The sequence below is a fragment of the Phalacrocorax carbo genome, chromosome 3 (genome assembly GCF_963921805.1).
Source record: "Phalacrocorax carbo chromosome 3, bPhaCar2.1, whole genome shotgun sequence".
In the NCBI taxonomy this organism is placed as follows: domain Eukaryota; kingdom Metazoa; phylum Chordata; class Aves; order Suliformes; family Phalacrocoracidae; genus Phalacrocorax; species Phalacrocorax carbo.
In genome coordinates, this window is record NC_087515.1 from 27,775,845 (window position 1) to 27,920,023 (window position 144,179).

Below are 144,179 nucleotides of genomic sequence, written 5' to 3' on the forward strand. Positions count from 1 at the left end.
CATTTAAAATTGTTTCTGAACACCCTTGCACCTTGTAATCCCCGTGATGGCTGATTGAAAGCACTGATGCCACAAAAATGGAGTAGAAAAATAGATGCATGCTGTGCCGATAATGTATCTTTTTTAACAGTTTGAATCTCTGGGGCTAAAAAGGGCTGGTGCATGACTATGTCTCTCTTCCTTTTTTTCCTCAGATGTAAGCATATTTATTATGCAGCAGGCTGAAACCTCTTTGTCACAAAAGTTAACTTTTTTCCACTGAGTTTTACTATTTACTGGAAAGGGGAATTATTTATACAGCTTTCATTACTGCAGTGCTAGAGTAGCTCACAGTCCTGGTGCATTCATCCTCACAGAACTATTTGAAGGAGGGATAACACTCTCATCTACATTTTGTATATGGCAGGACTTGTGCTCAGAAGCTGACACATTCAAACTCAGTGGCTTGCCCAACAGTACATGAACTTCTCTGCCACAACAAGGCCCTGAACTTGGGTCACCCAAATTTGTTTATATGCAGAAATCAGAAATTGAAAGAGCTTTCTTTTCAGACAAACATGCTTCTGAAAGCACATAATTCCCTTCTTAATTGGTTCTTAGGTCTACCAAATGTCTACAGCTGCTAGATGACACCCTGAATAATGCTCAGGATGATATGATCAGGCATAATAATAAGTCTATCGATGGCTTTAAGTTTTTTTCCTGTTCATCTATTATATTATTAATAGTTCCTAACTACAGTGTAATCAGTAAGTGAAACTGAAAAGGTTGGCATGCATCAGCTAGCCAGGAAAGGGCTAAGAGCCCTAGCATCCAGAATACCAACAGGAGTAATTTGTCTAGCCTGTTGAAAACACAGGAGTTTGGTTAAATTTTTTAAAAGCAGTGACATTTCCTAACCAGTCACAAGCTTCCCAGTATGTCTGATCTATTCTACGTTGAATCTAGAAGTATTTGTAAATTCAAGAAAAGCATCAAGGGTAGGGTTGTATCTTTAAGAATAATTTCTGCCGGCTGCCGGGGAAACAGGCAGGAATCTCACAGTATTTTTCCTGCCCATGAATATGTGGCCATTCACTGAAACCAGAACTACATTTGTAAGGAAAGGTTCTCTTTCAGAGACCAGAGTTCACAGGTTTCCTCCCTTTTCCCTTCCACTAAAACAACTTCTTCTTGGAACAAGTAGGATTCAAAGAACCAGTCTGGTCCTATAGCTAATGAAAAGCAGCTTTTTTTAATGTTCACTTCATGCATTGCCAAAAAGATATAAAAAAGAGGGAAGGTTAAAACACTGACTGCATGCTCATTTACTTCTGGATGACACAAGGCAACTTCAGAACATCCATGAACCTGAACCACTTTTCTTCCTTCATGAGACAGCATCTGGGAACATCCATGGAGTATGAACTATTCCTTGTCTTTCTTGTAAATCATGACTTTCTCAGGCACAAAAAATGATGCTGGGGAAGTGAGTGTGGCTGAATGACCACAAAGGCCTAATCTACCCAGGCTCTGTGAGTCCATCATAGCCATCCAGCAGTAAATTCACCAGTGAGTTAATTTTATACTCCTCTAGCACATCAACAGAATGATTAAATTCCTACCCAGTACTGCTATCCTTTCTCTACAGGTGAAGAAACTGGTCAGTGCAGAACTCGAAGTAGGACCCTGGAACACCAGCAAAATCAGAGATTTTGAGTGCTTCTTCCCCAACACCATGAACACAGACACAGCCTGGGCTTGGGGGCTAATGCTCAGCCGCTCCAGCACCCTCAGTGAAGTCCTCAGGGCACAAAGAGTGGAACTCAGCAGCCTCCCTCACTCCGTTCTGTAAGTGAAGGACAGCAGTGCCATCACATCTTCCTGACTGTTATTGTGTAATTCCAGAGCTGGATCTTGGGCTATTTTCTCTATGTTGAAACATCCATGCGTTATTGATTTACTATATGCCGGCATTGTCCTGATTCTTTTGTTCAGTGAAGAGTCACTGGCCTTTTTTATAGGGCTGTAACACAAGTACTTTACCAGTGGCAACGCCTTGGGTAGCGTTATACAAAATATCTGCAAAAATTACACTTCCCCAGTCTACAGGCAGTACAGGCAACTGTCAGAAATGGCACTGAGCTCCATCCTCTCTTTTGTTTGGCTCTAGTTCCCTGAACACAAGCCCCATTCCTATCTCTGTTGACCAAGGGTAACCTCTCGGGCAGAGGTGTTGAGCTGAGCTGGAGGTGCAGCACTTGCACGCAAGGCAGCTGCCCACCAGTGTGGCTCCTGCCTGCAGGTGTGGGCCTGATCACCTGCAGAGCCATGACCGTAGGTAACACCCATGTGAAGGCATCTCACAGTTAATGCAAGCACCTGAACAAAAGCAACCAGGTGCTTCCTTGGCATCCTCCTTGGGAAATGGCTCCGGTCCTAACTTGTCCTTCGAAACATGTCCTTATTCACATTTGTACAGCACTGAACACAAGGTGGACAAGAGGCACCATCCTAGAATAAATTGTGATTGTCCTAACACGTTCAGCACCTACCCCCAAAAATCTACATTGCTTGCAATCTATTGCCTTGACTTGCCCTGAGAAAACAGTTGGGTGGGCAGAGCAAGGATATCATGCTCCAGCTTTCAGCTCAGGGAGAAAAGCATACCCAAAGTTGCTATTACTCTGCTTCTCCAGCTCAGAGCACTGGCAATTCCAGGTCTGCTGCCCTTATCTGCTACAAGATCTGCCAGGCAAAAGATGACACATATGCCTTGTTATGACAAATTACTTAATTACAAGTTTGGCAATATGTAATACTTTGTATTTGCTATTATCATCAAAGCAGAGGAAACAAAAAAAAAAACCAACATCCATTACCCTGAGAAAAAAGTCTACTGTTACCATAAATTTCTGATAAAGAAATGAAGTAGGTTCAAGTTTAATCACACCAGCAGTAAATCAAATATCAAATTTAAAACAACGAATTACAAAGAGCCTCCTCACAGTCACTTAGCACTGATAAATTAGTAATGTAATATTAAATTATTCATATCTTTTTTTTCTCCTTAGGACTATAATGATATACTGTACACAGCACTGATAATTTACTTAGGCTGAGTCCATTCATTTAATTATGCTGCTAAACTTGGTAGGCCAATTGGTCATCATGAGAGTTTCCAGGCAAGCTAATCACAAATATATAGAACATGTCCCTTATTGTCCCCAGCGGCTAAGTGCTAAAATGCTATTTAGTGCTCAGAAGGTTAATGTCCTGCTTATGTAAATTGTCCAATTTAACATTCAGCAGCAGTATCATAAATTCTGGCTCCAGGATTTCATTAAACGTATGTTCAAACTAGTTGACCTTAAAGGTTAACAAGCACAAGTTAAACAGGACAATTATTTAACTCGCTTCTTATCAAGAGACTGAAACGCTCTAGCCATTTAATAGTTATGCATACTTCACAATTAGAATTCTTAAAAGGTCTCTGATAAAGCGGCAGGTCATGAATTTTCATAAGGATGTCAGATAATAACTATTTATCTGCACTTGTTTTTCTTTCTTATAAACTTAAACTTTGATCTTAACATTCAATTAGAAATTATTCCACAGAGAAAGACTAGGTGACTCAAGGAGCTTGTCTTCACATTAATTTGAATCTAAATTAAGCTTTAAAAACATTGCATCCATATTGTCTCCTACAGAAATTAATTCAGAATTTAGCAACCTATTCTTCATGCAAAAAACCACTTCAGCCTTTCAGCGTCAGGCAATCGAAAAACACTGAATACCAAATTATTACACCAGGCTAACCAATGCATTTTTATGTAAACCATAGGAAAAGTCTCCCTATACATCATGAAATAATTTGTATTATACACAATCAGCTTGCCTCTTAATATGTTAACCAAAGATGAAGACAGACTAGCTGAGACCATTTCTTTTTTACACTGCCCTGTTTCTCACACAGCCTCTTTTCCTGAGGCTTTTGTGACATATGGACAACAGCAGCTCCTGAAAGTGGCTGTCACAACCACCACTACCTATGGCAGCAGCGATGCATTGAGAGCAGCCCCTCTGCTGGCATTTCAAATCCCAAACTCAAAACTTCTAAATGCAACAGGATCAAATCGTAGCTTCAGGGATACAGTAAAACAGTAAACATAGATGGGAAATCTCAGGACCTGACAGTCACTATATGCCAAGGAAGTCACAAGAAACACCTTTTCAAGCTCAGCTGTATGAGGTGATTTTATTTTTAGGTAAAAGCAACTACAAACAGCTTTATATTTATAAAGCATGCAAATCCCACAGTATTTTACAGACAGGAAAAAATGGGACAGAAATCAAGTTGTTATTTGAAAGGAAAAAGGTCTTTTCCTTTTGAACATGATTATGCTTTCACCCAGCTTGTAATATGAGGATTTTTTTTTTAGTGCATTATTTTATCCCTGAGGATAGGACCAAAGGACACTTTGGAGCTAGGGCCTGCTTTTTTTTCAGTAATACCTAAAACAAATGCAGGTCAGTTAGAGTAAGTCTGTGAAGATGGGAAGTTGATGACACATGTTTCAGTATTTTATTTTAAAAGTTTTCTATCTGAGAAAGGGATCATAGGACTACACATTTTGGCAGTCAGAACAAATACTTAAGGATAAAGTTACACTGTGTAAGCCTTGAGAGGGAGGGACTAAGACTGTGTTAGAGCTGCTTCTTGCAGTACATTTAAACAGCCCATGGAAGTAAGATACATTCTAATTTTGTGAAAGTAGCAGATTACTTTGGTTTAGTTCACCAGAGTTTTTTTTTTCCTAAAAGCATTGTAATGTAATGATGGCAAAGCAGCAGATGATGAATACTCATTCCTCTTTCTAAAGGTTACTGAAAATCTTGAAGAAAGAAAAGAATTCTCTAGCATGCTGAATGTGACAGCATTTTATGACCTCATGCGTGGCTCTTATTCTAAACTTCATCTTTTGGATTCTGGCTTCAAATTCTTCCTGAAAGAGAACATAAATAAAGCTGAATGGCTAATGACTAAAAACACTTATGATCAGGTTTTCATAATGAACGTTATTAACAGCTTCCTTTGCTCATGCACTAACATATAGTGCGATACTCATTTCTAAAGTAAGATTTAGAGCCCTATTTGCAATAAAAAGCTAACAGATCCAATTAAAAAAATGATATTCCATTACACAGCTACACACAACGGATTTCTATTAAGGATAAACAGAAACATTTTCTTCTAAAGGCAGGAAGAGCTTCCAGAGAGCTTCATTAGAAACTCACACATGTATACAAGATCCACATTCATCTTCTCAGACAGACTTGGGTATGTCTCTTTTATTGCTATCAATGGTACTAAAAACCTTGGGTCTGCTTTTCAGTAGTAACGCGCACACACACACTACTTTGACTCCTCCTAGAATTGTGAATCTTCACACCTGAAGAATCAGATTCAGAGATTGAAAATTATCTAAAAATAACCCCAAACAAAACAAAAACAAAACCCCAAACCAACAACAAAAAAGCGACAACAAAAAATGAGCATATACCCCTCCACCAGCCTTCTAATCTTCCCCCATTTCCCCCCTATTTTCTTAAGGGGCACTAATGAGAGATTTAAACCTAGAAATGAAGACATGGCACCTGAAAAATTATTCTCTATGGAAAATGCATGAGCCTGCCTATTGATTGATATAGATTGTCATAAACCCTCTATGCAGGCTCTTCACAAATCCCAGGCTAGCTACATGGTTTTGTCCAAATATTGAGAGCCAAGTTGTTTTTTCTGCTGCCACCATAGTACACCCTGGCAGCTGCATTCCTGCAGAGCAAATGAAGATCCTGCCAGCATGGAGAGGGTCACTCAAGCTAGAGGCTAAACACCCTTGCAAGCCTGATTTACTTAAAAGGACTCACTCTCAAAACAAAAGCAAGAACAACTATGGAACTAACTGTTTTCAGAATTAATAGTAAAGTTTATTTCACTGACTTTGCATTCTTTCATTAATTTCTTTAGATCCCTTCCAAGCATCCAAATTCACTGCAACAAAAGAACAACCAACATTAAATCAAGCAGTTCAGCTCCCCTATAACTTCAGATGAAGGCCTATCATGTTATTTTGTTCTTAAATACTTACTAAATAGCGTAAGGATGAGGCTCAAATGAAGCCTTGGGCAAATGACCGAAAGACCACACAAGTCTGAAGCTTTTATAGGAGTCAAGTGTCCTCACCATATCAGTGTGCTTTTTTGTAGTGGCTGCTGCCCAGAGACACTTGCGTTGTTGGGTTGGTTGGCTGTCTCCAAAGAGGGCGACGATAGCAAAGCCTATCCTATAAAAGATGGACTTTAGAAAAAGTAAAGGAGTCCCATGCACAGCTTGCTCTGAAACATGGTGAATAGGTTCAGCCAAGCCCCTTGTTCCAGTCAGTAAGTTCATTTACAGGAAAATTGTTCAGCGAATTCAGGGAGATCATGTGCAATAATAATTTCTGTTGGGGCTAGAGAAGAATGAAAGTGATTCAAGTTTAGTTAACGCTAGTATTCAGATGAAAGCTGAAAGAGAAATTTACCATAACATGCTTGCCTATTGATGAAGGCATCATCAAGGTAAATGCATTACTAGAGGTTTATAGGCAAGAAAATTAACTTGACAATCACTAGTAGTTATGGTTTTACATAAGGAATAAAAATATGGTATGAGATTCTGCTTTCCCTGAACATAGTGAGAGATCTGCTACTGACTTCAGGGGAAGCAGGAATTTATCCACTCATTTTTTATTAAAGATGAAAGCGTCCTAAAACACCCTGAAAAATAACCCCAGTGTTACCAGGGAGGATGTCTGTTATAAGAACATAGAAGAAAACTTGATGAAGACAGATTGGATGATGAATCTCTCCAGCACCCATCCTAACAGCATATGCTTCTTCCTTGTTAGAACCACCTCTTCCTTCTCCTTTACTTCTCTATTTTTAAACATATGTAACACTTCTAGTGGAGAGTTTAGGTCCCTCTAAGTACGTTCCAGGCATGGTAAGACCCTTAATAGATCTCACCTTGTTTAAATGAGTCTTTCCTACAGCTGTTAGCCAAGTGCTCATTCAGCTGAAGGAGTATTAGCTGGATTCACTGATTTGTAGATGATCTTCACTGTGAGGAGGAGGGAATGGAGGAGGAGGAATTGATTTTTAGAAATAAATTACTTTGCAGCAATACATCTGAATGCAAAATTTAGTTCCCTATGTTTAAAATGTTCTTGTGACCTTACTACTAGCAAATTTCAGGTTCTTAAAAACATAACATTACTTGAAAATCTGAGAGCATGATAGCAGACCAGTTGTAAACCAAACCCCATTGTGCTTCAGTTGGCAGGAGAAAAAAATTAAAACTTAATCATTTCATAGAAGGTATGCTGATATGAGAACCATGGCTCTTCATCAGCACTCAGGTGCAAGTAGCACATCCCAGTTACAGCTCATGTGCCCACAACCTTGCAAATTCAGGCTTCATCAAGGTAATTACACACATGCTTAGTACGCACATGCTTCAAGCTTACAAGTACTCATGGACAGGTTTCACGTGCTGAGAGCTCACAGGTATGAGCCTTTCTGAATAGCGGGTTTGAAGCTTTTTGAACTTTTTAACTGATGGGAGTAGGATAACTTATGCAACCAGTTGCTATTGAAGGTAGGCGTATCAAAACATGGTATTAAATGAAGTGTAAAAATAGATGCAGTTGCTGATCTTGTGCAAACAAGTTTGAAAGTAAAGGTCAGGTCCAGCTAAAAAACAGAACTTCCCTGTCTTATAGTTAAACAAAACAGATTATGAAAATTTTAAGGTAGTTTAATGTGAAATCTTTCTTTAACTCTTACACCATTGTACAAAGGTATTATCTCATCCTCCTCAATTATGTCAATACAGTTTTTGCTTTGTAGCTACAATACCCTTTTTGGCTAACCCTTCTGCATCTCTTTTTTATAATGACTTTCATGGCTGATGTGAAATCACTGGAGCAAGGCTTCATAATCATTAACAAGGTAGATTCAGGAAGATTTTACAATTCAAGGTAATAATTAGGCATAATTTAAAAAGATTCAGTTAACAAATAGATAGACCTTTTAAATAAAAATGTATATAAAGTTCCCTGAGACTATTCTGTAGTAATAAATGACTCATCTTTCAATTAAACACCTTAGAGAACTGTCTTTTTCTGCAGTTTGTTGCTTTATAACTGGTGAGACATTCACACTGTCAGAATTTACAGGAACTGTCCCTGCACAACCCTCAGTGCACACAAGTTAAGCCTGGCACTTTTGTCAAAATTGGAGGCTTTTATTATGATTTGGGTATTAAACATTTGGATTATCTTCTACTACAGACAAGCTCAAGCCACAGTCTCTTCTGTGATTTCCAGAGAGCAGGAGCCAACTTTCTAAGCTTACCTAAGCTTTTCTGCTTTTTTATATTTGCAAGTTTGTTTTTATTCTCTTTTTAACCATTACTGGCAATTCTTTAAAATTACCAGATGTGATGAATATGGTTGAAAATAATTTAAGGGACAAAAAGAAAACTCCATATCCTTAAAGATTTGCATAATAGGTTCACTGACTTTTGTTCTACAACCTGCCCTCCTTGGCAAGTCCTTAAACATTCAAAATGTACTCAGGACATAAAAACACATTTCTTGGGACAAGCTCTTTTTCTCATTTACTCATTGTAACTCCAGCTAACTCCCGTGCTTCAGATATTGATAAAATGGAGAAAATCTGACATTAATTCCTAAAATTCCACTTACTTGTTCATGTTTTGAACTTGATTATGCCAGGTAATATACCACTACCATAATTCATTCCTATGAAATATAGGAATAAGAATGGTTATTGAGCCTGAATGAATGAATGGAATTAGTGAAGAAGAAACAAAGAAGAATGTATGATTTAGCTACCAGGTACATTAAGCCCTTTTATCTCTCTTTCATCTTCTCATATTGATGTATGAGAAAATAATAACTATTCTGTGCATATGACATATGCACTTACATATCTCTTACCCAGGGAGATGTCTTTGAAATAGCACTATGGTATTGGTTGAAAGCTAGTATATAACAATCAATAACTACATGCAGAATAAATTGTGTCAAATAATAGTGATAGTTGCAAACTCAAGCACTTAAAAGTTAGGAAAACACAAATTTAAGATTACACAGCACTACACTAGGCATACGCATTGTGATAACCTGCCACATTCAATGGGTAAAATTTCACAACTTCTTTTTAGCATTGTGTTTCAGTCTATGCCTCCAAGCCTCAAGACCAACCTCCTATTTCTTTTTGTAATGTACATGAGAGTTCTTCTTGGCTTTTCTATGGTTTTCATTGCTTAGGTAGCTAACAGATGCACAAGTATTCAGCTAAGTCTAAAAACATGCGTTTATGTTCACAAACACCAGCATAAAGGTTTGAAAATGTTGTATTTACCCCTCTGCCTAAAAACATTAAGATTTACTTCACTGGTGGTTGTGAGGCCCAGTAGCCAAATGAATACCTGCAGGAAGAAATAGGAAGTTTCTATCTGACCTTGCTGGTAGCTCGACCAGAACTTTCATGAGGCAAAACATTTGCAGAGAACCAGGTAGTATTTTATTATGATTTATTAAATGTCAGTTTATATGAGTTTTATTGAATACAAGATTAGAGCAGTAGTTATTATATGACAGCACAATATTCTGTGATTTACTCATGAACTGCTCTTCTTTCTGCAAAATACCCTACAGAGTTGGGGGAAAAACATGGCATCAGCTAATCCAAAGAAATGGAAATGAGAATAAACATGTTTAAATCTTGGGGCACTGGAGAGCTTTATCATGTTCATCTTCTATCTGGTGTTATTGATCTCTTTTTAGTGCGGGAATCAGGCTGTGAATATGACCTATGAAAGTGGCAAAGATTTTGAACTTTATTATACTGGCTTGGGATTCAGCCTTCATTGGAACCGAAAGGGCAATTGTTCAGGGGATTTGTGTGAGTCAAGTCAATTTCTTCACAGAGTAAAGAGGAAGAGAGCAGTAGCAGCCATAGGAGAAAGCCAGAAAAGAAAACACAGCCTGACAGATCAGAAACACCAAGCTGTTCAGTTGGGATATTATGGTCTCAGTACTTGGGAAGCTGAGGATAATGCCACAGAACCGTATGAGAGATGCTACAATGCTCAATTCTCATGGATGCCAATGACAATTTCTAGCACAGAACAAGGGGTTCTATTAGAAATTATCACAATTGCATTATTTTTTCATTGCTGCTCTACTGAAATATAAGCATAAAGATCTTCAACCAAAGGCCGCTGGAGGCAGCAGCTCTCTGCATTTACTTCCGCACTTATCCAACTAAGTCAAAACTGGACTCCCCTCTTTAAGGCTCTTGGTGGCCTGTGCCAAGGACATCTGAGAGGCTGTGCTCTGTGATGAAGATCACAGCTGATAACTACCGCATGACTGAACTTTTTAGAATAAGGGTAATTCTGTCTGCAAAGGTACATTTGCACAGAATGAGACAAGTCTGTGGAGTACTTCCCCACAAGAACTAAGGATAATACAAAACTTTACTACCTCGTTTAAGCACAAAGTATGTTTCTCTGACCTTGTTTTCTTTTACATCAACCCACTGCATATCTGTGTGTGTGCCTGTCCATTTGTGTTGTAATACATCATGCAAACTTCTTTCCTGGAGACAAACTGACAACAGGCATATGGCAGACGTTGGCCACTTTGCTTAGTGCTTTGCTGGGATCTACTCATTCATTTTAACTCTAGAACAGACCAGGACAAAAAGGAGCTCTACTGCTCCAAAGAAAAACCGAAGGGACATTTTGTCCTCATTTTGCTGCTGCTATTTTTGTAATAAGGAATATACAGTAACCACTTCAACTGGGTTGTATCCCAGTATTGTTGATATTTAAACTTTAAGCTAAAAAAATTTAACACATTTAAAAACTTAGAAAAAAAAATTAGGATTGCAAATCCCTGTGCCATCCTTTTTACAGCTTTTTTTCAGACATTGGCTCTGCTGCATCCACAAAGTAGTTTCATGTGCTGCTTCTTCAGTCATGGTTTTACTACAGACCTGTACGTGCAGAATGCCAGCTTGTGCCTCTGCTGCTCTTCAGACGCTGCTGACAATGATAAACTGGGAGGTAACTGCTGCTCTGTCTGGACTGGAAAGATTTTGTAGGCTGGTTATATCTCCACTGTTCCTCAGACCACAATTTCAATACAGAAAAACATTCAGGCCAGAGTGATGGGAGACAATGACAGACATGTGAAATGAGGTTTGGCAACAAATTTACTGACAAATGCTTCGGGATAATGCTTGTGGAGAGAAGTATGCCATCAGAGATGTGACTTGTTAATTTAGTCTGAGGGAAGAAGGTTCAGACCCGTCATTTATTGGAACCCATTACAGGATTTAATATGAAGATTTTGACATACTTCCAAGACAGATATGCTACCAAGAGTAAGACGTGTTTAATAAGGTGTGTGTACTAGGGAATGAGGACTGTAATTACCATACTGGAAGAGGTTTTTGCATATGCAGTTTAATAAACAGCTTCTAGCAGTGTTCCTTCTGATGCAACGTGATTCAGAGATGAATCATGCCAAGCAAATAGAAAGAGTCTTTATCATTGCATAGCAGACTTGACCAAATGGTTACTGCTTATTACTGGCAGACACCCTAGGATTTGAGCCCTACAGTGTAAAACATTAGGAATTATGTCTCCTGTAAACTTGGGCATCTTCATTAAACATCACAGGGATGTTTATAGTTTCCTCCTTCCTCTGCACAGGCCCAAAATTTTCAGCACAGGGTTTCTCTTTGCTTGTAACAATGAATCAGACTGAAATTCTTTCCACATAGCTCTGCTCTGCAGGATTGCTTATGATAGAAACAATAAGCCCAAAACTGTTTGTCCTTAGCTGGCATTCAACGAAGACATGCATATTTAGCCTCGATAATCCTTTCCTCATGAAACAGTTTCCCATGCCATGTAATAATTTCTGTCACTCTTTTCTGATCTCTCCCCAACTTCTAATTTTTCCACCTGATACTGAGGTAGCAAAAGGAGTCTGTTATCTTGGCTGCCACCCACATTATTAGGAAAAAACCATGGCATAACAGAAATACAATGACACGGGTCACTTACTGCGCAGGGTAGCGACAACAAATGAAATATTTAATTACAGAAATACAGGGTGTAGGAATTAAATAGTATAAGATTTTAGAACCTGAAAAATACTGAAGAGCACTCTACATGTAACATTTTTCTCCTGTAGTATTTTTTTTCTGAGGCACCATCATGTGATAATTGAGCATTAAAAAACAACAAAGTTATCTTAAACTCAGACCACCACTTTGAGATCATTAATATCTAGGTACAGCATTGCCTTGCATCTTGTTTACAATATGAGCCACCATTCCTTATTTTAATACATGTTTATGCATACAGACTCTCTAAGGTGTCAGTGAAGGTGCAGAAGAGTGCGGTATTTCATCCATATGATCACGTGTAATGATTATGACCTAAGACAGCAAGTGTTTTGGGCAAGTCTTCTCAAATACATTACTAGCTATAATCATACCTATAGACATACTTTTCAATGTCTGAGGTTATTTGTACTTTGTCTTTAGGGCTCCTGAAGCTTCTGCCTGCCATCATATTTCATTGTTACAATAACAGAAGTTCTTGATAATGAACTTTTGTTTGTTTAGCTTGGAGTGCTTTTAAGTAAGAAGTCACCTGAGAAGACTTGCTTCTTTTACAGTTTTGGTGTTCCAGCCGGTGCTTTTTTCAAGACTTACTTCTTACAGATGCATCAGAATCAGTAACTGGATGACTGGTAGTGTTACAGTCTGGTCTTAAAATCTGTGTGTCTATTTACTGGTTATGATGTGACAGGAACTTAGTGTTACTAAGACAAGAAATTCTGTAACCTAAGGTGAAAGCGATTTTTTTTTTCTACACACGGTGGATAGTCTGCTCTTCCGAACACTCAGTGCTAAAACCAGATAATACCATTAAGAGGAAGGGATTTCAGTATATCAACTGAGAAGAAGTTTGCAAAAATTCCTAGCATCCTAAAGCCTTAATGTGAAAAATGTGTAAAAGAATGGAAAGGATAGTCAGTGATCTAGGACTTTAACTGTTCATGCTAAGCATCAGATCAGTGTAGTTTGGGGGGAAACAGTAATTATCACACGGAGGTTAACAACCCAGTGCATCCCCGAGGAGACCTGTGGTGGAACACGTTGTTTTGGACATGCAGAAGAAAAGCAGAATTGTTTACAAAGGGTCCATGACCTACTCACGTATCTGGGGCCCATGTACCTTTTTGGTGTCTGAGGAGGTTTGAGCTCATCCCTTCTGCAGATATTAGCTAATCAGAGTAATCGTAAAGATTGAGAGTATCCTCCCATTAGTATCCTCAGAGGACGTCTCTAGTGTTGAAAAAACATATTCAAAGTAGTAAGTGGCATCAGTGTGAAAATGGTAAATGTTTAAGAGGATGCAATAACTGTTCACTTGCTTTTTTTTTTTTTTTTAATTTGACTGAGTGAAAAGCAAACAAAAGATAATTTCAGTTTTTCATTCCTCCCCATGTTAAAAACTATCGTCGTTTTGGGCCTTGAAGCAATATTTGAAAGTGCATCTCAGTTTTCTTAAGGATTTCAGAAATGTGAATATAAGACTTCAAATTCTTCTTGCCACCATGCAATCTACAGCAAATAAAAGGTCAAGATAGCCTTGCTCAATGCACGTAATCGTGAGGCAATGATCAGTGTCTGGGTGCTGGTGACCCCAAGATGGTGCCTCTGCAGGCTGTACCAGCCTGAGGAGGAGAGCCCTCAGGGTCTCCCTAGGCTTTCCCCATTGCTAGAAGGAGCAGCAGCCCAGGGCCTGAGACCACGGGCCTCCACAGGCCTGAGGGAGAGGAGAAGCCGAGGCAGACCTCTCTGCTTTATTTATTTTTTTATTTCTGTCGCCTGTACAGTGAAAAATGTCCGGTGACCTGGAGAAGCTGGAGAGGTGGCCTGTTGGAACCTCATAAGGCTCAGCAAGACCAAGTGCAAAGTACTACACCTGAGTCGGGGCAGCCCTTGGTGTCAGTACAGGCTGGGGATGAAGGGATTGAAATCAGCCCCATGAAGAAGGGCTTAGGGGTACTGGTGGACGAAAAGCTGGACATAAGCCAACAATGTGTGCTTACAGCCCAGAAGGCCAACCGTATCCTGGGCTGCATCAAAAGCAGCGTGGCCAGCAGGTCGAGGGGGGTGATTCTGCCCCTCTGCTTCGCTCTGGTGAGACCCCACCTACAGTGCTGCGTCCAGCTCTGGGGCCCTCGGCACAGGAAGGACACAGAGCTGTTGGAGCCGGTCCAGATGAGGCCACAGAAATGATCCGAGGGCTGGAGCACCTCTGCTGTGAGGACAGGCTGAGAGAGTTGGGGTGGTTCAGGCTGGAGAAGAGAAGGCTGCAGGGAGACCTTATTGTGGCCTTTCAGTACTTAAAGGGGGACTATGGGAAGGATGGGGGCAATCTCTTTAGCAGGGCCTGTTGTGACAGGACAAGGGGTAATGGTTTTAAACTGAAGAAGGGTAGGTTTAGAGTGAATATAAGGAATAAGTTTTTTACAACGAGGGTGGTGAAATACTGGAACAGGTTGCCCAGAGAGGTTGTGGAGGCCCCATCCCTAGAAACATGCAAGGTCATGTTGGACAGGGCTCTGAGCAACCTGATGTAGTTGAAGATGTCCCTGCTCACTGCAGGGGGGTTTCACTAGATGGGCTCTGAAGGTCCCTTCCAACCCAAACCGTTCCATGAAACACCCCCCGCAGGCCCTGCCGAGCGGGTAGAGGCGCCCCCCCGCCTCCCCAGCCCCGCGGTCCGACCCGGAAGCCGCTCCCGGCACTCGCCTGCCCGGAACCCTTAGAGCCGGAACGCGGATTCTCAGCGTGAGGGTCGGGCCGGAAGACGATACTGCGTGGACTCTGGGGAAGATGGCGGCCGCCGTGGCTGGTCCATGTGGACGCGGGGCTGCGGTGGGCGCGGAGGCGGACAGCGGTAACGGGCGCCTCGTCCCCAGCGCGAGCGGGAAGGAGCGGGGGCGGGAAGGGATCTGGGTTCCACTGTGCTCCGGCGGGCTTCTGAGGCCTCCCCGGCCCCCGCCGTGGGCTGCCCGCGGCCGCTCCGGTCTGCCCTGTCTGGGCCGGCCGGCGGGCCCCAGCCCCTCAGTCGTTCCCTCCGGCGTCTGGCCCGAGGGCTGGAACCCCTTCCCGGTGGGGTGGAGGCAGCGGGGCGGCCGGGGTTTCTGCTTGCAGGGCTCGGTGTCCGTGGCGGTGCCGCGGCGCCTGGTGGCGTGCCCGCTCCCTGCCCGCCGCCCTGGCCTCCCTCCCCTCTTCCTTTTGGGTTCTTCTTCTCTGCTAGCCCGCGGACTACTGATAGCAGCTCATTTGTTCCCTGGGCCCACCGAAATAGCTTTCGCTGCCGTCTGCCTATGGGTGCCCTGTTTTCGGCTGGGGTAGAGTATCTCTTTTTTTGTGGGAGGAGGTGATTGGGCAGAGCTGGACGAGCTCCGGCGTGCGATGGGCCGTCTGTCTGTACGAGTCGGGGATGTGCTTCCTGCTCCGAAGGAATCCCGTGAGATACACCAATTACAGTAATCCGCCAGGAGCACAGAGTATAAACACGCTCATACTCCATCCTTGACGCGTGGTTCTCTACTCATTTTTGTCTGTTTGTGTGTTGTAAGGGTATATCTAACTAGCTGTGATTGCTTATTAATTGCAGCATGTAATTTCCCCCCCCCCCCCCCGCTTTATTCTCGGAGGAATCAAGGTTGTGGCCATTTGGAGCCGTAGCTCACAGTGGTTCTGTTTGGTTTGAGGGTCAGAACTGAACCTAAGGTGAAGCTTTGTGTGGGAGCTTCTTTCAGAGCTTATTTCTGAATGGTTGCTGGTTTTAACTGTATGTGTCTACACATAGATCACTGAGCAAGTGTAGAAGAATAAAGTATGGAGATGTATATGTATATCCCTCCTCCTCCCCCCCCCCACTTCTGATAGAGTTAATCTAGTTTAAATGACTTTGAAGTACCTCTGCTTTATCTCAGGCTGTTGACAGATCCTTTAATGTATTAGCGAATAAGTTGCGGCTGATTGTTGAAGACTTGTTCATCCTTCTGTAATTGTTGGAAGCAAAATGTTGGTATTATCTGGCATTATCCTCCTATTTTATTGGCAGAAAATATTATGTAAAGGAGACTAGTACAGGCTTTTGCAATTTTCCTTTTTATAATTCTGATATGGTTTTTATGGTTGTCTGTGGAAGTTGGTCTGAAGCAGTGTGTGGAATTCAGATTTGGACTTCCGTTAGCTGTTAGCTTTCGCACGTATAAAAAGTTGCAAGTAGGGGTTAATTCCTTGTCTAAAAACTGGATAGCAGTAATCTAGCGTGGATAAGCCTTAGGGGTGAAAACCTGACAAATTGTTTTACATGTAGAAACCAGGATGTGGTGATGCACCTGCTTCTTTACATGCAGTGATTTAAATGTTTTTTAACAAATTTGGAAGTCAGGATATGCGGATATAGTGATACTGTAAAAAGCATGCCTTTAGTAGTTTCTGAATGTGTTGGACAAATTTGCCACTTGTAAGTGTCCAATTTATTGCAAGGACCATTGAAAAAAGCCCTGTAACTTATGCTGTGTGGAGTGTGATAGAACACTGTGTTCACCTTGGTAGTAGTAAAAATCCTACTGATATAGATCATGAGCAAGTATTCAGTAAGTATTTCTCTTCCACATTTATGATGTAAACATATAATCTTGCTTCTTTTCATGACTATAACTATATGCTCTCAGAGCCTCGAAATATGCCTGGGCATTAGAGGCTTTCTTCTAAATTGGTTAACACCACTGGTTTGCTGCTACATTGGTGGTTTTTTTGCTGATTCAGAAAGGCACATGGAGAAGGCAGAGTAAAGAGTTAGTTTGGCAACAGAGCGTATGTTTGTTTGTTAAGTAATTAGGTGATTGATTGATTAATAAGGAATATCATTAATAGCTGTCTGCATGGCGTTACAGAAAACAGATCTTGTGAAGCAGTCCTGACTTCATTCTCATAACGATTTGGTTGATAAAGGTAGTTCACAGGATATAGTAGTGCTTGCAAAGTAAAGCACTTGGCTCAGTAGTACTTAACATTGTGATTTTAAAGTACTTTGAGTGGTAGATGGGTGAAAGCCAGTCAGTTGGTATCTCAGGTTCGGTGGGGAGTTGTCCCCTTGGTGGTGAGACTGTGGAGGTGTCAGAAACCAGCCTCCTGTCCAGCACTTGATTTGTGGCCTTGAAAGTTCTATTCAAGTTAACTAATTTAAAACTTGTGAGTGGCACAAATATTAGTGGAATGGTAGTTAATAGTGGCAGGATACTTGTATGCTGTGCTCTTGATGACATGATAAAGTGGGTCCCCTGAAATAACCAAACATATATTAGCACACCCTAAACTTGCAGCCTGTTTCATTCTAGTTAATCATCCACACTGTTAAAGACTTTATTTTTGCCATTTGACCCAATGAACAGGCTAATGAGGGAAGTGATAGCTTCTTCATATGTTTTGATTTGCTGTATAGTTGGCTGTTCTCTCCTGTCTTGCCGTTGCTTGATTCCAAACTTCAGTATTTTAAATTTAATTTTTTCTTTCTTTTTGTTTTGGAGGGGGCATAGGGTAAGGAAACTTAAATTTGGGGTGTTTTATTTGTGTATGAAGAACTTGAACAGTTACTTATACCAGAAAAGCTCAGTGCCTCTGGTTTCTTTTAAGCTACCTGACAACTGTCTTGATTCTATATTTCACAAAGCAGTCTCCCTTCTGTCTTCATTATGCTTAGGTAATCATATTTTTGCTGGCATTATTTTCCTTGAGCAGATTTTGCTCTCATGTAAAAAATGACCCTCAACGTTCAATTTAATCCACGTGGCTCTTTGCATTTAAACACTAGATGTCACTATTGCAGTTTGTATGTAAGTATGTACATGCATACATATATGCATACATATGTGCATGTATGTGCATTTATAACTTAAAATTTTTGAATTGGAAAACATATTTTTCCCCAAACTTACTACTCCTAAACAGCAAAATATTCATTAATAATAATCATCAAAATATTCACTAATAATAAATACACAAGGCTGCCTTCTCCCTTTTACCCAAGTGACTCTTAAGTCACTTTAAATCATCTCTGAGATGAGCGAGCACTTGTACTGGATACTTTCTAATAAATTCATTACGGTGGTATATGAGTGCTTCAGAAATTAATTGTAACAGCAAGCAGTGGACGGCCCTGACCTTGGGTAACACTTACATATGGAGGAAATTACGCTAGTGATGGAGCCTTGCTAGAAACAGAACTCCTGATGCTTTTTTCTTTTTCTTCCTTTTTTTTACACCTAGAGTCTGAGTTAAGCTCAGAACTTCCAGAAGACAGCTACTCCTCAGGAGGTGAAGCCCTGGACGGTGATGATGAAGATGAAACAGCAGCTTGTGGCAATGCAGTTGAAGAGGCAACAAGCTCCAAAGCCGGCCCAAGTGCAGGCTGGGCAGATGCCATGGCAAAAGTGCTCAACAAAAAGATTCCACAAAATAAGTCCACCATCTTGGCCAAGAATAAAAAACTGGAGAAGGAGAGAGAAAAGGAGAAGCAAGAAAGGCTGGAGAAGAGGATGAAGGTGAGAGAAAAAAATGCAGTAATTCATTGTGCAGTCACAGTCAGATGGGGATACATGCATGATTCCCTCAGCAGGGATTTGGGGGAGTGCTCTGAGACTGTCAGTTTTGGAATCTTTCCTCCACAGTAATCTCAAGTAGCTTCAGTTTTTTTGCTTCCCAGACAGTCATGCTGTAGGGCTTTTTCACTTACTGCTTTTTCTGAGCCATCAGACAGGCTGATCTTTGGCAGCAGGACTGTTCCAGTCTGTCAGCTTAAGGTGTTTTTGTTGTTGAGAGGTGAAAGCAGCTCCTTTAAGCTTAGTTTTCTAATTGCTCTTGCTAGTTTGGGGTATAATTCATTTTGTGCACGTTACAAGTTGAAATAGTTCTCTCTTATCAAAAGTGGGAGGGAGAAAGAGAAGAAAACTGTTTTCATTTAAATCCTGCGACTTGCAAAATCAAAGGCCTCTAGGCTGGGATTACAGTAATCATTGATGTGGTTATGAATCACTTTTTGCTCCCCTCGATGATTTTCCTGGTAGGAGTTTTCTATTACAGTGTCTGTGCCCTAAATTGCTTCTGTTTCTGAAACTGTTACGAAGAAAACAAAACTATGTTGGCAGTTAAGTCATTTGTTTGTGTGTCTTTAGTGGAACTTTTAATTTCAGGCTGTGATTGATGTACCTTCAGGCTAAAAATACATTAATAGTTCTAATGTCTCATCTTACCATCTGTTTCAATGGGCTAACCAGGTTATCCACCTGACAGTCTGGGACATGCTGTGGTTGGGCCACGGCCTGCCTTTTAAATGCAGAGAGCTTCAGTACAGCATCTGCTCAGTTATGGTTGTCCTAAATACCTGTTCTCATCCAGTAAGTATGTGGGTATGTGGGAGTACTGCAAGGCAGAGATGGGCTGCAGGTGCCCAAACTGACTTGTTTACCCTTAGAAAAAGTTGATAACAGTCTGCCTTCTATTAATTTCTTGCTGATGGAAGCTAGAATAGGGCAGCTCTTTCGATAAAAGGCAAAAATATAATCATAAACTCACAAATTTATAGTAGTCTGCCTGGAATTATAAAGATAAAGACTCTGAAATTGTGTGAAAGACTTCTTGTGTGAAACAGACTTAATGCAACATCACCAGGCCTAGAACACTTAAAATTGTTAAAAGGGATGGAGGGTCAGTTTCACTACCTTACTACTGAAGCAGAAGCTGAGGAAATAGTGTTCTCCTATTGTAGCAGAAATTAAGTTGATGGTCTTGTGGCCCCTGGTAATGGGAAAGCAGATCAGTTTGGTTTTGAAACAGAGAGCCTCAAAAAAAAAAAAAAAAAGACAAAAATCAGTGTTGCAGTATTGTAAACAGGAGTTGTTCTGCAGTGGGTACTTGGCACTCTTCCTCGTGTTTGAGTTCTGCCCCGTGTAGTCTTTGCTGTACATCACTCTCAGCCACAGAGCTGCACCGTGATTAATTCAGTGCAGAAGTCTAATTCCCAAGGCTCAAAATGCAACATGCCTGTCTTGATAGACCCAGGATTTTATTATGTGTAAATTTCTCTGCCATCAGATTGAGAAGTCCTGGAGCTGAAAACTGTCTTTGAATAATTTCCTTGTCGCAGTCAGTGTGAAAGCATTTTGAGTTTTTCTGGACTCTTTTTCCTTGTCTTGAGTCAGAGGCAATTCTGGTGCAACTCTTCTAGTTGTTGCTACAGAAGGCAAATGACTCTGAGATTTGACTGTGGCCCCTGGTGTGTCAATGCAAGAGACTTTCCTCAGACCTGTTGTCCAGCCCCGTAATGGAGCTCTCCTTACCCTCAGGCCAAACTAAGCTTTGTTAATTTGTCTTTTTCTTTCCTCCTGCTACATACTCTGTCAGAGTATGCTGCATTCTCAAATGCTCCATGTTGTTTCACGTAACAATATTTATAATGCAGCTTGATAAAAAGCGGGAGTGGGAAATGATGTGCCGAGTGAAGCCAGATGTTGTCAAAGACCGAGACAGAGAAAGAAATCTTCAGAGAATTGCCACGAGGTAAGAGTTTTTCTGAATGCTTTGCTTAAATATATGCATATCGAAAAGAGGAGGAACAGGGGAAAGAAAGGCCTGCACAGGTAATCTGTTTCCAATCAGATTGAAGTCTTAAGAAGTACCTAGCAGGAGCTGAGTGATTTATATACAGGTCTGCAATGTACAGTATCAAGTTCAGCAGAAGATTTCAGAAGCTTTATGAAAGAGTAAAAATTGAGATGAAGATGTAATGTTTGCTTAACAAAAGTGCTTTGTTGGATCCCCTCATTTTGTTAATTTAATGCTTTAAAATGCAGAACAGTTGTTTCTACTGCTGTTTTTTTCCTTCTCCACAGAGGATTCACCAGATGCACAGCTGTTAAGTTCAGTTGCCTGTTCTGCGTTGCAGTAGTTTGATGTTGCAGAATTAGCTGAACACCTTGTGCTGTCTGTGTCTGTCTCCTTACTTATTCCTCTGCCATGTCCCTCTACTTCAGCTGCTCGTAAGATCTCTCTCAAAGAATTTAACAGCAGATTGTAGGACAAGTAACATGTTTCTGGGGATGAAACATGCTCTTACACTGACCTCGGTGCCGTGTTACCATGCTTACTTCAGGGTCTGAATAAGTTTTTGTGGATTTGTTTGTTACTGGTTCCTAGCAATAATTGTGAAGGAAGAGTGAAAATTGCAAGTCTCTTACGCTGTAGTAAATGTTACTTCTTAAATGAATTGAGGTTCTAAGTAACAATTTTGGGGAGCTAGAAGCCATCCAACACCTGCAGTGATTAGTTGCTTTGGTAGAGGGTTCATTTCTGTAAAGGGAACTTGAATTAAAAACTTTTTTTGTTTTGTGTTTTTTTTTTTTTTTTCCCCATCCCAGAGGTGTTGTACAATTATTTAATGCTGTTAGGACACACCAAAAGAATGTTGATGAGAAGGTGAAGAAAGCTGGGAGCTCTGACAGGCAGCGTGCTAAACTGCTGTCATCTGTTTCAAAGAAAGATTTCATCAATGTTTTAAGAAACATGGAGGGTGCTAAAGGAAGCAAGAATCCTGCTGGAAAGGCCACAAAAAGTAAACAGGTAGGCTTCATCTGGGAGAAAAATACATACAAGATACCTTTGCGTTATAATTACTGTCCATTAATGAGCCTGCTCTTCAGAACAGCTGTGATCCAAGTTCCTCTGGTTTTTTGGGACTACTTAGGAAGGGAGCAAGTAGCTCTTAGCCTGTTTTCCCTGTCTTTTGAGTGTCAAGGTACAAAACACTGGAAGCTCTGCTGAGAAGACATCAAGCCTTGTGCACAAATAACTTGTTTTATCTGTGTTAAAAATCCAATTTTTCATATTCTATTTTTTAATCTTGGATTTTGTACTAACCATGGAACAAACTGTTAGATTTTAGTGGGTTGTGGCATTTGCAATTTGGCCAATAGTAGTTATCAGGCCTTTAAAATTGTTAAAGGCATGGGGGCTCTTCCTCTTACATGGTGTGTTAGACTGTACTACTTGTGTGTACCCACGGTTCTGGGCATTTCAAACTCACTTGCTCTGGATGATTATGGTATCTGGAACTGAAGGGCTTTGCCATACAAGTAAATACCAGAACAGAAAGAAACTTAGACATATTAAACATTATATGTAGGCTTTTCTTTCCATAATTCTGTGTGTGTGTTAGGCTGATGTGGCTTTATCATTGTTATGATGTTTTGGAAAGAAGTATTTTAACACAATCTACTTTTTCCAAACGTGCTCGAGAGAGACTCAGCGTAGTTGGACTTGTCCAACTCTTTAGCAGTTCTTTCAACTCACCAAGTAGCTCAGGGTTGAAAACAAGTTGCTCAGACATACTCTTTCTTGTATTTCAGAAGCTGCACGTTTTTGAAGCTTATTTGTGTTCAGGTTTGAACTTTGTGCTTCATAGTGGGTGGAATACTTCTGTTGGCCCAGACTCACAGCAGTTAACTAAGTGCTTTTCTGTGCCAGGAAGAAATACTTTAATCAGTTGGGAGACAACAGTTTGTCATATGTTTTTTGTTTGTGTGCACTTGGGGAGCATGCTGAAACACTGCCTGGCATGAAGAGCTCATACAATTTTCATGCAAGTGTAATATTAAAGTATTTTTAAAATTCTTTGGATAATGAGAACAATTTAGCTTGGTGCTGACACTTTATTTCTCCTTAAATAATTCCAGCTTGTTTGGGTGGGGGGCCGTGCGTGTGTGTGGTTGTTGTGGGTTTAGTTTTTTTATTCTTCCCCCCTTGGTGTTTTTTTTTTTCTCCCCTGAAATAGCAGAACATCGGAGTGATAGCAGTGCCAACTACTATTGTAGTAGGCATTGAATCCGTAGCTGAGTAAAAACTGACTTTTTTTCTTTGTCAAATTGTAACAAGGCAATTTTCTTAACTACTAGGTCAGAAAACATAGATTGCAAATGTTTCTATACCATAAAAACAAAGTCCCATTTTTGGCAGCGTAAGTTATAGCGTATTTCTGTTAAAGTGCTCTGGAGATGGTTTAGACACTGGCTGGTTAGTGTCTGTTTTGAGTATTGATATAGGTTCTGCTTTCACATTACTTGTCAACAAAAACTTTAGATTTTGGAGTTTTCCATTAATGTAAGGCTAAACTTGTAGTTTAAGCTTTTTTGTTTCAGGAGGGGTGTTGGGCTTTTTAGGTTTTTTGGAATAGCCATGTCTGCCTGGATAGACCACTCCTTCCCTCCTTCCCTTGTTGCATTTTCTTCAGTGATTCTCTATTCAATACTGAACCAAACTTTTTAGAAACAGCTTGAGAAGGAGCTATTACTCTGTCTTATTTTATCTTGAGAACATAAGATACCTGTAAGATACCCGTTCAGCAGGCTCCCATCCTTGTAGTTGATGCTTGAGGTTGAGGCCAAAACCTGATCTTCAGTCTCCTCCTCAGAATTACACAAACATGTAGCCACTGAACAGTACTGCTGACCTCCCCTGTCATATCTCTGCTTCTTGGTCTTTGAGGGTTTTTCAGAGGGTAGTAAGCAAGGACGAAACTTTGGGTGGTGAATTCCTTGCAGCAGGAGTTTGATATATTGTTTGTGCCATCTGAAAGCTGTTGGTTGGTTTGGGTTTTGTTTGGTTGGGTTTTTTTAGCAGCCTGCTTTGTAAGTAAGAGTATTGCATGTATTTAATTTTTTAAAAAGAGGGGGGAAATATATTTATTTATCTCAACAAAAACAATGGAGGAGGTGCCAATCCCAAACTCCAGGCACACTGCCATCAATTAAAATGCAGTCCAGAACAATAAAAACACTACCCCACCCACATAAAACAAGCAGTCAGCAAGAAAAATAGCAGAATAACATTTTCCCAGTGAAAGCAAACCTTTCTTGACTCAAGCCTTATGCTATGAAAGGAGACTTGACTATATTTGTGAGAATGGGCAAATGCTTTTTCTTACTCTACAGTGGTTTTTGAATGCAAGATTTACTGCCATATTTTTGAAACTTCGGTGGTTTCTTCCAAATGACAAGGGTTGTTGAAGAAACCCCTTATAAAGCTCTGTTGTGGTTGACTATTTAGTTAGGTATATGTATGCATGAGAAAAAGAAATTAAATGCTCTGTAAAGGCCCATCTGTAGCAGTGGGATTTCACAGTAGCACAACCACTTAAAAGTTCTCTTTTTGTATCAGCTTCATGAGTTGATGGGAAGGGCAGGTAACATGTACCCTGTGAGAATGTTGTTTACAGTCTTGCATGCTTTTAGCCATTGGCCTAAATATTGCTTGCTGTACACCCACCCAATGTAGCTCTGAAAGACAGACTGTGAGGCTGTGAAGATTTTCCTGTGCCATGTGAAACTGTAGCCCTTCTTGGGGTTTTGTGTGCCCAGATGGGAGTAATTACTTTTCTGAGCTGGAGCCAAAAGCTTTGCCTTTCATATCATTAGCTGTTTATCAAGGTATTTCTTAATCCTTGCTGAGCCAGCTGACTTGTGTAATATTTTTCTGCTTTTTTCCAAGGTACTGTACATAATGCTTGCCTCTGGGCAAGATCACCTTATTTCCCTCCCCTCACCACCTTATCTGAAAGCCTTGCAATGTGGGAGAAAAACATTATAATTTTCTTTAAAAAAAAAAAAAAATCCTGCTTGTTTGTTGTTCGGGTGGTGTTTTTAAGTTTTGGGGTGGGTTTTTTTGGGAAGCATTTATTGGGAGATAATGAGAGCTTTAAATCTTGTTCAACACAATCCTTACAGACCAGATTTTCATTTCAGTATGTGTTGGTTGTATCTTGCAGCTTCTCGCCTTTTGGTACTATAAGAAACATTATGAAACAATTTTAAATAATGTTAACCAGGTTTAAAGAAGGTACACATGCAAGATGCCGTCTCTCCAGCCCTAGAGGCCGAAGTCATCTTCATGTATGTAGAAGAAATACAGAAGTAGGTAGTGGCAGGTAGTGTTTTCTTTAGGTTCTTAAGAAATTTCTGGGTCCTCTTATGATTATGGGTTAGGGAATTGCCTTTTGCTTCCAGGGTTGAGTGAAGTTTCTGATCTCTAAGGGCTGCACAGACATGTTATTTGATGTAGTGAATTACATGAGGTCTTGAAGTCTTAATTGTTAGAAAACAAAGAAATTCAGTTAACATTCCTGGAGCAGCCTCAACTCTTCTCCCTTGCTATATTCAGTTACAACAGGGTCATTCAGTACCAGAAGCTCTTGTCTTGACTTTTTGCTTGTCATTTGTGCTATGCCCTGTAAAGCATTACTAGGTGGTAAAACATTATCTAGTGACATATAAATAACTGGCATGAAAGCTACAAGGATTCTTTGTGACAAGCACAACCTGTGCTCATCGACCTTTAATTTTTGAATTAGGCCTTTGCAGCATCATTTTCTGAATCACCTATGTTTGCTTCAACTTGTAAGTTTTATTACACCAGATCTGTTTGCAGAGCATTTCAATGGTGGAAGTGAGAGCAGGATTTCCTGGTCTACTTCAGTAACCATGAGCCAAATTCTGCAAGATAATTTTTCTACATGACTTGGAGGTACAACTTGCTTCCTGTGTTGTGATGGCATCTGGAAAAAATTGGTGTATTGGTCTCAAAATAGTACTATTCTAAAATAATTTATTGATGGGAAGGAAGATGAGTGGAGAATACAAGTGCTATTTCATATCAGCTATTGCTCATATGGGACTTGAAATAAAATGCTTTTCCAGAAGAATTCCTTCTGCCTGAAAGCATTTTATGAATGCTCCTAGTGTTTGGTAAGTAATTTGTAAACACAGTGATTAGAGTGGGGTTTGCAATAGATTTTCCTTTTGTTAGTAAGACTTCTAATACTCATAAATACTTTAATTTTAAGCAGTAGTTTGAAGATGGTTCAAGGGCAGCATTACCACACTACCGACTTTGACTTGCTGGGACACCAGAAGTGGCATGGGAGCTTTCACTTTTCAAGTTAGATTAGGTTATAAATGTGCTTTCCAGCTTAAAAGTTATATCTGTTTAAAACCTGTGAGAGCAACTGCCTTCTTGCAGCTGCATAAGTACTGGCCATTGGCATGTTGCTGTGCTTTTTTCCAGAGTTTCCACAGTGCAGAAGTGAGGAGAGGGAGGAAATAAAAGATTTTCGTTCATATACCTGTTTGGAGAGACAGTAGTCTGAAAAATTGATTCAGCCAGCTGTAGGAAATAGTTTATTTCTGAAGTATGGATGAAGGCATAGAGGACTTCTAGAAATCTTGGTAAGGTGTATCAACACCTCTTTTAAACTTAAAAGCAAACTGTTTTTCTTAGGTGATAATGGCATTGCAGAGTAGCAGAAGTTTATTACTACAGCTGTTGTGTGCTGGTTTTACAAAACTAATTGAAGGAGTAACCAGGCGTGCATGTATTCCAGCAGATTTGAGGGGGCAGCCAAGTATTAATTTAGTTCAGCTGCAGCCAAAGTAGATGTGTTCTCCCAGTGTTAATAAATGTCTTCCCATCACATGCACAGAAACTTTTAATTTGGATTCCTTTGTAAGTCGTGCATTTGTATCGCTTTTCCCAAATGTGCTTTCTCGAAGGTCACCTCGTATATGTTTGGAGCTGATACTTTTAATGTAGTGTTTTGGTTTCATAACAAAAGGTTGCTGACTACCTAATTGTATGCAGTATTCTAATTTTTTAATTCTAATTCTACTCCTTCAGGATAAATACAGTGCAGCCTGCCACCAGTTTGCTATATCCTAAATTCCTTATGTTCTTTCAGGTAAAGGGTGATTGTGCAATACTAAAGTTGTTTGATGACATTTTTACTTTAAATTTGCTTACAGGAAGATGTATTGACTTACCCAGTTTGGGTCATCAGCAAGGTTAAGTTTTTAAGATGTGCAAGTTCAGGTCCCGATCTGTTGCCATAGCCGGTAACACACATCTGTGTTAACATTGGAATGTAGGTTTTTGTCAATATTTAAATATCTATTTGATAGATATCAAGAACTTCACACTGTGAGTTCATGTCCAGCTAAGAGGATTAAGAGCTGTGTGATGGCTGTATTTCACTACATTCACCCCCTCTCTTTTTCTCTGTGTTTATCCTCAGATTTCCCTTTCTGCTCTCTCTTTCAGATACTTGATCAGAAGTCAGGAAGGGAAAAAGATTGTGACTTTTGCACTCTGTTTCCATCAACTTTTTTTTTAATCCCCTTTGTTTCTCACAGGTTCTTCCCCCCAGCACCCGAGGGCCAAGCACACAGGCCAGCGTTCTGGTGCCTAATGCAAGAGCAGCTCTGACAACTGCTCACAGAGAAAGACCAGTTCCCTGTTTGTCATTAAGTCACACATGGTCCAGTTTAATGCTGTCTTCTAAGATGCAGATAGTATGTGGTCAATGAGAACAAGATATTTTAAGAGAATTTGGACACTAAATGCCTATCATATCTACTTAGGTTATGACCTTGGGCTTGGGGAGGGCAGTCCTCCATATGTTTATAACTTGGCCAGATCCGGGAAGATGTTAATGGAGATGGCAAAAGACATGTTCCCAGCTCCAAAATATATCCTTAACTGATTTTTAAGTTTAAAAAGAATGAATAATGCCAGGTTTTAATGGATGCCTGTAGGAAATGTCTCTCTTTTCTCCTTAGATCTGTAGACAAAATATTTTAAGTTAGTCCTTTCTGTGAAGAGAGATGAAGTGATTTTAGTTGAAACATCGTGAAAGCCTTCAGCATGAAGCAGTTGAAGTTTGGCAAATTTTCTAAGTGAATATAAGCAGGGGCTTGTGATTGAAATGTCACGCAGTACCGAGACGGCTCCATCTGTCATATTTGAGACTAACTTCTCTTGCTATTTGATTATTGGTGCACAGGATACTATGGTGGTGTTCTGTTTTCCCAGAAGATGTTGCAAGGCTTTTTTTTTTTTTTTTCAGTAAAACTATGTCTAAAACAACCACATTTTAAAAACTTGTGGTATACATCTTCTTTTGATCTTCCTGTAAGTATACAAAGCACAAAAAGTCAAATCCTATTAGACTTTATCTGCGAAATTGAGTTGGAACCCTTATAAAAGCAGCTCTCCAATTTTGGCTTTGTTTGTAACTCTTACAGGCAGGGCAATGTACTTAGAGAAAAATATATCTAAACATTTCATAAAGTTTTATAAAAAAATGTTCTCTGGAAGTAAGAAAGATTGGGTGGAGCTTGTCCATCTGAACCAGTTTGTTTCCCCCCATCTAAGCATTTTCTTTTGGAAATTATATTGAAAAGTGATTCCCTTACTTTGAAGTTATAAAATGTTATGAAGGTATAAAAGCTTCTGATTTCCAGGGTGTTGAGCTAGCAGATGTGTATTATAAATGACGTCTGTGGGCATCCACTCATCTGTTTATCTTGGTAGATTTCAGGAGTGGTGGGTCAAACTGCTTCCAGCTTCTAATGGTTGGAAGGTTGCTGAATTCAGTCTGTTGGGGTTTTTTTCTATGGGAAAATCTGGCAGGTTCTTAGAGTGTTTCTGAAATTTACTGAAAGCTTAGAAAACATACTCTTTTTTTTTTAACCTACTATTATTACAAATGATACTAAAACTGTTGTCTTGGAAAGATCTGACCTCTTTTTGGCTTGTTGCTGAACCCTGGACAGTGTTCTGCATGTGGTCTGTGTCATTTCTTCTCTACCTGCAGGCACTGGGAAAACCCATACAGAAATGCTGAAGGAGATGGAAGGGTCAGAAATGCAGAGAAAGGGTAGCCAGATGGCTAAGATAAGGGATTGGGATCGCAGGCAGTTTACGTATTCCCTCTTCAGGTTTAAACTGCTTTTAGAAAGTAGCCTGGGAGTGTTAAGGGGTATGGTCTGTTCCTTAATGAGTTTGCCACTCACCCACGACTGCGTGAGTGAAATTACAGGAATACAAAATCAAAGAGACTTGGATTTGCAGACATTTAGGATATGTTGCAAAAGCCATTTAAGTAAAAGCAGGGGCAATGAGGGTAAGGAGAGTTAGCCAGACAAGCTGCTTAGTAGTAATAAAAACTTCAGTATTTCATATTTAGTAATAAAAATACACAAAAGCTGTTCGTCTTGGTGGTTTTTTTTTTGTTTTCCCCTCCCCCTCCTGTCTCATAGTTTTTTGGATCACTATACTTGTTTCAGGACTCAAATGCAAGTGGAAATCCTGAGTCAGGAAGAGGAGGCTTTTTATTAGCCCCACTTCTTCCTCATCAGCTACTCTGCGAGATGATTTCTTAAGTGCTAGAAGTGAAGGACTTGGTCGTTACTGTAGCCTTCGTTGTTTGAGACAACCTTTTGGGACTCACTCTGTTATGCCTCTTGCTGAATCATAATGAAAAACAGTGGATGATTTCAGCATCATTTGTAGGAAATAATCTGAGTCACATTCAGATTATTCAAAAATCTGCAAGCTGCTAGTTTAATCTAAAAAAGGATCAAAAAATACTCCAAGCAGCTGTGGGCCGGCATGATTCCTTACTGTGCCAAAAGGCAAGCTTGTATAAAAACCTGCAGAAAATTTTAGGTCCCCAGCTGTGATAGTGCATAAGTGTTTTGCATAAATGGGTGACATCTGAGAAAAATCTGTTGTGACTTGAAAGTGTTTGTCTAAAGTAGATTGTTGAAAGACATTAGTGCTTAACTTCTGAGGGATAGCACATTGAAGGCCTTAGTCTTGACCGAATGCTTTTTACTAGGCACTCTTGCTGTATCTGCTTATTTTCAAGGTACAACTTGATGGTTCGGGACCTGTGTAACGTGCAACAAGGATGTTGTGGATCTCTGTAATGTTTAGGCTGATCTTTATACTCAGTCTTCATTACTGCAGCAAATACATTAAGAAATGTAGGGCAAGCTGATGGAGAGAAGTCTTTTTTTATCACTTGTGAGAAGTTGTGTAGCATTTCTTTCAGGGTTGAAATGCAAAGGATCTAGAAAAGTTTGTTATGCCTTTATTTTGAATCCCATCCAAACAGAAAAGTTCTCAGTTCATTATTTTCCTTTTAGGAATAATGATGGAAGCTGGTAAGGACTCATCCGTGTAAGTTCGCTCTTGGTAATTAACCAATACATTTTTTGGTACAAAATGAACAATATTTTGCAGACTGGTTACCTGAGGTTCATGATTAAGTAGCGTGAAAAGCTATTCTTTCTGATGGACAGCATTATATTTTCCAAGTCAGAATTATGATTCAGTTATGATACCATAACTTGCTATACAAATTTTTGTCTGATAAGCAGTGAAAGTGCAACCTGTTGCTTTAAATATAAAAGTCTTGATCATATGTTGTTTTCAACCACAGTACTCATTGTATCTTTATGTCAAGACTTAATTGATCTTGGTGCTGTGCAGTCTTTGCTCTAAGGATCCTATTGTTCAAGTAGATGAAACATGAAAGCTGTATGGAGACTTAGAGATGAAGAAAGGGTAAGAGTAACAGGTGACCACTGAGAGAGCAATGACCAGTATGGTAGGCAGTAATTGCACTGTCAGTAGTATAACTGCTGATAAGCAGGCATTGCAGATACGAAGGTAGAAGCGTATAGATGAAGATGATGAAGCAGTTTTGTTTTTACAGGAGGAAAAAACCAAACATGACTGAAGATGAGCAGTGATGTCATACTGAAAAAGTATACTGTCTGGAAACTTTCTGTCCTGATGTGTTTCCTGATAACCTAATATAGGGAATGTGTTATTTCTCTCTTTCCAGGTATCTTCTCTAATAATTTGCAGTCTACTTTGAGCTAATTTTTGTTGGGTACCTACTTAAAAACGCTTACTTGTGGACCTTTTTTTCTTTTTTTATGTTGCTGGAGTCTTCTAGCCTGACAGTTGGAAAGACGGTGCTGTAATTACTTGATATTCATGACATTGTCATTTTGCCTTGTATTTTACAGAACATGAATTACAAATTACAGAATGTATTCTACAAGGGGAACTGTTAGTATGGGTAAAGGTAACAGTTCATAGCTGTGTTGTAACTTAACTCTAAGATTGTTTCATTAGGTGAGGCTTATTTTCAGGTGAGTTTTTGATGAGTTTGTTTTTTTGTGAGTAGCTCTTGAGTGTAGCAGACCCATGCTCTTCATCTTATTAAAACGTGTAAAGGGAATCTAGATGCCGCTATGGCCAGACATTGTCTTGCGGCAGTGTGTGGCAAAACTCCTTGTGCAGCGGAAGGATTTCTGAGACAGCTGCTATTGGAGCTGGAGCACAGCACGGGCTGAGCAGTTCCAGTGTGTCCTGTATGCCAAAGGGCCCTGTGTTAGCTTGAATTCTTAAAACATTTTTGCGTTTTCTGACAGAAATAGTGATTTATAAATAAGGCTGAGGAAATATCTTCTCTTGTAAGCTCATTCTGTGATTCTTCTTTGCAACTGAGTATTTAATAGCAATGCTAATGATTTTTCTTCTTTGCTTAAGTCCAGATGAATGCTTGTTTTTAGAAATTCTGTAATTCAGTTCTGACCCCTCTAAGTTTGGGTCATGTTTAAGCCTCTGTGTGCCAACCCAAAGCATTCCTTCTCATTCACACATCCCAAGTTCTAGTAAACCCTAGAGGAGGATATGAGGATGGGGAGATTCCTCATGCAGGTCATTAAGCTCTGGGTGGTCTTCTGGCTGGGCTCAAAAGGAAAATCAGTATTTGTTGTGCTTGTAGCAATAATTACAGTGCGTTACTTGGAGAGAAGTTTGAACAGGAACAGCAGGTTTCAAAACACACTGTAAAAAAAATTTCATTCTTAGATTTATTTACTAGAAATGCCAGTGCAGATTCTGGTGTGCACAAGAGACCTTATGGTCTGAGTAAATCTTCTGTGACGCTGTTGATATCCCCAGTATAGCGTCACTTCAAATATACCAAGGCAATTTAGTTCAGTTGCTCTAATGTCTCATTCAGAGAGAGAATGCAAATGGGTATTGAATGACCCTCACCCTAAGGATTAAATGATTGTGCAGAATTATGCTGCAGCAGAATAGATTTCTGTTGTGCGGCACACATGTTCTGCAAGCTCAAAAATGCTTCCCAGATCAACGTGAGTTTCTGTGGGACTTCAGCTCAGAAGTTCAAGATAGAAGCGATACAGGATATAGTACCAGTTTCCAGATCTGTGGGGTTTTTTGTCTGTTCGGGATCAGTAGTACATAGGAACCCCTCTGAGTTCTTGACTGTAATTGTAATTCACATTAGGTAAAGTTGGAAGCAGCACTAATGATTAAACCCAAGTATAATTTTTCTGTTAAAAATCATTACATTTTGTTTTCTGCTTATATTGCTGCTTTAGATACATCCGCTTCAGTTTTCTTTATTTTCTCCCAGCCTAGAGGAAACACATTTTCTTAGCTTGTGAGCTTAAATATTCCTGAAAATAAATTTAGGAGAAATGCTTATGCTGGTGTTCTTTGTTTTCCATTTCCTTCCCCCTTCTACCAATAGATTTCTTTTTTGTAATGGAGATTTAACATACTTCAGTGTATGTCTATGATGGGTTTTTTTGGGGCTAGATTTAAACTGACTTGCTTGGGGATGAGGAGCAGAAGATCAGCAGTCATTTGGAGCAAGATGCAGCCTGGCAGGGAAGGTAGTTGTCAGATGTATGCGAGAATGCATTTTGGCAGTTATGCTTTTTTAACTTCTTCATCATGACACAAGCCTCCCTGCGTTTCAAGGTCTTATATGTTTGTATTGAGCAAAACAAAGGAACCTGGGGAGGCAGTTCAAATTAATTAGACATGTTACAATTGTTTTCTCAGGGCTTAAAGTTGTTGCTTGAGAGGTATTTATGTTAGACATTCCTTCCCTGACAGGTACAAATAAACGTTTATTGTATGTGATGTTAGAGAGATGCCCTTGCAAGCTCTGGCATTTCATCTTGGAGCAAAGGCGTGGGAGCCCAGTATGCTGATTGTAATTCCTAGGTCTGAAAAATGTTCATTTTTAATACCCTGCATCTTCTGGATGAAGGCTGTAGGGGAACGTCCACAGTGATGTAGGTATGTTGGCTGTTTTGCAGATGCAGAAACTGGGGTATGTTCAAGTGACGTGAGCTGGTGGAAAGCAGAGTGAAATTCTGTCTTTAATCTGTGCACTCTGATTTCAAGACATATCCTTTAATGTTGTTGCTTACCAATAAGCATTATGGGACTTTGGTCTGCTTATGCATAGGGTTCTGAAAAGCTCTGGCAAACTTTCCTGCTCTGATTTTAGGATGGTGCTGTACCAGTAAAGCAACAGATGAAAATGACAGAGCCCTGTGACTTGACTGAACTTAATTCCCTTAAGCTTTCAAAGGAAGCAGGCTTTGAGCTAAGGCACTCATTTGCAGACTGCAGCAGCTATGTGCAGTTACAAATATCCTGCTGCTACTTCTGACAGCTTCGGAAGGGGTAGAGAGGATCGATCTCCCACCTGAGTTGGCAGTGCAGTCTGCCGCAACTCCAGTGTTGAGTGTGGCAGCTCTCAGATGAAGATACTAACTGTAATGTCATTTACCGAGAGTGAATTACATAGCTCCAATCTTTTTTTACTGGTAAAGAAATGAACCAAACCAGGTATATTTCTAACTTGATCATATAGCTGCTGATGATTCCATGGGGCTTTCATAGACCAATTCCTCCAAAAGCATCCAGAAGGCAATTCCAGCCCAGATCCTGTAAGGGATTGCAGGATCCCTTTTGTTTGTTCTAGGTGACAGACCTAAGCTTTGTTGTTTGGTGGGTGGGTGGTTTTATTAGGAGTTGTCTAAGAATTTCAGTTCATCTTGCTCTGGTGCAGATTTTAGAGGGTATGTCTTCAAACGAGAATTAGTATGGGAAGTGTGTCCCTACTTGTGTCAGACTTGAGCTAATGCTGTTCTAGTTTAGGTGGCACACAAGCAAGCAGGGTGGTATTTGTTTTATTTATATGATCTCTTTTCAACTGAACTATTGGTCTGTCCCAGCAAATAGTATCTGCACTAGAATAACCACACTGCTCATTTTGGTCTGTCTTATTTCAGTTCATCATAGCAAGTGCGTTGCCATGTGCCAGTGACTCCTGAGAGAGTTTACTAACTGCTGCCTCTAAGACCTTTTGAAATAGGTTGAAACACCTTCAGGCAAAGAACAAACCCATTCAAATATTTGTATAAAAAAAAAAAGAGAGGGGAAAAAAAGCAACACCAGAATTTTTCACTTCTTGCCTTACTGAAGGATCCACTTTATGTACCATTACACACTAATGTTTATATAGCCTTTGGTTTTGTTTGGGGATGTTCAAAGGGGACTTCAGTGTTGTTGTAGTGAAATGTGGGAGATGTCGATGAACAGCTGACTGGAAAGTCAAAAGTGCTTCTATAGAATGATAGCTGGTTTATTTTCCATGTGCCAAGAATCAGATTTGTTTTATTTAGATGAAACCAGATTATGGCATTGAAAACTTAAGTGTATTAACATTCTTATATAAAGCAAGTTGGGAAGCGATGTTACAATTGAACTAATTGTTAATTAGACAAATAATCTCGCTGCATATTTTCTTAAGATTCCAGGAATGTTTTGTGATTTCATAGATTTGATGAGTGTTTATTCTGAGGGGAAAAAGAGTAAGGAATGAAGATATTAAACATGGGGTTTTCTTCACTTGGGAGCATGCTTAAAATTGATTAAATGCTTGAAAGCAAATATTTAATCTTCATCTTTGAGGCATGGACATGCTACCTTTGTCTTTCTCCTTAGGACTTGTAAAACTATTCAAACCATTGTGGTGCCTTACATAGTGGGTAATGCTGTGGAGGATCAGCATCGCTCTTTTGTTGTGGTCCTGCTTTTGTCCTGTTGTTCACTTGACATAGCCAAAAAGAAGGGCTAATGGTTGCTGTATAGTAACTTGTGATGAATTTGAGCATTGGGCTTTTCAAACCCTGAGCCTTTCACTGTCATTCCTGACAATAATCAACACTTCTGTGCTGTTCAAAAAGCAAACCAAAAATCCCTGTTCTTTGCATCTGGGAAAATAAAATGGAATCTCTGTTGGTTTTATTGTTGTTGAAAAGAAAAAAAGAAAATTGGATTGTTTTATAAGGAAGATGGGATTTTTCCACTTAGGTATTTAAAATTTTACTCTGTTGCATGTTCAAACAGGAATTTAAAAAGGTCTGGAATTAGAAAAGAAAAAGCTTGGCAACTTCTGTAATCTTTTTGACCTTTCTCTACTCTGCAAAGGTAAATGTACAAAACAACTGAAATACAGGCAAAAAGGGCAGGAGGAAAAAGCTGCCCTCTCCTTGCATCCCAGAACAGGGGTACCTGTGTTTGCACTAATACAGATTATTCCAACGTGAACATTTTAAGGCCTGCCTCTGGGCCTACCTTATTCTCTAATTCCAGGTAATTGATTACCCGGTCTGAGATGATTTCAGGCTTTACTGGGTGTAGCATTTGAAGAGAATTGCTGCAAGAGTGGAAAGTGTTTAGGAGGCATTATCCTGGTGAAAAGGGGGATTGCTGGGATGGGAGAGTTACTCTTAGGAGTAGGCATTAATGACAGCAGCTGCAAAGACAAAACCAACCTCAAAACAAAACACAGTGCAAGCATCTTGAGGAATAGCTGTGGAGTTTCTCTTTTTTTGAAGTGGGGCCTGGAATATTTCTTTTGGGAAGGAAAGTGTTAAGACTTGTTATCCTATTTTTGTGAAGGTAATCTTTCAAAAAGAGCTATAGGAGAAGTCACATTTAGCATTTCCGCTTTGGTTACCTATTAAAAATGCATCTCTTATTTGAGTGCAAAAAGTCTGCCAAACAAGTTCTGTTGGTGTGATATGATGTGTTAGATTTACAGTGATGGACCTGCATTCTTTATTCCTCATTTCTCCTGCTATTAAATTCTTTATGCTGCTCTCTCCCAAAGACTGCATGGACATCAGTTTAAGGATGCTATGGTTCTATGTGTTGCATATTCCTAGATGCATGACAAAGAGGCCTGAACAAATTACTACAGTGATCATACGTTTACTATGGGTTTTACATCTAGTAGGCAAAGCTGCATCTGCAGAGGGTGCTGTAATAGATGACCCCCATCCACTGTACAGTATCAAGAGGTGGTAGCTACTTAAACTAGGATGAGTCAGTTGAGGTCTGCCGTTTTGAGCAGGGGAATGGGGAAAGCACACATGCGATGCCTTTATTAACTTGTTTCAAAGACCATGCAAAAGTAAATTGTTGTTTTCAGTGCTCCTGATTCCACTTTGGTAGGACATTTGTTTGCATGCCTGCTGGACACTGAGCTGTGTTGTTCCTCAGAAGTATTCTGCTACTAAGGCTTACACTGCTGAAATCCTCCTTCAGTGCATTGAACAGTTTTTAGTGTTTTCGTTCAAGAATGTAGGAATAGCTTCAAGCTGTTCTTTAAAACTGTTGCCACAGGATGGGGCTGTTGCACTGCCCAAATAGTACGAGTCGCTTAGAACTGCAACCAAGCACTGTTTTCAGTGCTGACCTAAAAGTACACTCCTGTCACTTTTCTTTATTATTCACCAGTCTGTGTAGTGTGGCCTCATTTTATCCACTTTCAAGAGGTAGGAAATTTGGAGTAAGGTGTTGTTGGCTTGCTGAGTGTAGATCAACTTTGTTTCTTTTAGAGGCAGCTTTGTACCATATGACAAGCCCAGGTAGTGAGGTAATAATCCACATAAAGGGGATTTGGTTCAAGTATTGCAGAATGTTAAATATTAAATTTGGGATTTTTAAGCCTTTATTAAATCCATATTTGTGTGTTAGATACGTGCCAAGAAGTGTTCTAATGAAGCAGCACCTGGGGGTTAATAAATGATATCATGAATCCATTCTGATTGCCAAGAAAGATTTTAATAAAGGAAGCCATGCCCAGGGTTGACTGTTTCATCCATGAGGAATAATTGTTTTGTTTCCATATTTCTTTTATTGGTTGGTTAAAACAAGTTTGCTTATTAGCATTGTCACGTATGATTGTCTTGCATATTTCTGTATACCATTTGCATAAAGATCTAGCCCTCAGTAGGTCTGCCAATGCAAACTGCAAGAGTGTGAGAGGTATGATTTTAATTGCATGACGAGCTTCCATCTTTTATTGCCTTTCACCTTCATCTCATCTCCCTCTGTTCCCTCTTCTCTTCCCCCTCAAACATTCAGGGTGAAGTGAAGTCTGAAGAGGGGCCAGAATGGAATATACTGCGTGATGACTTCATGATGGGAGCATCTATGAAAGACTGGGACAAGGAAAGTGATGGAGAGGGCAATACTGAACAAGGAGGTGGTCTGAAACAAGAAGATGACAGTGAATGAGACTGAAAGCCATTCAAGATAATGTTTTATGATCTTAACTTTGGATAAAAAAATCAGCATTCTGTGAATGTACAACACTTGGAGGATATCTCTTTTTTTAAAAAAAAAAGACTTGCACAACTTTGGAGTGTTTTCTCCTCCATGTCAAACTTTTATTTAATATAGCTTCATTTGCTATACTGAAATCCTGAAATATTTTCCAAAACATGTATAATTTTCAACATATTTCCAAAACATTTTGTACAGTCAAAATAGTGGCACCTGCCCAATAAAAGAAAGATTTTGCCAAGGTCATTAAAAGTTTATACATTAGTCATGGCAATTGATGTATTAGCGTGCCTGCATTTCCAAATCAATGTTGCACTTTGAAAAGTTGTTAGCAATTCGCAATAGAAATGGCTTACAATAAACACAGAAATGCCGTCACCTTGTAAAGTTATCGGACTCCTATGGAGTCTTTACTACTTTGGCCAGGAAAGGTTTTGCAGATAATAAAGAAAAGTAACCATTAATGTGATAGTTTTGGTCTTGGAGCATTAGTTTGATTGGAGACAATTCTGGAAACATAATTGTAAAAAGAGAGTCTTGACCCTAGTGATTGGCTTTTGTATTTTATATATATATATATGTGTATGTGTTTTCTCTTGCAAGTCTGAAGTTGTATAAGCTAAGAGGTGGGTAGGAGAGGGAAGGACAGACCTTGCTGCTGTTTTTGTTGGAGGAGAGAGGGCTTTTCTAGCAATACTGCATAAAATGGTATTCAGTGTTGCTTCATTTGCAGTTCTGGCTTTTTTCAGTAAGGAGCTGGACCGCCGAGATACATCCTGTGGGTTTTGTCAGCTATAATGCTAATTCCTCAGGTCTGTAAAGGGTCAAACAAAAGCACTTCCTCTTGGGTATGTACTGAAACAGTACCAAATTTTGGATGTATGTCAGTGTAACACTATTGGTTTTATTTAAGCTACAGAAATTTCTCCTAATTAGTTGTTCGGTTGTGAAGGTGCAGAAGCTATCATACATCGTCAGAATATATTCTATGTAAGTCTATCCTTACAGAAGGAAGTGCATTGTGATTAAGGTGTTTTAAATGAGAGGCTGGGCTTGAATTTTGCTGCCTTCACTGTTCCAGACTGGCTGGCTGATGCTGTGCCGTTTGTTTAACTTAGCAAATGGAGAAATGTGATAGCAATGTGAAGAAAATGCCTTGGGGGCCTATTAATTGATACTTAACATACATACTACTATTCTGTTTCTACGGATGTCTTGTGTACAAACCTTTCTTTGTACCTGCTTATATGCAAGATATGATTAGGAGCAACTTTCAAATTTTTACTCTTCAGGGTTGAAATGTGTGTAGGACAGTGGATATAGATTTTCCTAACGAAGGCACTGAGGAGAGGAGGGGGGGACTGAACTTTGTGTATACTGCAGGATAAAAAAAATATACATACAAAATGACAGAGAAACCCATCCTAACAACTGGCAATAGTTGTGTTATCCCTAGCCTATTCATCTGGTATATACTGTAGCATAATTCTTTGAGGAGAACTCAAAGCTAACAGCAGAGATGTTTAGATTTTCAAGCTGTTTTGAGTGTTAAACATATTAGATATCTGAGAAGACCTTAGTTTGTGGCTTGATATTTATTATCGCAAATGAAGGCATACACCCAAAATATCAAGTGGCAAAACCACAGAAGTTTGACATAAGGTTATCCCAGCTTCTGAAGGTTAGACATCTGTAGAGCTGTTCAGCAAGAGTTGGCATCTTAGTAGTGCAGTACAAAAATTATACTACGATGGATTTTCAGTCTATGAAGCAGCATAATAGTCTCGTCTGACATTGCTTGCTTTCTGCAGAGTTTAGTTACTTTGTTTGGAAAAAATTACATCAGCACCCTTAAATCTAGTCATTCTCTAGTTTGATATCACCAGACTCTGTCTGAGCTCAAACTTTTGGAAAACAATCTAGTTTTTTTAAGGATTCCGACATCCTGAGGTAAATATTAAAAATTTCAAAATACTTTCAGAATAATTCTATGATACTTGGGTGTTTTGAGTTTTATTTGTGCATTTTTGAAGTAATGTCTTGTTTAAAGCATTGGTGTCACTTGTGTATTTAATCAAAATGTGGAATATATCATTGCTAGAAATATCTTGAGCTTCCATTTCATTTAGAGCACATAGCAGTACTTTTTGACTATAGGTGGAGAGCATTTCTTGCCTTTTAAGAAGCATAATACTCAGATTTTTATGTATATTGGATAGGTTTCTGTTTTGGTTTTAACACTGTACCTTGCCTTGTCCTTTGGTTGTGCTATATGCAGAGAAACTCCTAGAATAATTTAAATTGGCAACTACCTCCAAAAGAGAAATAAGCTCAAGACTCTTACGGCAGGTGGGAGTGGTGTATTTTAATTTTTAGGCATTTGGTGTCTGATTTATTTCATAAGTTTTAATTGACTAACAATTTAAAAGAAGAGCTAAACCCTGTTTGGCCCAGACGCTTTCCAGTCTCCTCTCTCAGCTGTGAGATTGGTTGCCCTACCCACCTCCCTACCCGCTTTCTTTTCAATAGCTACCAAGAGCAACCTTCAGCGGCTTTTCCCAGCCGTCAGAGCGGTTGGTCTGTTTTGCCTGCTCCCAGGAATATCTCTGCTTGAGCAAAGCAGTGCTGCTGCCCTTCATTCCAGAGAGCATGAATCATCTCAACTTTGTATATTTCTGTACCTATCTATATAAAGCCAATAAGGATGGGGTGGTTCCAGTTTTGTTAGGCTTCAAGCCAACTCCAGAGTATATAGAGTTTTAATATTCTATGGATTGCATGCAACGCAACAAAGTTTTGTTTAATAAGAGAAGGCACAGGGTCAGCTCTTCCCAAGTCTCTCATCCTCTGGTCTAATTTCTCTTCCCATTAATTGTGCTAGCTTTTTTCAGTAAGGAAAGCATGAGTTGGCCTGCTGTTAGGGAAACACTTTGGGAGTGGTGGTGGAATATCCTTGTTGTGCCTGATGCTGCTGTACCACAGAGTCTTTCTTCCCTGCTAAAATACGGAGGGAAGAGCTCCCACTTCTGCAGCTGAGGCAGGTTCTCCTGGGCTGACAAGTAGAGCAGAGCAAAAGAGCTGGAAGCTGCTGCCTGGGGCGCCTGCCGCTTACTAGTGGAGATAGGGCGCTTTTTTTGTGTGTTTTGTTTTAAAGAGAGAAATGAATTGTTTGGAGGCCATAAAAGTGTTTTGACTATCTGGTGCTTCCAGAAGAAGGTGGTCTGTAAAGCTGCATCTGTTCAGAGCTGGCTCAGGAGCTGTCTCCAGGGAGGAAGGCAGAAGTCATCTGGCACACAACACTCTGCGCAACTTAAAATGACAAATTCCTCATTCTTATGAAATGAATCCTGGCATAGTTAATATCCACACAGAGCAGCCATCGATGTTGTTCACTTCCAGCCCCTGCAAATTGCTCAATGATTTTTCAAGACTTGCTGAGGTAAGAATTAAGAGGGCCAGGAGAAGGCTCATATTAGTGAAGACTCTTAGAATCTCGTTAAATAGTTAGGATCCGTGTACTAAATATGATGTTAAACTCAGACTCTAAGACCTCAGTGGCAGACACTGGAGACCAGGCAAGTTCTTGGTTAACAGATGGTAGAGGACTGTCGATTTAATTTACTGTTATTCTAAGGCAGTGGCTTTTAACCTCTTGTCAGTATGTAGACCTCAAAAATTTCACCTCTATAGGTGATCTAGCTCATAAGGGCTTTTCCTTAATCATTCTTTTTCAGACTTGTAGGGATGGCTGATATGTCTTAGCCAAAGCATTTTGTTTTCAAATGCATCTTTTTTTAAATTGCTTTTCTGTCTTAAGGGATGTGTTGAAATAAAACTCCAGTCAAACTGAATAGCTTCAACACCAAAGATGCTCGTGTTTGTGTAATGCTTCATCCTTTGAAATTATTTCCTTTTGTTTAAATTGATGTGTTTAATCTGTCAGATATCAAGTTGTAAAATGAATTAGGACACTTTCGTCAAGCCTTCAGATATGACCTCATGAGCACAGATGGCTTCCAAGCAGCACTTTGGAAGGTGATTGTAGGAATGCTCATAAAAAGCATGATTTCTTCACAGTGCCTCGCTCATTTCAATTTCTCTCATGCCAGTGCGTGAACTTTTTGAGCACTATTTTGCAACATCTTCATAGTGTTTCTTAATTCTGTTTTCAGTGTATGTGGTATTAATTGTGAACTGCTAACCAGGATCAGACTTGCACTAAGGTTTGATACCACTAGGATTTCTTAGACATTAGTGTTCTCAGAAGTAGCTAAATAATTATTAGAAATAGTTCACTTGAAAGATACACTGGTTACACTTCTTATCAGAAAGTTAATGCATACTTTAGAAATGGTTAAATACGCAACCTGCTAATGCTATGTACTAATCCAGTCTTTAAGTAATGTCTATTAGAGGCATGTATGATCACAAATAGAAGAGGGTTGTTTGCCGTGGTTTTAAAACCTTTTTGAATACTGAAGTACTTATAGGGTCATGACTGGCTAGTAGAATCTTTATAAACTGCATTATGAATGTAATCTTGGAGATAACGACTGAGGGCCCTTGGCTATTTAGTCACTTTCTTGCTTTTAGCTTTGTTTTTCAATCCCAGTTAAGAAGGACCTTCCCATTCTCGTTCAGAATGGAAATACGTAAGTGTTGCTTCATCCAAGCAAAATGGTAGTGAAAAGCTTTCTTGACTATGTGGTTGTTTGGTTTTGGTTATCAACTCGAGTGTTTACTGCACTTCCAGGTTGTGTATGGTTTCTCTAAAGAGTATTTTCTGTTTTTCAAGGGATCCATAAATCACAAAGTTTGTGGGCAGTGATGTACTGGAAGAGTAGGAAGTTGCAGGTAGAAATACAGGTATTTCTGTCCTGGGCTTCATTCCCAGCTCTGCCACTGGCAGAGATTTCTAAAAGTATGCTTTTGAAGCAACCTTATACTTAGGGTATCCATTGTCTAGGGACAAATACTGGTGAGGGTCCATTTCAGGAAGGGTGCCTGAAGTCAGGCAGCTGCATGAAAACTGTTTCTAGACTGCTGAGCACCTGAGCTTACTGCTCTTCTTAACTGAGGCTGCCATACCTGCCTATAACATCTACATAGTCACCACCTTACGGTGCTCCTTAGAGATGAAGGGTGATCAAAACCACGCTGTTAGCCTTTCTACCATTGTGTAGGTCTGCTTCCTCATTTATGATCCCAATGAGTTGCAAAAGAGCTTAAGGTTCATAAGTAAAAGATGTCACACAGCTACATGTTGGTAACAATAGTGTGGTTTTGTATACTGTTGTGCTTTTAGGTGAGTGAAATACTTGACACTACCTGCTAAAATCTTATGTGCTTATGAAAAGAATGGGTTTATGTTAAGAAAAGACTTCATAAAATTCTCAAGTAGGTGTCACTTCCTGATAACAGACTATGAAAATTTTTCAAAATCTTCAGGCAAGATCCTTAGTTTAAGGGCTCATTACTCTGCCACAATGATGTATTAGGCCTAAGTATAAATAAACTTCCAGTTAGAACATTGATCAAACAAATGCAGCTTGGGGGGATGATATAGTGACATTAATTCGTGTAGATTGTGTTAGCAAAGGGATGTTGAACACCTTTCTGATGTTGTACAAGCACAATCAGCAGGTCAGAGCAGGATTGCCAGTGCTGCTGTTCTCTCCATCTGCTATGTTAGTTACTTTTATCCCATCCCCAACCCCCACCCCCCCTTCCTTTTTTTCCAGTCTGCTGGAGCATTCTTTTAAGTTTTGGTGTCACTGCCTGGAATTAAAGTGGAAGTGAAATGTACTTTTTGTAAAGAAGATAGTTCAAGTAAGAAGGGAAATTAATTACTTGTCTCTTTCTGTAATGTCAATATTATGCTTACCAGAGACAAACTGGTGTCTTTGGTACTCATTCATTCCAGTTACTGTTGAAGCATATTGCTGGATCATCTGCCTTGTGACAAATGAATTTCTTTTAATTTCTTAAGAGACTGGAGTGATCAGTCTGTGGACTCGGGTCCTTTATGTGAGATCTGTAGGCTTTTATAAGCTCCGACTTACCTGTTAATGAGGTTGATGTTCAAATGACGCTTAAGTCTGTGAGAGTAGGCATTTCAGCCGATATCCATGATGGAGAAATTTAGAAGTTAATGTCCAAAGTACAGATTGGGCTTTGATATATTTAATGAAGATAGTTCTTCTGTTCTTGGTATCTGTTGTTCTTAGATTTTGTTTGCACAATATCTTCTGTTTTTCTAGACAATACAGGCCTCTTAAATTTGTGGAAAACCACAGCAACTCATTTGATCTTCCTTATGCTTTTTAAGATCTTTGTCCTTAAACCTCAGCTCCCCTTGGATGATAGGAGAAGAACTCTTAGGTTCTCCTTCTGCAGAAGACCTCACTGAGCACACTCCAATGCAAACCACCCAGCTGGGGGATCACCTGTGCTTTTAGAGGCTCTCTTTTAAAAAGGGGTGTTGCACAAACTCTTCCTTGTGAGGTGCGTGGCCGGACAGGGCAACACGCTCAGCGCTGGGCTGGGCCTGGGGGATGTGCAGGTGGGTCTGCTCCTCAGCTTCCCAGCTGCAGCCCAGACCCAAGCCAGTGGCCTGTTCTAGATCCGGCTCGAAAATAATCTAGATCTGGCTCAGAATTATCATTATCACAGAACTAAAAAAGCATTCAGTTATGACCAAGTGTAAAATTTCTCCTTAGGTTCCCAGTCATGCGCTGAGCAGTGTTTCAACTCTGCATGGACAAGCTAAGGATGCCAATTCTTCCAGCGTTCAGTGCCTTTGTATACAGCAGCCTTTGGGATAATATAAATATGTGGGCTTTACACAAGGTTCTGCTACAGGGAGATGAATCCCAGCTGAACTAAAATGGATCTTTCTGTTCTATTTCTAGATTGAGTCACCCAGCTCAAAGCATCTCGCTGGAAGGGCGTAGTTTGATCAGCCACTCAGGAATACTGCTTTCATTGATTGCAGTAGCTAGGCATAGAAAACAGGTTTAAAAATGTGTAAGGCTGGGAGAAGTGAGAGTGGCAATACAAAGACCTTCTCCAGAGCTAGTTTTGAGAGTGCAGCACAAAACCTTAATGTTGCACGAGTGGGTTGTTTTCCTGAGGTGATATAAAGCAATGCATGGCTTTCTCTAAACTCGCTAGGTTCATCTTGAACATGTGTTGCTTAAAAGCCTTCAGGAAAAACATTTCTGAAGCTGTGTTAGCTTATTAGAACTTTTCTTCTCCGAAGACTGTACCAGCAGCTTGTGAAGAAGGTGGGACTCTAGACCCAAGGCTGTTTGTAGTTGCAGGATATGATTTAAAATACTGCATTACTGGCTGGCCCATTCTTGAAGTTGCTGCCAGTTAATCTTACTCTGCATGAAGTCTTAAATCTTCTGCAGTACAATCTGGATGCGTGTTCTAACGTGTGTTACATAATTTTAATTTGTTGAATAAACTCCTGTAGATGCTCTGCTAGAAATACCACATTTATAGATATCATTTGTGTGTTACTTAATGAGGTATAACCCAAATCATCACAGAGCAGTTCAGAAATAGAAGGCAACAGCTGTAATATTGAGAAAGAGATGCAGGTCAGAAGTTCAAACATTGAGATTAAAAGGATGACTTTTATTCTACTGTCTTTACTTTGTCATGCTTGCTATAAATAGATGTCAAGACCCTCTGGTATATAAACCACCATGCTTATATTTCTCCTTTTTTAAAAAATTATTTTTATTTTTAGTTAGTGAATCTGATCATCTTCTGCTGATATTTAAGTCTTACTGACTTTAGTGGAAACAGGATTTCCTGTGATGATTAAAACCACAGGTGCTAGGATTAGGGAAGGCCTTTTCTTTTGGTAGTACATAGACTAAAACTGGAATGATGGAGAGAAGATTAGTGTGGCATCCTCAGGGCTGACAGGCAGATTTGGAAGAGCACATGACAGGATCAAACTCTAGATGTAATGTGGGGAAACTTCTGGCATTCACAGAATTTTTATCAAGACTTTGGTCTTAACTGATTTAAAGATGGGAATTGGCTGTTGGAAGCAGAAGCCTCTTTAGCTGCAGCACTCATGCGCACAGCCTTTATAGAAAATGTGTATATTTTTAGGATAGGTGGCTTAGACCATTGATCGTTGCGTTGCTTCCCTAGACCCCCTAACATCCAGCTATGCTTTCTGGGGAGAGAGAGGGCAACTTTTCTACAGGGAAGCTATTTTCTGGGTTGTCAAATCCAAGCTGTGTAAGATGTGGATAATAACCCTAGCACTGAAATACAGACTAATGGTCACGTTCCTTTGTGTTCCCTTTCTCCTCTTACCTTTTTTTGGGGGGTGGGGGGGTGGGAGACACGGGATGATGGCAGGGTGAGGAGTTAGTCCAAGGGACAGCTAGCTATAATATCTCAGTGCCTCCTGTCCTGAACATTCCCCTTTCCTTCAAATTTTAGTCATTCTGGCTTGAGATGTCTTGGGATAAGGATCATGTCTAAAGTTCCTTTTTTGTTGTTGTTGTTTTTTTTTAATTGTAATTGCATTCTGGATGTCTCTTATTAAGGTACAGTTTTAAACGCACAGACTATACATTGCTCTGAACACTACAGCTTGCTGTAATACTGTGTTCTCACTTGATGGTGGAGATCATGCCATTCTACAATATCGCAGAGGTGACTCCTGAATAGCTTTTTGGACCAGGTCCTGTTGACTACTGTCTTGTGATTGTTTCCACTGAAGTTACTGAATCTATTGTGGGAACGAGAACTTTTATTTTTTATATATATGTGTCTGTATATAAAAATATATATTTAGAAAATGTATAAAAATATGTGCGTGTATCTATAAATACATATAAAATATAAAAATGAAAGTTCTCATTCCTACAAATAGGTTCGTTCTATATATATATCAGAAACGTACCTTTTGATTTGCAAGTTGACAAGTAGTTACATATGTATATGTATATATGGATAGCAGTCTTGCGTGTCAAACAGCATGTTCTATAAAGTAGCCTTTATCTTCTGGAACATGAGCGTTGCAGGAGTGGGCTGTGGTTGTGTGAAATGCAATCCTAGGGGCAGCGGGGCTGCTTGTATTAGTAAGGTCAGCAGGATTTGCTCTCAAATTCATCCAGGCATTACTGCGCACACTAATGAAATGTGCAGCACAGAAGTATGGACTTCTGCTTCACTAAGGATAATAAACAGTAAAATCTAAGGTTTTATTATGGTATGTATTAAAATTTTCCATTATTTGTCATCTCCTCTTTGCCTCACCTTTATTAGGTGCCACCTCGGCTCCACGAGTTGAACCTTTGTACCTGTATTTTTATAAAAAGGAGAACTCAAAAGATTTTTCCCTAGCACCCTGCATCAGAATAACTGAGATTCTACACGACCACAGTTACGGCTGCAGATTTCTGTGCGTGCCACAAAGAATTAATTGTGCAATCATCCTGCACTCGTCATCAGTGTGAGAGTTTACAAAAGTCACCTCTTAACTTTTAAAAGTTATTCCACTTCCAACAATGTTCTTCAGTTTATGAAATGTGGCCAGCCACCTTACTTAATGACCTGGTCGTCAGCAGTTTTAGAAAGATTATTGCCTTTGTATTTCACACAGCACATTTGCGTATAACCAAAACAATCTAAAAAGAAACCACAAATTGTAAAATCCTGACCACGTAATTTTTAAGTTAATAGGAAACATGAAACCTTTGCGTTTAGTGAAGTAACTTTCCAGGTGTCCCTGTTTTTCTAATAAACAGTTACTGTTTATTAAAAAAAAATCAATATATAAAAAGACAGTATTGTATTGAATTAAAAGCTCCAAAGCAGATAAGTTCTGTTCTTTCCGTGCATGCACGCTAAGGGCCCATTCCTGCTTTTTGAGTTACAAAGCTTCCACTAATGGCAGCCCCGCAGGGTAAGTCCATTTGATAAAGGCACAGGGAACAGATAAGTGTAGGCTGAGTTGAACTTTCGTGTCTGATAATCCCAGCAGCTTTTGAAACTAACAGGTAATCATTAAAGAAAAACTATTTTGGAATGAATAAAAAGATAAGCTTTTCAGGCTAAAATACAAAGCTGTAATTGGGATGATTTTGACAGATATATCAGTCCTGAAAATTAAAGGCAAAAAGTGGGATCTGGATTGCCTGTCCAGAAGGGCATGTGATTATTGAATTCTGATTATATTACTCTTTATCCAGCTTTGTAGAGTGCACACTGTTTGGCTCTGTCATTTCTGACAATTTTTGTTTGCCTCTTCTGTGTGTTGCTCACTCCAGCGAGGTAGAAGTGACACCTGCTTAAAGCGTGGTTTTGTTTGCAGGACTTTCATGGCCAAAAAAATCGCCAAAACCCCTTAAATGTGCGGGGCAGAGATTTTTAGAAATAAGATCAGGTGTATCATGATGTAGATCTTCCAGATATTTTCCATTTACAAATGGAAAGCTGGTGTTTATGGATGTCGATGTGTATTTGAATGACTTGGCTAGCAGGTAGGTGTCCCTCCCTGGGGTGAACTGGAGCAGCTCAGGCATATGCGATGGGCCTTCTGCAGCTGCTGGGGTTTTAGCCCAAGTGGCCAGGGCTTTTGGAATGGAGAAGCCAAAGCCCAGCCTCTGCTGCTATGCCTGGGAAGTTCTGCCTGGCAAAAATATGACCATGCTGATATCAGAAAGTTTTAGGGAATCGACCCGCTCTCAGGTAAGCCTGACACCCTGTGTCACGCTAGAAGGGCCAGAAGAGAAGCAAATGGGCCATCTCAAATGAGAACAAAAAGAAGATTTATTTTAATTCCTTTTTCCTAGCTGGTCAGAAAGGTTCTGAGGAAATGGAGTCAGAAGGAATCTCAGCAACTTTCAGAATTTAGGCAGACTGGTTTGCTCTCAGCTTGGCTAGATCTCTGGTGGCTTATGCGGAGCGTGGACCTCTGGCACCTGTGGCTGCATAGGCAGCCTCGCTGGCTGGGCACCAAACGTGGGGCTTTGACAGCCTCCAGCAGAGCACCTCTAAGGCCCCAGGACTTGTGAAAGATACTGTAAAGTTTGGGTGTTGTGTTTTGGGTTTGTGTTACGTGTTGGTGTTTGTTTGGGGTGGGGTTTTTTTTGTTTCCTCTCTCTCCAAATGGGAATAAAATAAACTTGCAAGAATGAAAACACCCTGTTATCTGGCAGGGCCCTGTCTGCAGAGGGCACCTGGGGGATGGTGGGAAGTTCTGTACAGAAGGGAAGGGGCTGAGCACTGTCCCTACAGCTGCTCCAAAGCCCCTGAGGCAAGCGGTCGTCAGTGCATTTACAGCAGCGAAGTGTTACAGGTCCGTAGATGCCGTGTCAGGAATTTCTCCATGGTCTCAGCTGTAGCTTTTGGAGGAAATAATTTAATAACCCTTTTCTTTAAAAGTATTTGTGGTTGAGGTACCTGGTGTAATGGAGCCGATTCCTCAGCTGGTGAGCAGCAGCAGCGGAGCTGTGAGATGTAACAGCTCGAGGAACCGTCCCCTTGGTTTTGTACAGGTGTGTTGCAGAAGTGAAACCAGCTGAGTCTACACCTTGAGCTTGCTTGTTTGCGTCATTTCGGAAACATTGCTGTTCCCGACACTGCAGCTGTGTTTTTGAGGTCAGTAGGAGCAGGACATCGACATGTACAGCAATAAAAGCGTTGATGTTGTGGTAGAGATGTTTAATCTGGCTTTGCGGGAATTCATAGATTTAAGTGCAAGGCACCATTAACTCCTGCATCAGGAGGATGCAGTCTCAGCTGTGGCCGCAGTGGTGTACGTACCCGTGCACTTTTAAAGAATGAAGAGTAAGTTTACTTTCAGAGACAGTGTGTGTACACATACCTGTAAATAATACATTTTCTTAGCTCCTTCATCTCCCAGAGAATCTCCTCTTTGCTGGTACCCACAGTGGCACTAGGTTAGCTGGGCGTAAGATTCCCCTAGAACAGAACCCTGCCAATGAGAACAGTGTGCAGCAGCTCTGTGCTGCTCGGAGGAGGCACTTGTTCTTGCAGACGCACTTGGGAGGAAAAACTCACTTTTAATTTTGAGGCTGCCATTCTCGAGCTTCAGAAAACACTCAGACATTTTGTGGAAAGAAGATGGTTCCTGAGATGTGATCAGCCGGAGAAAGTCTTTGGTGGTGTTTGATTTGTGTCCTACGTAATTCTCATTGTGCTTTCGGATAGATCCCAGTTATCGTATCGCGCTTCTGTTACGTATGCTTGCCTGGAATACCTGGGCAATGGCCCAGCTGTGCTTCTGAATGCCTGTGGCCCTTCGAGTACCTCTTCTACATGTTTCTGAATAGCTGAAAACAAGGCAGAGGTTTTTTTGGAACCAGCCTTGTCTACTTAGGAGGGTGTTATGGGAAACTCCTGACAAATGAAACCTGTGCTCACTTAGCCCTCTATTCCTTTCTGAATTAAAATGGTGAGGGTAAACAAGGTGTCTGCTTGATCACTTTATAAAGTTAATGTTGATGTACAGGGGTGGTAAATGGACTGTGAAGGAACAGCTTTGTGCCATACAGCTGAGGGAGGCCGAGCGGACTGTAATTTCCCTAGGGCAGAGAAGGGCAGCTGTCCTCTGGAGGTCAAGCACGAAACATTCCCTGTATACACATGCTGGAGCAGGCACGGAGGGAGCATGTCATGTTTGTTGTGGCCAAAGAGGCAGCGGAAAAAACTGAATTACAGGCGCAGCCTAAGTCTTTGAGGCTTGGGAGTTTCTGTCAAGTGCAGGTGAGGATGTATTTGCACGCTTCCGACAGGAGAGGAGACCTCGGAGAAGGAGCAAATCCTCTTCCTCCTCCTCCTCCTCTGTCATCCCCTCCCTGCTCGGCGGGTCGCACCGATTGCCAGGCAGCCTGGCAGCGGGGAGCGATGCGCGTTGCCCAAAACACACTTGGGAGCGAAACCCAGGGGCATGGCGAGGGGCAGCGTGCAGCCTAAGCCCCGGACCCTCTGCCCCGGCAGCCCGTCACGGAGGCGCACCCACGCGCTCTCCCAGAGGCGCGTAAGTCTTCCTTTAGCTAAAGCAAGGGTGGTATTTGGCCCGAGTAGTTTTAATAGTAAGGGCAAGAAACATTAAAGCCTTCCTTTTGTTAATACATAAATAATAATAATAATAAGCCTGGGTTTCCTCCTCGGCTCCGGGCCGCCCCGCCGGGGGTGAGGCGCGGCGGGGACGGCGGCCAGGCTGCGGCGAGTCCCCCGCCGCTTGCGCGGACGGGAATAAATAGCCGGGCGGCGGCGCGGCCGGCGGAGCCTCCGCTCCCCGCGGCCCCTCCACGTCACTTCGCGGCGAGGCGAGCACGTGGGGCGGGGAGACCTTATAAATCTCCCTCTCCCTGCGCGGCCGTGATGTTATCTGCTGGCACCCGTCCCCTCCTCGCAGGGAGAGCCGAGGGGCCGGGGGCGGCGGGCGGGGGGCGGCGGGCGGAGCGCTAGATCCGCCGGGAGCTCCGCGCCGCTCCGCAGCGCCGGGGCCAGCCCCAGCCCCGCGGGGGAGGCCGGGGGGGGGGGGGGGGGGCAGCGGCGCTGCCCTGCGGCCAGCCCCGGGCGGCCGCTCCGCGTCTGCTGATCGGCGGGAGGCTGTCGGGGCGGCGGCGCTGCCTCGCTGACTGCGGCGTGGGGTTGGCGTTTCGGAAGGAGGAGGAAGAGGAGGGAGCTGGAAAAAGCTCTGCGGCTCGCAGCGGCCCGGGCGGGGGTGGGTCGGTGCATGCAGCGCGGGGCGCACGCAGCAGCCTGCGGGACGCGGCCGGACGGAGGATCCGCGCCGCCGCTGCTCGGTGCCGGTGCCGCGGGGGCGAGGGGCCGCCGCGGGGCCGCCGCCTGCCGCTCCGCCCGGCCGCGGGGGCCGGGGCTCGGCGCAGCCGGGCGCACACGTGGGCGCCTCTGCCGGCGCCGCCGCGGGGGCTGAGCGCCGCCGGGCGCGGGGCGGTGCCGCCGCCGCCGCCGCCGCTGCCCGCCGGGAGCCGCCGGGCGCCGCGGGCGCACGGCGGGGCTCAGCGCCGCGCCGGCACCCTCTTCCCCGCCGGCTGCGGCAGCAGCAGCAGCAGCAGTAGCGGCGCCCTGTAACGCTGCCCATCGCAGCTCCTTCTCCCCCTCCTTTTTTCTTTTTTTTTTTTCCCTCTTCCTTCTTTTTTCTTCAATTTTTTGTTTTCCAGCCTGCTTCGCCAGCGCGCTGAGAACAGTCTCTCTTCCATTTATTTGATTCGCAGGTTTGTTTATCTCTTTGGGGTTTTTTTTTCCCTCCCCCCCTTTTTTGCTGGCCGGCTCACTCCACCCCCGAATTTTATCTAGTTGTAGCAACTCGCTTCCTTCTGGTTTTTTTTTTTTTTAAATTAGTATTTTTTTCACCGGCGCCTCCCGTGTGTCTTTCGATTGCGAGTCGTCCTTGCAGTACGGTTTTTAACTGCGTTTTGCCTGCAGATCTTCTCTTTGTTTGCACACATCCCCTTTTTATTTTTTAATTTTTTTTTTCGTGCTTGTTGTTGTTCGTTGTTAAAGTCACTCTTTTTTTGGGGGGCGCTGTATTTAAACACTTAAAATGCACTGCTATCTCCTGAGCGTGTTTCTCACCGTGGATCTGGCCACCGTGGCTTTCAGCCTGTCTACCTGCAGCACCCTCGATATGGATCAGTTTATGCGCAAGAGGATCGAGGCGATCCGGGGGCAGATCTTGAGCAAACTGAAGCTCACCAGCCCCCCGGACGAGTACCCCGAGCCCGAGGAGGTGCCCCCGGAGGTCATCTCCATCTACAACAGCACCAGGGACCTGCTGCAAGAGAAAGCCAACCACAGAGCCGCCACTTGCGAAAGGGAGAGGAGCGACGAGGAGTATTATGCCAAAGAAGTTTACAAAATAGACATGCAGCCTTTTTACCCCGAAAGTAAGTCCTCTGTGCTTGTGCATGTGCGCGTAATTTAGCCCCCGAGGCTTGGCAGTGCCTGGCACCGTCAAATACCAGCCCTATGCATCATGATCTGCCGCCTTTGCTTGGTTTGCTCTTATCCTCAGCATCTCCCAGGTGGTGGCTTCTAGGGTTCAGTTTAGGTGGTGGGGTATACATGTGCCCGGGTGGGTCCAGCGGGCTCAGCTGTGCCCCCAGACTCACGAGGCTTCCCATCCCCTTTGAAGTCACCCAGGAGCCGCTAAAGGTGCCTCTGCTTTCCACCACCATGTACCTGAGCAAAGCTTCCCTCACCTCCCAGGATCCCGCTCCCTCCCCAGCACGGGGTTTAGCTCCCCCGCAGCCCCGTGTGCAGCCTCCAAAAAGAGCCAATATCTTTCCACTGCTGTTGTTTCCCTTGGAGTGTCTGGATCGGGCAGGTTTCCATCTCTCCATAACTAAAAAGAAAAGGAGGTCTTTAGAAAAATAAGTCACCGGTTCCTCGTCTGTCTGCACCCCTCCAGAACATTGTCCCGCAGACCGCTATTCAGAATGGTGCTCAGAGGGAACAGAGGCATAGACATCCTCCCTCCTCTTCCCACTTTAACTAGCCTCTTTCAGTTCATGGGTGCTTTCCTTTCAGGTTCAGAAAAAGCTTTCCCTTCATGGTAGCCTCGGTTCTTGGAACCTGCCTCAGCCCGTCTGCCTTTTGCTGTTTTTAATGACCTTCTGGTGATCCACGCCACATTTCGCAAAAGAAAAAAAAAAAACAAAAAAAGGGGGGGGGGGAAGTATAAGTGCTCTGTGCTGACCAAATCCACTTAGAATGATTAATAATCATAACGACGTGCCTTTCTGTTTTGGTAGTGAAGTTTAAGTGTATAGAAAAAAAAAAAAAAAAAGACCGCACTCCCTTAAAAGAATCTAGATCATCATCATACTGAGGAAAGTGAAATACCAGAAGCAGAAAGTAACTTCACCGTTCGCATATCCAAAACCTAGTCCCTACTCTTTTCATTTAGCTCGCTTTCCCTCTCTTCCCTCCCCCACCACTTGATGCCCTATATACTTGAATTCTGTTTCTGCAAAGCACGTACATACCTCTTGCTTAAATAGATAATGCAGCCATCTTGGTAACTTTATCCTAGAGTTTCTAATTGCATTTTCCCCTTATTTATTTTTAGTTTAGCAAGTTGTAGCTTTGGGGCTTGCTCTGTCTTGCATGTGATAGTCCTAGGATGCCAGCCAAGGTATCTGAACCCCACGCTTGGTGCAGCTGCCTCCCTTTCTTCCTTTATTCTTAAATGACAGCATCAGGTACAGGACATCCTGGCAGTCAGAGCCATTTTATTATTGTAATTACAGCACCATCCATAATAGCCATGATAAATACACTCCACCCTTGCTACCCCTGGGGAAGAAGTACTTTTTTTTTTTTTTTTTTTTTTAATGTATATTTGGAGCCAAGTGGGTACGAGCGGAGAGGTTCAGCATAATTCATCACCATAGCGAGAACACAGAAATCACGCCTGTTTTCCACGTTGGTATACTGTAGTGTTCTGCTGGTGTTCTTGGTGGAAGTCAGCACTTTGTTTTGAGACCTATCAGATTGTGCCCTGAGCAGAGGAATGAGCACCTGTGGGCAAAGGTTAGGCAGACCGACAGCAGTGCCTCGGCTTGTGGAGTTGACCCTGTAACGGAGAGTCTCTGAGAACTGTAAAATGTATCCCCCCCCGAGCACATCTGTCCTTTTTCCTTGCATGAGCAAACTACAAAGAACCGATAGTCCAGAGTGCAGCCGCATACTTTCCAGAAGATTAAAATATCTGTGGTGTGTGCCTTGGATGGTGTTGACAAAAGAGGATCTATTTTTAAAATGTTGTCAGAGGCCAGATTTGTACTGAAGTATCGATAGAGGTTTTGGAAGAGGAAGGGAGATTGCAGGTATCTACCAACAGAGTGCATCAGACGTTTGGGATCGGAGGGCCGCTTAGCAGCAGATCCAGTACTACTGTGCAAGAGCTGTCGCTAACATCAGAGTAAGTAGGTTAACTGTTTTTCCACTGCTCTCTAGTTATGCTGGATGGAGTGAACCCTTCCAAAAAAGACAGAAAGGAAGAAATCACTCCACCATATTTTAAAGGAAGAAATTGAAAGCGCGGCTCTGGCGGCCACAGGCACTTTCTCCTGGACATCGTGGAGTGAATTTTTTTAACTCTATGGTTTCTGCTGCATCGGAGAGAGGCAGGAGGGAGAAGGGGATCAGTGTGAACGCACTGGAGGTCAAAAGCTGCTGGAAGGCAGGCATGGGAAAGATCAGTGGTTCAGTTTTTACCACAAGTTGTTAGCGTTCAGTAACTGACTACAACCCAAGTATTACAAATATGCTCTAATTATACTCATAGTCAGCAATATATCACTACAGATCGCTCATAGGTCTTTGTGGGGCATTTTGTAAAGTTCAGACGAAATATTTTTAGCAATGAGGAGATTTAAAAGGAAAACTATAAGAGATATTGTATATACCCTAAGGCATATTTTGTCTTAAATATTATCCTTGGCCAACTGTACTGTATAAATACAGTAAATATGAATAGAACTGGCAAGATGCCAATCTCCTGGGATGAATTTTAGTCAAGAAGGTATTTATGGGATATAAATAATACTGTGTCAACATTTAAAGAAAGGATCTGATTAGTTTTGAATTTATTCATATTAATCTTTTCACATGCTGTTAGTTTAAGGCTCAAAGTAAAGTTATGCTAAGGTTTACTGATACTTTGCACTGAGGAAGTAAGGGGGCATCTGGCATCTGGCTTGACAGTCCAGTTGAGGTTAAAGAAACGTCAAGCCAGAATATATGTGGAAATTCAGCGGGTCAGGGACTGCCAGACCCAAAACCAACAGACCTGAAAAGTAGTGGCGGAAAAAAATACTACAAAGAGGTTTGGAAAAACCAAAACACTTTTGTCTGTTAAGCATGCTTGCCTGTGTTGTGCTCACAACAGCATGGATTAGATACTGGAAGTTTGAATCTCTCCTAAGCACAGTTGGCAGAAATCTAGTTGTTTTACAGAGCAGTTTAAAAAAGGAGGTGGGATATGGAAGGCGAGCACACCACCAGAGAGAGTTCTTGTGAATTCTGTGCTTAGGTGAAGTTACCTGAGTAGATGCTTCATAGTGATTTCTGTGAAAACTGGATCTCATTAGAAGTTTATTACTCCTCAGGCCTTCATTTATTGTCTAGGGCCTGATACTTAAGCTAGTTATTTATTTGAGGCTGGGTAGTGATGGCTACTGCACTGGTAATAAACAGAAATGTAATGCCAGCACAGTCAAGGGTTGTGAATTGTAATACTAATGCATAACTGGGATACCCGAGGAAAACAGGCAACATGTGTATGCAGGGCCTGGGGCCCAATTCTGTCATTTTTGTTCATTGCAATTTTTATCACAGTCAACAAGCTGGTTGGTACTGATGGCTTAAGGCTAATGCAGGTAAATGTTTTAAGTTTTCTGCATTCTTGGATATAGGTCTGCAAGTACTCAGTAGCTTAAGAAACGGCGCTTCTTCTGGGTTTGGGTCTGGTTTTGCATGGATTTTAAACTACTTTAGTATGAAGGAGCCTCCACGGGTTCCAGCCTGCACTGGGTGGTAGGATTAGTCTTCTGAGGAGCTCTATACCGTGAATATTGGTTTACATAGACTGTCATTCTGTTGAATATTTGCCTCATGAAAGACAGCATTATAAACTGACTGGGCACAATGACATGCTTCTACTTTATCAACAAGGACTCGATTTACCAGCAATTATACGTATGTGGGCTCCTTGTCTTCAGGGTACCAGAATTACTCGTGCAGGAGTGGCCGTGCTCCGCGTCTGCCAGCACTGACTGCATCATTACTACAATGTTAACAGCTACGGCTGCACGCCTCACGTGTGTTTGCATTTAGCAGAACACAGGACTTAATCTTTCAGGATTTCCTCTGTTGTTAATGATATGGAAAGAGTCTCAGAAGGAATACGTTCTTTTAAAACCTTCTAGCTATGCTGGCCCTGTGGCGGTGCTCTGGAGCACCTCTTGTGGGAGGTGTTTGCCAGGCTTACTCTCTGGTTTGCAGAGACGACCTGAAGCAAAGCGAAGGTTTCCTCAAGGAGAGACATGGGAGGAACAGTTCCTTGCTCCTTGTTCATGAATGGCACTTACTGGGATCTTCCTCGGTGGTGATGAAAAAACCCAGGAAATTGCAAATGGCTTTAAAAAGGGGCAGAGTGATTTTCTCAACAGTAGTTCTCTACATACCCAGAGGGATAATAAACTAACGTGCTCTGGTGTACTAACCAAGGGTAGCTGAAATCAAAGAGAGCTCTCTTCTTCCACTCATGGAGCAGATGGTGGGGTGCACCACTTGTGTGTCCTGCCTGCCTTCTGAATCACCAGCGACTTGCTGTAAGCAGGGCGCCAAGCTAGGGGAGGGGGGAGGTCCACAAGCCGGTCTGGCGTGGTACATGGTCCCTGCATTTCTTTCAGAGGATGAAGCCATATAGAAAAGCAAAACACGCATGACCGCCCTCTTTAACGCTGCAAGGTCAGAAGACAGAAATGTAGGGCTATATTCCTGAGTCGTTTCCATAACCTTCCTTGAGTTCACCTCTGGTGTCTGTTTTAGAGGTACTTTCACTCTAATTTGGTGAGTGAAGAGGTAAGATGTGCATCGCTGCCCCTGCTCCTTCCCGCCTCCCAGCCCGTTGGCAGCGTACATGTTTTACAGTGCCAGAGACCTATCTGGAAATGTGCCCTTGTCTTCTGCTTGTGGCTGGAGACGCGCAGGGAATGCCCAGAGCTCATGCTGCTCATGCAGGCTCCGCTTAATTGCAGGACTGGGTGTGAGTAGGTGATGGTGCGAAGAAAGCAGAGCATCATCTTCATTAGCTGCTGGTTTTAGCCTTGCTTATCCTTGGTGAACTGCATGAGAGCAGTAATGATCATTAGGATGGCTGTGTTACTTGGAAGTTACTACTTCCAGCATTTTGCTGTCAGTTTGAGATTCCTGCCTGTACCAGAGCTGAACAAAAAGATGAATGAGAACTCTTGGCTGTCGTCCTCAGTGAGCTTCTTCAGCACGGGTCTGAAACATGCGCAGAGCTTCACACACATGCATAGACTCACTAACATCAAGGCTCTGCGTATGCCTAATTAGCTTCCTGAATTGGGGCCTGGTTTATGGCACATTTGCAGAGAAGAGCAAAGCCAGACAGGTCAAATCCCTCTTGCTGCGTTGAAATCTGTCATTTGGGCATCAGAGCCCAGTGAGGAAGAAATGCTTTACAGGATTTTCTAGAGAGGAAAGAAGCAGCTTTTCAGTACTCCTGTGATCCTGAAGAAGGCTGACCCTGTTGGGCGGCTGGCTTCTTTTGCCTTTGCAGTGTCTGTGCTAGACTGCTCCTGTATTACAGATAAAGAGAGGAACCCCAGGGTATGATGACAAAACGAGTTGTGAACGAAGACACACAAATGTTTCCGTTCCTGTTGTGAAACCACATGCTGCACATTTTCGAGCAGGCAGTTTTCAGCTTGAGGATGATACTCTTCCCAGGTAATATTTAATGTAATACTGTGTTATGGATGATTCTGCTGATTTGTTTAGACTAAAGTGTTTGTTTTTGTCATTTATTTAGGGAAAGTTTGCATCCTGCCTTCAACCGCAGGCTGTTGCTTGTTTCCCTTTCTATCTGTGATGTGGACTAGTAGGTGCCTAGCTCCAGCATCGCTGTTGGTTGGCTTCCTGTAGTAGCCTATCTGAAGCAGCTTTGTTTCTTTTTAAAAGAGCTCCCCAATGCTTGTCCTTGCTGCTGTTAAGTGATTGCAGCTGGCCACCCAACTGTACAAGACATACAGCTGCAAGGTGTAGAGGAGAAGCTCAAAGATCTCTCTGTGACAAGAAAAAAAACTTAGTGTGAAGGGTTGTGTTTTATCTCCTTCCAGTGTGACCAGTTGTTTTTGAATTTATGAGTCATTACTCATGAGCCTGTTTAGTACTGTGGTTCTCTTAGCTGGAATGGCACAGGATCAGCCCTGGAGAAATGAAGTGCTAGACCTGGCTTCGTTAGACCTGTCTAGTGAGCAGGTTTTTACATGTTTTTGGTGCTCTGCAAGTTGGTCCAGAAGTTACCTCTTTGGGTAGAATAGCGTTCTGTAAACCAGTCAGGTTTTCCGAAGGGAACTGCACAGCAGTTTGTGCATGCTGCTTGGAAAGCTCCTAGCTCCTTGTGGAGACTGCATCCTTGGGTTCTCTGGCATCCACATTTTTTTTTTCCAGGGGGTGGTAGACCTCACAGGCATGCCTGCAGCAGATTTATGGCTGAGAGTGTGGAGGGGATCTTTAGAACACCTGTCTCTCCTTCAGGTTTTAATTTGGACAATGAGCGGGGGTTCCTTCTAGTTTCATGTGTGATGCTCATTGATGTATTCAGACCTTCATTGTAGAGCTGCGTTTTTTCCCACTGAAACCGCTTTAGGGCAGGAGCCTCTTTTTGTTGTTATGTAAGACATAGCACAGTGTGATGCTGACTTCAAGTTATTATAAATAGCTGTATAAAGTATAAATGATAAGTTGACCTCATAGCTGACACTGTTTTGAGCTGGAGTTTGGACTAGATGTCCGTTCCAACATGAATTAACCTGTGATCCTCGTAATACTACATTTTAATACAAGAACAGCAATGCATTGTGTTTCAACTTGCACAGGGTGGCTTTGATTCAAGTATCACCAAATTTCTAAAGATGTGTTGTTTTCTGTCAGTCTTGGATTTGTGCCTCTGTAGCATTCTTGCACCAAAATGTTCCTGTTGTTCTCTCCCTCTTCACCCATTTTTCTTTTACTTTTCTTGTGTGATTATTGCTTTTCAAATAAACAGGGTAGGTTGCATGAAAATAGGCTACTGTATTACACTCAGCAAAAGCTGTGGCATCGTTTTAGGCAAACCGAGGGGGGAGGAAGGGAAGTGTTATGATACCGACCTTTCACTTTGCTTGTTTGGCTCCTTCCCACCATATCTAACCCACACTGCACTGACAAATACCGCATCTGTCTTGACAGGCGAGTTCACAAATAACCATTCATTCATAACTTGGAGCTGCTGTAAGACTCCTTATGGGTTGCTTAATCTGACAGTTGTGCATTTGAGCAGAGACTTTGAAGAAAAGACTTTGCAGAATGACCGTAAGTTCAGTCTTTGTGAAAACTAAGAGGGAGGTCTTGCGTGAAAGAGGATACTGTACTTAAGTATATGTGTGCATGCGTGCACACACACGGGTACATACATTTAAGAGCATTAAAACATCTGTTGTTGCCAAAGCCCAAATCGGAATGTTCTGGGAAAGATAATTTAATTTTTAGCTTCTGGATTCATTTCAGTGATGGTAATTTCAACACTTCCTGGGGAGAGTCTATCAGTGGTTATGTGCATCAAATGCAGCAGTAAATCTGTCATTCTTTCCATTTTGGTTTTTCAGGCTTACAACTTCGTTATTTTTCCCTGTTTGGCTGGTGTTAGTATCCAATGTTTTCCCTGGCTTCATCTCTTTTAAACCCCTGCCTTGAATTTTAAAAGGCGAGCTAAGGCTGTTGAAGGTCCTTTCTTACTTGTTTTTGTTTACGTATAGCATTTGCAATTCAGCAGCTAGCTCAGCTGAAATAGTGATGGTAACTTATCTTTACCATAGTGATGACTGAAAGATAGGAATCAGAACATGTTGGTTTTCATTCCTTGGGGTGGAAAAAAAAAACAACCCACAAAAAAACCCAGCCCTGTGGGTGGACTTTGTACTCAGGAGGCTGAAAAACTAATATATCTTAGCAGCACTGACTCTTCTGAAGTGGTCAGAGAGTACTTAGCAATCCCATGAAGGCTTCTGCGCGATAATACTTATTAATCCTGAGCCCACAGTTCTGTTTACAGATGATCTCCAATATCTCAAATTGAACAGAGAGTAGTCCTTACTTATTTGAGTGGGTGTTGTCAAATATGTATAAAATGACTTTATTTGGGCTTGGGCAAACAACAGTCATAAGATCTTCTTCTATGAGTGCCAAGATGTACACTGGGAAGAACAACACCTGCAGAATTTTCTATCTGCCAAGTGACATGTAAAAAACAATGCGGCAAATTTAGCCTCTTCAGATGCAGCAGTGGGCTGAAATAATGGCAGAAGTGGGTAGCAGGCACAGCATGGTCGGGGTCTAGAATTCACCAGAGCCTGTGGTAAGATGCTGCTCCTTGTCCCACCTCTGCTTGGTCCCAGGGGTGGCCCGGGTTAGCAAAGCTGAGAGACGTCTCTCTGTTCCCCCAGGAATGTGATGATGGAGGGGCAGCTCTGCCCTTTGCGTTGCAGTGCCTGGCCTTTGTGCTTCAAGGGTTTGATGCAGTAATCTATCCAGTTGGCTGGATACTACCAAAAGAGAGCACTTAATGAACACCTAATAAGCAAAATTTATGGATACCAGGGGTCAGGACCACTGATACATGCAGTACTGGCAGCTCATTTCTTCATCCAAATGCCTACAGGGGTTATAGGGGATGTTTGCCCTTGGGGAAGGATAAGTGATATATTGCATTCTCCAACATGATAGGACGTGTTAAAGTGCCTGGAGATGCGTTGGATCCATACAGATCCGTGGTGTTCTCATTCTCGCCCAATCTCTGAGAGATTTAGCCCAGTTTTCTTGGCTGTTATAGTTGGCTCTGGGCCTCCCTGGCAGAGCAAGGGCTGTATATGTCTTGTGCCAATCACTGCTCTATACTCAAATTTTTCTTGATGCACGCTTTGGAAGTGAAGTAGCCACATTTCAACATTGAGGTATGCTGAAAGATGTATGTATGTTTCATTTGTTGTGCTTGTTGCACGTTTACTTAGGGTATAATGCAGGCTATTGCCACAGACATACGTACATCTTTAGGTTTGTGAGTGAGGAACAAGTTCCAGCTTTCTTGAAAAATAAATCTGCTGTTCTGATCTGGTGGTGTGATAGGAACTGAGAGGCTCCGTGCCAGGATATACAGTTTGGAAAGCAAGGGAGCTAAGCGAGCAGCTTCGTCCCAGCTAGGATGGACTCAGAACAGATTGTTGGGGGTCTGAGCTTTCTCTCGCTCTTTGAATCTGGATTCCCTCCTCCCAGCTTGCATTTCTCCCTGATGCTAGGAGCCATGTATTTGGAAGTTTCACATTCCCCTTGCTAATCTGGGAAGAAAAGAGCCCCAAAAGGATCTAGAAAAAGAGATCTTTATAAAGGTGGCCAGAGACTGAGTTACAACAATATCGTGTGTCTGAAGGAGCTTAGCTTCTTCCAAGTTGGAGTCCTATTATTTGCCCACTTTATTGGGAGACTTAATTTTCTCTGGCTGGAAGTGTATTTGTTGAGGTAGAGTCTGGAAAGGAATCTGCCTTATGCACACTTGCCACAAGGCCAGCTATACATGTGATACAGTCAAACCTTTCCATTTTTCTGCCTTTTGAGAGTATGTTCCCCAGATTAAGGGCCCTGGTCCAAAGCCTGGTGAAAACACTGGAAGTCTTTCCATTGACTGCAAAAGTCTTTGGATCAGGTATTAAGTGCTGTTCCTTTGTTTCAGGGAATGGCCACATCTTCAAGATATATTGGGATGTATTACAGTAATGTGGTGCTTTCCATTTTATTGAGCCGCCACTGGAGATGTTGTTCTGCATAAGGCTTTGAAAAAAAAAAAAAAAATCACTTTTAAAAATAAACACCTTGGTAGATGGCAGATGTCATCTGGGAACAGCATATGGCAGCAATATGGCAAGAATTGCAGAATGCAGAGAAGGAGGCGTGAGTTCATGTCCTGTACTTCTTAGGTATTCCGCACCTCCCCCTGTCTAAAATAAATGACCATCTGACTGCAAAGGCCTTGGCAAATAAACATGCCGTAATATATCTCTATCATCTTCCCTACAGTGAGTTTTTGTCTAGAAGCTCATCACTCCACATCCAGAGGTTTCTTATAAACACGTGCAAAATCAGGCCTCAGTGCCCAGAGCAGGGAAGAATCTAAAGGCTGTGAATAAGAATGTGGCAAATCCCTGTGCAGTGGACTGTAAAGAAAGGTCAGGGCTAAGCCAACAAGGTGTTTTTATGTTATCAATAAGATCTTAAAAGTCAGCTCTGAATAGAGCAGGAGCTGGGAGAACAACTTCTGAAAGTCAATTTGCTGCATGATATATGCTGAGTTTACAAGCTGGAAAGCCAAGTAGTTTGGGAACAGAAGCTGTGCTTATAGCATGAAGGTGCGTGTGGTTTTACATAAAGCCCCTCTGACTGATGTGTCTCAAAGTGGCTCATGAAATAATGAGTTAACTTTTGAGGTATGTTTTTTGCATGGATGAAAAGTTGGAGCAATTTAATTTCAGTCAGTAAAGCCATCCCAGATTTTTCCTTGTGGTGTTGAAACTGGAGTCTATGCAGTGATTGTTTAGGCAAGCAGAACAGTCATTGTGGCTGGGGTTTTAAGCAGCACCTAAAGGAGTGGTTCCTTTGGAGCCTTTGAGAATCCCAGCCTTTTATTCAGATGAAGTCTGTGTCAGGTAAATCTGGTTTGCTAATTAGAAATGTCCTGAATGCTGTTTCATATCATGTTTGTACTACTATTATACACTTTTCAAAGCCTGGAAGGACTCAACATCCACCACAGGTGGTTGGGTTTTCGTTTGTTTTAAAAAAAAAAAAAAAAAAAAAAAGAGACAAGAAAAAAGCTTGGTTTGTATTTTATCTATGTGGTACTTCCAATGTCCTGTTGGGATGAGATTTGATCCCAAGCCATTTGATGCGGGATATGAAACCAAAGAGCTTGGTTCTTGTTTAACGTAAGGCAGTATTACAATGTCACAGAGTATAAAGTGCCTTAATGTAATGACAGCCAGACCTGCAGGCAGGTTTCTGATTGAACATGAATGTTGCCTTACAACTGAAGGAGATACTCAGCAGGAATGAGATGTTCTCCTCAGGATACAACCTTCCAGATCTGTTCACACTCATAGCTGATGACCAATTGATGTCATACGGTACTTCAGAGAGGACGGCTTTGCTCCAGGAGGCTTTGAGTTATGGTAGAATGGACACTTACAGATTAAAAAAGCTGGAAGCCATCATGATGGTCTTCTGGTCTCCCTACCTACATTTTCCAGGACATTGAGTTTTGCTGAATTACTTCCTTTTTGAATGGGAGTTCACACCATGATTGGTAAATTACTCCAGTGATTAATTACATTCACTAGAAATGAGTATCATTGTGTTTTAAGTTTAGCTTCAAGTTCTAGCATTTGAATCTTGTTCAAACCTGCACTTGCTATTTTGAAGGCCCATTATCGAATTTGTGGGCATTGTGTAGGAACCTGCAGGAGAAGGAAGTTGTGCAGACAGGAACTGATCTGGCTGAGAGCAGGCTGGTGTGGCTGCTGGAAGACCCTGCAATGAGGCAGCCAGGAGATCTGCATGGACTGCTTTAGTTGACTTTGAGCGTGTTTCAGGTCCATAGACTGTGATCAAGCCACAGCTCTTTTAATATGCTCTGCTCCTTGAGATACTTCCCAGCCTTTTCAGTTATTCTCATGGTTTCCCTCTGAAACTCCTCTGCTTTATTCATGTACTGCTGAGATTGTGGACAACAGTGTTGGACGCAGTATTTCAATAGTAGCTCTGCCTTATCAAGTACATGCATGTTGCAGAATCTTCTCTAATTCAATATTACACAGTTTATGCAGCTAATTTTGGCAGAAACTTTGCCAGGAGCTCTGCAAGGAGAAGTAAAAAGTCATACCTGTGTAATTATCCACTAGTGTCCCTTCCTCCACAAGTCCTTTTCAGAGGTGCTGACTCTCAGGATGGAGTCCCCAGTTCTGTAAGTATGGTCTAGTTTCTCTGTCCTAGACTTGTATTTTCATACCAATTCTACTGACATTTACATCTTGATAATCCAAGATTCAAGTCACTGTATTCGTGATGCATCCTCTTCATTACTTGTCACATCCATATTATTTCATCTGCAGTTGGTTAATAATAATGATTTAGTTTCCTTCCAGGTGATGGATAAAAATATTAGATGGTAGAGTACATTAAAATGAGCCTTGTGGGACCTTGTTAGAAGCTTGTCTTTCAATAACTGTTTCCTGTCTACCGTTGTATTTTGAGTCTGATAAAAACGCAAGGCTTTGGTTCATTTACTGCCTGGCCATGTTGGTGTCCTGTTATTCCTGTTTCCTAATGAAATCATTATGTAGCACTGGCTTAAATGTCTTGCAGCTACCCAAGTAGATTATATTAAAACAGTTGTCTTACCAACGGGACTGTTGGTCTCGCTCACTAAGATCCCTGACCAGTGGGATCTGTTGTTCTTGAGCTGATGTTGGTTATACTCCCTTAGTTCCTCTGAGCTGATCCTCATTCTTGAGCTTTACATATTTTTTCTGGGATTGATGTGAGGCTGACTGTATATGTGAGATAGCATGGGTTGCCCTGTTTAGGCATTGTATATTAGCAAATATGTTCTGCCACAAATCCTGAAGATATTTTTAAGTGTTTGGGATTTATTGAAAGCCAGTTTTAATAATATAGATAGTTCCTTGGACAGCTCTTTAAAAAGACTTGATGCAAGTTATCTGGTCTTGCTTGTTTTACAGTGTCTGACTGTAGTAGCTATTGTTTTAAAACCTTCTGAGTTGCTGCTGGAATTAAAAAAAAGTCATCTTTTCATCTATGATTGCCAGGCTTTTTTATCTAGAGAAGTATATTTCATATTTCGCTGTTATTTTATCTTGTAATGGATGAATATCACCGTTAAGCTTCCTTAGTACTCACGTAAATCTCATCTTTAAGTTTCTTGGCCATGAAGCTGATATGCCAGTTTAATTTTCTCATTTGTTATCTGCAGTTCTTATTTTCTGATGTATAGAAGTTCTCCGCAGCTAACACTTTGACATTTGTTTGTAACATGTAGTTTAATTTTATCTTCTTATGGTTGCATTAGGTTTCTGTCACAGGCAATTTTCTGACTCAAGTGGTCTTATTTGTTGATTGTGGAATCTGTCATTTCTACCTGTCCAGCAAACTAAGCATTTGTCTGTTATCCTTTCCAGTTTTCTCTGTAAATGCTTCTCTCCAATCGATTCAGCTCATCGTTGTATTCATCTTTGTATGACTGTCTCCTTCATAATACTAAATCTGAATGTGTGCAATTCTTTGGGACTTCTTGCTTTTGTGCCGAGCATGAGGTGATCACTTCTACCTAGGCTATGCATCTTTCGTGGCGCATCTGGGTAGCCAAAGCACCTCAGTTCCATCTTCAGAGTAAATGGGTACCTACATCTGGCTCCTTGAAGGTGCTTAATTTTGAAGTGCCAGGGGTCTTTAGAAACCAGCCGATCAGATATCTCAGCAGGAACCAGATATAAGGGCATCACCTGACAGAGTTGGTTGCCCTTCAGCTGGCAGCAGTGCCACCCACAGCTCCTACCTAGAGAGGAGGAAGTAGGTGGTGATGGGTTCTCTAAAGCTCATACAGTTGGCAGCTCTTCCCTCAGAGAAGGAAGGGGCCAGGTACTCCATATGTGATGTTACTTCAGTTGCCAGAAGCCATAATTTTGGAAGGCAAATCACGGTTCTGGGTTTCTTTTCCACATTCAATAGCACAAGACGTGGGAGACCTCCAAGTCACTGACTCGGTGACTCCATGTTGCAGAGTACTTAGTGGAAGTGTTCTTCCTATCCCACCCAGAGTTCTGAGCCCTTAGCCTATAAAGAAATTTCACCTGTGTTAAAAATAGTGTAGAGGGCATGATGGTTCATAACTCATCCTAGTAATTGGGACTTAGTAAAAGGACCTTGGAATTAGGAATATCTGTACTTAATAAGAGTTGATACTCTCAGTGAGTCCATCCTCATAACACTAAACTGGAGTAACTCTAGGAAGTATCTTCAGGGAACAATCTGGCTTTGACAAGTTACTGTACAAAAGAGAATGACCAGACATTCAACATTTATCTTCTCTCTGATACATGATTTGATATCATGATTTGAGACTAGTTGTACCTGAAGCTCTGCAGATGAGCTCCTCCAAGCTTTGTTGTACTGTACTGTTTGTTGTGCAACTCCTAATCCTTCCATGTCCATCTCTGTAGCTCAGAGGGTTTCCATCTCTGGGCTCAGTGAGCAGCCACGTTTCCCATACAGTCCATGAAGGATTTTAGGGATCTTCAGAAGCGAGCTGCCTAGGAGCTTCCTAGGCCAGTTAGGGTGAAAAGTTGAGGAAGGAGTTGAAAGTTGAGCACTTCTGCGTGGGCAGGCAGGTGTGCATTTCCTCATGCAGGCAGCTAGTGGCACTAACTTCTCTGGCTGGAGAGTTTTTCCTAGGAGAGGTTTACAATCTCTGTACTTTTCTGTTCCTGATTTACACTGGACCGGGGTGTAAATCATTTTAATTGTAATTACCGTTAGGAAGCAGGAAAGATTGCACGATTTTAATGCGGTTCTAAACTTTCACTTCCCTCTGTCTCTAACATTCATCGATTACCCACTGTCTTTATCTTAATCATTTAAAGATGTGTTGCCTGTGATTTGAGTCTGTGAATCTTGACTTCTCTGCAATGCAAAAAAAAATGTACACTTTTCTTTTGCCTTTCCTTCTCTGTTACACTTTTACCACTTTTACTTCTTGTATAATTCTTTTTTTTTCTTTCTTTCTTGGAGTGAAAGGGTTGGACAGTCCAACCTGCTTTCCTTGAAAATGACTTGCTTTCATTTCCTCCTCCAGCCAGGGAATAGTTTGGAAAAGCTGTTCTCTGGACCCTTGGCGGAGCAGGAGAAGGCAGCCAGCTGCACCGCTTGCCAGGGGAACAGGAGCGCTTCCTGGCAGAGGTGGGGCGAGAGGAACAGAGCCTGTGCCGTGGGACTCGCTTTCATCTCCTCCACTCTCTGCAAGGCAGTCCTGAAATTTCCTGACCGCTTTTAAATCTTGCAGTTAGAACAGCTGAGCAGTGAGGCCCACTCATTTAACAAAAAAAACCAAACCAAAACAACTGGAGAGGAGAGAGCAAGTGGCTCTTATAAATAGCAGTAGATTAAAAATACTGATCTGTGCTAGGCAATCCACTGCAAGTTTCTCTGTGTGCAATTTTGAATACCCTGTAATGGAAGATGGGTGCTTCGTTGTGCCTGGCCCACCATCACTATCACCTTGTAAGGATCCCCTTTTTGTATAGTCTTCCACATATTATTCTTCTGTTAAGAATAGGATCAAGGCCTATGGTTTGCCCTCTTCTGCTATATTTAGGGTTGGAGCCCACTGTACTGTTCTGATTCCCATACCTTTTTTTTTTTTTCCCAAAGTTCTGGGTATGTTCAGTTTTATGGGTGGTTTTGGAGCCCTGAGCATTGCAGAGTACCTGAGCCCTGTTGCTGAGGTGAAGTCAGGCAGGAGTGCTTCAACATTGCATTCTGGTTTTGGGGACCTGCAGACAAGATGCCGTCAGCAGCACTGCAAATGCTTTACTTCATGGAGAATTCTTTTAAATGAAATTTTGCAGGTTTCCTGGTAAAACATAGTTAAACTTGATTCCTTGGTCTCCATTGTTGGTGCCTTTATCAGAAATACATGAGTGAGAAGACTTCTCTTCTAAGCCTCCAAAAAGAAGTGTGGAAGCATCTATCCTCTTTCATGATTTCATCACAGGCATGTTTCAGAAGAGGTTCCAGTGTGAAGAGGACTCCCATGGAGAAGGCTTTCTGTTATTTGCCTCCGAGTCTGACCTGTCTAAATATGTCACTGTTCTTTTGCCTTCCTCTTAAGGCATTCCAGAGAGATCTGGAGATGGCCTGGATAGTCGTGCCACCTTCGTGTTTCTCTGTATCTGTACTGGTTCAGCTTTTACCATGAACCTTGAGTGAAGTCAGCAAATGATGAGGGGTTCTTGGCTTGACCTAAAGTCACAACTGACAGAACCACTGGTGACAAAAGGTAACTCAGGTGAGGAGCTGATTGCTACACTTGCATCAACAGTGATGGGAGACCTCAAAGCAGTACAAAGCCTCAGTGTCATGATGAAACTTCTTTCATCCTCCCATGCAGTTTTCCAAGGAGGAAGAAACAATTTGTTTGACATACGGATGAGGCTTTGTTTTATCTGCTTTTGTGAAACTCTGGGTATGGTGAGATGAGCTTTACAAACTTTTAGTTTGGATTGTTGCAATTCATGCTTCTCAGTTTGAAGGCAAAAATTGCCAGTGGCTGACTTGGCTAAAAGTGACCGATACTACCAAAAGCAGATATGTCACATGCTGCTCAAATGGCATTTGCTCCTTCAGTCTTTCCGGTAAGAATTCATGTTTTTGACTGGAAGTTGGAAAGCCTGTGAGAGCCTGGGATCCTTCTGCCTTAGACACTTTGTTCACCTCAAGTAAATACCAAAATATCCATCTTGCTTCTAGCGTTATGAAGTGGTGGTACCAATTTTGGGTACTGCCAGCTAAGCAGGTAGGCATGAGCACTCTTCAAGGGCGTTGGCAGCTCTTTGTTGTTTATAATTTTTTCATCGCTTTTGACAGGAACTTTAAGCTTTTATTGATGTCACCAAAGAAAAAAATCTACATGAAAGCAGTCTTGTTCTTCTATGCTGGAAAAATGGAAAAAAAGAGAAAGAATTTAACTCTGGATATTCACCCCCGACCCCCTGCCCTTCGTCCTATTGAGAGGTGCTAAGTAAAACATCTATGGGTAGGAACAGTTCAGCTGGAGAGGCTGTAGCTACCCATATTTAGTGAGTCAGGGCTCTCCACAGCTCCTGTAACAGAGATCCTTTTCTTTGCTCCCATTCTGGTCCTGCTAGTGGATCAGCCAACTTTCACCCCATATTGCAGCTGCTGACAGAGAGGTTTTCTGATGTGTGGAGCCAAGGGCCAACCACAATTTGTCCATGTATTTACAGGGATCATTTCACTCCAGTAGAAGTGCAGCCAAATATTTCTTGATAGAAACATGCTGCATCCATCTAATAACACTATCCAGTTGAGGCAAAGTGAAGAATGCCGTAATATTTGTATTACAGCAGTTGCTCAAGCCCCAGTGAGAGATCAGGACCCTGGTGCATGAGGCACTGTTGATCTCGCAGTACTTTTTCCCAGCCCTACAGACTTTGTCTAAACTGACAAGTCAGATAATAATGCTCTGTGGTATAATTGGTTATACTGCAAAAGGCATGTATGCTCGAAACCAGAGACTTTTGTTCGATCTTAAATATTTCTGCATGTGATAGTATTCATCATCTTGTGGCTGTGCTAGTCCAGTATGCTTATCTAGGAAGTGATCATACATGAGAAATGGAGAAACTTCATGTGTCATTCAGTGCTACTGGTGTTTTTTTTGTTTTGGTTTGGGGTTTTTTTGCAGGGCCGGACATTAATCTTGGCCTTACAGCCCAAATAACTATTATTTCTCAGCAGCAGCATGGTGAGTCTGAAAAGAGAAGTTAAAGTCAAGACGATATTTTCCCAGAAGATTACAGCAGTTATAATGGAGGTCAAACTTTTGGCTTCAGCTATTGGACTGTTTTGCTTTAAACTTGAAATGCACGTCAGTGAAAGCAGCAAGATCAAAGTTTAGCATGAAGTAATGCCAAAGACTAAGGGGGAAAAAAAAGCATATCATAGTAATTTTAGTAAAACTTAGCCATCACTCTTCACACTGAATATAACTTTTCAAGCAATATAAGAAGCAATCCTAAGATAACAAATCACCAGTGGAAGAACATAGCATCCTAGTTTGGGGAATTTAGGACCAGGGGATGGAGTATCAGTTATAATTATTTACTGTGTTGTTTTAAGCATGAACTTGATATTAATACCACAGAGAATTTACTCATTATACTTGCATTATTATACATTTCAAATATTCTGGTATAAATTCCTTTAACGCAAGGCTTATCTCTCCAACTTAAGGAGCTGTTACAGTTTATTAGCTAGTTGCAGGACAGTTGCAGCATACTTCCAAGTGCATTACCCAGGACCCAGAATGCTTCAAAGAAACATGGTTAAATTTTTAAGTTAACTTGTCTGTGTGTCTGTAATTAATTGCATGTAGAAATCATTCCCACAGGAAGGATTTTAGAAGCCTGTTGCTCACTCTGGCTGCAGTGGGACCTTTCTGTGCATGGCAGCTTCAGCTCCCTGCTCCCGGCTATTATTACTTTTCTGCATGCTGGGCAGGCTGGAGGACAGCTCTGTTGATGTTAGTAGAGTTCATGTATTGATCTGCATCCTCTGGGACCTGATCTAATGACATACATTCCAGAATTACTTTCCATAAATACATCTGATATGTATAGGTATCAGTAGATGTAGTCATAAAGCTTGTTCAGGAATGTGAGCTGTTTGCCAACAGCCAGTTATCACAGAAAAAACGTGGAGCTGGAGGCTCAGCAGCAAGAGGCTGTCATGCTGGTCCTGCACTATAAGAGGGTTTAGACTGTAGCCATGATATTCCAGATAGGTATTTGCGTAGCCTTTTCTTAAAGGCTTCCAGTCACCACCACAGCCTCCCAGTGCATCATCATTATCCGTGGTGTCTAAGGGTTTTCATGATACCTAGCACAAACCTTCTTTGCTGCGGCCCAGAACTACTCATGATGTATCCATCATGGACATGTAAAATGGATCATTCCCCTGCATTTTGTGGCAGCTGTTTACATACCTGAAGGCTGTTTTTATGTAACACCTTTAGTAGTCTCCTTTAGCTGAGCAACCCAAATTTACTCATTAGTCCGTGTTTTATAGCTCTGTAGTAATCTCATTCCTCTGCAGCACCTAGCTGGGTAGATGCTTTTATTTTAACTAGGAACTGCTGATAACTGTTTTCTCTGGCCAAATTTTCCAGATTTGCAGCCTACCTACTGTATTTTTTTGTCTAGACCATATCTCCCTCATTTGCTAGTGGGCGTGTCAGTGTCCAAACTTACTGAAGTCAAGATTAATGTCATCTGTGGTTTCTCCTCTATTTGCAAAGCTTGTTATCCAGTCCTAAAGGCATTTCAGGTTGTTTGGATGCTGATTGCTTCTGACAAGTCCATGTGAGCTGTTACTCAACTCCTTGTTTTCTTCCAGGTGCTAACAAATAGTTTGTTTGAATATTTTTCCACTCTTGTTCTGTCTTTAATTCTTTACTACTACTTATTCCCCTAGCACTCACACCACCACCACCCCCGCTTTTTTTTTTTTCTTTAATAGATAGCATAGGGTGGTCTGTTCCAGCCTTCTGGTGCTATATACTTGACATTATATTTAAAACTATATTATACGTAAGTGTAATTGCTACTAGAAGCAATAAGAAACAATAAAGCAGATAAGGAGTAATGTATTAATTTGTCACAGATCTTTTCGAAAGTTTAGGTAAGCGTAGAAAAATGTGCAGGTGTCCACAGTCCTTTGCATCCAGGGCTGTGCGTTAGACCTGCATTGCTTGTATAAGAAAAGTAGAAGAGCAGAGAAGAGGCATGAATGCACCTGGTCCCTGCCTCTAATCATGGTCTGCGTCTGGGGTTTTTACATTGTGCTGTGACCCTTGTTCACCAGCTGGTCAATTAATTAGTTTGTAGCTTGCTACATACTTGGGAGAAGGGAGACAGACCTTGGTAATCTTTTCTGTTGAAATACGCTCCAAACAGTGAACTGAGTTGCTGGCTGTGTGTGAAAATCACTTGTCAAATTTGAACAGTGTCACAATCATACCTTTTATTGTTTTAAAAATCAATCCGAGGGATGATGAGTAGCATTCTGTAGTGTCTTTTACTCAGGGGTCTCCACAGATGCCTACAGGAGGCTATCAAATTGGGAAGAATACAGCTCAGCTCTGGCCCTCCCCATCTTGCATTATTAGTGTTGTTCCTTTTTTTCAGATGGAATTAGGATTTGATGCCCTTTCAAAGACTGGAAGCTATGAAAAGAATGGAGAAATAACTTCTAAGCATTTTCTCTCAGGCCTCTATTTTGAAATAACTAAGTGAATTAAGAAATAACTTTTTTCATACTCTTTTCAAGAAATCAAAACAAAGCCGTATCATCTTTCTGACTGAGTGTACAACATTGGCTAGGTTTGCTATTCCAGAGCAAACAATTGATATTTATAAGAAACATAATATTTTGAGTTCTTTGGCCTTTGTTTCTTTGGATAGGGCCTACTCAAGTTTCATTCTAGCACAGTACCTGGCCCAGGTCTCAAGGATGGTGGTGCTTGATCTCCTGCAATTATTAGTGATTTCTGAGCATCATTTTTTCCAGCGGCCTATATTTGATCCCATGGCTTATGTTACTTTGCACATGAGCTCATCTTTTTTACCATTCCTCTCTCTTCCCTTTTGTGTCAAGTCTCAGTCTTTCCCTCTACGCTTGGGGTAGTTGGCAAGGGAGAAGGGGGTATTATGTGTTTGCAGGGCTTTAGGCAAGTGGTGCCACAGTTTAACCAGAGATGTGGTTTATTGGAAGTAGGTGCTGTTCACCTAATCATTAGATTAGCCCTTTGGTAACTTACTCAAAATGAACTATATGTTTATGAACTGGATCTTTAGCTGCCAAACTTCAAGCAATTGTGTCCACTGCAGGGGGAAGTGCCCTGATTTATTCCAGCTGAGCTGAGAGCAGAGTCTGCTTCTGATGTGCTTGCATCGTGTTTCTTTAATTCCTTTTTGAAGTCAAGTGCAAAATTTTGATTTTTATAAGTGGCAAAGCTAGAGGGTAGGTGTGCCATATTTAATATCCCCAAAACTTGATGTTGCTTCTGTGTGAAAAGTCACTGATTACTCCTTCCTTCTAGACAGTATAGTTAAGAGCTGAGCTATATACATGGTGGGATAAAAGATGAGGTTACAAAGGATCTGCTTGGCAAGTGGTCTGTTTCCCCACCATTGCCGGCATGTCCTTTTTCATTTAGTCTACTTCTAAAGATCAAGTGTAAAAGTTTTTGGAAGTAGCCATTTGCACTACTTTTAGAGGCCACCTGGGCTATTGGTTTAAAGTAGACACTTAGCTGCCAGCTGCAGTCAGGTGAAATACGGAACCACAACAAACCAAGTAGAAAACTACACTGAATAACACAGTCTAAAAAGACGCTAATTTTTTTTTTTTGGGGGGGGTGGGGGTGGGGGTGTGCGTGTGTGGCTTTTTCAGTTTCTGACTTTACTCTTTCTGTGTTCTCAATTTTTATCATCCTGAGGCCATGAGTACCTAAAAACATAATGCAGCAGTTCCGTAACTTCTCTTAGTGAACAAGGTGGACTCCAAGGAAGTGATATTACTGCCCTAAGATCTGCTGCCACTTTTTGATGATTATATGCTTCAGGTGTCTTTGTATGGATGAGTTTTGACCCATTCCATCACTTTTCATATAGGTATTCAGTCTTTGTTGTCTTTCATCAGACTCTGGAGCTGCTAGATTTCCTTGCTTAGCTCTGAATTCTCTGTGTTTTGACATTATCCTAATGGAAAGAGATGCCCAGCTCTGAAAGGAAGGTTATATTTTTCATGTGTGATCCCAGTTAATTTCTGTAGTAAAAGACTTATTTTTGCCTTTCCATGCAGTCTGAGAGCACATTATTTTTGCTGAAGTGTTGCAGTGAGAGCTCATTTACCTGCCATATGCTATCAGCCCTTGTTGTCTTGCCATGCCCTTGCAGCTGAAACAGTTTTTTTGGATTATTTTCTCGGTCATTTTAATATTTGCGATTACTTCTTATTATGGTTTTGTGCCTTCTAGGTTCCAAGTTTTGTGTATGTAAAATAACCTACTGTGTGAATTTGAAAATGACAAATATTTGTTCTTTGTTACTTGGCATGACTATAGGGTGGTTAGCTGGTCTCCCATATTTCTCATTTGAATGTGTGATCCTGTAGTGTTATAGTATCTGTGTATCAAATATACAAAGCCAGGAAAAAGGCATCATCTCGTTGTTACAGGTGTAATTCGTGTGTGCATTTTGAAGACACCTTCACTGTGAATTTTGAAGTTCTACTTCTGAAATGTGGAGTTTACCTTTTGATAGCAGGTCAGCCTTGGGTTGGGTAGAGCTAGAAGAGTCCTGAAGCATACTGTGTTTTGTGTAAATATGTACAATATTTCACTATCACATGTTCTGTAGTATCAGTGTTTAGATGGACTCTGCCTCCAGGATATGGAACCGGTACTTCAAACAAAACACCCAACTCAACAACAAACTCTCTGGACAGTTCCCTGTTTCACAACCTACTTTCCAGTGTAAGGTTCACACTGAATATGGTTCTTAAGAAGCTTAAGTATCTTGTGTAATCTGTGGCAGTGTCATAGGACTAAAGCAGTAAAGGCTATTTCTGGAGCCCTACTTCTGTAGGCACGGGTCAGCTGAAATCCTGCAGAGCCCCCCCAGTAGGAAGTATGACTAATAATGCATGTAGAGCAGAAAGTTTGAAATTTGCTGTGAAGAGCCACCATAGTTTTCATGTCCCTTTGAACTAATGTGTTTTCAAATCATTGTTTAGGATATTCCGAGAAGCCACTGATGCATTCCTGGTCTGTTTTGATCTTTAAGAAATGCAGACACTGACTCTGTAATTGCTGTCCGTATTCATTATCACAGTCATGGTGTTGTATGATGCAATTTGTGGAGCTCTTTCACTGAATGTGATCTCTGTCTGGAGTCTGCGTTAGTTTTGGATCCCTCTGAATCATAAATGGTCAGAACATCTTTTTCTAATATTTAGTTGGATATCATCTTGTTAGTCTGAAATATATATATTCTTTTACGTTTTTGGTTTCTTCGTGTGCATATATGTGTGTGATTGTATGCACACCTCTTTCTCTAGTGAATTTTGTCTCAAACATTTATGTGTGCCCAAAAAAGTAGAATGCAAATATGAAGCCTTTTTTGGGGGGCAATTATTACAAAAATTGTAAAACAAAAGAGGTGAAACCTCAGGTAGAGGTAAAGTGTTGAAATTAATTGAGAAAAAAATTGCCATTAAAATAGCAGGCAAAAAGTAATTGGTTGATAAGCTTGGGTGTAGTTCCATTGTCCTGGCAATACTGCCCACCTGCTCGTGGCATGTGTCCCTGTCACTCAGGTGCCTGTGATGCAAAGCTGTCCTGCACCACAGTTTTGTTATCGTGATGCCTCCTTTGGTGTGTGATAAAAGTCACCAATAAAAAGGAATCAGAAGCTCAGTCTCAATGATGTATATCTGAAAGCCAATCCTCTGCAGATGAATCTGAAGCAGGTGGCCACACTTGGAGTGATTGATATTAGTAGTGTCTTGGGGAAAGACGTTTATCTTGCACTTTGGAAAATCCAGCTGGATCCATCTAGCTGTTTTATTTGGACACAGGAGAACTAGTCTAGCCTTGTAAACCTGAATACTCAGCTATGAATAGCACAGACAAGAACTGAGTGCCCACCATGGTATGAACTTGTGCCATTTCCTCGTGTGTTACCCTGACAAAAGGAGGGGCCGCACTTTGAAATAACAGTCGAGTGTCCGTAATCCCTGTGTTACCTTGTGTATTATGAAAACAGAATATGTACTTGCAGCAGCATCATCACAGTGAACTGTACCATTCTCTGTGCTCTTTATTCCCCAACTCTCCTCTTCCATTCCAGACACTAGAAGGTTAAAATATAAAAAGTCATATATTGTAACAAAAAAACTTAATCCTTTTTCAATCTGTATATGATTTTGCTCCAGACAAGGCATCTTTCCAGATTCACATTAACCAATATTTGAAATGGGATGGTTTTAAAACTTGGAAAACTGTCTAGGATGTCTTACTATGTTAGCCTGAAACCTGAAAAAGATGATCAGAAAAATTATCTTCTTTTTCTTCTTTTTACTTTTTTTTTCTTCTTTCCTTTTTTTTTTTTTAAGAATATCAGAAATAGCAAAGTTTTATAATAGAAATAACAAATATTAGAACTTGCAAATATCACTCTTGACTGTAGTTTTTTGGCAATCCAATTTTTAATTATTTTTTAAAAAATCTTATCCCTGTTCTGTAGTGAACTGGGAGGTTCTCACTTTCTCACAATGGCATTATTTACTCACTCGTAATGAGCTTGGACCAGTAAAGGTTGGAGACCACAATTTCAATCAGACCGGAAAAGGGTGGTTTTGAGTAAAAAGTAAACTGTTGGAATAAATTACTTCTAGTCATCAGTATCTAGAACTTTTCTAGCATTGGGTTAAAAAAAAAACGTTCAAATGGAACAACAGGATCTGAGGAGCAATGGTCTTCCCACATCATGCCTCTAGTCAGAGGTTCTTGCATATGCATCTGTGCTGGGCATTGGTGTCTTTTCAGATTCAAAGGGATTTTGCTTGTTTGTACTTTGTATTTTGGGAGGTAAAAGCTGTATTTCAGTGCAGGGCAATACAGTTCCAGATCTGGTACCAACACGGAGAGAGTGAAGTGGAGCCATTAGTTAAGAATATTCTATGTTTCCCTTATGTCTAATATTGAGCTGAGATATTGCCTTGCCTGTCTCTCCTTCACAACAGGAGAAGGTGGGAATCTTTTTGCCCATCACTGCCAGTGGCTGTGGCAGACCATGGCAAGATAATGTCCTCTGCACACATGGCAATCTCTCTTTACCTGCCAGTGGGGTCTCGTTACCTGTGAGCAGTTCGAGTGGCCAGGCTTAATGGTAAAAGGATTCTTCAGCTGGTTGTTTAATGTATGGGGTTTTTTTCAGTATTCTATTTAGCCTTACTGCAGCTGTCCTACAGGCATGTCGTTATGGAGTAGTCGTCTTTCCTTAGCTTCAGTAGAGAAATGCACTCCTCACGTGGCGAGGAGAGTGGGCTTTCACACTTCTGAGGGTTAGGTCAGCAAGGCATAACTTTCTGCCTCGAGGTACATGAGCACCATATAGCCTGTGTGTAGATTAGTAAAGTTATTTTTGAGGTAAACTTTCTACAGTGAGTAGGATGACTTTTGTTATTAACGGCATCTCTTGGAGGAAATATTGGACACCTTTCTGTACCTTCCATCTATTGTGTAGATGTCTTAGTTGGGTCTTCTTTGCTCCTTTCAAAGACTCTACTAATTCAACAGTGTTACAGCTTTAGCCAGCCAAATAATTTTAGGTGGACAATTCTGTAATTTGCAATAAGAGGAAAATCCATTTACATTTAGTTACAGTGCCACTGAGAAAGTTCCAAGGCCACTGACTGCTCTTGAAGGAGGAGAAAGATGGGTTTATTTCTTACCTGTGTTTTGAATTTTACACACCATATTATCATTTTTCCCCTTCCTGATCTGTAAATGTTCTTGAACAAGTCAGTGCATTTCACTTAAAGAAGTCTTCACAATGTAGCCAGCTATAACATTTAGAGCTAAATACATGTTGGTATGTGGGCATGGCCAGCCATTGTATTCACCTGGGAGAGAAGTATATAAGCTGAGAATCCTGTCTCTTCCTAACTCGTTGTGCTGGACATGAAACATCTAATCTATGCAGTTAAGTTAGTAGGACCAAACATTAAATTCAGAAGAGCTCTTCCAGCCTTAGGGGTTCTTGCAGTCCTGAAGTCAGAAGTTAGCATTTGTCAAGACTGAGCCTGTATGGACACAGCCCTAGGTTAGCAGGTGAGAAATGCTTGGGAGTTTTCTTTTCCAAGCCATGCTGTGTGGTGCCATTCAATAATGCTTGATTGTAAGAAAAATTTGAATTTAATTGTTGCTTTATGACTCTGTTCTTATTCTTTACGATCAGCAGTATATTTTGCATGTAAGGAAAAGGCCAGGTAAATGCATCCTCTTCTGCCTTTGTAGCTGTGGAAGATAGGTTTGAGCAGATGCCTTCACTAGACACTTTCAGTCGGGCTTCCCTAATCCATTCAATGGTAGCACTAATGATGTGTAAGCAGGGCAGTGGTCAAACGTGTGCCAGACTCTCCATCTGAGAAAGGCCTTCAGCTGGCTCTCGGTGCTATTGGGTAAACCTTGTTATAAAATGCCAGAGGTTTGCATGTGTTGATCCTTGCTGTTGTGCAGATGATAATGTCACAGGGAAGGCTCCTGTAGGAGGACAAAGCATGACAAATCAGCCTTTATCATCTTTCTCTTGTCTTTCATTTATGAACAATGATAACAAAAAAGTAAACATGTATTCCAGACTGAAAGCTTTTTCTGAGACACCGTGTGTTTCAGGGACGCTAAAAAGGCAAGTAGCACTTGACTCCTCCCTTAGGAAGGCATTTCTCTTAACTATGGTTTTGATTGGTAAATGATGTTTTTGTAGTCCTGGGATTTAATAGCTTAATTTGAACTGAATAAAGCCAGCCGAATACTGTTTGGCACTAGGCAACAAAGTACATACGTTGAGATGCCAAGAAGACACTCTGCTGAGCTCTAGATGCTTGACATTCCAGACCTGTTACCTTGTAAGTGTAATATTTACCAGATTTCAGTCCAGCTGGAGATGAAGAGCAGGCCTGTGAAGTAGAGAAGAGTTAGGGACAATTGAAGCTTGAGGAAGAAAAGCTTGAATGAGCTGGTGCAGCATGCTAAATTCTTCCTGGGTAATTGACTTACCTGAAGACATGTAAATAACAGTCGCTCATGGGCAGTTTATTCAGGCTAAAATCAATGTGCATGACAGTAAAAGAAAAACAGAAAAAGGAAAGCAGAAAAAATATGAAAGGTCTACTGTAGCAATGGATGAAAAGTCCTGAGCTTTTGTGTTTGTGGACATGAATGGATTCTTACAAGGGCACGAGAGCAGTTTTAACACTTTTGCTCCTGTGCATGCTTTGCTTTTGTATCCAGATGGCTTTGTCTACTCAGAGGACTTCTCCTTTAGGGGAGGCCATAGTCCACAGTTCAATTGGTGCTTGAAATTTTGTTTACAAACAGAGCTGGTAAATGAGCAAAGCCGAATGACTGGAACTCATAAAGATTTTCAATCTGTGCAGACCATAAAATCCAAAGCCTGAGAAGAAGTGAGGAAGCTTTGCAAAATCACCCGATATTGCATGTTTCAGTCCCGTGTGACTGCTGCTGGGGAACGATTTCATGTTCTTGTCTACCAAACTGAAATATCGGGGAGAAGCTGGATCCAGTTCAGTTGGATTTTATTGGATTATGCTTTCATGCTATTGTAGCTGAAAAAAAATATGCCACGATTCCAAATATGATGTGTAACAATTGTGCAAATTCCTTAATCCTGTTTTCCATTCATTTATGTAGTAATTAAAACCATAGACCTGGAAACTATTTTCACAGGCAACTTTCATTTGCAGAGGCCTATTTAATTTTGTATATTTGATGACTGTATATTCAATTTTGCCCTCTTCCCTTTCCAGAAGAGAGTGAAACTTGATGTTGTTACCTTCATTATCAATCTGCACATTGGCTCGGTTTCTTACAAGTTGTACTTTATCCTGCTGTACAGAACATGGCAGTGTAATTGTGTGTGTAGAGGGGGCGTATTTAATTTTGTTCTCCTTAGAGGGCACCACAAAATGCTTTCATCATAAGCTTCAAGAGGAAGGAAATTTTTAAGGGCCTGAGGAAGGGAAATGGCTGAGTGGTTTAAAGGAATGAAATGATGGGAGAGCTCCAAGTGAGATGAGGTAGCAAAAGTAAGAGTTACCACCAACTGATGAATGACAGCCATGCGCTTTTTAAAAACTGTGGCCATGGGGCGTATAAGTATGCTGATAGAGGGAGAGAAAGGATAGTTCAGAGTTTGTTCAGGAAAAGGTACATCGCCGTATGTGTGGTAGTCTGCAGCCATAGGTAACAGGCAGCACTTTGTGCTCCAGACCTGTGGCAGTAGGACACTACCCCTTCTAGGTCCATGTTAACATGAAAAACAACTTAGGACATGGTTTATAGTATACTCTTACTCAGTACGGTCATCCATGATGGAGCAAAGACTGCTGCCCTACTGGTTTCTGTGGGATGCAGTATTTAATTTGATCTCTGTGCAAGGGGTCTATGTTAACCAACTCCTGTCAGTTAAAACTGTACACTCTTCCCATTTTAAAAAAGAAAATTTTTTGGGAGACTGGGTGGCTCTATCTAGACTAGAATTTAACCCATGCTGGGGAGGCCTGGAGAGCGTTAGTAGCAGGTGGCTGTCCATTGGTCAGCTTGAGATGAATGGGATGAGCTCAGCCCAGTGGGTAAACCTCGGCATGCTCCCAGAAAGTTGATGCTCGTTTTCATCTCTCACCAGGAGTTTTGAGCTGGAAGGCTGCTAACAGTGTAGGCATGAAAGCTGTCACCCAGAGGAGCCGTCTCTAAAACACAGGTTGGGTAGGTTGGGAAAACAGTAACAAAAATCACATGGCAAGTGTGAGGTGCATGAAGGATTTGGTCCTGTGAGCTCCCCTCAGTCTGAGGAGGTTCATGAGGACTGGATTCACCCTGTTCTCCCTCACTGCTAGGACCTCTGTGTCAGGAAAGCTTTTAAGCACATGGCTGCGTAGGAGAGCTCATAGGATGACTTCAGCAAGACTGTTTAAAAGTGAAGCTAATGCCAATGCTCTTTCTCTGAAGCAGTGGGGTAGGCTTCTTGCCTTATTATTCTACTAAATATTCAGACTGATTTTACCACATATCTTGCATACGTTCACTTCCAGTTGGTTGAATCACCCTGCAGGTGAATAAGAAGGAAAGTCAATTTTTCATAAAACAAGATAAATTATATTCTGTGCTAAGGTAGAGAGTCACATAAACACAGCAGTATGAACAGCTTAAAGTGAATTGTGAAATAGCCTGAGAATGTCCTTTTGCTGCCATTTCCTTGATTTCAACACCACCGAGTTTGTCATGTATGACGGCTTTGTGGTTGTTGTGACACTGTTGGAGAAAATTGGATTTGGGGAAAGTTTTCTTAGTTCTTTAAATAATTCAAAATGTTTTCCAGTTGTGCTTTTTTCTCTCCAGCGCAGCTTTGTTCTGCAGTGGTACATTTTTTGTAAAGCAGATTTTTGTATAGTGTTGCGTCGCCGTGGCAGTGTATAATCCTCAGGATATATCCAAGGGATTTCCAGCCATCCTCTTGGATTTCATAACAATACTTGCGATTAGAAGCCCTTCTACACAGAAAATTAAAATGCAGATGTGTATTCGTGGGCTTAAACCACAGCTCAAGTCATCCAGCACTAAAGGCACAAGTCGGAGCCTGTGATAAGTGCATTTGCTGTCAGAGTGCAAGCTTTACCAAACTGACGTTTACTGAATGGCCTAGTTTTACAGACATAGACATACAATGGGTAACCACAGCTTACCTTAGAAGAAGTATTATCACGATCCTCCTCACTGGAGCTGCCTTCTGGGGTCCCAAAAGGACTTCCCTGGTTTCCCCAGGTCCAGGGGGACCTGATCCAGGTTGTCCCTGCAAGAGCCACAGGACAGTGGTCCTGTGAGTGGCCTGACCCTGCAGGCTGGCTGCCTTCTCTGTCTTCAGTGTTACGGGAAGACTGCTGCTTTCTTTGCCCAACTTGTGCAGCACCTGTGGGTGCAGAGGCATCCTGCCCATGGGCGGCAGGTCCCTTTGGGGCTGCAGGGTGCCTCTCTCTGTCCCACGTGCCACGTGCTTCGGGGTCTGTGCATACCTTGGGGCTGGGATGGGGGAGAGGTGCGGAGCGTGTGCAGCTGAGTGCAGGCATGCCAAACTCCTCTTGTATGCTGATGGGGAGAATAGATTTATAGCAGAAGTAATTTTTTTTTGGTGAGCCTGACAGATTCAATAAAAATAAGTCTGCACAATATATATTTTTTTGAATATAGCTCATTAGTAAATTGGCACTGAGATAAAACCATGAAGCTAGTTTTAATCCTGCTGGCTGGGCTGTCAGTGCAAGTGAAATTCATGAGAAAGGTGCCAGGAAGAGGAAAGATCTTTAAAAAATAATATACATAGACCTCCTCAAACACACACACATACATCTAACCTTACACTACACCTAATCTGCTGTGGAGAGGAGAAGGCAAAATGTTTTCTTGGATAAAAATTTTTCAAGGTTACTTGGATTTTGGGGGTATGATGACTGCTTAGGGGTTTTTAGGCACTGCCATCAGCATCCCGCTGTCTCGGTGTAAAGCAGTACGATATACATGTAATGCAGCTGGACTTGTGATCACATCTGTCTCTTCGGTGTGCCAATAGAGAGGTCTCCTGTAACAGATTACTTCCGAAGATATCAATTCAGTAGCATGCAAACAGAAGAAGGTTTGGAAATGAAGGAGAAAAAAGGTCTTTGTTACAAGGAAAACTGTTGGTCAGTCTTGTGAATGGTGGAAGGCTAATCTTATCTGTTTTAAGTCACTGAGGTCATTGCAGCCATAAAAGGTCAGCTGAACAGTGCCAGCAGGTCAGGTCTTACTTTGCTGTTGAGAAAGGTTTGTGTTCCCTGGTGAGTTTTTTCTTTTTGCACACCCTCCCCATTTTTTTTTTTTTTTTTTTTTTAAAAAAGAGGAGATAGGCGACTGCACTTGCAATTCTTGCTTATAATTCCTAGCTGAAAAAGGAGCAGCCCTTCATGGAGAGGGATGAAAGACACTAGGAGTATTTTTCTTACATTCCAGTGTAAGCAGAATAGCAAAGTACATACCTGAGAAGTTTCCAAACACAACACACATCTATTTACATATTTGATTTCAGTGGTGATACATGATAACCTGGGATTTCATTCAAAGGATCCTGATGGGGATTTGAAAGGAGTTCTTCTTCCCTGAATGTTCAAAAAATAACTGCTGAAAGCTGAAGGACCGTCTGTTGGCAAACTAAATTCACAGAGAACAGGAGGCAGAGAGGCCGGAGACAGTTTTCTTGTGCTGAAAATCCTTTCTGTGCTCACAAGTGTGGGGGTAAATTCCTGGCCCTTTTGAAAGTGATGGGAATGTTTTGTCGGTGACTTCAGTGGGACCAAGACTCAGGTTTTGGAGAGGCTTTGGTAACGCTATAACTTGTTCTAATGCCTGTTGAAGGATGCAGCAGCTTTCCTGTTAGCTTGTCGTGCACCTTCCCAGCAGAAAAGGATCTGTCAGCTCCTGTTGGGAATGTGTGGTCATGGGGTTGCTATGATGGCATCAGACCCGGCGGGGAGGGATGCATCTGAAAATGTGGTTTTTTCTCTTGCTATTAAAACTGCAGTGTTGCATAAGCAGCAGTGAGATTATAGGGGGGTATGTTTGAGAGAGCGAGCTGTTGTGCTGTTTCTTTACCCTATATGCTTTAACCTGCCACAAGATTAAGGTTTCTTTGTTGAGAAACAAAGGTAGCAGTATGGTTTGTGTTTACATTCTCTCTTGGCTCCTTTGCGTGACAGGTGATGTGTAAATAGGACTTTAAGAAGAGGAGAATTGAGGTCAGACTTTTCAGACTTTCTAAAACACTTTGAGATTTGTGTATGCTGAAAGATGGTCTGGAATGGAAAAATCAGCATTTGCTGCTCTCCAGAATACTCCCGAGTAATTAGGTTACCCCAATTAAGCATTGCTCAATGGCTCAAAGTTTAGACCTGAAAATAGTTCTCATGTGATGCATCAGTGTTGTTCGCATTACGTAGCCCCTGCATTTCATCATGGATGAGGGAAAACAAGCCAACAGCCTGGAAAGCTTCAAAGGCAAGCAGAGAGGAGGGTCTGTTGAGTTCATGTGAGGGAATTTTTCTTCAGGAGATTCATTTTCAAGCAATCATAAAGGCAGGGGCAGAAAGTGTCCACAGAGAGCCATGCACCTGAGAAGGACTTGCAGGTGTTGCCATGCGAGGTGCTAGTTTACCCTCATTTGCAGCTACTCCAGCTGTTGTAAATAGGTAAATAGCCTTTCTTGCTGGGAAAGATCAGGCGTGGGGCTGTGCTATGCATGCTGCTTTGTCCCAAGAGGGGCCATCCCCTGGGAGGGACTCTATGCTCCTTTTTAAGAAATAGGAGTATTTGGCAGTGGTCACACCAAGTCTGCCTGGGTTGGAGTTTTGTTTTTGTTTTCCTGAAAGGGACTGGACAGTTTCCCCTTTCATTTTAGCCAGAGGTTTCAGTGATTTCAAGTGGCTTTTGATCCTCCTCCAGCTTCAGAGGTTTGGATCCAGGCAGTTGATTCGAGGCTTAGTGCTCAGTCTGACTCTTCCATAAGTTTAATACTCAGATAGTTTTGTTTTACAGCAGAAGTGATCCTCTGGGCAGTTCTCACTTTCTTCAGAGCTGCAGAAGAAAAGTGCTCTTTCTTAGAAGAATTCAGTCTTATTCAACAAATTGTACTCTCAGGACAGGAGAGTTTGTAAAGGACTAGGATTGGGGCTTGTAATTGCCTTGCAGCTGCTCTGTGGATGTAAAGTAGTAATAACACAAGTTTTTGCAGTCTCTGTGCTGATTTACCTTAGCATACATTTGAAGATGTAAACTCATGCACGCAGCCTGTAGTCCTTACTTTCCGGTGTCTTCCTAAACGTTCTACAGGTGTTTCCTTTTTGTTCAGGACAGCCTGCAGACAACTGATTTCTTGCAAAATAAATCGTGTAGCTTGTATGGAAGGACTGTGAAATAAGGCTGGTGTTTCCTAAGTATTTCCCAATCCTGAAACACATTCAGATTTTCTAATCTTCTTTGCAAATGAGCAGCGATGGGGGACAGGGAAGGCACAGGGAAGGTTAGAGTGGCATCTCTCAGGAGATAGAGGACAGTGCTCACAGCCTGACTTTGAAAAGAGTGATTCTGTGAGCATTGGTTTTTGATCACACACAGTGTCTCTTTTGATAAACTGTTTAATTTGCTGCTTCTGCTCTGACAGCACATCGCTTTGGGGGGGTATTTGTTCTTTAATGGTCCAGTCAAGGAAAACATAGGAACTGATCAAACTGACACTCAGCATGGACCAGTGGACCAATACTGTATGGACCAGTTAGATGAAGGCTGGAGATGGTACGTGATATCAAGAGAAAGGGAGAGAGAGGAAAGATGCGTGTGGGATTTCTCTGACTTTTTTGCTTCTTTGGTAGGGTTGTTTTTTTGTTTTCCTGGGTAGCCCAGCAGTTACGCCTCTAATCCTGCAGATATGGTTTTGAATTTTTTTAATCATTAGTATTTTCTATATATGTGGCTACACTCCAGCTCACAGAGACTGACAGAGAAGTTTTGCTTTAGGTTTTTGGACAAAGTGAGCCAAGGACGAGGCAAGATTTAAGGTCATGTCTCAGCACCCAAGGCTGTGGCTAGCTGGCCAAATGGGGCAAGCTCCATTGCCAAAACCCAAACCTGATTTTCAAAAGATAATAAGAACAATTAGGGCCTTTGAAGATCAGGCCAGAAACATCCAGTTGGAAAACTTAATTCTAGGGGCTTTTGGAAAAATTAAAAAAAAAAAAAGCCTCGAAATACTGGGTGCTGAACACCTGAAAATCTGATCTAGTCTTTAAAGCCTGGCTTAAAGTACAAAAAGGGCTAATCCCTTTCTGATTGCTGTACATTAGCATTAGTAGCATGGTCTGGGAAGAGAAGCTGGGTCTTTCTGTGCAAACCTGCACACACGTTAACTCACCATCCCCTCGCTGCAGCAGTGTGTTAGGCAGCAATGCCTCTGTGTCATTCACAGGAGAATGATTGCATGGACTCTCTGTGAGGATTTGTGGTCATCATCTTGGATAAAGCAGAGTGCTCCTGCAGTTTTTCTCTTTGGTACTAAATTTGACTCCTCTTTGCATTTTGGGTGATGGAATAGCTGTGAATCTTTCTCAAGAAGGGTTCATTTGCGGGATCTGTCATAGCCCAGACTTAGTGGCTGTTCTACCTCATAGGAGGTGGACAAACATATGTGATGTTGACCCAGCAGTTATTCTTCATATGGTGCCTGTAGGAGAGGGAGGAGAGAAAAAAAGCGAAGCCATAGGTAATTGTTCAAAATATATATTTTTGTCTTTCTTCTTTCTAGCTGGTATGAGTAGTATGGATTTTTTTCAGGGTAAACAATGTTTTGGACTGAGCCTACAAAGACTAGTAGCTTCATGAGAATAATTGTGGAAGGGTGGTAGAGAGAGAAAGTCCAATGGAAAAAAGGATTTAAATGAGGGCTTTCTGGTGATAAGATTCAGTTATATCAGGTAGTTCAGTGCTATAGGAAACTTACGCCCTTTTTACAGAGGTCTCCAGACCACATTAAGGAGCACCCAAAGTCAGTTTTAGCTGGAGCATGTAAATACTGTTGAACTTGTAACGTGGTATGGCCCAGCTTAGGGAGAACAATTAGCAAAAAATATGTAAGTCTAAAATGGCTTGTATTGTTACAGCCTTAAAAAGGCAATGGTAGCTTTTCTTGGCAGGGTTTGATGTCTGCTGTAGGACTCATATCCAGCTCCAGTGTGCTGGTAGAGGTGAAGTGACACAAATTAGGAAGCATGTAACAAGATGCCCTTCTCTTTGCATCTTCAAAATGACCCACAAAGCCAGGACTTAACCCATTCTGTACCAAGAATTCCATGCAGCAGCTTTGCTAGGACAACACCAATGATTTGAGTTCTATTTTACCGCTTGTCTTTGTGAGAACCTGACCTAAACCTTAACTCTGATTCTCCAATGGCTAATTACACTCAGTTGCATTTTGACGCAAAGACGACTGCAGGATAGTTTTCACCATTACAGAAATCAGGAGTGTAAAAGATAATTATGTAAATTTGTCAAAGTCCATCAAACTCCAGAACAATGAGTACCTTGAAGGAATTAATTATTTGGGTAACTGGAAACCAGACCACCAGATTACTGTGCTATTGAGGTCATAGCTTTGGCTAGTTGTCTTTCGATTCAGGCTTGGTGAAGCAATGAGAGAGTAGCAGCAGAACCAGAAGTTCCTTGTCAGATTTTAAGTAAGGAATATATAATTTATAAACATATCTTCAGAAAATTCCATCCTTGTTGTACCTAACTCTTCAATCTAGAGAACATTCTGGGGTTGTTTACTTCTCATATGTTGTTGTAGACCTTAGTGTGTTTTAAAAGAGGAATAGCAAGTGGTTCAACAGTGGGATAAATGTCACAAAATCTGGTAATTATTCTGTTCTAAACCCATGCCTACTTAGATCTTCACTGGTGTATAATTTGTGGACATGTGGAGCTTGACAGAGACAGTGTAGGCAATAAAAATAAACCATGTATTTGTGCTATGTGAGCACTGCCAAGTGTCTTTGCTCTGAGCACTCTACAGTCTGCTAGTGACATTTATTGAGTCTTTGTAGCCAGTTTATGGCATAATAATTACATGTATGGATTCCCTGCTGCATATCAGGAGTCAGTGGGTCTTCATTACAAAGAATAAGTTAGCTAATATAGGAAGAAGTTACTGAAATAAGAAAACATCTTCAGGATTGGCTTCTGTTAGCAAAACTGGTAAAAGAAAGTCATGTTTAAAGTGCTGCAGCAGGAGTCCCTGTAGGAGTGAGGTTTTGTTTCTTTAGTTTTTTTGCCAAGGGGAATCACCTCAGGGTTCTAAAATCAACTGTCTTAGTGAAGCTGCATTCGAAGCTTATCCACTATTTTATTATTATATTTATTTATTATTTATTATATTTATTATTATATTTTATTAGTGAAGCTGCAGTCTGTGTGACCACAGGGACAGGTCCAGGGGTCAGTATTGGTGGTAAAAGAGGGAAGTGATTTCAGTCTTCCATTGTTCTGATGTTCAAAAGGGTCATCCAGCAATTGGATCCTCAACCTGTTCTCTTTCTGTCTGTCTTTCTAATACAGAAAGCTCTGTCTTCCTTTATGTATGTCTGTCGGTCACTCTCGCTAAGCATTGGCATATCCATGTGCAGTAATTACAAAGACTGAAGGTGTCGGGGAATGTGGAATCATGAACCATCCACTCCCCTGTGACATGGATCTAGGGATCATTCAGTGGAAGATGCCTAGCTGCCAGTTTCTGGTATGAGTTCTTCACCAAAAACAGGTGCAATAACAGAACATATACATCGTGTCTTGCGTTGTGCTGTAGGTGCACGCATACTTCTGCAAGAAGAGCTGCTCCAGAGCCATTAGGCCTCAGCTGAAAGCCTTATCTACTGTGTCCCCAGCAGTTTTATTCTGACTTTCAGTGCAGTGTCCCTCTTCAGTAGCAAATGGTTGATGACAGAAAAAGGTAATTGCTCACTGGCAGCTTTGTAGGTAAAAACTGGAATATTGGAGCAAGTCTGTTATACTGCTTTTGTACCATCTGATTTGAAGCCTTGTTGCAAGAGGCTGGAAGTGACGTCTGAGCAGAGAGCAATGCGTTTCTGTCCAGGAGCACTGATTAGCTAATGGAAGTGCTCATAACTTAATGTCACAGCAGGATAGTTTCAGAGCTAATGGAAAGCTGATGTACCATTGATTTACTTCTGAGGACCAATCCCAGTTACCAAATATAACCTGTAGGCCTCCATATTTTGGTTCACTGTATTTATATATCCTCTTTCATTGTGAAGAGGTGGTTTCCAGCAGGATTCTGCAGTCACGTCAGGGTCAGGAGGGGTGAGCAGGGTAATTATCTGTGGGCTTTGGGAGCCCAGATGCATTAAACAAGTTTCTAATGTCTTGGAGAGACTCCCTCTGGAAAAGAGAAGAGGATTTGTGACCCGAGTGTGCCTGACGGGAAGGACAGGATCCTGCTGGAAAGATGTGCTGTTACAGCTGACGAGCTGCCCATCCTTCCAGCAATCTTGCGCATGCTGCTTTACTTACCACGTCTGGATGTCCTTAAAGGCAGCCTGACGCGGCTCGTGGCAGGGACCCGTATGCTGAGCAGAGAGCAAAATTCACACAGGGGAAAAATGATGTCATATTAGGCAGGGTGGCTGCTGCTTGTTACAAAAAAATGTAGGATTTGCTATCAGTGAGCTGAAATCTAAACAGCCTAAATGGTCCTCATAGTTAGAGGGGTTAGGGAAGCTTGCCAGAGCGTGGAAAGCATAACAACTGCATTTAATAACAATCAAGCTCCTCTTATAAATATTTGCATGTGCTGCTTCAAAGCCTACTACATGGTCATTCATGTACTGCAGTTAGAAAGATGGGGGGGGCAGGGGGAAGAGGGCGAGAAGAAAAGGGCACTCCACATTTTGTAGCTGCCGTAATAAAGAATGGGCAAAGCACCAGAAAGAAAAGAAAAAGGAAAAGAAACCCTCCAAAGTTTAATAAACACAAAAGGGAATAAAAATAAATCTTTGGAGCATTTATTACAAGCCCTTGATGGAAGGATTAGATTGAAGCTCTCAGCCTTTCCAGTGTGGGTGTACGTGTGAAGTCGGCCTGTCTGGCCTCTTCCAACAAGAAAAGAAAAGTTGTTTATATTTCCTAACTTGGGCTGTGCATATAATTGATTTTTTTGTTTCAATAACAGAAATGAAAATTTAGAGGGGAAAAAAAGGCCTGTTTGGACACAATTGAATTTAGGTCTTTCTCCTTGCCAGAGCGAAAGCTCAACTCTCAGAAGAGCTGTGTCAAGCAGAGTGTTTTGTTTCTCCTGAAATGTCAGTACATGCAGTACTTGGGAGGAAAGTTGCAGAAATGCAGCATGAAACAAACTCCTTCCATTCCCACTTTCAGTTTAAGGGAGCTTGACCCCATCTTGCTCTCCTCCTGGGAGCAAGGCCTGGGGGTCTATGTGCTGTTTCGGATGGTCAGTCAGAGGATGTGTGCAGTCTGTCCTGTTGACGATGCTGCAACCAGGAGCAGTACTGTAGACTGTTGAGTATTTTGGGATAGGTCTTCTGCACCCCTCCCATTGGTGCTTTTTGGCTCTGTCAGAGCAGGGCTGCTTTCTGTCCCCATTGCTGGTACAGGAGCTTAGAGGATGCTGGATATTAAACAAAGTCAGTCAGAAGCACTGAAACCACAGTGTCCTTACGCACTTAAACACTCACATACCAGGATATTTTTTTAACCTGGTAATTCGGACTGTCCTGTGTAAAGCAGCTGATGAAGTTTCAAGAAAAAAAACCCAAAAACCCAAAAGAATAAAACAATTAAAAAAGCAAAATTTGTGATGCTCAGTGTTCAGTGGGCTAAAGAGAGGAGGAGGGATGCTGCCTTTTACCTTCTCTGACTGCATTTTGTAACTCTTGTCTCAACTGTACTGTGGTGATTGTGATTATGATTATTACAGCTGGAAGTCTTCAATTTTTTCAGGGTTGAATTAATGAATAATTTGAAGATGATAAAAATGGAATCTTTCATTGCGTTTACTATTCCCTCTCTCCAAAACAAAAGAAATCTCTGTTTTCCTAGCTACAGGAAACATATTGATTTTATTCCACTCATTAATGATTATGGTTCAAAGAATATTTGAGGAGTCTAGTCTGCAGTGGGGTAACTGTGTTTGCAGGCTAACTTGGTCAGAATCATCCTGCATCTACTGGAGTTATTGGGCCGAAACCAGAGGGGAGTCCAGAGGTATCCAACTGAGTCTGAATTGATACAACTGTCAGGTTAAGGTGGAGTCACAGAGAGAGATAAATTGCAGCATCTGAGATCACTTAAAGGCTAATCCAAAACCTTGTAGGCTCCATAGGGTTCTTTCCATTCCCTTAAAGAGAGTGGCAAGTCTCAATTCTCAATCTTTATGTTGATTAATTTTCATGTAAACCCCAATTCTGCAGTCAGCCATTCTTTTTCTGAGGAAGGGTTCCCAGTAGTAAAAAATCCTTTTTTTTTTCAGCTGTCCATGAATAATGCCTTTTTCTGAATTGAATTCCTGTGGATACTGTCGTGAATGTTAGAATAAAGAAATGAAATTCCTTACGTGGGTTTTCCCACAGTATAAAATTATCTTACAAGAGAGATGAAATTTCCATAAGACAAGACTTCATTCTTATTCATGGTGGGTGGTCCACGCATGCCTTCCAGTGGAAGGTAAATACTCATACACTGTGTATACGAATGCACATATGGAAACACAGTAACACGCACAAGAGTATTCCTTCTCTACTTCATATATGACAGAGAGAAAAAATGTAAATGCAGAGATGGTTCAGGAGAACCTGTTCAGATACATACTCACAGGTCTGTAATATACAGTATCTGAAAAGAAAGACTACAAATATAGCACAAGAAATTTCTAGAAATAAGTTAGAAGCTAAACATAAATCAAACTGACAGTTTTAAATAGGGCTTTTCAATCTGAAATAAAGCCAAGATGGGCAGGGTTTGCCTGTGCCAGGGCAAGTGCTGGCTGCTAGTTTGGCTTGTCCACAGCGAAGGAATGGTAGGTTGATGCCTCAAATAAATGACAGGGAAGGACAACTTACAACTCATCCTGGAAGCATCAGTCTTGTACATATTATTATGCCAAATTATATTCCTAGTAGGATTAGGTTTGGCTGAAGAACAAGTAGTAGTCTCGGAGTTTCCTATAGTTGAAGAGATTATTTCTTTCTTAAGTGAGGATATAGTCTCTGAACCAAGTAGCTTTTATAACAATTTGCAAAATGTATCGAAATTAAGGTAATCTTTGCATAAAATTAAGCTTTTGTCAGAAGATGTTCATTTGGTATTTTGAGAGAGACCAGCCCTGATGTGTTGCTCATGGGAGAGAGGAGCAGTTCTGGTGTGGGGGTAATTTGCATCCATTTTTCTTTGAGTTCTCACTATAAGATTGTAGCAGTTTTCTCTCAAGCCTGGTAGGCAAGAATACTGATCATCATGCTTTGGGGTTTATTTTCAAGTGCTGCAGATGTGAAAGTTTAAGAACCTTTTTTTTGTTTGTTTGTTTCTTTAATTGAATAAGATCATAAGGAAGCTTGGGGCTTCCTGGTCATATTTGTACCTCTTACCCATTTGACCATACTGAGCGTCTGCTTTGGGAGCTACTCTTTCAGAGGATTTTTTAAAGTATTTTGAGAACTTGTCATCTGTCACTTAAAATGCATCTACAGTTGAGGCCAAGATTATTTCTTTATTGTGAAAGATTTTCTCATAGCTAGGATTATTTTTAGGCATTTTTATGCCTGATCATTTAAAAAAGAGATTTTTGGTTCAATTATGTAGAGGAAGCGTGTTTGTGAATTTTGTGAAGAGAGAATAAATTTGCTTTATTCTTCATGTCACTGACTTGTACTTGGTATTTATTCCGTAGTCAGTTTGAACTTCCCACTATTCAAAGAGCTACAATAAATCAGCTATTAAATGTGTAACTGCTAGTGGTGTTGCCTTATGCAGCCGGGAGCTGCTGTGTTGGTCAGAAGTTCTGGTAATAGCAGCCAGTCTAGAAACACTAAATATTTGGAAGAAGGTCTTCAAGTTATGAATATGTCTTACTGATTAAGGATTTATTCCAATTACATTTAATCGTTACTAGTTAGAAATAAAGGTGAATGTGCTGGACTTGGCTTCTCCCATCTCTTTACATAGAAATGATAACTTGTGTGTATTATATCTATTAAGAATTAGGTATCTTCCAGAAGAAGGTACTTTGATTGATTGACAGATGCCTGGATTAATGGCCTGCATATCCGCGTGAGGCAGAGGAGCAGGAGGCATTGCTGGGATTTTGGGCAAGGCCTGGGTCTTTCACAGGCGCTGAACTGCTCACCTCCCAAATCGTCGACGCTGTCATCTCTTGCTATTGCATGACAAATCCTGAGCTACGTGACTAGGGGGAAAACTTCGTGTTTCGTAATTATTACCTGAAGTCTTCCTGCTGGCGTAGCCCCAGGAAGCCCTGTGAGCTTTGCTTCCTCACCTGAAAATCCTTCCCTGCCCCCCCCAATGCAATTTTCCTCTTTCTTTTCCTCCTTTAATCTGCTTCAGTTTTCACACTGTAAGAGAAGAGGAAACCTTTCCCTGGGTTCGAACTGAGATTTTATCAGGGCCTTTGAGTCACTTTGACTGCTCTCTGAGGGCGGCTCTGCAGTCTGAGGGGAGCTTGCCAGGCAGCGGGGCGAGCAGGGTGGTTGGGGCACCGCGCGGGGGTTTCTCTTTGTGCTGCCGGCCAGGATGGGGCGGAAAGGCCTCAGATGGTCACTGAACCCTTTAGGGTAACCTGGCGTGTGCAGAAGTGATTTGTTATTTAGCCTCAGTCAGGGTTTACAGCTGAGAAGGAGGAAGAGACTGTTTTGGAACTAAGCTGGTTTGTTAACACTCTTACTGAAGACTTGAGTCCATTTTTCTGTTTCTTCTGCTTTCCCTGTTGATATATAGTGAGGGGTGGTTTCGTGTATGGCTTTTACTGCTTCCAAGTGGTCAAAATCCATGTAGTTCTGTTTATAATATTTACTATCTACTTGCCTTTCCCCTTCCTTTCTTCTTCTTCTTCTTGCCCTTGTCACTATAATCAGAATTAACACTTTGTTCTAATAAAATACTTCAATAACTAAATATGAAACAAAACCTGAAGCTGGCTAACTTATGCTCCATATTCTGGAGGGAAATGGGTTTCAGAGAACATACAGATCAGATGAGTTGCTGTTACTTGTCATCTTAGCAGATGCCTGTGAACTCTGTGCAAGTCTGACAGCATTTGCCAGATACCAACTGCTATGATTTTTTCACAATTTATAAGCTTACAGGATTTTCCACCAGTATGTTGAAAGAGGGGAAATTTAAATGCATGACCTGAAATAGAGTTGGAAATAGTTCTTAATTTTTATTAATATGGTATTCCTATAATCAAACACATGTGGGGTTGGTGTTGGGGGTTTTTTATTAAATTGTTAATAATATTAAGTCGGCCATTGGAAACTGAATAATGCTACATATATGTCCCTTGCTGATGCTGTCTTGTATTACACTGTTCGAAGGAACAATGTATTTTATCATTTAAAAAAATAATAAAATCACACTGCCTTCTTGCAGATGCCATCCCACCGAGCTATTACAGCCTTTACTTCCGAATCGTCAAATTTAATGTCTCAGCGATGGAGAAGAATGCCTCCAACTTGGTGAAGGCTGAGTTCAGGGTCTTCCGCCTGCAGAACTCGAAGGCACGGGTCTCAGAGCAGCGGATAGAGCTGTACCAGGTATGGTGGCTCCTCACGTGCATCAGGTTCCCATCTTTCTGCAGCAAACCCACTCTCTACCTGTCTAGCAGGTGGAACAAACTGCGGGGAGAAGCGGTTGAGTCCCATCTTTCCAAAGGAACCTCTTATTTCCTGTGCCTTTCCTAGAAAGGACTTAATTCAAAATCATATAAAGGTGAAATGTGTAAACTTTTTCTAGCTCTTCTGCCTCAGGACTCCAAAGTTTCAGCGTATAGCAGTAACTGACAAAGCAAGACATCAAACAAGTCAACCCCAGGACTTCTGTCTCCCAACACCTGGCCTGTACTGTAGTTTACATAGAAGCCAAATTCCTCTCTCTGGCCTGTGTTCAGGAGAAGCCTGTCAACCATTCCTTGCAGAAATGGCATTGCTAGTAATTGAGTTTCAAAGCTTAGCAGTGTCAGTCCTGGCTTCTGTATAGTAACCCAGGGGTTGTGGCAAGGGAGTGGACAATTCAGGGGTTGAGGAGTGAGGGGGAAAATGAACCCATGATTCTGTCATTCCTGAGTGTTGATAAGATTGATGGCTTTGAAGTTTTAAAAGATTAAATGACATTAAAGTCACTTACATAGAGTCTAGTGTCTGTGCAAATATTGTCTAGAGCATATTTCATGTAAAGCATAGTTCACTTTGCCAGGAAACACAGCAACCAAAAGGGGCTCAGCTCCCAGCAGTTTTATACTGAGTAAACTCACAGTTGTTCCAGCAACCTGGGATTTGTTCTGCTGAAAACCCTGCCAGATAGAATACCACCCTGTAAAAGTGTATTGAGCCCCTCTTTGGCTCTGTTCCTCCTGCCCTCATTAGCTATGCCTGAGCACTGCCCTGGGTTTGCAGCACTGTAGACTCCGGTCCAGATCCAGTGGGTGCAAATTTGAGTTAGTCTTCTCTCTCACTTTCAATGTTCACCTTTTCCTGCCTGGTCTGGTCAAGTGCAAGCCAGACTTGGAGCAGGGAGGGAGGAATTTGGGTTCATATGCTTGCTGAAGTAACAGTATAAACCAGCCTCAGAGACCGACAGCATGAAAAGGCGCACTAGACTGTTCAGACATTGTTTAAACATAGGAGAAGCGTGATTCCCGGTTGAATGTGGTTCAGGTCCACAGGTGGTCACTGGGCACTTGGCTTCACGACTATGACCTGGCTGCCTTCCTTCCCAAGGACAGGCTGGCAGAAAAGTTGAGTAAATAACATGCCACTTGTTAAAAGAGAAAGCTAGGAGTCTTTAATGAGAGTCACTGGTGTTGTCTATAAACAGCTGTCAGAGAATTACAGTACGAGTCCTTGTGGTGCCGCCACACCAGCCTGTTGAAACAGTTGTATGTTCTGGCTTGACCTCACTGTTCAGACATCCTAAAAGGAGAAGATGGCATCTCTGGGCTTTCTGTTGTTCTACTTTTGAGAGCTGTTGGTCAGCCACCTGAAAGGAATACGGCTGCGGTTGCCTGAGCTTGGTTCATTGCCTTTCCATGTTTGAGGAATGTGGGACACAAATGGTTCAGCAGAGGTAGGGAAGAAAGGGCCTTTGATTGGCTGGGATTTTGCCCTGAGATGAGAAACAGCTGGACCTTATTTAAGAGAGCCTGACTCCAGCAAGCCTGTGCCCATGGAAATGACTGACACCTGCATCCAGGACAGGTACTTGGGTCCTTTAGATAAATAGATAGCTGGTGAGTAAGGCAGTTTCTTTTTTAGGCTGGGTGGGGTATACTGAGTGAAGTGTTAGGTGAGTAATGAGTGCAGGTTATTGTAGGATTATGTCTTTTCTCCACCAAGTAACAAGCAAGCCAAAGGCAGCAAGCTCTGAGTGTGTGTTTCTGCCAGGCATATTTTAGGCATGTTACTTTGCTCCTTTGCCTGTAGAAAGGCAAGCTGTCTCTGGAGCATTTCCCTTGCAGAACACCTATTAAAATGATAAAAGCTGCCTGTTAGTTCTTCTCTCTGCTTTACTTCTTACAAGCTCCTGTAGCCTTGTTCTGCTGGTTGTTTCACCCCCTCCACAGTCACATTTATTTCTTGCAATGTTGTATGCAGCTCTCCCCAAAACCTCGTATGGAGGTATTGTCTTAGCTCTGTGATGGCCAGTCTGAACTGCATGGGTTCCTTGCCAGTAGCTCTACTGCAGGAGCATCAGAGTCCCTAAATATGGCTGCATCTAATCTCCATCACAGTGTGTGAGGTTAACATACAGTGTTTAACAGGAAAAGCAAAAGCAGGGAGAAATTGAAGAGGAGGGACCCATGATTGTTATGGGTCCCTTCCAACTTGAAATGTTCTATGATTCCGTGATGCATTGTAGGACAGTGCTATAAAAAGCATCCTAAAGCTTAGTATATGAATTTTAGAGATTAGAAGGAAGAAAGTCAAAGGAGCTGAAGGTGAGGAAGGATGGCTAGGAGGCACTGGTGCCACAGTAATGTTAGAGGAGCTTCAGGACTGCGTAATAATAGATTGATAGTGCAGATAGGGGTGTCTAGCAGTGGAGGAAGGTACAAACATAGGAGGTAAAAGGGGAGAATGAGGAAGATGCTCATTTCAGTGGAAGTGGGAGAGGCAAATGCCTTCTGTAAGAGCTGAAGACTTACTCAGGTATCTTTGCTTCCAGCAAGAAAACCACTCACAGAGCATGAGCCTTACAGAGGAGATTGCTGGTGGAGCTGGCATGTGCAGCTGCTGCCCCTCCTTCGTGCATAAGCGCTGCTTCCTGTCTTGTGAGATACGTGCTGGGCTTGCCAGGGCTGTTGTGCCCAGAAGGAACAATGTGGTTTTTTGTCTTGCATAAGCAACATTTAATTATTAGGGGCTTTTTTTTTTCCTCCCACTAAGTTTTGGGTTGCCTAGTGTTTTGCTTTGTTGAGATGTTCTTGATGAGGGCTTTTGAAATTCCTCTCATACCTGCAGTTTCAGTGAATTGTTGTTCCTGTGTCCCCTCATCTTTCTCAGTCGAGCAGAAAAAGAGGGGTAGAAGTCTTCTGGAGAGTCAGAGCTCTCTTGTTGTGGTTCACTGGGAAAGTGGCTGTCCTTGAACACATGGAAGTCTCCTAACTGCTCTCCAAGAGCTTTCTGATTTAGTCCAGTGGCAGTTTAGTAGTAGTATATATACCACTGGTGCAGAAGGGACAGTGTTACTCTGAAGGACTATTTTAGGAACAGCTAGAGACAGATGTGCAGGGTAATTGGAAAAAATAAGCAAGCAGAACATAAATATTTTGTTTCTCCTCCTGATTCTTTCTTTGTGTGGTCCTCTGACCTTACAGATCTACCCCTTAAAATTAAGTGAAAAAAAAAAAAAAAGGGGGGGGGCAAGACTGCACCTTTTTGGCTAAGCTTTCCTTGGGCTATACTTGGCTCCCTTTTCCAAACCACATCAGAAAAGGACTTCGTGTTTTCCTGCAGCCCTTGTTTGCACTGACTCCGGGAAGGCAGTCTGGGGCTGCTTGGTGTGGCAAGCCAGGGCTGTGGCCCCTTGCTCCCAGAACCTGGCACAGCAGCAGTAGGACCCTGTTTCCACCTCAGAGGCAGGGTTGGAGTAGAGAGCACCCCATCATATTTGCGCTGAGAACAAGTGGATGTGGATCTGTTGGCCAGGTTTGCTGCCCCCTGGGTTTCTCTGGGCGGTAGGTCCTGGAGATTAATTCTCATGGAGGTGCCCTGGATGCGTCTGCGAAGCCAGTGGGCGAGTGGTAATCCCCGAGAGCAGAAACAATTTCTTTAATGTCTGTTTTCACACAGAATACTTCTCTTGGTATTTAAGGATTAGTCAGCCACATCTGTGTGTTCCTGTGCAGATGGGAAGTGCAGTGCACATATTAAGTAGTCTTAGGACGGAAAATAATAAAACTCGTAGAAGTAGGAATTAAGTTTCTTTTATAAAGTTGGTATAAAAGCTTCTGTCCCTGGCTTAGGTTAAGTAAAGCCACAGAGAATTAAATTCTTTACAAGCACTATCTTTTCTGTTGTTTCTTCTGCCTGAAAGTGAGGGTTAATCTGCTGGTGGTGCTGCTTATCATCAGCACGTTGGAGAGTGGGAAGCCAGAGGGAAGGAAGGAAGGAAGGGAGGGAGGAAGTGGCTGGACCTCAGATGTGACGAGCGCTCTCCCACGCTTCTCCTCCCATCCTTCCACTGCGCTGCCTTCGCTTGATGCACTTTTCAACGTGTACTGAGACTTCAGAAAATACTAAAAGGATAAAGTACTTTTGGGGGAGGGAGGAGGAATAATATTGAATAAACAAGTTTTAGCATCCTCCAGTGGCCCTTGCTATGTTTTTAAAGATTTATGCCAAATGCAGGCTTTATTGGAATTTGATCAGATAAAGCTCAGTTTTTATGGGAATGTCTTTGTTCATCAGTTTTCTTGCCTGCTTTGAAGACTTCATCACATCTTTCTTTTATTAAGGTGCTTCTGTATGTATGAATAAAGTCCCTGCACCCTTCAAAAAAAAGCTTGTCTTTTATGAATAAGCATTCCAAAAAAAAAATAGTCACCACCACAAAGCTGGACGAATGGAAACCCTCGCAGGGTGAAAAGTCATCATTCACAGAGCGTTGTGTTATTGTTTTTAAGGTATTTTTATTACGTACAGACGGTCAAACAATAACCAGTAATAATTACTTCCTATGGAAGCAGTGCCATGTTTTGTTAACACATCATAAAGCATCATGAAAAATGCAGCCGAAGAGCTGGTTTTTATCGTCGTTGTTATCCGAGGCTGCTGTAGGTGGGGGTACCTGGGAGGCTGCGGATTGTGGCAGGACGTACCACAGGATGTGTCAGAACGCAGGGCTGGAGCAAATGAACAGCACCAGGTTGAAGCTCAGGGGGGACGTCAGATTGCAATGAAGAATTTGAAGCAAGCAGGAGCAGACCTTTGGCCTTTCTGCATTGAAGAGATCCAAGTTCATGCCGAGGGCTCCTCTGGAGCTTGCTTGGGGTCTAGGAAGAACTGTCTGCCCTCCAGACAGTAGTAATCCCCATTTCTTTAAGGGCCTTTCTCTGTGCTTGGAGGTATGAGGAAGAAGATGCTGTGGAACATATTACCCCATTATGAGTCAGATTTAAATTTAAACCACAGTCAGTCGTTCAAATACTTTCAATTCAGACAGTGTTTTGTCTTGTTTTTCAGTTAGGGAATACGTTTAGAGTGAGCTACTATAGATTTGGGCCAAATCTCTGCAGTGCAAATCTGAGGCAATTTACACTGACTGCAGCAGAGCTACTCCAGACTGATCTCCATATAATCAGGAGCAGAGGGGCCTTGCTCTCTTTTCTTGCCAAAAAGTGCTGTCCCTAATGCCACGGAAGAAAATGCCAGGAAGCAGGATTTGTGGCTGTGAGCTGGCGCAGGTTGTCTGGCGCTGGTGTCTGTATTACACATATCACCTGGGGCATTTGATTTTAATTGACTGCCGTCACTGTGACCCACACCTAAAGTAGCATATTTGAATCTCACAATTTATGTATTGCTGTCCTGAAACCAGACTCTTGTGATCTGAAAGGTTGCAAGGTTATGTTAAATGGTAAACGTACAGTGCTCTTTGAAGTGCCCAACTTGGTATAAAGCGTGGACCTAATAATTTTCTACTCTCCCAACCTCCTCCTCTTTCACCAGCCCCCACAGCAACAGCTCAGGACCAGAGGATGTTAATTAGCAGTACATTTCAGTCAAATTGCTGCTTTCTCCTCATTCTAGAATCCATATTTTTTTTTTTTTTTGTTCAAAATACTGTATCCCCTACAAAAAAAGTTCATATGCTGGAGAGCATGTATAGAGTACCTTTGGCAAATAATCTGTGAGCCTGGGTGAAGGGAAGTATTTATTGCTGCATCATATTCACTGTGATTTGAGAGCTTATCTCAGATGCAGCCACCTCTTGCCAGGAACAGAGCAGTCACTGAAGATGACTGAAGTGTATAGCATCCCCATTACCTACTGGCACGAGCCAGTGTGTACTCCCAGCTTGACAATGCTGTGCGTAGAAACGTGGGGCAGTGAGCTGATAGATGTATTGCCGTTTGCACTGTGTGTACATTATGGGGAGCATAGGAATGCAGGACCCGGGGTCAGAAACCAGCTGCTAGGTTTGGGTTCCTGCTCTTTGGGCTGCAGTCTGGTGGAGTAGCCAAGCCCATGTTACACCGAGACACAAACAATTTTTGACCAAGCACCGCAGCATGGTAGTTACTAAGCTGAGGAACATCAGGTTGGCTTGCTGGCCTTGTGCTAGGGAGCCTGTTGGAGAGGGGACGGTAATATTGCTGTTTTGGGGAGGTGTAGGAACAATGTGAAGCTTTTTTGGAGAGAAGCCTATATGAAGAAGAATAGATAATAGAAGAAAATGGAGGACAAAGTGGTTTGGGTGGAAGCCTATAGGTGTTGGGAAGAGAAAACCACAAGGAGAATTGTGACTTATGGAGAACAATGCAGGCAAGAGGAAGGGGAGAAAGAGGAGTGACTTGTGGAAGAAGACAGCATCTTAGAAGAAGCAGAAGATAGCAAAGAAAGTTGCATGCCAAAATGTTGCAGTAAAATACATGTACACATGAGATATGGCTGTCAGGGACAGGACAGAGGAAACGGAAGGGCTTGGGAGACCTGTGCGTAAAGGGGAGATGAACACAGGAGTACCCTGCAGGATCTAGGGGATTCGGCTAGAAGACAGGAGAACCCACTCTGTTTTTGTTGACTTTGGCCCCTCTTTGTTGGTGTTTTAATAAAACATAGTGTGCCTCTGGCAAGTTAAAGCTAAATGCTAGATAAGTTTACAGGACTTTTTTGTTTTGCTTCATTTTATATAAAATCTTTCTTTGGAGCTATCTTATAATCTCCTGAACGGCAGGAAATTACACTCAATATTTCAGAATATTCTAGGAGAAGGACCCCAGACCCTCCGTTCTTGTTTATTGCTTTATACAATGCAGAGTCTTCCTGCCTGCTTAAGCATAAATCAGACTGAACGGCCTCAGGGATGTATCCCCAACTTACACTGCACATGTATCTTCAGTAGCAGGAGGAAGGCCCTACTTGGGGAACAAATGGAGAGGAAATCCTTTCTCAGGATCCATTCTCTTCCTGGAGCTCATCCCCTCACCACAGGGCGATGCAGTGAGTCAGTCGCAGTGATTCCATGACATGCTTGGCTTCCCCTCCCTTTTTGACCTGCTTTAGCCACTTATCTGTTTAGCCCCCTCACACTTCACCTTCTTTTACCTTTAAGCAAGTAGCAGCCAACACTGTAAGAGAATCCTATGCAGCTGTAGCCCATCCAGATATAAAAGGGGTTAGGTTATGTGTGCAATATGTTCTTTTTATTTGCAAGTTTGCCTGAAGAACGTGTCTGGCAAGTTCTGAGCAGATGGATCAGAGAGCTATGGGGTTTTTTTAAAACTTTGGCAAGTACTCTATACCTTTGTATTTTGGCAGGAACTCTGCATCTCATATACTAGTCTCTGAAGATTCTGCCCTCGGTTTGAGCCTGATCCGGAGACCGTTGCAAGTAATGGAAAGACTTCCATTGATAAGCAGGGGGGCTGTAAAGGCCTTTTAACTCTAGCACTGAAGGCAGAGTCTGAATTATTGTCTTGCAGAAGTGGTTGCAGGAAGAGCTTGAAAATTTGCACTGAGAATTTTTGAAAAAATACACAGTGTCCTGCACTAGTGGTGATAAGAAGAAGCTAAGATTTTGATAGCCAGTAGATTTCCAGTTATCTGGCAAAAGGTACTTTATGGACGCTTTGCTCTTTAGAACATATGTTTCCACATATAATGAGCAAGAAACTGGAGAGGTTTGCAACAGAATTAAGGGTTTGCTTATCCTTGTGTCCAAGATAGGATCAAAGATCTCAAACTCAACCAGGGAGTGAGAAAGGATGGAGAATTTTCATGGTCATTTTTTAACTTTAAGCTTCAGAAGGGGCTGGTTGAAGTCCCTGAGAGCTGTCAGAGGGGACCTTTGAAATCTGGAACCAGGCAGTGAGTGAATCTTTCAGTAGGGTGAACAGTACGTAAGAATTTGGAAACCACAAGCATATGCAGACCTTGGGAATCTGGTTATTCCACTGCAGAGGGTTAGGCTGGAGTCCCCTGCAGTTTTCTTCTAGTGCAGAAGAGGTTATCCTAAACAGCTGTTTTCAGCCATGATGTTGTGCATAGGTGAACTTATCTCTGCTCTGATGTTAACCAACATTAGCACATCATTTACCACTGGATCTCATTGTTTGGGCTTATTTACTTGTCAGGTTATTTCCATTATTTTAAAAGGCCCTCGAAGTTCCAATGGAAATCATGGATAATGACTGATAAGTAAGAGAAAGATTAGTGAGCCTGCCAAAATGTTGTAATACACAAGAACATCACAGGAGTCTGAAATGACAGAGAAGAGGAGGGAAGGAAGGAAGTTACCAGGGAGCCAACAGCATCTGGAGGGAGGAGATCAGACAATGCAGAATAAATGGAGAGGAAAAACAGATTAATAGCAGGTTTTCACAAGATAATGCCATATTTACTGCTGTTCAGTGATTGCAGAACCCACGCTGGCTGACAGCAGTGACCATCCCAAGTTCCAGGGCAATGCAGCAGACAGGATAGATATTTTTAAGTGGCCATATGATCTTATTATTATGTTTTGAAAGTTCATCAACTTGTTTTAAGAAACTGTAAGTTGTCAAAAATATTTCCTAACAGTTGGTGACCATAATTCTCAAACCCAGCTATAAAATGCCCTTGTTGTTGCTAAAGCATGGCCTTTGATGTGTGCCTAGGGTTTTCTTGGCTGCAGCAGATGTATGCCATTGATGCATCAGCCTGTGTACCATCACTGCTGAACCACATTCAGTTTTTTGTTTGTTTGTTTGCTTGCTGGGGAGGTGATGAATTTATTAGCCCAAACTATTCCACTGTAAATTAAACTTAATTGTGATTTTCCTATTCTTCTGCATCTGATTGTGGTAACTATAGAAGACTAGAAGTAGTTATTGGCCAGACCATCAAATCTGAAATAAACTGAGCAAGCTGCTGTACTGGAGCTCTAGTTATTTGAAAGAACCAGTGTGTCTTTCTGTCAATTTTTTTCCTTTTATGTGTGTAATGAGTCATGAAGACAGGCTGTTCTGGCATCTGCTTTCAGTGGTTATTGTCTAGAATACATAAACTAATGTGTTCATTCAGTTGTCCCCTGCTTTAGCTGCCTATATATTTGAGAAGGGGAGTAGGCAAAGGAAAATTTGAGCAAAATAATTATGTTTCTATTAAGTCTTGGATTTTGTGGGTGTTTGGTTTTGTTTTCGAACCAGTATAATTACACTGACACTGAGTGCTGCTGTGTTGCTTACATCAGCCACTGATAAGCCCCATTTTTTAAAAAAGCCATGTTTCTGCTAATTTAGCGAACATTTTGCTTTGTTACCATGAATTATATAGTGTTCTCCGTGTGCTTTATATAATACAGGCTAAGACAATCAATGTCCTTATTTTTATACTCAGAGCTATGTGATAGTTACTTGAGAGTATAAACATGTGTGTGCATAAGTAGTTTCATCCTCCAGTATTTTAATGAAAATTTCAGATACTTGATACTTAAATTTTTAAGAAATATATCAGTTAACGATGTCCAGTTGATCTGAAAAATAAGCCTAGCAGGTGGCAAAAGTAATTTAGGCATCAGTATTTTCTAGAAGCTGGCTTGTCATTCTTCTGAAACCAGACTGGGACAAAACTAAATCTTTTAACTGCTGAATGCCCTGGTCATGATGATTTGGGATACTCCTCCAAGATAACATCGTGGTCCGGCCTCCTCTAGTGGATGAGGATCATAGACGAATCCCAGCCAGCAGAGCAGAGGATCTCCCCCTGAAGACTAAGCAGAGTGCCTGTGCAGAACCAGTGAAGAGTAGATTTCAGTGGGATTTATAAAATACCAGAAATCTGGCAGGCCTGATGAGGGTGGTATGTGAGTGCTGTCATTACTGAAATCCACAACTGGGCTTCCTAAACATGTGTAGCTGTACAAGCAGGAGCAATGCTTTGTTTGCATCTGGCTGTTCCATGAGCCCTTTCCTGCAATTAACTGCATTATTCATATATTCACATGTTTGTTTTGCCTTGATCTGCTGACAGTAGCTGCATGTATGTGATATCTAGAGATCCTTCATGGGTATTTGTAAGATAATTTTTTCCCCAAGTGTTTTTAAGAAGGGTCAGAATAGAAAAAAAAACGATGAGGGGAAGGTAAACAGTGCCCATGGAAAAAGATAACTAGAAGGCAAGGCTTAAGAGTACAAGATAATTTGTCAAGAAGAGATTAGCAAGCAATTTGGCTAACTGTTGGATTTCCTGTGAAAGGGAGGAATCCCGTAGAAAAAGAGGGTAGACAAAACCAAGTTGTTCTTACAATGTAGAGCTTTGCTACCGAATGAAAATCACTCTGCATTCTGGCCTAGAAGTCTTCTGGATAACCTTAACTGAATACCTATTCAGCTCATCCCCATATAGTATGATCATATGTGTATATTCCCTGTGTAATCCTTTATGTTAGAAAAGGCAGCGTTGCATTATCACTCTGTTGAAAACGAGGCCAAATAAACAGATACACCTGGAAGAACATTCGCATGTTCAGAAGCTACAGGGATTTTGCACAACCTGGATTTTGAGTTTGTTGATTTTGAGCTTTCACTCATGCATGTGTGAAGGTGTGCATGCTCACACCTGTATGTGTGTAGTTGTTGTGCATCATCAGCTACTTGTGCTTGCAGGTGTTTAAATGTGTCACTCATAAGCAAGGGAGGTGAGGTTGTGTGTGTGGAAACTGTCTCCTGCTCATGCAAGTGATTGAATCTGTCATCTCTACATGCAGGTGGTGATGCACAGTACTCCCCCCACCCCGAAAGCACTACCCATCCACATCATGACCCATAGGCACACCATTAAGGCACACCCTTTTAAGAGGCAATGTTGGGACAAGGTGCCAGAAGGAAATGAGAAAGGATTAAAGAAATTTAACTCAGTCTTCCTTCTTCCCTGTGGGTCTTTTCCCCCTTGTCTTCTGTTAATATTTTTAGTGCACTGAAAAGTCTTTTGCACAAAGGAGTACTTTTTAGGGCTTCATTTAGCTCCTGTAGATACAAGTTGTGCAGCAACATTTCTGATAACAGTGTTTGATGTGGTTGCAATGAGCTAAGCATAAAGGTAAGGCAGTGTTTATAGGCAAGGCAAGACAATGTTTATAGGTAAAGGTATCTCTTCTAAGACCAATCACTGTAGTTGGAAGAAGTAGACAAGCTTTCAAGCACAAAAGCTACAAGGCACATAAAAGGGTTTTCTTCTTTTTTATAACTAAACTACTGGATCTAGTCGGAAGAAAGTACAGGAAATACTGAAAGGGAAGTTTTTCAATGGGAATAGAGGCTTGAGGGTGTATTGGAAGAAAAAGGTGTGTTCCTGATGGTGGAGGTAAGACCAGAAAAGTAGTGCAAAGTACAAAGAAGCAAGCCAAAGGGGGAAAATGGAAGAGAAAACCCTAAAATGCTTATTTCATGTTATAATTTCTGGAAGACTCGTTTGGAGAATGTATTGTAGCTGTAAAAAAAATCTGATAGGCTCCTACAAAGAGGCTACTTTGTTTATCACTATGTAGAGTGCTATTGCTTCAGTGTAGCTGGAAACATAGAATGCAGTGTAGGAAAAGAAGTGAGGAGTTCTTCACTGGGTTATTTTGTGGGAGGAAATAGACTCTGAAGATTCAGCCTAGGATTTTATGATCCATTAGCTTTCCACACTTGCAACGATGTAACAGAAAAAGAAGAAAAAAATGGAAATGGTGAGACTAGAAGAACATTCTTGCTTACAAGCAATCAGGTTGTTAAGATCATACCTCACCCTAACACTATAAAGATACTTAGCCAGCTGAGGAGGAGGTTGAAACAGACATGTTAATTTCACTAAGTATGGCACTCATCACACATAACAGCCTTTTGCTTAAGAGCCACTAGCACCTGTTTAACCCATGATGTCAATTGTGGAAATTATGCCATACTTAGTTTGTGACTTTTTAGCTCATTCTTAATCATTTTCTTCCTGAACATGCAGCATAAACACGGAGAGAAGCCTTACTTTCAGATATCAGAGATACCATAGTATGGATAATATCTGGCTCTTTTAAGCCACAGCGTTCATCCCATCCCACAGCATCCTAGAGTTTTGAAACCTGCAAACACTTTTCTTGTCATTCGGTTCATTGGTGAGGATGGATGTTCTTTGTACCGTGGGACATGTGAAGTGATGATTTCCTGTACTTTTACAAATGCCTTTCATGCCAGGTACACACTGCCAGTCCTCGACTTTGTCTTTTGGTAGCAATGGGATTGGGATAAAGACATCTTATATTGGTTACTAAGGCACAGCTGAGTCTACAGAACACATCTAAGACCAATTATAGTTAACATCAGGAGATTGCTTTTGGCACATTACTTACTTTTAGATCCTTACATTGCTGCCAAAACTGAGGTATGCAGTTTCTGGAGTCCTTGGAAAGATATGACTGTGCAGAAAGGAAGAGAAATGAGCCAAGTTCTTGTGTCCCATTTGCCTCACGCACCCCCCTGCCCCAACACATCTTTGCAGAATGACAGCTGCATTACGTCCTCAGAAACACTTGAGTTGACCTGATAAAGACCAAAGAGAAGGCAAAGTTATATTTGTACTTCTCTGGGACTTTCCCAGCATTGATTACTGATTCTCTCATCCCTCTGGCACTTCTGAGCAATGGTAGTCCCCTTGCTGCTGCCAGACTCTCTGTAAACAGTTGTTCAAACAGTTTGTTTGAAGGTTGCCTCATAAAAACGCAATGTTCAATGTTTGAGTGCCTTCAGTTTCTACTGGAGAACTCAGCATCGCCTACTAGGGGCACTTAGTAATTTTCTGGACTTGGACCAACATCATCTTATGTCTTTTTGCTAAATGTGTTGATCGGAAAGAAGGCAAAGAGCTTGTCATGCTGCTGTTCTTTTCATAAGACAAATGTTATTCTGGGAGCTGCACTGTTGGCCTTTGAGAGGTCCAGCACTCCCTTGAAATAAACAGGGAGACTCTACATGTTGGACAGAATCTGGCCTTTTCAAGCCTGCTTTTCTGTTTAATTATGAGAAGCCTAATTTTATCACGATGACATAATTCACACCTCTTTTGAAATATTTTTCTTTACATGTATTATGCAGTTTCACCATTGTTTTATTCCAGCAGCATTTGCTAGGTGTCAGGTTGGTCTGGGCTGAGAAAATAGGAGGAAACAATGAGACATTGTCAGTTACTCATTTGGAGATGGGCTTGGATGGCTAAAGAGAGGAAGAAACCAAAACAATATATGAAGTTGCACAGCTGATATGCCAAAAGTCACAAAGTGTAATGTTGCCTGGCATTCCAGCTTCCTGCATCGCAAAACTATCAACATAGTAATAACCAGGAAACCAGAAACCTGTTAGCAGCCAAAAGCCCGGTTGTTTTCATCCTAGGGTTAGGGTAGATAATAGCAGGCTATGCTTCTGTGTGGGAAGGCACTCACTGAATTGTTTAGATAGGAGGAAAGGAAGAGGCTGGGTTTCAGGTATTTTCTTATTGCATGCTCGGTAGCTAGCTTTGCTGAAACTTTTGACATAAATACAAATACAGCTGGCATCAAAGTTTGGATGGAAGCGGTATCGCCTGTTGCACAAATCCATGTGTGGCCACGATTCACACCACGCTGTCGCTGCATGCCCCCAGGTTTCCTGTACGGACACTAACTTTTTTTCTGTTTAATGTATGACTAGTACCTGAAGTCAGAGGGAAGACTGGAAGCATGAGTAAGGCAATACCATACAGATTAGTTATGGGTGAGCAATATGGTCTCTTCAGTGTACAGACTACATTGTACAGGCTTTACTTTTGCATCTGATACTATGCTCTAACCAGTGTAGGTATTACTGAAGAAGGTAAAATAGCCTTTTTTGATGTTCCAGTTACTATGATCTCTTGACCACTTGTGTTGCAGGACAAGTTTTCAGGGCAGTCTTTCTGTGTGATTTCTCTTAGGAAGGAATGTGTGATGGCATGTTTTGCTTGGGACCGTAAGCTGATTTCATTAGGTTGTTTTTATATCACCTTCCTCTCCCCACGCACCCTAAGAAAATTCTTTCTGAAAACATGCCTGAATGTACATCTGACGCATAGAGGTTTGAGTTGTAATAGTTTCTTCTGCTATTTTATAATGTTGGTGGATCCTTTTTAATAAAATCCAGGCAAATGTTAACCTGTAGGCAATCATATTTGTTGTTTCTTGCAGGTTGTAAAATATAAAGAATTATCATCACCAGGACAGCGCTACATTGACAGCAAAGTAGTTAAAACAAGAGCTGAAGGAGAATGGCTGTCTTTTGATGTCACTGAGGCTGTACATGAGTGGCTCCATCACAGAGGTGACAAGTGCTCTTTGCCTTCACTCCTGCCCCAAACGCTCCTTCATTAACTCAGAAGTATTTCAGGGTCATTCCATGTGTAAAAACCAGCTCCACTTACTTTTATGTTTTGCAGACAGGAACCTTGGATTTAAGATAAGCTTACATTGTCCATGCTGCACCTTCGTGCCTTCCAATAATTATATCATCCCAAATAAAAGTGAGGAGCTTGAAGCAAGATTTGCAGGTAACAAAAGAAAAAAAACTTTTTAAAATGTTGTGGTACTTAGTAATTGAGGAGGGAAACAAAGAGCCCTTACTGCCTCTCTAAATGGCATTCAGCTGATAGAAAACATGCTCCTTTGTGAATCTTGTTTCTCAGCTGGTAGGAAAGGGTATTGAAGGCACAAGGGTAAAACTATACAAGCTTAACTATTCTAAAACCAGATGGCATGAACAGGCCATCTCATTCCATGCATGCAGCGTCAATGTCCTTCAGTGTCTGTGTTACAGTTTGCAGCATGCACACTGGGTATACATACAATTTTGGATGTATGGAAGAATGTTGCACAGTAGACCATCCACTGTTGGATAGTCATGAGAAAATTTGCTGAATATTTTCAAAATAAACCCTTTGACTGCTGTCCATCCTAGCACTGTAACAATTCAGGCTTGGTAGAGAAGGCTACTGCTGGAAAGTAGAATTAGGATGGTGTTTCGAACTCATGTAAGCTGCTTACAGTAGATATGTGTGTGAGCATGGTGTGTCCTATGAGTGTTAAACAATACTTGTTGTTGCAAATTTCTGAAGTATAAGTAAGGCAACCATTGGCTGCTTTGCTTACAGAAGTACCTTCCTTTGTCCTCACTGAGTATAGAAGGTGCCAGTCTTTGCCAGTACCTGCACACGTACTTCCAGCTCTTCAGCCACACTAAATATTTCCGGCTACGCTTTTTTTTTTTTTGGGGGGGGGGGTCATATCAGTAATATTTTAAATTACTCTGAGCAATGGCATCAGTCGCTTTGGGAAGAGCTGAACAATAGGTGCCAGACTTGTATCAATGTCCTACAGTGCTTTACTGCCGGTGCGTTGTAGGTTGAAGGAACAGCAACGTAGTGCCTGTCTATGTGCTCCTACTTCTAGCAGTGGAAGTCTGATTCTCAGGTGAAGTCAACAAAACTGCATTTGTTAGCATTGGTTATCTTTATACATCTACATTGGCATGTAGAATTTATTGTAACATATTTGTATTGTAGTTACACAAAGTATTTTTATGCTGATAGTTAGCTTGGTAAAAACGTAAAGATTGGGTTGAGTGGGCATTAAAGAATAAACAGCAGTGTGTAGTTAGGGTTATGGATATATGTGCTTATTATGGACAGCAGACAAGGTGATACAGAGTAAATATATCAAGGTCACATACGTTCCCTTGTGTTTTTAAGCCATTAAAGTTTCCAATTTAAAAAGGGATATGTTATTTAATTGACCATGCTATAGTTATCATCCACCAGTACATATAAATTATGTCTATATTGGAACCAGTGCAAATCCTGTTTATACAGTTCTCATTTATTAAAGTGTATCATGATTTAGTTCATTTGTTTTCCAAGGATTTGGCTATATTCCTTGTGAAGTATTAAGTTTTTCTAACCATTGTTTCACTGTGTTGGAATTTTTTTCTCTAAGTAAATACAAATACTGTACATGTGATTAAAGCCATTGGGTGTATTTAAAAATTGTTAGTATGATATTTGGTCGCTGTAATTGCAAATGTTACAGAAAGAAAAGTGTATGTTTTTTCTCTTTAGGGAATATTATTTTGTTCAGGAGGTTAATTTTCAAAAGGGTCTTGGCAACAGGCATGACATGAGATGTTTGCATTCCTAGGAAAGACTAATATCTTTAGTCTTTTGCCCATGCTATTGCCATGATAAAAAGCCAGTAAAGCAGTTAGTGTTTCAAGAGAAAATACAAAATGTGAGGTCATTGCTTGCCACTTCAAAAAGAAGTATTTTGATCAATGTCTTTGCCGTCCCCATATTAAAAAAGGGGGCTAGAATAACTGACTTTTGGGAAAAAAATTAGCAGATTTAAATACACTGACAATGGGAGACAGAGCATTTACAAGCATTAGAAAGACGGAAATGTGATAGAGAAAACTAATGGGATGGAAGTAAGTAGTGGGAAATCCAGGTGGGGTATCCAGACTAGCTTTAATGGTGTTATAAGGTTTTAAAAGGTACATAGCTGTTAAAAGATGGGAATACTGCCCTAAGTGAAGTGACAAAAGCCTCACTGCTTGGGGCATTTGAAACTAAGCAATGCAGATGCAGTGACTGAAGTAATCTTTTCTGTTACTGATTTCAACAATTCTGGTAAATGTACTGAGATGCCATTAAATGGCTGTGAATGTGGGAGGGCTGATGCAATAGATAACATGAGAACTCTGAATACCTTAGGCATCTTGGGTTGAAATTTGCCCCCACTTTGCTAGTAAACATGCTCAGCTGACACCATCATTGCCCAGTTTCTGAGAGAATTTTTAAAAGAGATGGTTTATTTAACTTGTGAAGAAAAAGCAACACAATGTTTATCACCAAAATGTATTTTTTGAAGGTATTGATGACTACACATATTCCAGTGGTGATGTGAAAGCTTTAAAGTCCAATAGGAAAAAATACAGTGGGAAGACCCCACATCTTCTGCTAATGTTATTACCCTCCTACAGACTTGAGTCGCAACAGCCCAGTCGGCGGAAGAAGCGTGCTCTAGATGCTGCCTATTGTTTTAGGTAACTATGCATCCATATTCAGTATACATACAGAGTAGTACCAGCCTGTGAGGTGTAATGCAGTTGCTTATCATGTTTCTTTACAGTTAGCATTTATACAGGGTGTGGACCTTCTGTCACAGACCCATGGGGTCTCTGTGCAGCAGGTATTTGCCCAGCAGTCTCCAGTCCCACAGAGACAGTGACAGATGAGGAAGGTTGTGGCCTTAGAAAGCAGAAGCTGAGTTCCACCTGGGATGATTCCCAGACCCATTAGCCCCATAATTAGAGCCAAATTGTCACCTCCCCTTTGCTCACCTACTCAGAGAGGCCACTTGGTAGGACCTGGAGAAAAATACTAGTCCTCCTGGGAAACCGTTAGCTTCTTCTGTATAGGCAAGTCCTGTCATGTCTAAGCACCTGATTTCAGTTACAGTATAAGCTACTATTGATGTGATTTGGTTGTGAATTTTGGGGACTTGGATTTGCCTGCCTGTAAAGCATCATTCAGGCAGCAAGCAACTGGATTATTTTTATTCCCTGGGTTGTCTTTGTTATGACCAATGTGTTTGTATTTTATTTCCCAGGAATGTGCAGGATAATTGCTGTCTGCGTCCACTTTATATTGACTTCAAGAGGGATCTTGGCTGGAAATGGATTCATGAACCTAAAGGATATCATGCTAATTTCTGTGCAGGAGCCTGCCCATATTTATGGAGCTCAGATACTCAGCACAGCAGGGTAAGCAACAATTTGCTAATTTTCAGCTTCTGTTTAATATTTGTAGGGTGAAATGTGTTTCTAGGACTGATATCATCACCAATGCCCAAAGCTTGTATCTATTATCTCAATAACTAAGGATGATGAAATGTAGCCCTATAGAGGGACTCGCATGTGGCCTCAAGCTCGTGTTGAAGCAGTAGGAATGTACTGGCCCAGAGGTTGGGTTTTTTAAATGTGTTCATCAATATGACCTATGGATGGATTAAATGGTTTTTGTGATTACGAGCTTGGTGTAGCTTTGGGAAGCTGCCTGGGAAGGGACCTTTCATTATAGAGCACAAGTGGAAGATGGCACAACGAATTCGGTCAGCAAAGGCACTGAGGGAGGCACTGTCAGGCTAACAAAAGGGCCGAGTTGTACCATCTGATTATCACCTACTTCTATGAGCTGCCATTTTTCATTTTTCATTGTTACTGAAACACTACTATGCTGAATTTCATGAAAATGTACTGATAGATGTGCTTCTTTTACTTCAAAAATTGTATTCATTCTTGTACTGTGAAAATTTTGATGCGAAGGAGGAGCCTTGTGTATGGGATGCCAAAGAACCAATAGTAGTCTGCAATGGCACTTTTTACTTTAGGGAGTAGATGTGGTATTTTAGCCACCTGCCTTAGGATGAGTAGTATTCTGCTGTGAAGTGCTTATTTCTCTCAACTGTCAATAAGGGTGTCTAGACAGTAAATGCAAGAGGCAGACGTTTGCATCGTGGTTGTCATGAAGTAAGAATTTCACCCTGAGGTCCATACCAAGAGTAATGTCTCCCCTTTCTCAAGCCTCCCTTAAAATACCATATCAATGTCAGCCAGCAGGAAGAACTCTTCACGTCCAAGGGGCAGCCTGATTTCCCTTTGGTTGGTGAAGCCATGATAGTGTGTCCTCCCTGAACTTACAGAGCCAGGTATAGATAACCTTTGTAGCTGTCACTGGCTGTGGCATTGTACTATTAGCAATGTCAGCAGGCAGGGGTATAAATAAGGTAAATATGTTTCCGTGCTGGTGTGGAGTAGTCGTGTACACATTTTGGAGCAGCACTTGTTTTTAAAGGAAAGAGGAAGAATAACTGTCATGGTCACAAATACGTGGTTTGGATAGTTGCCCAAGGAGCCAGAAGTTGCTTAATAAAGTAGTTAGTGTTGCTGTCCTGAACAGATCTTCTGTCTCTCTAAGCTGCAAATGTTGTGTTGAAGTTCTAGGAAAAGGTCACTTGGTGTTTGGCTAACACATTAATGGCATCCTCAGAAATACCTATGTATCATCAGCGGGTAACCCTACATACTTCCCTTGCAGAGAACCATGCATATGAATCCAACATGACATAACGCAGCAGCGCTGCTAACTTCACCGCAGCTGAATCTCAACAGGAGTAACTGCAGCTTGAGTCCTGGTGCTTGCAGGGTGGCATTAATGGCCTTAGTAAAATGTAGCCAGAGAGGGAAAGCAGAGAAGTGCTTACGCTCTGAAGGTCTCGCTTCTCCCTCTGGTGCATTCCTAAAGCCAAAATCCTGTAACAGCAAATGGCAAACTGAAGACACAGATAAAAACCTATAAGTTTCTGCTTTCCATATCAATACAGTGTGTGTGTTGATTCAAAGGGTTACGCTTTCAAGGCAGGCGTATACCTGTTTTGAGGTTTAAGACTGTATGGATAAGACTTTAGGAAACTCAGGCAGATCATGACACCAGATGGAATGGGAGAAGCATAAAAAATATTAAAATCCATGAATCTTCATACTGCTTTCAGTGGGATTTCTCTCAGGTGCTCTGGGAGGAAGCAATGCAGAAAGGAATTTGCTCTGCAGTGGCAGGAAGGCAGAGGTAGCTGTCTTAATCTCTTTTTTCATTTCTCCTAGGTACTCAGCTTGTATAATACCATAAATCCAGAAGCTTCTGCCTCTCCGTGCTGCGTCTCCCAAGATTTGGAACCCCTCACCATCCTCTACTACATTGGCAAAACACCCAAAATTGAACAGCTGTCCAACATGATCGTAAAGTCTTGCAAGTGCAGCTAAAGGATATCCCTGAAACAGCATGATGTGTGTGTATTGAAAAAAATAACCAAGAAAAAAGTGAAAGAGCGAGAAGGAAAGAAAGAAAAATGAAAACCCAGGTTCATCAGTGTTAAAAGAAAAAAAAAAAAAAAGAAGAAAAAAAGCGGTACTAGTCTGAACTGTTTGAAAGTTTGTTTTGTTTTTTTTTTTTTGTTTAAACTGGCATCTGAAGCAAAACATTGAAGGCCTTTATCCTACATTTCACCTACACATAGTGTGAGGTAGACAAGAAGCAAAGTTAAAGAAAAAAAAACCTTTTAAAAAATAAACACTGGAAGAAATTTGTTAGTGTTACTATGTGAAAGGAAAAAACCAGGAAAATCCCATGAAGTGGAGTTGCTGTATCTGTCCCGTGCCTTACTTGATCTCTCTGTATTGTTATGCAATAGGCATCCTACCCATTCCTCTTAGTTGTAGAGTAAACAGTGCATTATTTATTTGTGTGTAAAAACTATCAAATGAACGTTTCCGTATCGCCATTGGAAAAAAGAAAACCAGCCAATGTGGACAAAGTGGAGACCAAATAAGCTGCCAGAAATACATATAAAGCCTAAAGGAACACAAGCTCAAAAGAATCAGAAAAGTAATGGTTAGTTTAGTTTGATTAAAATAGAAATCGGTTATTGTATTATTGAGAAACTCTGCCTTTAAAATACCTTATTTTTCATGCCAGCTGCCTAGAGAGGCTTCTTGTAAGGTCTCAAACCCTTGTTTTAAATACTGAATAATTTACTAATAAAGGACACTCTGTTTCAGTCTCAAAGACAAGTCTATAAGAATTTTTTTTTTACTGTAAATGATTTAAAATGTCAGCTTAGTAAACCAGTGAAATATTTAACATGTACTGGTCTAATCTTCAGACCTTAATATGTTGCTGTATAGCTATGCTATGGGATTTTTTTGTTCTTTTGGTATATGTAACCATACCTAGAGTATTACAATAGGTGGGTAGTAAAAGCCAGCTTAATTGGAAACATATCTGTAGATCTCTATTTGTAAACTATTAAAAAATCAAGTACTTTATGTGTAATGTGTAAATTTTCACCATATTTTTGTACTCTGTAATACTGTCAGCTCTCATGAGTTTGAATTTGAATTTGGGGCTCTTTTTGATCACTCAGAATCATGTGTTTCCCTCTAGCTGGCCAGTATGAGTAGAGTCCCTGTATTTTGACTTGCACTACAAATACATGTTTTTTAATAATTGCTATACATGTGGTTTGTATGTTGTTCATCATTATGACATAAGCTACCTGACTCCATTTGTTTTTCTGTTTTATAAAAAGGATGGATTAAAGCAATCTCTCCCCCCTCCCCCCCGCCCTTGGTTGTCCCCATTTGTAACACTTGAATCGCGATGCGGTTCGGATTCCTAGACCTTCTTACTTCCTTTTGGCTATAGACATTCAAACAGATGGGCAGGGATCAAGGTGTTGCAAGAAGAGATGTCCCAGCCTGGCTGAGGCAAGGCAAACCCTTGCAGAGAATGACATTCACCACTGTGCAGAGGCTGGTAGGAAGCGCCTGCCACGGTGATGCCCCACATGGGGCGCGAGTGGGATCAGTTTGCGGTCAGAGGCCGTGCGTCGGCCATGCACTCAGCGGGGGCTTGCCACCGCAGTTAGTCCATGGGACTGATCCTGCTCCTACTGCAGGTAACAGAGGTTTGCCTTTAACTTCTGCAGCGGCACAGCAGGCCCCTGTAAGCTGTTGGAGTGTGCGTAAGGATTAGTAGGACCAGACCCTTGATTTTTGTGAGTTTGCCAATTTTTTTCCAATTTGAGTTCACATAAATATTCTTTTAAAAAAAAGAGAAGGAGAAAGAGCCATGGGGTTCCTAGGGTTTTGTTGTTGTTACACATGTTTAAATATTGTAGGGGGAGTAAAACAAAAAATCCACATCATACTCTTCATTTTAAAAAAGCCCCAACCTAAATTAGCAAAAAAGCCATGAAGAAGGCGCATTCAGTTCATTTCCTGTGATGAATGGTTTTGCACAGCAAAGCTGGAAAACTGCGTTAGAAATGTACTACTTGGATGAGAAGGACATTTTCTGTCAATGACCCGAGCGGTGTCGGGAGGATGCTCCTGAGCTTGATGTTGTCAGCTCCAGTTTTAAGAAGTGCAATTTCTTTGGCTTCAGCAGAACACTGATGCAAAACTGAAGTACCGCAGCGGCTTGCACATGCAGCTCCTCGGGACTTCGGTAGAGACTGTGCTTATTGCCTAGATGGAAACGTAGCCCCACAGATGATCTAATCCCACCCGTTGACTCAGCGCAGAGGAGGAGGTATGTTAGACTTCTGATTTATTTAGTGAGTTGAGATGAACAAGTGAAAAATCTGTCCTGCTAACACTTGCTTGAGCCAGACTTACTCCAGTGAGAAGATGCACTGAACTCAGTGAAACTCCTCAGGGTAGTAAATACTCTGGATTTTGTTGTATACAGCAGCAAAATTAGTTTTATCAGGTTCAGTATGAGAACTGTATTTTTGTTGGACAGGAAAGGAGACAAGGATGAACACGTTTTAAAAAACTTAATAACATTTTTGCAGTTCTCTGCTATGGGAATGCAGCTCAAAACCAGTTTTGAAGCTTTGAAAAAGTGGAATAGGAGATAGCATAATTGTCCAACTATACTCACTATGCGCTGGACGCAGCTGAAAATTTCGGTTTGGGTTTGGAGTGTTTCTCTAAATTTAAGTATAAAACCTTATTTCTGTAAGTCATTACCCCAAGATTGAATACTTTTTTGTTTCTACTTTTTTTTCTCAAATGCACTGATATTATTTGAAATACTCTATTATAAAGCTCCTAACGATTTTTTTGTTTATTTGTTTATTAGTCATGTGTTTCCCTTTAACTACCAAGGATGTTAGGCCTGATCCTACAATGTGCAGAACTCATGGGTGAAATTCCCCTCTACAGAGTGGGGTAATGTGAGACCTAAGCACTGCTCAGGTCTGATGTAAATCCCCCTCGAATGATGTTTAGACGGGTCTGCAACAGCTCAAGGACTTTGTGCCAGAGGCCTTATCACAACAAGGTAATTGCCACTGTCTGAGCAAAGTCCCTGAGAACTGGTGGGAAATGTTCAGCACCTTGAATGATCAGACCCAAGGGGTCAACTGGGGCTGAGGGGGAATCTTAGCACTTAGCTGGGTGGGGTAGGACAGCATTTTTTATGTGTTTAGCATCAATACAATTGTATGGTTGGCATTGTTTAAAGGAGGAAAAAAAGGAACTTAAAGGACAGCTGTGTTGTACTTTGGTGATCGATTACTCTGTATTTTAACACATTGTATGTCTGTTTTTGTGGTGCTCTAGTGGTAAATAAATTATTTCAATTATACGCTGGTGTTGCTTTCGTATGGCAGTGTTGTTCTGGCATAGGCGATTCCTCAGCTCTGGCTCAGCTTAATCCCTGCAAGTCCTGATTACATGTGTGATTTTAGTGTGTCACTGTGACCTTGATGCAGTCCAGCACAGGCTGAGGTGAAGAACCATCCAGGGTCAACATGAACTACATCTGCTCTGAGGATTGCTTTCCCCTCAGCCACTGCAATATGTGTCTTGGTCTACAGGGAAGAAGTGGCTTCTGGTTGACTGCTCTGAGCAGCAGCCCTGTCCCGTGTGTGTGCAGGACAGGTACTGCCCCGGGCAGGAGCGGTGTTATTCCACTGTGCCTGATCCCTCACCAGAACCCGTGCAGTCCTCTTAACTGCAGACACCAGTTTTGGGGGCTTTCCTCTCTGCTAGAGGATCTCAAATTGGCTTCTGCCTCATTTCTGTAGTGCTGTGGGAGGTGAGGTGATCTGTTTCATGATGCCCATACGCTACGTGGTCCCATGCCATTGCATCCTTCAGTAGAGCTCAGTGAAACTGTTGTTTTTGTATGTTGTACAAAATAGTCTACAGTGGGATGAGATGGGATGTTGGAGGAGAGACAACAGACACAAGTTGGAAATGGCAAATTCTGGCTTTGTGTAAGGAAAATATTTTTACAGTGGAGGGAGCCAAGCCGTGGAACAGGTTGCTCAGAGAAGGCATGACATCTCCACCCTTGGAGATGCTCAAAACCGGCTGGGCAAAGCTCCGGGCAGCCTGATCCCACTGCGCCTGCTCTGAGCAGGACGTTGAGCTGGAGACCCTGCAGAGCCCTGCCTGCCCCCATGAATCTACGAAGAGTCATGGTCCAACCCAACCACTATTTTTGTCACTGGCGAAAAGAGCACAAGAAATCCTGGTGTCTAACTGCCTCAGCTATTTCAGTTTGCCAGCAGAAGCCACGTAGCCATGTGGCAGGGTTTTTGTTGACAGAAAATAGGATTCCCTTGTTTTTTGTAAGTCTCTCTCCATGCATTCTGCAATATGCACTTGTATTATCTAAGTAAATAAGAATTAAGGAGCCTGGTATTGCAGCTTTTCTTTATCAGACTTTCTACAGCTCTAGTCAAATAAATAAAACTGATGGGAGGAAGGGCTGCAGGATTGAATCATTACTTTTAAAGTTGATAAAATCATGTATGAAAATGCTTCCAGACCAGGGACTGATGACGGGAAGGGGTGAACATCTGCTCTTCGCGGTGCCTTCTTTGGGATCTAAGGGGTGCATAGCATTTCTTGGCATGAATGAAAGAATATACCAGATTGTTTAGTGGTGTTGTGATAAATTATAACAAATGGACCCTGTGGTCTGTGAATATGTGTTTAAGAATGCAACCTGGGGTAAACATTAAAAACAATCTTGGGGCTGTTTCACCACGGTTACACTCCAGCCTTACAGTGATCTGCCTTAATTGATTTCAGTGAGTTTATTCTAGCAGAAAACTATAGTCCTGCAAAAACTGCCAGACACTAATTTTCATTCTAACTATTTTTAGTTACCCAGCTATGTGCTTTGTCATGAATGTAATCTGCAAGCCCCATTCCTATCCAAGGTAGCCCTCACGCAGTGATGTGAGAATGTTTTGCAATTCTGTCTGCTGGTTTTCTGAAATCAGTGAAGAACAGGAGGGTTTGAGGAGGAATGTTGATTGGAAATTTTAGATGGGAAAGCGGTTGTGGTGCCTATAACTAAAGAGGAACAAAGTGGAGGGAACACAGTGTCCTAAGTGATTTTATGGCATGGGTCTGAAAAGATGGAAGCTCTCCCACGATAATGAGATTTATGCGGAATATTTTGATGCTGGGCTTGTCTTTTCCTTTCACTAACACAGCCTCTCCAGAATGTATTGGTGAAGCCCTTGCTGCTCTGCTTGAATCAAATTGTGGTTAATAAATGTGGAATATTCAATATAGGAAAAAACCCAAACCATGTAAATGTCTTGAAAACCATTTTTTAGGCCAAAATCTGCCTCTTAGATCAGACGGAACAGATTCTATGAGGAGCCATGAGTTCTGGAAGAAAATAAACCGAGAGGTTATGTAATTATATGTGGTTATAAAGTAGATGTGAAGTAATGTAGTTGGCTTGTCAGTGGGTATGGGTGTAACAGTAATTTCTTCATCTGTATAAAAATAAAATTAAATGGAACAGAAAGCTGATGAGAACTTCCAATCAAATTTGATATGCTCATTTAATGAAGTAACCTGCTGGAATCTAATACAGAACCCCTGGGGTATAAACCTTTCTTAAAACATATGGTGGTCCAAGAAACAAACATTTCCTTTGAATGGGGTGTTTTAGTGCCAGACCAGGATGATGGCAGGAATGGGGTAAGGGTCAGTGGTCGCTGATCTCTGGGTCTTGGCACTGTTTGTACATACTGTAGGCAGGTCCCAATTAAAAGATTCACACAACTCGTACCAAAGCCATTTGCCACAAGAAAGTGAACAAGGAAGATACAAATGGCAAATGGGACCCGAGTCTCTTTTTGTTCAGTGAAGTACATCATGAGTCTCAGAAAGCAGTTCTTACATACTATTTCATGCACCTAATTAGAGGTGGATCAAACCAAAATGTTAACATGTGAGTCCACATTTAACTGAAGTCGAAAATCAGGTGTTTGGGGTTCTGGTGTTGTGTTCAAACCTGCACCTCTTTGACAAAATTCAGTTAGGTCCAATCCCTGCAGCTGGTTTGTAACCAAACTTTAATCACCAATCTGACTGCTGGGGTGTGTGAGGCTTTTCACTCAAGAAGCTGGAAGTTCTTGCATTTGAACAGCTCTGAGCATGCCAGATGCAAGTCTCAGAGAACAGTCTAATATTTTTTTTCCCCCAAACACGAAGGTGTATAAATCTATTTTCCATTTGTAGTAATGGCAGTCAGAGACAGTCAAAGTGTCCCTACACATCAAGGTAGTTCCCAGAGAAACAGTGGTCGGACACCACACCTTAGGTCACCTCATTCTTCAGTGATTAAAAGACCAGCATTATGGGACTATGAGATGGGTTTTTTTACCATCTGATGGAACCCATGTGAAATGAATTGATGGCTTCATTCCAGTTCCTAGTGTAAACTTGTTGGCAGTCTCCAAGGATATGCAGACTAATTTCATCCATCAAAAGCAGAAAACATCTTTATCCGGAAAAACCTGCTTTTTTTTCCTTTGGAAAAATGTAAATACAAAGGACAAAATATGCAGCAGTTCATGGGCAAGTTATGCATTCCTCTGCAGTGTGTAACCTGTTCTCAAAGAGGTGGTCTGGATCAATTTGTGAACATTTGGGAGGGAAAGCTGGGTTTGGAGATAGCCTGAAATATATTGTTTCCTCTGTTTCTGCTATGAAACATACAATTACAAAAAAGCCAAAAGACTGTAAATAAGAATATGAGCTGAATTTGGTTTTTTCACATTGATATCCAGCTATGCTGGATAACACAGGAGGTGAATCACGGCAGATCTTGATTGTCAAATACAGCAAAGTTGGGTCACAGAAAGCAGAGCAGGAAAGATGAACACAACAGAAGGTTTATGTCATCATAAAGTATAGGCCCTACATAAGGCCGCAGGAAAACTGGACTGGTTTTTGTTGTACTTTTTGCTTTGAACTTGGCTGTGCTTCCATAGCATGAGGAGCTGTTCCCATTTCTCATCCTTCATCTTGGAATAGGGGCGTCTTTAGGGAGGTAAAAATTTACCTCGGAATAACTGAAAGTCACCAATACATTTTGAGATCATTATCAGTCAGGAGACATATATTAAATGAGCTGTTAACAGGACCTTAATTAACTTTTGCTGTAGCTAAGCACCACAAACTGCTCTCCTGGCCTCTAGCTCTTATTTTAGTATTGAAAGTTCCTCCACTGCTTTGTGGTAATACGTGGTGTCTATCAGGTAGTTGAAGTCTCAGCCAGTATCCCAAGGATTGAGGAAGAGATCTCAAGCATTAAAACCCTGGGTTTCTCTAGTGCCAGGTTCCTTAAAGCAGTGCTGTAACATGCCAGGTGCTCTGCAGGCAGGGCACAAAGCAGGACCTCAAACACACTCTCAACAGTGGGCCATCCATGTAAATAATGCAAAAATATTTTCTTGGTCTCCACAAGACCCTCATGGACTCATTCAAACAACTGTCTCACTGATCAGACTTCCTCCGCCCGGTAAGCAGTCTAGGAGTACTCAATGACTCTCACACTGGTTGAAATCTATCCTCAGATGCTGATGAATATTTATATGCAAGAATAAGTGTCACGAGTTGTAGCTATGAAAACACCATCATTAGGGGTTGGCAAGAAAGAAAAGAATGAATTCATGCTTGATCCATTTCTGTGGATACATAGAATAAAGCGGTGCATATAAATTTAAAGACCTCTTCAAAATTTGCATTGGACTGCAATGTTTATATAGTTTTTTCTATATTCGCAAGTCTCTCCCTATATTTGCTAAGTATCTTTGCACCTTCTGGACAGCTTCACTAGTTATATTCTTAGCAGTCTTACTGTATGGCCCCTGGGAGGAAAAAAGGAAATTTCAGAGACTGTTTCACTTCTGGGTTACTCCAGCCGTAGCAGGTTGTTTTTGTAAGTTGTGTTGCTGGATGCAGGAAATGACTTTTGGAAGCAACTGAGTTGAACTGACTGGTCTTATTCCCAGCTCTCTTACTTCAGCTTTACTCCAGCACCACTATTTCAACAGGGGACAAACCACACTTTTAAAGTCCTTCAAGAACAGTCAGGCTCAGTTTGCCATTTTACTGGTGGCTTCACACAAAGCATGTGTGTTTGTAAAGTGTTTGAATATTGATTGTCACAGTAGCCTACCTGAAAGCATCTATATTACACACTTGAGTTTATATTTGAAATCCAGAAAAATGAATAATATGACAATTTTCTGAAGAAGGAAATTGATCTTAGTATCATGTAAATTGATATTTTTTACAAGGTGTTGCTGTCATTTTTATCTCATCCAACAGTACTGACAATAACATTCTTTAATGCTGGATTCAATTCTTGTGCTGTATTTATTGCATGGGTATATTATACGGCTATAGTTAGGGGAAAATATCCTTTTCAGTTGCTTATAGCTTTCTCAAATTGTTTTCAGGCTGAACTTTTGATACTGGAATTCAGCCCAGAGATAAATTTATCTGCAGAGTTTTATCAGACTTCATTGAGATATCTTTGACATCTGAGAGACCAGGTAAGTATATTTGCCTTATACTCTCCAATCAGAAGTGCTGTGCACTCATAGCTCAGCTTGAGAGCCGAATTCAGTCATTTGCACTCTAAGCCGCTGGGGTCATATAGTTAGATTAGTATATCAGTTTTCATTTCAAACATGAAAGCAAGTTTCTAGTGTCCCTGACTGTAAAGAAATGCTTGAAACCATGAGCTATGTTGAATTAACACGGTGACATTTACTTGAGTTTGCAGAATAACTGAAAGTGAAGTTGTGCTCTTTGCAGGTTTCCAAAGGAGAATGCGCTCTCTTCAGAGGAATGGCCTACCCCCCCACACCTCCAGCATACAGCAAAAATGTCTCCCAGGTAAACCAGTCATCTTCTTTCTTTGGTATTTAGGAAACAAGAATAAAAATGTCAGGTTTTCATGTTATTGTTGAGAAAAAATAATCTGAGGAAAAAGAGAGAGCTAAAAGTCAAAACTGCTTTCAGCATTGACAATATTGTCTTCAAAAATACAAAAAAAAATATTATTTTTTATTTATATATCAGCATGAACTGATCCACCTGTGTAAGTGTCCTAATGAGAAGCCTCGCCAGACACAGCCCAGTCCCCTGCTGTCTGTGATAAGAGGGCAAATACTCTCCACCAGCTAATGGGAAGGGAAGGAAGACACCTCTTAAAGGAGTTTTTAGCTGTGCTTCTCACTTCCAGCTGGGCTTCTATGGACTGCCAAGTAGTGGCAACCTGACAAGAGAATAAAGCTATGATGGCCCTTTGAGGTAAGGTGGATCTCAGCACTGTGTGTTCAGGCACATCTTGATGTTCAACCACTGCCCGACCTAAGATAAAATCTAAGTGTAAAGGAATCTCATTCACCAAAAAGTGACCACAAAGAACAAGAACTGTAAGCTGCATCTCCAGAGACAAACAGGCAGAATGAGAAGGTTTTATACCAAACTAAGACCTGCTTAGGAAAGTGCAAGAGCAGTGACTACCTCTGTCAAGGCACTAAAAAAACAATGACACATCCTTAGGCTGGCCAGGCATTATGTGGGTGTAGATTTGTCACAGTCTAGTTTCAGCTTCATCATGAACTTCGGTTACTTACTTGTATGCGTCTGCCTCCAAATCTTGATCTATTCCTTTGAAATATTTCAAGAGTAATGTGCCACAGAATGTGTTTGTATAAAGCGATGAAAAATAGCAGATGCCCAAATGAAAAATAAAGGTCAATCAGACTCTTTCTGTGCGAATCATCATTGGACCTATGTTTCCTGATGGAATAATTACAGGATTTGTTTAGAAGCTTGTGATTCTTCTGCTTTATTCCAAATCTGTTGTAAATTACTTACTAGAGGTTGCATAGTCAACATCTTTGTACTAAAAGAATTCCTAATACATACAAAAAAAATTTTATTTGCTTTAAGGGAACTGCATCCAGAGGCTAAAGGACAAATCAGATTTTTGTACCTCGTCCTTCTGCAGCCTGTCTTCTGAGGTTTGTCAGTATCAATGCATGTGCCTGGTGTTGATTTGCTTGTATCCAATGTGGACATTTCTTGAAAAAAAGTACGACATTGAACTGTGTCCACCAGTTTGCCATACAGACCATCGATAGCCAGGAGGCATACACATGACTTTGAGTTAAGTGGGTTGGCTTGAAGCTGGGTTCCTCAAAGTGAAAGAAGCCTCCCAATCTCCTAAGCCTGGAGCCCTATTCTCCAAAGTATTTCTTGGGTTCCCAGTCACAGTCACTCCTCCACAAGTCTGCCTACCAGAAACCAAACAGACTGCTGAAGGCACCTTTCATGATGGAAACAGAGTGGGAAGGCCAGAAAGCTCTTAGATCTTTTTATAGAGTTGGCAGCCTAAATATATTCACAGCTAAGGAATACTTATACGAATACAAGTAACCATATGAAATGATCAAGTAGGGCAAAACTATTCTTGCCTCAAAAGAGCAAAGAAGACATCTCTGCAGGCACCATATGAAAGAGGCTTGTTAAAAGGGCGATAAAAACATTAGCTCCAAGTAAATGATAAAGTTAGCACTGCTGAAAAGCCATCGCATTTCCACCATTCAATTAACATCTTATTTGTTTGATTATTGTATTTCTGGTTATTTAAGATAAAATTTCATGCATTCACTCAGCCTTCAAATCCCGCACTGGTTCCCAGCTTAAATGAGAAATAGTGTGTTTTTATGTTACTAGTTTAATGCAGCAAGCAAACAGAGATCAAAGTATCTTGAGAACTACATTTAATTATAATCGCCGCCACAAATGCCAGAGCAAGATGTGGCTCTTTCATAAAAGAAAACACAGTAAAACAATATTATGCAGTTTACAAATTCCATCAAACCACTGTACAAATAAACAATGCTACTGAATCACACAACAAATCATCTTACAATTAGGCCACACAAGACCATCTGGTTTACAAACCAGCCTACGAGCCAAAGAGGAAAACTTTGAAGATAAATATTGCCATATGTGGAAGCCCAGGAAAAATATTACTTACTAGCACGGAGCATCATTTTGAAATGTAATTCTCCGTGGGAATTGAAGATTTCTTACTGAGGCTAATATGTTTTGCAAGAAACCTCACAAAATGGAAGCATAAGGTATTACAGATAGGCCCAGAGACTGTGAAGGAATGAAAGCACTTTTAAAGCAGCTGGATTTAGCCTGTCTGCTGGTTGAGTACCTAAGTTAGTTTGGAAGGTTTAACATTTTCTCTGTCCAGGACATTTGCCTAGTTGCATAAGGGAAACATACTGTTGTTTTTCAGTCAAAGTGTACTGATAATGATAAAAAGTAGAATTTGGTCTACATGAGTTTTGAATGGCTAAAGTAGAATTATTTTATTGGTCCTTATGACACCAACAGTCAGGGGTTCTTAGCATGCTGATGGACAGCTTTGCAAAACTCCAGGACTGCAGAGAAAATTTACCAAAGCAAACAGGTATTTGGGATGTCTGCCTTCGGGTTCCATAGTAGTTGTGCATTTCAGGAGACTGGAATTTAGCATTTTCTAAAAACCAAGGCACTGGAAGACATCTGAAAATAGACACCAAGAATCAAGATGTCTAAAATAATCTTTCAAAGACGTGGACTAATTAACATGTTTTTTCCAAAGTCAGTGGTAAGTTTCTCCTTAATATCGGTGTTGTAGGGTCAGGTCCTGAAGCACAATGGTCAAAAAAGAATCTTAAAAAACCCAGAAAATCATAAAAAGCACAAAACAACATCAGTTGCTTATCCACCTGAACAAATTTTGATTGAAACAAAAAATACAGAAGTGTTTCATTTGTTTGAAATTTACAATCTCTGCAGTTCTGCTGGTTTGTTCCCAATTTGTTTTGCCTTATGTCATGAAAAACCATGAACACGTGAAGAGGGTTTATCTTTCATGCTTTGAAACGAATGAAAAAAAGTTGAAATATTAAAAAGGATAGTGTAGGACATTTATAGAATGATAAAATACCCTTTAAACTATGTTGGTTTATATGCATTATATAGGGTATAAAATTGCTTGAAAGCTCATAATTGACATCTCTGGCTCATTAAATATTTTCCTTCTGTCACAGGTATTTCTCATAAAGTTGATCAAAGGTTTGGATTCTCCAAAAAATGGCTCATATGTTAAGAATAACTCAGAAGTGCTGAAGTCACAGTTTTAGTCTTGCAGGGTTGCAAATGAAAGCTGTACTCTCAGTTTCAGAGGTGGGTTTAGGCAATGTTTTTACAAACTAAGAAAATACCTTTAAAAATGCAGCCCCTGCCCCCAGTTTTCAGCCTCAAGGCAAGAGTAACATCCTTACAGTTGCCCTGCTTTAAAATATTTCGCATCTGTCTTGTCCAGTGCATTATCCTTTAAAGAAATCATAAAAAAACTAATTGGGGGTTTGAGAGCCTTTGCTTCAGTTCACTAAGACATGAAGTTATGCATGACTGTATCACATCTCAAACTGTCCTGATGCACATTGAGCCTTCATGCTGAGTCTCCATTTGCTGCATTAGTTCAGTCCAGTGGTTTCAAGGGAGGTCTGATCTACATCAGTGCAAGTCCGAGCCAGGCCTTGATAAACCAGAATGAGAAACAAAAGTGTTGCTGGCCCAACTTTGGGTGGTACTAGCTTTGGGGCACCACAGTATTTCATCATTTATTCAATATGCACTGCATATCACAGGGAACGCTACCACGCTTTGTGTATATTGCTAGCTCATGAGAGCATCTGACTCGCTGAGTTTCTCTAAAGATTCCTTAGATCACAGGGTTGAGAAAAAATGGCCTTCACTAATCCAATTTTTGAATCAGCAGTAGTGTCTTTCCTCATGTTTCCTGGCTGATTTCTTATTTAGTTTAGGGTGCAGTCCCTGCATTTGCAGGTAGTTTGCAGTGAATGGCCAGTGCAGAATAGGAGGTCTTTCAGCACCGCAAAGCAGAAGTTTTCATGGAGATTCAGAAGCTGATATACAAAGGTCTGCCAGTTTACATCCTATATAGATCCCTGTTTTGTTGGAATTATGTTGATGCCATGGATTAAAATGGTGAGCAAGCAGGCTGTGCAGAGTTTCAACTCATGAACTTTGCATTACTAACTGCTTTTTTAACTGAGAAAGCAGCAGTTTGGAGGCATTGACAGGAGTATTAGACCTACGCAGAACATAGAGGAAGACCTATCTTTGCCTTTTCACTGCAAGATAGATAGCTAAAGCTGTGGAGAAACCCAAGACAAAGTTCCTCATTTAGAAGGGTTTTCTCCCCAGATTACATAGATCTCAGGCTTCTTTAACAGAGCTACACCAGTTTAATCTGGCTGAAGATCTGCTCATGGCTAGGCATCAGCACTGACCCTGAGGTGGCTTAAAACATGTGTGAGTCACAGAAAGGAGAGTTTTGGATGGGAAATTTGAAAGGGATGTGCCGGGGTAGGGCAGGGCAGGGCAGGCAGGAAGGGTGCCCCTGGCTGAGAAAGAAGGGCATTTATGATTCTGCATTTTATTTCTGTGTTTCTTGCCCTGCTGTCTCCCTGCCTCCTCGTATTTCCACCACAGCACAGACTGCAGCCCTTAGCACACAAACAAACAAACAGAAAGAAAGAAGCCTTCTCCTGAGTGCTAGATTTTGGCTGAAATGTGAGCAAGAGATGAAATCTCTCTCATCCTTGCAGAGGCCTGTCTCTCTGCAGCTGATGTTGAACAGCACTGAGTCACAGTGAAAGACATCATTAACTCCCCGAGGCCAAAGAAACCCTTGCCAGCATCCCAAAGGGGGTTCCCAGCCACCTCATTCATGCGCAGTGCCTCTGGCATCTGGTGGCTTGCTCAGCTTTATTTATTTAGTTGTTTTATTCACCTCTGTTTTGTCTGGAAAAGACTTATCTATTTCTCCTCCTGGGGCTCAGGTCTTTCTTTCAGCTCCTGCCAAATGCCAGAGCCACATGTTTTGGGAGCCTCTTTGGAGGAGGAGTCGGCCCGCGTCCCTTGGCTGGCCTGGGAGGTGACCAGGACCCGTGAGGAGAGGGACACGGTGCTGCGGCTGGAGGACGGGATGGCAGGTCGGAGTGGTGGTGTTTGGAAACCCACAAAAGCTTAACCCTGGGAGTTGGCTTTGGCCCCAGGCTGGGCTTCCAGCAAGGACATGGCCTCCCTGTGCATGGGTACGATGGGAAGGGCAGACACGATGGAGGGAAGTGGAAGAGCAAGGCTCAGTAGCACTGGGAAACCTTGCCCAGGAATACATATCACCCCCAGCACCTTGCATATATAAGCTAAACACCATCACAGAAAGCCTCTTTCCCCTTTGCTCACTTGGGCTGACACAATGCTAGTGGTTGCCATTCTGGCCAGGATAAGACCCTCACCTGCTGCCACAGCCAGACCACTTGGCATCCATGGAAATACAACTGTTTGCTCCACCTCTGTGTTTTTACCTGTGCCTTGCTTAGAAAGTTGTCCGTCTAACATCCCCAGTGAGACGGGCCGCCTGTGTGTACATCTCCTGTGGCCACGCTGCAGCAAGGCAGAAGGAGCAGTCCCTTCCTCCACTTTGGGGGCAGCTCAGCTCAGCATGGGCCTGTCCGTGCTCCTGCCACAAGGTTCAGCGCCACAGGGTGCAGAGGAGAGTGCCGTCAGCGCCGCCGGGATCCAGCCCCCTTCACAGCGGCAGCACGAACAGCACTCTCCTGACGTTAAATAAATAATTAAAAAAAAGGGACAGGAAAAGGCAGAGAGAGGGAGCAAGTGAAACGTACACCCTCCATTTCACACAGTGTCCAGAAAGCCTGGCTGTCAGCATCCCGCTGGACTCCCTCCAGGCAGGTATTCATTACATAGATTTGACTTTTTAAATACGATAGAAATGAGAACTGCAAATTTAATATGTTTTTCTTCTTGGGAGATGAGGGGGCAGGAGGGAGGGGAATAGCATTTACCTCATAATTTCCCTTTCTCTTCCCCCCTCTGTGTAAGCCACATTATTCTTTCTGCAAAGGTACTTGGGGAAACTTGCTAAAATTTTCCCTCATGCTTGAAATTTACTTACCCTGGGTAACAGGAAATGTGGAGTCTTGTGATGTAGATTGTTATACCAGATGTAATCTTAGCACATGCTATTTGTGTAGATCTGCGGTGCAAGTGAGTCATCATTCGTAGCTGACCTTCACTGCTGTGAAAATACTTCTTTCAATAATAACAATAACAATAACAAACAACATTTCGGCACAGTTTGGCTCTGCCTGGCATGAGCCAAGACAAGGGCACACTGTGCAGCTGGTGAAGGTGGGTCCTTGGCTACCCATGGAGCATGGTTACAATCCCTCTGGACAGGGATCCAAGGCTCATTGAGAGTCTTTCCATCAGCTCCACTGAGCTCTGGATCAGGCCCAGGTCATGTTGCATCACATTTCTTTACAGCCTCCTTACATTTCCCTCTTTGCACTCTTCCTTTGACAGAAAGCACTTGCCCATTTTCTGCTGTGTAGGAAGAGGCACAGACACATGATCAGACCCAAAAAATGGGACCAGTTTGCTGCTCTTTCCAAAGTACCTCCGTTATGCTGAATTTAAGAGAGAGAAAAGTCTGAGAGATGCATCACCCCTGAACTGCAATTATGCTTGCAATTTCTGCACCTGAGAAGGGAGAGTTTTTACCTGAGCCACGTAGCAAAAACTCTTGGTATTTTGATGGAGGGGGCATCAGCTTTTGCTGGAACCTCCCACAACATTAGTGTCAGCTCAGCCTTCTTTATCTCTTTCTGTTGTCTGCACGGATAACTCTGAACACAGATTCTTGCCTCGGCAAATCTGCAGATCTATGTCTAGATCCTGCAAGGACTCTATTTGTGCAGAATTCAGTCCATAAATTGAAATTACAGTTGTTATTAGTAGTGCCACTGCAATCCTGTAGAAATCCAGACACAGTGCTAGACTCCAGTGTTTCCTGCAGCAATGAATTCCACTCTGGGAAGAAGCATTTCCTTTCATTTTCCTGAAGTTGTTCTTGTACTGTGGGATTTCAGACAAAGATTCATCTTCCTTTCCATTAAAATTAAAATACTGGATGTGAACAGAAAGTGATTTCTGGCCCTTTGTAACTATCAAAACCTCAGCTCTTACTAGCTGTGATAGCTTTCCAGAGCAATTCTTCTGAATGGCTTCTGCACCTACTTCACTGTGTCCTAGCAGAAAGGGTGAGAGTTTCAGACCAAGTTACCTATTATGCTTAGAAAGTTGTCTGATAAAATAAACAAAGCATTTAAGTAAGGAGAACCCAGAAGCCTATCATATGTCAAACTTTTCAGAACCGATTACAACTCACATCTGATAAAGTGAAAATCTCACTGGCAATTAGATCAAGAATGGCTGATTAAATTCCTCAGGCTTCCCAAATCATAACGCTAGTATTTGTTTCAAAGAACTTATAATTACTGTATTTAAAAGCCTGTTATTCAATACTCTTCTCTAACTCTGAATTGCTCCTATGTCTACTTGAGGTACACAAAATTCTGTCTGCAGCATATGCTAGAGCCAATCAGTGAATTTGACCTTCATGGTAACGTGTACATCTTTTGCTTTGTACTAATCTTCTTTTTGGAAGATCAGGGTAGATGAATACTGTAGGAAAGGGAGTAGGTCTGATTAAAAGCCTATTAAATCAGTGGAAAAACTTCCATCTTCCATGGATGTTAATGGACTTTGGATCAGGTCCCTTGTGACTGATTTTGCTGGATCACTGTTGCAATAAAAGTGCCTGCTTTCTAAAGCTGAACTGTACTTACCTCCCAACCAGGGGAATACAAGTGACACATACATTCATCTTAACCTAGTCCACATTTTTCAGCTGCTTTGATGTCATTAGATGAGAGGATCTGACAAAGAAGGAACTAGTTGCAAAGCAAAAAAAAAGACTTTGGAGTGCTGTGAAATTATATATTTCTTCAGCAGCCTGTCTCGTTCAAGAGAATGTCATATTTGTTACATTGTCCTGCTGGTAGCAGTGATAAAGTGTTTTAAAACTGAAGTCCTTTTTCTTGCTCTCACATTCAATATATGCAGCCCTTGTAAAAGGCAGAAAAATTCCTGATGTTTGAAAAAGTTGCTTTTGGTGCCAAAGCAGACAGAAAACGTCTATGCTCCTGTAGAAATGCGAGGGGAATAAAGCTGTTTCTAAGGGGATAAATGTCTCTCCTATTTCCTATTCGCTGTTACTTTGGTTACTGTTACTTTTAAACATTCCTAGCATTTTGCACGTAATAAAAAAAATGGCAAAATCCCTGTTCATTTCTAGACACTATTTTCAAACCAGAGCTGCTTGTGTCAAAGAAAGGTGTAAACACCAGAGTCCATCCCACGCCAGTATAGCAACCAGTATAGGTGGAGCTTTTGCTACTCTGCTTGTTGAAGGAAGGATTTACAGAAAAAAAATTACAATAAAAATTAAGCAAGCATGTGGACTTGAAAAAAGTAATCATAAGACCCAGAGATCTGCCCATTGTCTTTGGACTTACAATCATCATTGACTGCATTTCTTCCTTCTGTGGTTTAGTCCATGATGCAGGTCCTACATATGGTCATGCTATGACATTACTTACATATAGTCGTCAGCTGTGGACAGGACATAAATGTGACTGTCACAGGACTTATTCTTGCAAAGTATTGTACTAAGGAATTTGGTCCTGATGAAGATAAAAATAGCTTACTACAGCCTTGCCCTTGTACCTTGCATTGAGCTACCATAATCGCTACTGTCACTCTTTCCTCCAAAACTGTTCTTCAGATGAATCAAATAGCAGGCAGACCCACTTCCCGTCCCTTTATCAGAGCCACAAATCGGTGCATCCAAGTCAGGACCAAGAGCTTACCACTAGGAACGTTTACTTCTGACAGCCTTCATGGCTGCCCTGTAGCTTGTGTTTCTTTGATTTATTTAGGAATCTATTTCAGCTTTGTACTTAATTGTACTAAAGAGGAGAGCAGTGTAGCCGCTGTGCTATGATCTGGGTTTGGCTCCACCCAGCAGGTTATAAACAACAAAAGTAAACAGAGCTCCAATTTCCCGCTTGCTTGAAAACTTCTTTGTGTTTTCCCGCAGGACTAGACAAAAGATGGCTGCTTCCATCCTGTAGTTTCTAGGCTGAAATGCTAAACTGAGTGGGGTTATCTGCACACAACCTGAACTGCCTGTTAGAAGGCTTCACATACACCCTCCCAGCACGAAGCTGGGCAGGGGTCAGGGCCTTGGGACAGTCACCATCGTTTCCCTCCTGGCTCCTCATGGGCTTTTACCTTTTCTCTGCCTGTGACAGTGGGCTGGCATCTGCCCCTTTGTAGGTAGTGAAGAACAAGAGCTTACTGGGCATCTGAAATATTTTCTTTCTGTAAGCATGGCCCATGAGTGGCCCCAGTCTTGTGTCTTGCAAGATAAAGTGTGCAGGATTTCATTTGCACTTTTATAGCCTATTAAAACAACTGAGAGTTACCACTCCAGGTTTGCTGTTTCTTTCTGAAAGCCTTTTAGCTTTCATTTAACAGTAGCATCTGTCTTGGCACTGTGGTGTTTTTTTTTTTCTTAAAAGTATAATGAAACTCATTATTTATTTTCCTCCAAGCATTACATAAAGTAGCATCCCTGGCTGAAGTATCTACAAATATGGCAGTATCTTATGTTCCTCATTTGTCTGTCATTAGTAATATCCTTTAGTAACCTCTGGCTAAGGCATTTTTCAGATATGCAGTTCTTCTGGTAACTTATTTACTCAGGACAGTTTAATTCAGAGGTAACATCTGGGTTTCCATGGAAGCCAGTCTTACAGCTTAGCTGACTGAGGTGCCACAGAGGTCAAGTGAACTGCCTGTGGTGATACTTTAGCTGCCATTGAACTTAGGACCTTCCTGCCTCGAAAACACTGTGTTGTAACTGTTAGACTCTCCTCTCAACTCAAAAATCATATTCCCGGGGAATGATGATCTTTCCTCAGGCCCTGATTATATCCTTCCTTTTTCACATTCATTTTTAGGCCAATTTTATCTGTTCACTGTATCAGCCCTGTAGGACTGTCTTAAAAAAACACTGCTTGACCTGCTAGCTTTGACTCTGCATTTGCTTCCAAATCATACTTCAATGTAAAACTTTTATTGTTTTGTTCAGACCACAGACAAGGCTTGAAAGTGTACTTGGAGCCCGTGAAAAATGGTTTTCTGTTCCTTACAAATTTCTGAGATGCACAGATATTTCATCATCTGTGACTGTCTTGTGAAATCATGTCTTGTTAAGAGGCTTTTGAAGCTATAAAAATCCATACAGAATAAAACTGTATTGTCTTCAGCTATTGTTTCTGTGCTAATTAAACATCTCTCTGAACAAACAGATTCAGGATCATGTAAACTCTCTAATAAACTTGCAATGAAAGAAATATTCAAAGCCTCAGTGATTAATGAGCAGATGTTAACAGGCAGTGCAAACTTATGGGAAACCATTTCTAATAGTGATGTCAACAGAGAACAATTCACAGACATAATTACTAAAAAATTATCAGAGACTTCCTTGTCAAGTATTTTGTATGTTTATAAAGCTGTTCGTGACTCATTTTAAGCAGTCTGGGAGACTTATTTGATTTGGAATAGGGGTTTTATTACAGCTTAGCTGTTATGTAATAGTTTACTCAGACGAAATGGTCAGCTATTCTTCCATCTCAGCATCATCCTTATGTGTGCACTGAGATTCCTTATAATTCTTTCAGCAAATCATATCTAAATACTTTTCCATACTTCCAAAATTTGGAATACAGTCCTCGTTAAAGCTGAGTAGTAGAACAGCCCTTTGCTTAATTACCCATGGATTGTCTGCCATCCACTATGAAGTTCAAAGGCTGTAGTACCAGCCACCTTGCGCAGTTCAATTCCCTGTGCCACGTGGAGCAGACCTCTGTGACATGCAAGCAGCCTCAGTTAATTGTGCCAATGTTTTTAGAGGTAATTTTGTAGCAGGCAGAGCGCTGCCATTTATGCAAGGCAGGTGCATTCACTAATTTCTTAGGTTATAGCACAAACTGCAATTAATGTTGTCTGTCTCTCCAGTGTCATTAATGTTCAAGGAAAGTAATCTGGATGTAATTTTTGCACTGGCACTAAAACTACATTTCAGTGATTCCACAAGTTTCTTTTTCCAAGACATTCCAGTACAATCAGCTATAGAATTACCCATCCTTTTCTTCGAATGCTTACTCTTGTTCCTTCAGACTAACCCCAAAACTCGAACTTAGAATTTTAAAAAAGAGAGGCACAGCTGTTCTCCACTTTGGTCTCTTCTCCGGGAGGCTTTGAGCATTTTATGTAGCTGAGATGTAGCTGGTATTTGTAGAAAGCACTGAGATTTTTGGTTGTCAGTCCAGAGTTGTTGTTTTGATTTCTGTGCCATATATCATGGTAGTGACAAGCTGTGGCAGATGAATAGTGCCCACCAGTGCCCACCAATATTATATTTAGACTTGCACTACCACAGCATGCATGCCATTACCAGCAAACCATAACAATTTTGGGCTGCTGCTCTGAGAACTCTCTGTAGCAGACTGTTGGTACTCCTTTGCATACTTTCGTGCTTTCTCATCTGCAAATATTGTTTAGATTAACTTTAAATTATCAGCTGCAGTCAAACCTCAACACAATTTCCTGGAGAATTATTTTGCTGCACAAACGTGAAAGCTTATCAGTACAAATAGGTTTTGTAAAGCTCCTTTCACTCAGACTGTAGTCATTTTGGGACAGAAATAGCCTATATTTTTAATATGCATAGCCAACACCTTGTATATCAGCAAATTGCTTCTAGCACAGATGAGGCCCTAGAGCATGCACACACTCAGCCTGCAAGGAATTTCAGAAAGAGATATTAAAAAAGGTATCTTCCTCGTGATGGCACTAGTAGTTGACCAGTACCCTAGATGTCAGAGTACTCAACAGCACACAGGAAGGGACTATTACAGCAGGAAGCAGAGATGTCAGAGTTTGTTCTGCTTCGTATACACAGCCTGTTGAATTGCCCCACAGTATCTTAGAGAAGAAATGCCTCAAAGAGTTTGTCTTCCAAGAGTCCCTAGAAGACAGTAGGATCTGGGTGCCTAAAACCTGCTTTGCAGATTCTAGCCCTGCTCTGGCAGCAGGAACAAGCAAAGGACTTCTATGGCTGGAGCTTTTAAGGAAACTGTCTTTTCAGAAGGCGGCTGAAGCATTTTTAATCAAGAAATCAGTGGGTGAAATGCTGTTCTTAGATGTATGAGTAGATCTGGAATGAGTCCTTTGGTATCAGGACACCTGATCTCATGCTTTTCTCTTGCCATCTACTACAAGCCTATGTGGCTCTTGTCTTGAGAAGGCTCTTCTGCTGGAAGAATTTTTGGAAAGCAGATGCAAAAATAGAGGGTTTCTAATCACCTTGGTGATCTTCCACTGCAGCAGCACTCATTCGGATCAGGGCTTATGAGGGGTGGTTCGAAAACTGGGGACTGGAAAGAGCTAATTACATCCCTCTTTGCTGAGCTCTGGCAAGTGCTTCTTTGATCACAGCTGACAAGGTGCCCATATGTAGCTACTGAGTCTGCTGTGGTCACATCAGCATCTCTAAAAGACTTCCTGCCACAGTACAGAGAAAAGTCACTCTTCCTTGCTAGGAAGAGTTTGGTACCTGGTATGAACGCTCACACTGGCAACGCAGCCATGAAGTAAAGGTCCTGTGTGAAAACACCTTACCCCTAAGTGTCCAGTCAGACTCTAAACACACCTAGTTACACAGACAATTTAAAAGTGAGGGGAAACAGTATTGATTTGCTTTCAGAGTAGCCTCTTTCCATTTTTCTTATTGCATTTTGCGACAAAAACACAGCCTTTGTAGAAGTTGTGGATTACATATTAACGATGAACAGATTTACCCCTTCACCATGTCTCTGTGCACAAAGCTCATCACACTCTGAAGAGCAGGAAAGGCAGAGGAGGAAGTGACCCTGGACCCCCTCAGCCCTACCTTGTCCCTGGCTCCCACATGCCAAGGAGAGGGTTTCTGCTGAAACCATGCCATGTGAGGCAGTTGCTGGCTCCTTTTTGTTTGCAGATAGTTTGCTTCAGCCTGGTAGCATGCCTAGCAGCACTTTGGGCTTGTGTCTAAGTTTAACACCGTACTTCTGTAAATACATCGGCCTTATAATGTGATAGAATAGCAGAGACATACTACAGCTTGCTTTCTTTGCAATGTCTTTTGTAGTGTTACTAGGGAGAAGTTCCACTGAAGAACACCTATCCCGGAAAACAGGATAGTGTTATGTTGGCCATCAACCTGGAAAAACTAGTGCAGTGCAGAGAAAGAGTGACCCCTTTTCAGTTCCCACCATCACTGGAGACTTGTGAGGACTTATGAAGGCATCTAGAAGTGTTCATGGTCCCTAAAGCAGTGCCTCCATAACTGAGAAGGACTGAACAGAATTGAGTGGGAATTTAGCAGTGCCTAGAGTGTGGTGGGAATTTTGCTCATTAAGAGCAAGTCCAGGACACACGCCATGGTGGGAAGGGGCACGTTGAGCAGCTTGAAGTGGGTTACTGCAGGAGCTGGACAGCCCCAGGGGTTTAGCATACTGAGCTCTGTGTCCTTCAATGGCAATACTGCTTAAGAGATGGAAAATTTGAAATGGTCAAGAGCTTTTAAAGGGTAAAAAGTTATTTTAAGTACACAGTGTTTTCTAAACTATTTATGTATCTAAGCTATACTCATTTATGGCATGACCAAGCAAGGTAATGAAGCCTGTATTTAAACATGCAAGCACTCTAATCAACTTCCTATTACATGCTTAGAATTGAGTCTCATCATGAAAAGCTTTCCTCAATTCATGCTTTTAACCAGCTTTGAAAGCCCATCTCTACACCACTGAATCACATATGAGTCAAGTAATTCAGCCTGAGCATCAAGTCAGCAAGCTTGAGTCTGTAATATTCATTTGGATAGTAATGATCATCTTCAGTAGATCCTTCAATTACAAAAATGCTCTGCTTTTTTTATGGAAAAGGCGTAAACAGCATGCTCTTTGGTAAACAGTAATGGCAGAAATATTTAGGGGTATAAAAGAGGTGGAGAGAATGACTCATATATGTATAGCTCTGAACACTGCACTTTTTAAAGTGACTTCTGGATAAGAAAGTTAAAATTGTTACCAAAACAATAGAATTCAGGGTTTTTTTACCTTGAAGTAACTCCCTTTTATATATTTAAATATTTTTTAATCTCTTGTAAGTCCTTTTGTAAAGTTAACATCCAAATTTTTTAAAAGTTCTTTTAAATTGTTATTTGTCAGAGAAATTTTGGTGAACCATAGGCGTGTATGTGCAAAATAACATTGTAAAATACAAAAAAGACCTGAATGGCAGGTACTTTCCAGAAGTGTTTTTGTTACTTTTTGTAAGATATCCTTGGAGAAGAAATGAATGACTCAGTGATAAAATGGTTAAAAAAGCAGATCCAGTAAATAAACCCTGTTTTGGACTGTTTGTATCTAGCGGGAGACCAGACAGCAGAGAAGGGAGGTGCTCTGCACAGGGGCTCCTTGAACTCTGTAAAAGAGAAAAGAAGCTTTGGGGGTATTCTGTGCCATAGAAAGAAATGCGTGTCAGAGCTGTATGTGTCTGTGTATTTATGTGGTGTGTGTGGGTGAGAGAGAGGGTCCTGGAAGCAGAGACTAAATGAGGGATGTGGTCCTGGAAAGGGAAAACTAGAGAAAGGCCAAAGAGCATTGCTGAGCTGGATCCAGCCCTGGGACATCACTCCAGCCAAGGAAGCTGTGAGTTAGATTTTTTGTTTTTTTTTTACATGTACATTTTTATTACATTCTGAGTAATTTCCCACAACATTCCACATTTTTAAAGCCTTTTCAGAAGGGGAAAGGGAGGGAGGCTTGAGAAACATCAGAACTTTTTTTTTTTTGAGAAATTCCAGATCTCTTGAGAGCATAAAGCATTTTTAAGGTTCCTTACCCGTATTTAAAAAGCTAATGATGACATAACCAAATAGACTATAAAGGAGCAGCAGCTGCTCAGTGAGAAGAAAACCGTAGGGGGCAGATCCTCAGCTGGCAATCACTAGTGAAATCAGAGGCAGCCTGACAGATGTCAGTGGCTGATTGTTCACAGCGATCAATCAAGGCTACGAATACTTGTTTTTCCGCTGGGCATTTTGTACACACCACTGTCAAGTGAACCGAGAGTGGGTAAAGAGAGTGTGCCTCGCTTTACACAGTGAGGAACATGTGGCCAGCTGAGTCACTAAGATTTCACAGCGAGTATGTGGTGGAGGCAGGGATAAAACATATCTTCCTGCTAAATGCATGGGGCCAGCCTCCCTGCCACTGCTTAGTCCTGCCGGCACACAGGCTTGGGTGAATCCCTGCAAACTGCTCTCACCAGCTTCCCTGTGCCCAGGTAGGTGAGGTCAAGTTGTTCACAAAGCACACAGAAGCAATGGCAATCTCTGTGTTCAGTTTGGGTCATTTTTGCTGCCTATGTTAATTGTTGCTATTATTTGTCATTGTTGTGTTCTGGTTTTAAGTTTATTCTTACTGTTTTCACTTCTCAGAAGAGCTGGGAAATGGTTACAGCCTGGGGGTGATGATGGTAAAACTCACTAAATAATTTCTGAGTACTGTGGGAGATACATCCTCCCATCATAACATTTTTATGGCAAGTTTAATGTTCGGCTCATCTGGAATAAGCTGTGAGAGCCACACTACAGGAAGCTGTCAGGGTTACTGACGATTTTTTATTCTCTTTGGAGAAGAAGAAAACACAGGCTTCTGTCCTCAGTGGATTCTGTGATTTGTGAAGCACTGAAAGAGATCAGATTTCTGCAGAAAAGGAATATCCAGTGGGTAACTATTTGTGCCAATTCCAGTTCAAACATAAGCCTTTCTTATACAAATAGTTCATGGCAGAGCAAGAGGTATTAAGCGGGATGTGAGCTGTAACCAGAGCGAAGGGAATGCTAATATTTTGTCCGGACTGGGGTTTGGGAGGTGGGTTTATTACTACTTAGAATAAGAATCAAGAAATTCTGGAACAGCACTGTGCTTTATTTTTGTTCTGTTGTGAAATTCCATCCTTACAGCACAGCTCTGTCTTTCTGGCCACGCAGGAAAACCATTTTCTCTTCCAAATGGGCTAGACTGCATTTTATATGCTACCCCACGTTGAGGGCACTGCAAAGCCGTACCAATCCAGGAAGCAGCAGCTCAAAGCTACACCGCCCCACCCTTCACAAGTGAACTACTGATGGGGGGGAAAAGGTGGAGAGGAATTTACTACTTCTTTTTAAGTGGTGCAGCCACTCTCTTCTGCCACATGGAGCACAGGAGGGGGTAGAGACATAATTCTGTCCCCCGCCTTCCCCACCTCCTCTCTGAAGAGTTGCTCCTGTGTTCCCTTGAGCAAAGAGGCTGTGATTCTTGGCAGACTTCATGTCAGCTACACAGGTCAGGGGGAAGTCATTACTTCCTCCTCCCACACTGCTCAGTCGTGTTAGGTTAGGACAAGACTTTGCAAGACATTGCCCAATATTTGTAATCTGTCTTTCCCATGAAGTAAAGGAAGAAACTGAAATGGGTCATAAACCTTAAGATTCCAGAAAATGAGGCAGCTTGGTTCATAGGTGAAAATGTACCAAAATATATTAAATAGGGAAATTTAATATAGTTGTGGTTGTGTCTCTGATCTGAGGATGAAGGGAACTTGAATTCTGTTCTTGACCATGCCCCAAACTTCTTTTGGCTTTTGATAAGACTACTGAGATGCTGTCAATCTTTGTTGCTGTCATTGCCCTTACATTTCAGCAACTTCCTGGAAGTTAGCTCCCTTTGTTGGTAGATTTGAAAACCTTTGACAAAAGAAAGGCCTTTATTTCCCCAGCTGAAAAGATATTATCCATCTGGGAAGGAGGAGTGGGAGAAGGCTTTCCTGCAGTAGGTGAGTATTGTGTGCCTTTGTTGTAAAGCTGTCTGAGACAGTGTATAGAAGGCAAGCTAGAACATTGCATAAACCCTCACTATTGCTGTAAGGCTTTGTCAAATACAGTTAGCAGTAAGACTACAACGACAGCAGTAAGACTACAATGAGGATCTTTGGTCACAGGGATAAAATTGGGACCTAGGCTACCATATTTAAAGGAAAAGAGAAAAGTAGGCAGACTAGTGGAAACATTACTAAGTCTTCTGTCCCAAACCTATTAGATTCCCCATTATTACTGTAGAATTCAGTAATGTAACAGTCTTTCATTTCTTATCATTATTAACAGTACAAGGATGGACAACCACAAGAAAAGCACACAGCACTCAGCTAGAGAAACACAGGCTGCCTGTTGTGGAAAGGGAACTCTCCATTGGCATCATGATCACTGGTGATGCTTTCCTCGTAAAAAGACAGCCCTCATCTTATCAGTCAACAAAATTTTATGAACTTGGGAATTTCACCACTTACCTGCTCTAGAAAGTATTGAAAACCAAACAGGCTTTACTGTATGGTGGCCTAAATTCCCTTTCCCTGAGATTCCCCCATCCCTCACCACCATCTTACAGGAAAATTCCATGTCCTGATATAGTAGCAGACAGCAGACAGCTAAGCAACCACCTAGCTGCAGAGCATCACTAGTGGCAGTGCCTGCTCGGAATGAGTTAACATCTTAAATCTTGCTCTCTCATTTTTTTCCATGAGCAAGGCACTCCAAAGCTGATTTACGCCTAGAGTTCATTCCTGTTGATAATACTGCCATACCTTTTCAAAGCTTTCCAATTAGAAGCAATTGCATGGGGACATTTCTGCATGTTGCTCACACCTTTCCATTTGGGATACTCTGTCTTTCCCAGGTTATAAAGATCATGCATGTTGATGCTGTTCTTAAATGCCTGGAGGAGATGGATGCCATATCTGATGGTATGCTCTTGCAATGGCACTGCAGCAGACTGAACTAAGCTTCCAATAATAAGCACTGACACTAACATAAATATTTGTGGTTATGCTTTCCATTTTTTCCTTATAGGAAACAAGTTAAAATTTTGAAATACTTCAGTGATGTGATCAGTGGACAGTAGTGGGAAAGAATTTCTCCAAAACTTGAATTGTGATCAAAATAAGGAAGGAAGATCTGAAAGACCAGAAAATATTTTTGCTAATCAGGATATGGCACTTTCCAACATCTGGATGTCAAAACAAGTGTTTTGAATTCAATACTATTAACATGTGTCACTTAAAGGGATTTTTTTCCTTCAGAGACGATTGGGTGGTTACAATTTTTGGCAATGGTTTTGCAGTCTGTTGCTTACATTACCTGACCCATGGTCTGTTTGTCTTAGGATGTCTGTGGGAAAACAAAACAGAACAAAACAAAAAAACAGTCTCCCTCCCCGCCCCCACCCCCCACCCTCCCAGCCCCGAAAATAACACAGGATTCATAAAAAAGCTCGACGACTGAGTCTCATCCTCTCAGTGAACCGTTCTGACCAGAGGGTAACCTCATGGGATTTATGCTGCTTTTGCCTATGACATCATGTAACACCGAACGAAAAAGTATCTGATTCTTCTGAATATCAAAGAGGCATGATTAAATAGAATAGAACAGCCTGGGAATGTAGAAAAAGAGTTTGAATAAAAGGTCAGAGAAAGATCAGGCATCAGCTCTCGCTTTCTGCAAAATGATAAAACTAACAGGGAGTAGTGACTCAGCTTCCCCTGATCAAAAAGCTCCTTTCTTTGCAGTGTAAACAATTGTAGTCAGTGTTCTTTAAATCCCAGACTAAAACATCAACCAGCACTGGAAAAAAAGATACCCCAGAATGCCTTCCCTATCCTAGGCATAGCCTGTCACTGATATTTCAGGGGACTTTATGCCCTGTGACTGGGATTCAATGTCCAAAAGAGGCTGTTGTATGAGTAATAGGGAAAAATGTTTTGTGTGTGGACTGTGACCTTGAGAGTGTGAAACAAATATTTTGTTTCAAATCATCTTTTAACCCATTTCAGCAGTAAATAGAGTGACCACTATTATAACCCAGGGAAAAAAGGAGGGAAGCGTGGCTTTGGAGGAATGAATAAAAAATGAACGTAACAAAGAATAACTCTTCCAAAGCTAAAGCTTGATGTCTAATTTTTTGCTGAATAACTCCTTTTGAAGAATAAGAGACTCTTGCTCTTGCCAGGTCCCTGCAGCTAGATTTTATAGCTACAATGAATAAGTATGCATCTGTGTAAATGCTCTTTAATTTTCTTTTTACATCATATTTACACTGCTCAGACAGTAAAACTGCTGAATGTTTTAATTAGCACTCCCATGGCTATGAAATAGTTTGAAATTTTCAGGCAATGTCAAAAGGCTGGCACACAAAGAAAGGCTGTAGTCGCTAGATGCTCACAAAGGGGGCGAGATGTTTTAAGTGCACCAATTGTATTTGTTTTGGGCTTGGGACCGACCGTACAGCAGATCGCGTGTGCTGGGTGCCAGATTCCTCAGCCCTTACACACAGCACATGCAGACCTGACCCACAGCGTGGGCAGTGTACTTTGGCCTCGCGCTGGCTTCCACAGAACGACTCTAAGGAGCAAGCACTTCTCAGTGTGAGCTCAGGGTTGCAAAGTCAGGCACAGCGAGAGCCACAGCCTGTTCCTGCTTGAGGGTTATTTCGCCAGCATTTGTCACCTGTCGAAGCAGAGGTGGGGAAAGTTTCGTTCTCAACATTTTCAGAAATCCCCCAATGAGGCTATTAAGAAGAAATCAAGTAATTTGAATGAAATGAAAGGTTTAAATGGAATCCTTGGTTTTTAAATGTAATTTTAATGTAATTTTCAGAGACTCATAGAATAAATGAGGCTGGAAAACACCTCAGGAGGTCATATAGCCCAATCTCATTAAGAACAATATTTTGCATGTAAATGCGGAGCTGGCAAAACCTGCCAGCTGCAGAGTATCTCTTGTCTTTGTTTATTCATGGAACACATGCAACCGTGCAAACCGTCTAACACTGGCCTGTCAATTCATTTCAGGCACAGTCCAACCCTTGGGGAAGAGACCAGCTCCTCTGTGATGTTTGGCCTCTGAGTTGACTCTATCTACACAGTTGCTAATTATCAGGGAACCATACCACTAGAAGAAGACTGCAAGAGATGATCTAATACAACCACTGTATTGAGGCAGGACCAAGAATCTTAATGCTATGTCAGCTTGCTATGTTTGCAGTGTAGACATTTGTCCCCAAAGACCTAAACTGAAACCATGAATGGAGCTGTGGCTTTTTATAATGTTTCTGGAACTTTCATAGCTTAGATTCTACTCTGACAATGAGTGATTGCCCTCAACTTGGATTCAGCATCGCCTAAAGACCAAAGGAGTGGTCTTTCATTTGGTGTTGGAAAGAAAAAGGAAAATGTTGGGACACAGCTAGTAAATATGCTCAGGGACTTGAGAAGGCTGTTAACATAGATGATAATTTATTATATTTAAAGTTCAGG

The 144,179-nt window shown here is 41.5% G+C and overlaps 2 protein-coding genes across 2 annotated transcripts; both read left to right on the top strand.

The window, feature by feature from the left end:
- Positions 1-15,014: 15,014 nt before the first annotated feature.
- RRP15 (ribosomal RNA processing 15 homolog) lies at positions 15,015-37,993 on the top strand. Its single transcript, XM_064446271.1, has 5 exons — positions 15,015-15,109; positions 18,502-18,776; positions 20,693-20,790; positions 21,648-21,849; positions 37,402-37,993. Exons 1-5 carry the CDS (start codon positions 15,046-15,048, stop codon positions 37,552-37,554), a joined length of 792 nt encoding a protein of 263 aa, XP_064302341.1. The 5' UTR covers positions 15,015-15,045; the 3' UTR covers positions 37,555-37,993.
- A 13,172-nt stretch (positions 37,994-51,165) lies between these two features.
- On the top strand, positions 51,166-117,939 carry TGFB2 (transforming growth factor beta 2). The gene is made up of 7 exons (XM_064446272.1): positions 51,166-52,523; positions 94,373-94,536; positions 108,869-109,001; positions 109,117-109,227; positions 111,599-111,773; positions 112,340-112,493; positions 114,390-117,939. The coding sequence occupies exons 1-7, from the start codon at positions 52,181-52,183 to the stop codon at positions 114,546-114,548; spliced, it is 1,239 nt and encodes a 412-aa protein (XP_064302342.1). The 5' UTR covers positions 51,166-52,180; the 3' UTR covers positions 114,549-117,939.
- The last annotated feature ends 26,240 nt before the right edge of the window (positions 117,940-144,179 follow it).

Coding starts and splice junctions, on each gene's coding strand:
- RRP15 (XM_064446271.1), top strand. CDS start 15,046: ATGGCGGCCGCCGTGGCTGGTCCATGTGGACGCGGGGCTGCGGTGGGC. Junction 18,777..20,692: donor GGCTGGAGAAGAGGATGAAG/GTGAGAGAAAAA, acceptor TTTATAATGCAG/CTTGATAAAAAGCGGGAGTG. Junction 20,791..21,647: donor CTTCAGAGAATTGCCACGAG/GTAAGAGTTTTT, acceptor TCCCCATCCCAG/AGGTGTTGTACAATTATTTA.
- TGFB2 (XM_064446272.1), top strand. CDS start 52,181: ATGCACTGCTATCTCCTGAGCGTGTTTCTCACCGTGGATCTGGCCACC. Junction 109,002..109,116: donor TGAGTGGCTCCATCACAGAG/GTGACAAGTGCT, acceptor TATGTTTTGCAG/ACAGGAACCTTGGATTTAAG. Junction 112,494..114,389: donor CAGATACTCAGCACAGCAGG/GTAAGCAACAAT, acceptor CATTTCTCCTAG/GTACTCAGCTTGTATAATAC.